This window comes from Phascolarctos cinereus, unplaced genomic scaffold (assembly GCF_003287225.1).
Source record: "Phascolarctos cinereus isolate Bilbo 61053 unplaced genomic scaffold, phaCin_HiC Scaffold_726;HRSCAF=1367, whole genome shotgun sequence".
Lineage (NCBI taxonomy): Eukaryota > Metazoa > Chordata > Mammalia > Diprotodontia > Phascolarctidae > Phascolarctos > Phascolarctos cinereus.
Window position 1 is genome coordinate 80,216,620 of NW_027556098.1, and position 144,179 is coordinate 80,360,798.

General features: G+C 37.3%; 1 protein-coding gene across 1 annotated transcript; it reads right to left on the reverse strand.

Annotated features, from left to right (window-relative positions):
- Positions 1-57,180: 57,180 nt before the first annotated feature.
- PTCHD1 (patched domain containing 1) lies at positions 57,181-119,869 on the reverse strand. Its single transcript, XM_020989894.2, has 3 exons — positions 119,314-119,869; positions 80,861-81,521; positions 57,181-64,664 (listed from the first exon to the last, which is right to left on the reverse strand). The coding sequence occupies exons 1-3, from the start codon at positions 119,662-119,664 to the stop codon at positions 63,010-63,012; spliced, it is 2,667 nt and encodes an 888-aa protein (XP_020845553.1). The 5' UTR covers positions 119,665-119,869; the 3' UTR covers positions 57,181-63,009.
- Positions 119,870-144,179: the final 24,310 nt, after the last annotated feature.

Consider the following 144,179-nt stretch of genomic DNA (forward strand, 5'->3'; position numbering starts at 1 on the left):
ACCTGTATTGTGAATGGGTTTTTGTTTTCAGTGAAATAGGAAAGGAGATAAGAGTCTTAATGGGAAATGAGATACAAGCTGTATTTAGAGATTTTCCCAAGATATATTTAGAGATTTTCCTAGTGTACGCTTTGGATGGGGGCATAGCCAGCCAATTTGTAGTAAATTTATGCAATATGGTACAGGAATGATTTTACGTTTTGTACCTTAGACTGAATTGAGAAGAATCTGGGCTAAGGGAGGAAATGTCTACATTGGAGAAAATTTCCTGTACCTTCTGGTATCATCAATCCCTTATGCTTGGAGGGACCCTAATCTCATTTATACTTGGGACCTCCCAGGAGTGTGGTGAAGAAGATATGTGTATAGCCATACAAATATAGTTTTTAAGTCATTTCAGTCATATTTGACTCTTTGTGATCCTGTTTGGGGTTTTCTTGGCATCAGATACTGGAGTGGTTTGCCATTTTCTTCTCCAGCTCATTTTATAGGTGAGGAAACTAAGACGTACAGAGTTAGGTGACTTGCCCAGGGTCACACTGCTGGTACATTTCTGAGGCCGGATTTGAACTCAGGTCTTCTTGCCTCCAGGCCCAGCATTCTATTTATAGCACCACCTAGCTGTCCCATACAAATATAAGTAACTATTGTAATTGTCATCATAATTTACTCTTTTGGGTTTTCCTTCTATTTGTCATGGTTTTCATGTTGCCACTTCATTCTCTATCTTTTTCTTTAATCTCATCTTTTGTTTCCTTCTGATAACAGCCTTCAGCTATAGCCAAGCCAGTTTCCTCCTACAAATGACTTGCTAAAGCCTTTACCTATGTCATATGTAGGGGGTGCTGATCTTTGGCTGCCATTTTCATGGTTTCCATAGCATTCTTTTTTTTTTTTTGAATCACATGTAATTTGTGATACTTGGCATCAGATGACTTTTTGCCATATATAGCTTCCAAGGCCTTTCTCACGTTCTGTAGCAGCTATTCTTTCTTACCCCTTTGTCTGGCTTGGTTGTGAGTGGCGATTCTAGATTTCTAGATTAATCCAAGGGCTGTGTCTGAATTATCCAATCAAATCTTAGGGCTTGTATGCTTCCATCCTATTAGACACTCCTTCCCTTTGTCCCATTGCACTTCAACGTCACTGACGTGGTTTATTCTATAGGACTTTAATCAGAACAATTGAAATAAATGAAAGCAAGTTACTCTTCCTGCATCCACTGAGTACCTTCTCCTGACTTCAATCCATCCAGTTCCTCTAAATCCCAACCTAGTGGAGGATCTAGTGAAGGATCCTCCTTCCACCTTTCCAAAGTTTAGGCAAAAAGGGAAGCTTTCCCTCAGGGCTTCTCATTCACCAGCCTCTATGATCAATCTAACAGCTCAGAACTGAAGGAACATGTCTCCTGAGGGTCTCTTCTGGAGGCTGCTCACGTTGGAGCCTGTAGAATAATAGTAGGCCAGTGGGTGTCAGCTCTCTCTCTTCCAGTTACTCCTAATCTATGTTCTATTTTATTGCCAAAAATCAGGTGTGTGCATATAGATAAGCATCTCTGTCCCTTCAATACCCCTACAAGTCTGTGAAGATTCCTTTAAATTTGGTTTAAGACTGTACCCACAAGATTATACCCCTATTAATTGTATCCAATCTTTTTTTTTTTTTTGTTAAGTGACTTGCCCAGAGTTACACAGCTAGTGAGTGTTATGTGTCTGAGGCCAGATTTTAACTTAGGTCCTCCTGACTCCAGGGACAGTGCTGTATACACTATGCCACCTCACTGCCCCAATTGTACTCACTCTTGTTGCTCCCATATATTATGTCCTCAGCTTGTTTTAGTTTTGCATTACTGATGTAACATACCAGTTTTACTAGTCTCTTCGACAAAAGTGACAGACAATGTTATTTTATCTTTAAGAGCCAAATGGAATGCTGTGGAAATGTCAGTTTGTCAGTTTGGAGAGGCTGATCAGAGAGAGAATGAAAGATCATTGAGAGATCAGTAAGTGAAGCCAGAGACTGCTTTCCTATTCTAACTGGAGAGAAGCTGGAGAAGGCAAAGGGAAAGAGTACTGAGGAATCTTCATCCCTGGTGCCTATTTTTAATATTTATTTGTGAAGAATGTAGCCATTAAATTCTAAGCTCCTCCATTCTATTGTGAGTTTCATAAGGGCAGGGATTATCTTTTGTCTCTTTCTATGTCTCAGTGCTTAGCACAGTGCCTGGCACATAGCAGGCATTTAATAAATGTTTATTGATGGATTAAAGCAGATTTTTCAAAAGAGACTTTATTTTGTACCTTGAATAAACTTAGTGAAATGATGAAAAGTCAAATGCAGTTACAGTGATGGTTGGAGGTGACTGGCTATGATCTTTCTCATAGCTAAATATTATAAATTGTTATTTATATCTTTGTTTATTATTGATTACATTGCTAATAAATTGTATAGCCAGTAACTTTAACATTATGTGAGTCCTAGGAGATAAGAAGTTTTGGTATATGTAGAGATAGAGCATATTGGGGAAAAAAAAGTTGCTCCACTTGGGGTAGAGATTCCAAGCTAGTGGCTTAATGAGGAAATATCCAAATATTCTCTTGGATTACCCTAGAACTCAGAATGATGAGAATAAACACATTAATGAGCAAAGTAGCAGGCTGAGGGGTGACCTACTAGTGAGATTGATTAATCCTATTACCTTGCCATTTTAAAATGTTTTTTGTCATTTCTCCTTTCCCCAGCCCTGGTTCTTGCACCACCTCCCATTCCTCCACCCCCTAAGACACTCCTTGTGTATATGTGTTTTTGGTTTGCCTAGTAAATATTAGATTTTATGAAGACAGGGATTGTGCCTTTACATTTTATACACAAAGGCATTTAAAAATATATGCTTGCTAGAGTTTAAGTGCCTATTCATGAATTAAACTATTAGTATTTAACATTCTACCTTTTCTTGTTAAAAGCATTGATTATCAGGGAAGGCTTCTTGCAGTTATCTCTTTGAACTTGAGTCTGTGAAATTTGAAAGGCAAACCTAAAGATGTGAATTCTCTCTTTTCCTCTTCTTCCTTTCTTTTCTACACTGCCTCTCAGGGGAATGTCTTTCTTCTTGTTATATGTGTATGCACACCTAGGAAATTTTATTAAAATTTTTTTTTAAAGGCAAATACTTACTGAAAACTTAATCATAAAGGAAATTAATTTTAATTATCAAATAAATGAAAATTCAGCTAAGCTTACTACTTTTAAATGAACAATTAAACCTTAATTTAGAAGTACAAATTTCAAAAAATGAGACACCAAAGACCAAAGATATTAGTATTTGCCCCGGCACATCTTGCACACCCAGAACATTCTGTACAAATGCATATTCTCTTGCGATTTTTAAGTTGGAAAGGAAAACTTAGGAGGGACATGATAGCTGTTTTCAAGTCCTCTAAGGTCTGTCATATTAATGGAATTAGACTTGTTCTACTTGGCAGAAGGCAGGGCAGAAATAGAAACAATATATGAAGTTGTCTAGAGGCAGATTTCAACTTAATAAGAGGAAAATTTTTCTCATTGAACTGTCCCCAAGTGGAAAAGTCTTCCTCAGTGTATAGTAAATTTCCCATTCCTTGAAGTATTCATGCTTAGGTTGGATGACAACTTGGTAGGACATTGAAATTCAGATATTCATTGAACTAGATAACCTTTGAGGTCCCTTTCAACTCTGAGATTCAGAGATAACTGTGTAATAATAAGCAACTGCTTTGTTTACCAAAGTCAGTCAAAAAACCTAATCATTTCAGTGGAAAAAATCAATTGGCTTGATGTAAGCAGAAAAACCAACTGGCTGAATTTTTACTTTTCAACTTGCTAGGTTATTGACACAGCCTCAAAGAATTGATGCATTTTTTCTTGGGTGCATAAAAACTTCAAGTAATATTTTGATTTCTACACAATTTTCTACTTTAAATTAAACAATAACCATAATTAGATTTCTTCATTCTTGGATTTGAAACATCATGTCAGTGATTTTAGATGAATATAAGTTGGAGACAACATAGCCAGAATCAAATTTATGTAAGAGAATGATTGGTTGCCCATGGTTATAAAGTTAATTCAAATCAATAATTCAACATTTATCAATTTCCTACTACGTGCAAGATACTATGTTAGATGGTGGGGATACAAAAATCAAAATGCTACAGTTTCTCCCTCAAGAAGCTTATATTTTAGGGCAAAATACAAAATCCATGGCAATAAACAAATAAAAGGTCATTTGAGAGTGGAGAGGGCACTAACAACTGGGTAGAATCAAAGACAACTCCACAAAGGAAAGGGCATTTATAGTATAATAAGGATTCTGAGTAAAGAGTGAAAACATTTCTGGTATGTGGGATAGGTTGTGGAAACACACAGTGGTGAGAGATGAAATATTCAATCTAGGAAACAGCTAGTTTTTTAGCTTAATTGAATGGCAGACTGTATGAAGCAGAACAATGCCACACAAGTCCAAAAAGGTAGATTATAACAATTTTGTGGAATATATTTTGTGGAACATTTAAATAATATAATGATGAATTTGCATTTTTGCCTAAAGCAGGGACCAGGAACCTGCAGCCTGAAGGCCACATGTGGCCTTCCAGGTCCTTAGGTGCAGCCTTTTGACTGAGTCCAAGTTTTATAGAACAAATCCTTTTAATTGGGGGTTTTGTTCTGTGAAGTTTGGATTCAGTCAAAGGGCTGCACTTGAGGACCTAGAGGGCTACATGTGGCCTTGAGGCCACAGGTTCCCTACCCCTGGCCTAGAGACAATAGGGTAACACTGAAGGTTTTCAGTGGGGGGTAGGTGGAGGTGACACATTCATACATATGGTTCATATGTGTGTCTTAGAAAGACTTCTTTGGTAGTGTTGAGGAAAGATTAGAAAGCATAGAGAATAGATATACACAGAGATAAACTATTTATTAAGGGCTTACTCTGTGCCAGGCATTGTGCTAAGCACTAGGAATACAAATATAAGCAAATAAGACAGTTTCTACCCTCAAGATGCTTACATTCAAATGGGGGAAGATAACACACAAAGGGGAACTAGAAAACAAGGGAGACAGTGTACCCTGATGGCTGTCAGGTGTCTGGCAAGGAGGTAGAAGAGTCCAGAGAATGACTTGAGATGGGATTTAAATGAGAATGGCTGTGACATGCTCAAAGGATATGAATAGACTGTTTTCAGAGGAAGAAATTAAAGTTACTTATAATCATATAAAAATGTTCTAAATCACTATTAACTAGAGAAATGCAAATCAAAACAACTCTGAGATACCACATCACACCTATCAGATTGGCTAACATGACAAAACAGGAAAATGATAAATGTTGGAGAAGATGTGGGAAGATTGGAACACTAATGCGTTGTTGGTGGAGTTGTGAAATGATCCAACCATTCTGGAGGGCAATTTGGAACTATGCCTAAAGCGCTATAAAACGGTCCATACCCTTTGACCCAGCAATACTACTTCTAGGTCTATATCCCAAAGAAATCATAAAAAAATCAGAAAAGGACCCACATGTACAAAAATATTTAGCTCTTTTTGTGGTGGCCAAGAAGTAGAAATTGAGGGGATACCAATCAATTGGGGAATGACTGAACAAGTTGTGGTATATGAGTGTAATGGAATACTATTGTACTATAAGAAATGATGAACAGGCAGACTTCAGAAAATCCTGGAAAGACTTATATGAACTGATGCAGAGTGAAATGAGTAGAACCAGGAGAACATTGTACACAGTAACTGCCATGTTGTGCAATGACTGACTTTGATAGACTTAGTCCTTCTCTGCAATGTAAGGATCTAAGACAACTCCAAAAGACTCACGATGGAAAATGCTATCCACATCCAGAGAAAGACCTATGGAGTCTGAATGCAGATGGAAGCATACTATTTGCTTTCCTTTTCTTTTGTTGTTTTATTTTGTTTCTTCTTTTTTGTGGTTCCTTCCACTAGTTTTAATTCTTCTTTACATCATGACTAATGTGAAAATATGTTTAATATAAATGTACAAGTAGAGCCTATATCAGATTGTATACCATCTTGGGAAGGGGAGAGGAGAGAGAGGGGAAGAAAATTGAAAACTCAAAATCTTATGCAAGTGAATGTTGAAAACTAAAAATAAATTAGTAAAAAAAAAGAATGGCTATAACCCCTGATAAAATGATGGCTTGACACTAACAGGAAGGAAAGAAGGAAGGAAGGAAATACTTATTTAATAACTGGGAAATACTAATTTAATAATGGGCACATTTACTATGTGCCAGACAGTGTTCTAAGCAGTTTACAAATATTATCTCATTTGATCCTCACAACAATTCTGGGAGGTAGGTGTTATTATTCTCCCCATTTTATAGTTGAGGAAACTGAGGCAGACAGATGTTAAGTGATTTGCCTAGGATCATACCTAGAGTAGATGTCTGAAGCTAAGTCTGAACTCAGATCTTCCTGACTCCAGGCCTAGTGCTCTAGGTATCTACTTGTGCCACATAATTATCTCCAATGGAAAGGAACTTCGGTGCAGAGGTTTCTCAGGGAGGGTGGGTGGGTGGGAGGTAGCTGGTGAGGAGATAGAGAAGTCCAGAGAGTCAACTGAACTGGAGGTGGGATCAGAGATACCAATTAAAAGGCTATTAGAAAAGTCCAGGTAAGCATTAAAAGTGGTGTCTATGAGCAGAGAGAAGGGGATGGATAGATATGAGAGATTTTGTGGAGGGAAAATTGAAAAGACTTGACAATTGATTGAATATGGGGGGTGAGGGAGAATGAAGAATCAAGGATGACCCCAAGATTATGAACCTGCAAGACTAGGAGGATGGTAATCCTCTTGATTAGAAATAGGAAAATTTAGAGGAAGGTCAGAAAAGGGCAAAGAGTACATACATTCCATTTTGAACATGTTGAGTTAGTTTGAGATACTAATGACACATCTAGGTAGAGATATTCAGTAGACAGTTGTTAATCCATGAATGGATTTCTGCAGCAAATTTAGGACTACTTATACAGATTTGTGCATCATTTGCATAGATAGTATGATTGAACCTATTAGAGCAAATGAAATAACTAAAGGAGAGAGTATAGAGAAAGAGGAGAAAAATATCCAGGGCAAAGCCTTGAAGGACATCTACTTTTAGAAAGTGGCAGAGGATAGATGATAAACTGACAAAGGAGACTATAAAAGAGTAGTTAGATAGGTAGTAGGGAATGGGGAGGAGAACAGGGAAGGGGAGAGAGAAAGAGAGAAAGACAGAGAGAGAGAGAGAGAGAGAGAGAGAGAGAGAGAGAGAGAGAGAGAGAGAGAGAGAGAGAGAGATACAGTGACAGAGAGAGGAACCAAAAGAAACATAGACAGACATAAAGACAGAAAGAGATAGAGATACAGACTAAGAGAGATATAGAGCAACAGAGAGAGATAAAAACAGAGTGACAGAGACAGAGACAGATAGAGAAACAGACACAGTGACAGAAACAAAGAGAGAAAGAGACATAGAGAGAGACAGAGCAGTGTCATGAAAGCCAAGGAAGGAGAGAGTGTCCAGGTGAAGGCAGAAATACAGAGTGTTAAAAGCCACAGTGAGGTAAAATAGGTGATGATTGAGAAAAATAAACAAAACATTGTAGTAAACATAACATAATAAGCATAACAATAAAAACATCATTATTAGACCATTTTTTTGGGTCAACTGTTGGTTCAGAAGTCAGATTTTAAGGAGCTAAGAAATGATTCAGTGTAGAAGTAGAGGACTCAAGATTTGACAACTCTTACTTGGAATTTGAAAGTAAAAGTAGGGAGAGATAGAGAATGATGGGTTAAAGGAATGACAGTATTAAGTGAAGGGTTTTTTTTAAGGATTGTGGAGATCGGAGCACAAGTCCTCTTTTATGTGATAGCTCTTCAGATACTTAAAGGCAGCTAATGGGACTATAAAGTACATCTTCCAAACAAAAAGTACAGTTCTGAAGGTCTGGGGTCTACAATTCTAAATGCTGCATTGATCTTTGGTTTTGTCATTGATCAATGATTTCAAATCAATCAGTCAAGAAGCATTTATTGAGAACCAGTATATGTGAGGGGCAGCTGAATAGTGTGCTGGGCCTGGAGTCAGGGTAACTTAACTTTGTGAGTTCAAATCTGGACTTAGACACTTACTAGCTGTGTGACCCTGGGAAAGTAATTTAACCTCATTTGTCTAAGTTTTCTCATCTGTGAAATGAGCTGGGGAAGGAATTGCAAACCATTCCAGTATCTTGCCAAAAAACCCCCGAATGTGGTCAAGAAGAGTCAGATACAACTGAAAAAAGATACAACAACAACAATAATGATATGCTAGCACTAGGAATGCCAAGACAAAAAAAATGAAAGGATTCCTTTTCTCAAGGTAATTAAATTCAACTGGAAGAAACAACATATAGGTATAGAATAAATATGAGATAGTTAATACAAAGTAATTAGGGAAGAACAACAGTAGCATTGTGGGAGATCCAGGAAGGCTTTGTGAAGAAGGTGGTGCCTGAGTTGCATCTTGAAGAAAGGGAGAAACTACAGAAAGTGGAAGCAATAAAGGAGTGTATTCCAGCCATGGAGGACAGCCAATGCACTGGTATGGAGATAGTTATGGAGTACAATGGATAAAGAATAGGAAGCCCAGTTTGGACCAACTGGAGTGTACAGAAAGGTCAATAGTATATAATGATGCTGGTTTAGGCTTCCATTTCCTTTTCCCTTTAAATTTTTAAAGGAGAATGACTTTGTCCACAGTTCCACATCTGCAGTGTGTCTCCCTCACTTTAGTTGCATGACTCATGTATGAGTTCCTGAGCCTTGGAGTGGGGCCTTAGGACTCTTTAAGTAAAATTGAAACTGATGAAGTTTTTTTTTTTTTAAATCGAAGGCCCACTAAAAGCCGCAGAAGAGCAAGTCGGTATGTGACCATTGTTCTCAGAGTTTGAGAAATGATAAATATGTAAGAAAAAGGAGCAAATCAATATATGATGTTCTGGGCTTCCATACTATAGACCTCTCTTGGCTTCAGAATAGTTCATGCATATGAATTTCTTCACACCAAGTAAGGCTGGATCAGGAGCAGAGCTATAAGCAAAATCACACCTCAGCTGCCAAATCCCACTTTCACTATGCAGGTGAATGATTCAGACCATCAGTATTTAATGAAGTCTGCTGTTTCCTACAAATGTTCTGTGCTATGTTAAGCTTTACTTTATAGTGGATAATTCCCTGGGAGCCCCTCACTTTTTTAACCTGTAAGTAAGGCAAAAGAAGATCTGTAGTTTCACATAGATAAAACACCTCAAAATACTCCCTGAGAGGAAGAAAACTTTAATAGACTTATCTGGTAGACTCCTTTGAGTTCTAAGTCCAAGTGGTGAAGCTCCTGACCTACAACAGTAGGTGTAATGCCCATTTTTTTGAGCAATTGGTTTAGATTTACAGATAGGAAATATGGCAATGGCTGTGTGTATTTACTCCTAGCCCTAGTCAAGCTCTTTCAGAATAGGTATTTCTCACAATCAAAGTATTCTGTCTCTTATGCTAATTATATGCTTGGCCATTTGTTAATCAATGCTCATGTTGATCTGGTTGGGTCAGTGATTTTTCTCAGGATAGCATAGTAATGATATGTGTAATTAAATCCTGCTTGAGCAAAAAGGATGGCCAAGGAAAGTTGTACATTGTTTACTGGGCTCAGGGCTTGTCTGTTATTAAATCACAACCAGTAAGCTGGGAATAGTGAGTCCATTAAAGAAGATCTCATGCTGCATGTCTCTGAGGAGGGAAAGATGGCAGATTAGATTACAGCCTGCAAGACTGCAGAGTCTGTAGAGACCACATAACCTTTCCTGAGAAGAGGTAGACTAGTTTTGTGTCCAAAGCCATAAATCAGAAACAAACAAAAAAACTCCATCAAAACAACTTGAATATAAAGGTAGTATCAATGAAGCATGTGACTAGAAGAATGGTTTCAAACCGATAAGGTCTGGATAAGAGAAAGAGCTGGCTTCTTAACAGTCTCCCAAAACTTCCAGAAATGGAATGAATTAGGTTTGCCAGATGAGATAAACAACTCAAAGTCCAAAAGGGAAGATTCTTGTAGAGGGCCTGTCCTATATGTTTAGGGGAGATTCAAAGGTGAACAAAGATTGTCTGTTTCCATGACCGACTAGAAGAAAAAGATCCACTGTCACACTCGGGACTCATGGACACAGACCTATTTGTGGAGACATTGATCTTTTCTTAAAAAATTAATTTTATGGGCAAATTTTATTTTAGCGCCTGTAAAACACATATGTGAGCAAGAACCAATGAAAGACAGAAAAACTACAAATGTATTGATGGTAGGTCTTTTTTTCTTATCCTCATGATGATCTAGTATCCCATGAAATGATGTTTCTTGGTCTCTTTGGGGTTCATGAAGATGCCAGCTACACAACCTCCTTTGTTTTCCTCTCTAAAGAGAACTTAGCCATTTTTTCATTTAGCTACAATTATTTTTTGTCTTCTGGTCATTTATCACCAGGGTAATAATGTTGATGTTCATTTTTTCTGATAGTGTGTCACTTCACTTGTCATTGGAAAAATATCTTACGTCTGAAGTCTTTGTAGTTAATATTTATAGATGGCTTAAAAATTGATGCATAATACCCTTCAGCCCATTTTCTTCCATTTACTCCTGTCACTGTGGAAGTAGAAAGGGGACTGCAGGAGACTTGGACTGTTTTAATTTTTCTTTCTTTCGTGGGTTGTCATGGACAAATAATTCGTCATTTTGTGGCCAATCTATTGGTAACAAGCTTCTCCATCCTGTTTAAGTTGGTCCTTGAACAGTAGATTCAGTCTGCCGATGAGGCCATACTTGAAGCCTTCCCAGCAGGATACAAGATAGCAAAAAGTGAGGCTTTGCTGGCATAATCTTTAAGATCCCTGGGTGATCTCCATGTCACATCTAAAGCATAAACTAGGCTTTTTTTTGAGTTGTAATGGTGTTGAGGAGACAGAAGATCCCTATGTCCCATCCATTGATGAGGGAGATAGATGGAGAGCTTGGCAGAACCTGGATATGCCAAGGAGAGGGTGGCCACTTTGGTGAACTATTTAATTCACTCTTCTAAGCTATCAGTTATCCTTATCTGATTTCCTACAACAGCCTGAAGACTGTTGTACCCAACTGACCCCCCTATCTTGACTGAGACCCCATGGTTTCTTTTGTTTCAAATCACTTTTTCTTCATAGGCTATTTCTCTATTACCCATGCTTCATTTTAGGTCTTAAGCTTACGAGTTAAAATTGGCCATGATAAAGGTCTATTACTTCATTCACTAATAGCCTATCTTATTCTTTTATGCAAAGTCCCTCTAAGTCCCCAAATAATTGTTATGGACTGGGACTAGTTCTGGAAAGAGACTAGAACTGGATATATGGATTTGGGAGTCATCTTCAGAGAGACATTAATTAAACCAATGGGAGCTGATAAGATGGCAAGAAAGAGTGTAAAGAAAGAGAAGAAGAGGACAAAGGACAGAAGTGGGAAGTAGATGGTGATACAGCAAAAGGCTAAGAAGAGGTAGTTAGGAACAGAATCAAGAGAGAGCAATGACATGGAATCCAAGGGAGTAGAGTATATCCACGGAGTGGTCAATCATGTTAAAAACTGAAGGGAGGTTGAGAATAAAAATTGAGGAAAAGGTCATTATTTCTTTAATTTAGCAGTTCAGAGATCATTGGTAACTCTGGAAAAAGCAGATTCAATGGAGTGTTGTGGTCAGAAACCAGAATGAAAGGGATTTAGAAGTGAAAGTAGGTATGTATGAAGTGAAGGAATCGAAAGTAGATGACTCTTTCTAGGGTTTTGGCAGTGAAAAGAAGAGATGTAGGATGGCAGCTTCAAGGGATGACAAGGTGAAATGAAAAAGTTTTTTTTTTCTATGGATGGGAAAGCCTGGACATTTTGGGGTATAGCAGGGAAGTAGATAGCAGAAAGGGAGAGACCAAATGTGAGGGAGGGAAGGAATGATCAATGGGGCAGGTTCCCAGCAGAAACCAGAAAGGATAGGAAGGGTACAAAGAAAGGAATTGATTTTTATCAAGCAGTCTTCCTCAGAGTGAAACAAAGGAAGAGGAAAGGGGAAACAACTAGATAGGTTTGAGGTGTGGAATAGCAAAGAAAAGGAAGGTTATGGTGGATGGATTTGATTTTCTCATAGGAGATGTGAGCCTTTGCTGAAAGAAAAAAAAGGAGAGTGGTATAGGGGACTTCAGGAAAGATAGGAAAGTTTTGGAAAAAAAATTACTCTAGTTCAGGACAGTACTGGAGCTGCCTCTATTAAATTTTCTATGTGAGCATTTACACTTTGGAAATCAGCAAATCCTACAAATCAGGGCTTGATTTGTCATTTCATTGATTGTCTAGATTTAAGAAGGTAATAGAGAAAACACTAATAATGCAGATTAAACTTTAAAATATGTCATGTATATAGTTTTTTCTTTCTGAGAGGTGGTTGTTAAATATTTACCAGTACACTCTGGATGTGATATGAAATTAATTAGGGAAGAATTGGTATGGAAAAAGAAAAGAGGGAAGGCAGCTGAAATGCAGAAGTGAAGGCCCTGGTAAGATATGAGAACATAAATTGTAGTGGGCCCGGCTAGCAAGTTCTTCTAGCTTTCTCCAAAAGCATTTAGTAACATGCAAATAAAACCAGTGACTGTAGATTGTAGGGGTAACACAATGATGGGATTTGGTAGACTTGGGGTTTGAAGCAAGGGATTTAAGGAGAGAGGATAGTATATAGTTGAGCTAATTACCTATAAGATTAAAATCACGAGGGGAGAAAAGTTAGGCCAAATGAGAAGTGATTACCTGAGTTTTGTTGTTCGTTCTTTATACTGGAAGACAACCAATGACGTCATGGTATTGAGATCAAGGTACAGTGTGTTCACTGTGGCTGATCAGTCCAATACGAGCTTGGCAGGCTCTTCCACAGGTTGGGCATAAATAGTCTGTTTGGACATTTGAGATGGAGATGTCTCTAGATTTGTGCATCTCATGTTTCCTTTGAGCTACAGTGATTATGCTTTGCTGATAGAGCACAGTGCCTTCTTTGCTGTGGATGTGCCATGCTGAGCAGTCCTGTGTCATGTCTCCCATGTCTCACAATCGACAGGCTGGCCACATAGCCTGAATGCCAAATGTACATTTACCTGAAAGACAGAGACGACACACAAGGCAAGTGCTCATATGGGTCAGGGAAGCAGTACAAGGACATGCTCAGAATCTCTCTGGAGAACTTTATTATCAATTGTGATTACCTGAGAGTTTAGGGAGAGCCAGAAGGACTAAAGGTCATGGTAAGGGTGAAAAATAGGTTTTAAAGAAGTGAGTGGAATGGAGGGTCAGATGAAAGGATAGGAGATTATCATGATGACTGGTAATAATTATGATAAAACTTTGGTGATCTTCATTTCATTGGCCTCAAAATATATGACTCATGCCTCCTGATACAATTTTGGCAGTCTGATCAAATCTCTGGATGGTAGTTTTGTTGTTGCTAAGTCGTTTCAGTTGCATCTGACTCTTTATGACCCCATCTGGGGTTTTCTTGGCAAAGACATTGGAAAGGTTAGTCATTTCCTCCTTCAGCTCATTTTGCAGATGAGGAAACTGGGTTAAGTGACTTGCCCAGGATCACACAGCTAGTAAGTGTCTGAGGCTGAATTTGAATTCAGGACTTCCTAACTCCAAGCCTGCTGTTGTATCCACTGTACCACCTAGCTGCCCAGGTAGCTTTATTTCTTCTGAAAATCTAGAAGCATGTGAATGTTAATATAATAAAAAGAGAAAGGTTCCTCATGGGAGAGTAGTCTGTATCAGTGAAACCATAGGTCTAGCAGTCCCTGTTCCTGTTTCCTTTATGCCAGGCACAGTACTAAATGCTGGGGATAGAAATATAAAAGCCATTTCCTTCCCTCAAGTAGCTTGCATTCTAATAAGGGCAGACAACATATATATATATATATATATATATATATATATATATATATATATATATATATATATATATATATATATATGAGTGGTGGCCTAGGAAGGGAATATCGGGGGAGTCAGGACTTATGAGTGGATCCATAGGATAATTAACTGATTTGCCCTATAGAATTCTTTTGAATTAGATTTTATTTTCAGATCTGTCTTCTCTCCCTCCGACACCCACATCAATTAAGAAAGCAATAAGTAACAAAACCCCTCTTAGAAATATGCGTATTCAAGGAATACTTGAATTACTTGAAGAAAATTCCTTCATTGCCTATGTCCAAAAAAAAAAAAATTCAATCGGTACTCTAAGTCCATCACCTCTCTGGTAGGAGGTGGGTAACATGTTTCATCTTGAGTCCTCTGGAATTGTCGTCAATGTGTTCATCAGAGTGCCTAAGTTTTTCAAGGTTGTTTTCAACCTTGCTGTTATTGTATATTGTATATCGCTGTTCCCTTGGTTGTTACTCTTTATCTAGTCACATAAGTCTTTCCATGTTTCTCTGAAACAGCCCTCTGCCTTTCCCCCAATTCATTTAATATGTTCCAGTGGCTTCCTATTGCTTTTAGGATAAAATATAAAATCTTCTATTTGGTTTTTTAAAAAAAATGTTCACAATTCAGTCTGCTCTATCTTTCTATACTCAATAGTTAGGTCCCAGTTAGGGTGAATAATAAATCCCACCATTGTTTATTCAAATTCACTTTATTCAAAGGTAAAATTATTCAAAATAGGGGCAGCTAGATGGCGCAGTGGATAGAGCACTGGCCCTGAAGTCAGGAGGACCTGAGTTCAAATCCAGCCTCAGACCAAACACTTGACACTTACTAGCTGTGTGACCCTGGGCAAGTCACTTAACCCCAAATGCCTAAAAAGTAAAAAAATAAAAATAAAAAAATTATTCAAAATATCATAATTAGTTCTAGCCCAATGGAAATATTCAGTGCAAATTCCTGCACTCTAAGGTCAAGTCAAACTGGATTTCTGTTTGTTCTGTGGCACAAGTGTCCTACGAGGCTAGCATTGTGTGTTAGAAGAGTCCTGGATTTGTAATCAAAGGACCTGGCTTGAATCCCAACCTTGTCACTTATTACTTGAGTGACCTTTCACTAGTCATATGACTGTTTCTTTCCTTATAAAATGAGGAAGTCCCAACTTTATGCCTTTTCACTGGCTATCCCTGCCCCCTCCCTGCCTAGAATGTTCATCTCTCTCACCTCTGCCTTCTAAGTTCCCTGGCTTCTTTAAAGACTTAGCTAAAATCCTACCTTCTGCAAGAGGCCTTTCCTGGTTCCCTTCACTGCCAGTGCCTTCCCTCTGAGACTATCTCCAGTTTACTCTGTCTATATCTTATATGGAAACAGTTGAAGTTTTGAACACTGACAGTCTAAGTTTGGGGTTCCTGGGGAATACCATGGCAATGAAAGCTACAAGATGAGTTCCTCAAGGGCCAGGATAGTGGTTATTCTATACCCAGAACTTAGCAAGAGCTTAACAAATGCTTCTTGACTGATTGACTGACTTGCAAAAGTAGTTTTGTTAAAATAATACAAATATATATATATATACATACATATATATGTATAAATGACATATAAATATATAAAATGATATAAAAATATAAAAAAAGATACAAAAAATAACTGAGAGGCAAGCTCATGCTTCTAATTATAGGGTGAAGGCCCCGATAACATCCCTGAGGAATGAACTAGTTGATTGAACTAGACTATATGAAAATAAATTCTTTGGGATACATATAACCAGTTGAATCTTGCACAACAGGAATCATTCACTGGTTTGGCATTTGGTTGTTATATAGCACATATAGACAAAAAAAAAAGAAATTCCAGGGGCTCAATACTATGAATCTGAAACTTAAGGCATCACCAAACTGTTCTGTCATGACTTGGGCTGAAAGTCACAGGGTGATCAATTATAATTACAATACTCACTCATTTCCATATCATCTCATGTGTAGTATGGGGAGGGGGGCAGTGTCATGTGTAGCTTGAAGGAGAGCCAGAATAGACATATCTGGACTCTTCCCTCCAACTCTTCTCTAAAAGAGACTTTGATTCCTCTCAGGAGGGGAAGCTGGCCAGAAGTTGGCTCTTTTACTCTCCTCAGAGAGAGAGGGTACCAGGCTAGAATTATATCCACCTGCTTCCTTAAATGTTGTTAGTCTAGGGGATATAGTTTTGTGATACAAGCTAAACTCTTCATCACTATTTCTTTTAATGGGGAAAAGAGGGCCCCAAGCTCTATATTTAAGACTTGATCCCTTTCCCACCAGATGCCTGTTCCACAATGAACACACATAGAACCCATTTATCTAAGTTGATAGCAAAACAGGAATAGGAGAAATTGTACATATGAAAATATATGCCAGACATATGTAGAGTAAATGAGTTCTTCAAGTGGGAGTAAGGTAACTTAGTTCAACTGAGATTGCAAAAAGGGGGGGAGGGAGAGAGAGAGAGAGAGAGAGAGAGAGAGAGAGAGAGAGAGAGAGAGAGAGAGAGAGACCTGAAAAGTGACCTGAAAAGAGAGTGACATTGTTCATCATCTCTCTCAAAACTAGAAGCCAGAAGAACCTGAAATACCTGAAGAGAATAGATTTCTCTTCTTTCCTGCTCTTACCAACTCTGCCTTGTGCTTGTGGGGCATTGATTATCACCAATGAGGAGGAGTCCTATACCAACATACTTTGGAGCTTGGGTTACACATGTACAGTAAAGGTTAAATACTTCTTTGGAATGGCCTATTCATATACAAGAACTTCATATATTAAAGGGGTATCATTGTAAAGCCTATAATCTAATAAAATTATCAGAACCACTGACTCAGGAAGGCCTTGCAATTTGTCTTCACAATACCACCATCATTGTCTTTCTCAGTAATCTATATTTACATGGAACTGACTATAATATTTGGAGGTTCTAGGTAGCACTCCTGTTGGCAACTGCTAGCATCTTTCTTTAGTTGATGGATTATTGACATAAATATTTTTACCTGTTTTCAAACTGAGACCAAACCAAATTTACAATCCCCAGTAGCAGGCAGTTAACAGTTAACAGAATTAGCAAGTTTGCATTTGAGAATCATGAAAATTATTCATATTATATATCCATTAAGTTTATATAAGACCTTTCCTTTCTTCTTTGTTTAACACATGCCCAGACAAACAATAATGACATAAATTGATGATCATTAAAATAAGACAGTCATATTCTGGGGTTTTACACAGAAAAAAGATTCATAATAGCTAACAAAGAAGTCATATGACTGCTCAAAATTAGCGAGATGCTTGTTAAGGTAGAAATATGGTTTAACATTTGTAATGTTTCAGGGCTGCCTATCAACCTCTCAAGGGCAAAAGTATTTTAGTTTGGGGTCTGTGAATCCAAGGCTGAATCTAGAAACAGTGCTGGTGGTATGGGGGTCCTTGGTGACCAGAGCAAGGTTCAGGGCTGTCTCTTTCCTTGATGGCCTGGAGTAGAAATTTCAGGCCTGGGGAATGAAAGTTTTGACAACAACATCTATGTAGAATTGCAGCTTCACAAAGGTGTAAAAGTAGTCTGCTGTTTCATTATTTTTCTCTATTTCTCAATATTATTAAATGAGGAAGTAAAATAATTTAAAGTGTAACAATAAGTTTCCAGTTATAGTCCACAGATTCTATAGTAGTCAATACTGTATAAGTAACCTTTTATGACAGTCTTGATTATTTCAGGCTTGATATTTCACACTCTTTATAGGCTCCATTTCATTCAATCTATGAACTTAACAAACTTGTGTGGAATTATTATCCTCCCAGTTGGCAAGGGAACATGAGGAGAGACTGTGAGCATGCTTGAGATTCCATGTCACTCTTCTCCTTAGATATTATATACAGTAAAAAAGTGTTCAAACAGCTTCATTTAAATTTATTGTTCAGTCATTTTACAAGTCATGTCTGACTCTTTGTGATCCTATTTGGAGTTTTCTTGACAAAGATACTGGAGTAGTTTGTCATTTCCTTCTGCAGCTCATTTTACAGATGAGGAAACTGAGGCAAATCGGGTTAAGTGACTTGCCCAGGGTCACACAGCTAGTAAGTGTCTAAGGTCAGTTTTGAACTCAGGAAGACGAGTCTTCCTGACTCCAGGCCCTGCACTGTATCTACTGTGCCACCTAGCTATACACTTCATTTAAACACATCAAATTATAAAGTCCATATTGTCTTTCATACACACACACACACACACACACACACACAAACGGTGTCTGAAAAGTGTTAGTGCCATCTTGAATGACACTAACCCTTTTAGAATGTATGTGTATCTTATGTATAAACTATAAAAATCCCGAAGCCAATTTCTTAACTGCTACCTTTTAAATTTCTCAGGTCCCTATGTGAATTTCTTCAGCAAGGATTGCTTAAGGCTTACAGACAAGGCTCCTGATCATAAATTACACCCTAACACACTTAAAACAAACAAAAAATTCTACTCTTAGCCTACAGCATGGTATTAACACACTTAAAACACGAATGCTTTTTCTGGAGAGAGATCCTGCAAGAAACCTTTGCCAATTTTCGTTAATTCTAGTGTTTTCCCTTGATGATTTCCAGTTTATCCTATATGTAGCTTATTTGTACATAATTATTTGCATGTTGTCTCCCCGTTAGATTGTGAGTTCCTTGAGGGCAAGGACAGCCTTTGCTTTTCTATGTATCCCAGGGGCTTAGCACAGTGTTTGGAACATGGCAGGCTGACTCATGATCACATAGAATATAAGTACAGTCAGCACAGTATTTACTAAAGCTCTTTTGCCTCACAAACTCCATCTCTATCATAGCAGGCCCTTCTGAGGGGTATTGGGGGTAAGGAGGAGAGGACAGTGATAGTGCTTTTCAGTCTGGACCCATTTGTTCAGTACTATAGAACCCTTACTTTGATATTGCTGGGGGGATTATCAACTCAAAACCTGAAATACTTTTTGAAAGAATTCTATGAGGTCATTTTGGCAAAAGAAAAGAGCTGGAAAAAGGCATGGCTACCTCCTCGAGTCTGTGAAGTTTATATATAGAGTTCAGACAAGAATATTAGCATGCATATGGCATGTAGGCAGTTTCTTGAAAAGGGCAGATTCCAGATAAGTTTGCTTGAGATGCAGTAACATCAGGTAAGTATAAACCTTCAATATAATTTGGGGAACCCAAACACAGGCTCTGGGTAGACCTAAAACAAGACCTGGGTGAGCAGACTCAAAACACAAATGTTTTGGGTGGACCTAAACATTTCTTTTGGTGGTCTCCAACTTTTCTGGAGTATTTCCGAGGTCAATCTGATCTCTGTTGTAAGTTTTAGGTTAGATAGTTAAAGCCAAGTTCAAATAATGTTAATAAATAATAAATAATAAAATACTTTCCTCATAGGATGTATCTAGAAGAACTACATTAGGATATTTCAACACATAAAATGGTCAAAAGTAATTTACATCGCAATTTAGAAATCCATGTTCAAAAGAGACCATGCTTTAATTCCTTTCTAATTTGGAACAAAATGAATCCTCAGAATGAAAGAGAGAGATGACCTCCTATCTTCCTTGCTCTCTTCTTTCTTCTGACTTGGCAAGAGAAGTAAGAGAGAGGGGAAAAAAATTCTTCTCACAGAATCCAATGAGATGAATTCAGAGGACTTTACTTACTGAAAAAAAAGACTTACTTCCTTAAAGTAATTTTCTACACATTGAGGGCCCTCTCTTCTCATTAAAAGGGTCTACTTCTCTTGGTTTGCAATAAGACTCAGAGTGGAAAGGAAAGGTAATACTTCAGACTGCATTCTCTTCATCTACATAGCAAAGAACATATAAACAAAATAATGGGCTGCTTTGCAAACTTCTCTACTTTCGGAGAAAGGTGGAAGTTACTTCTGTTGCAGAAGGGTTAAACTCAATTGCAAAAGGACTGGGAAAGATTTTTTTTAACATGAGAAATCTTCTTGCATGTTGCTAAGACATTATTTCTATCATCTTTCTTTGTTCTCTACTGATCTCTAAGCCCCCCAACACCCTCTGTATTTGCTTACTTTTAACTTGTATGTGAAGCAGTTTCTCCACTGGATATCAGAACATATACCCAGGATCCACTCTTAACTATCAACTGCCATTTGCTTTGCTCAACCTCTACCCCCAGCTCCTATGGAAACCTAGCTCTCTATAGGGTAATGCTTTCCTCTTATTGAGGCCATTCAGTCAGCATGGCCAATTCATCTGTTTTCTCAATCAGAAGGGTACCCATCTCTATCTAACTGTCTATCTGTCTATCTATCTATCTATCTATCTATCTATCTATCTATCTATCTACCTATCTATCTATGTATCTATCTATCTACCTACCTATATACCTATTTCTGGTCACCTATGGTGACTATACATATATACACACACATACATACATATATATATATGTATATATACATATATCATATATATGTATATATATATGTGCCTATTTATTACTGGAATCAGTAATTTCTTCTTCTCTCTTCCTCTTTTTGCTCTGACCAACTGGATGGATGAACTGCTGGGGTTCCTATAATGTTGGTTGCTATGCCAAGTATTAAGTATAGAGGATGTAAGTCCATTTATTTATTTATTTTTTTTAGTGAGGCATTTGGGGTTAAGTGACTTGTCCAGGGCCACACAGCTAATAAGTGTTATGTGTGTGCTATGTGTTTGAGGCTGGATTTGAACTCAGGTCCTCCTGACTTCAGGGCTGGTGCTGTATCCACTGTGCCACCTACCTGCCCCTTAGAGGGTGTAAGTTCAAAGAACATTGGCAATACCATGACAATGATAGCTACAGTGTAATAGCAAAGATAATTCATTTCCCCTGGCTGTCCTCCATGCCTGGAATGATCTCCCTTTTCATCTTTGCCTCCTAGCTTCTCCGGATCCCTTCAGATCCCAGCTAAAATCCTATCTTCAACAAGAAGGCTTTCCCAATCCCCTTTAATTCCATAAGTTCCTTCCTTCTATTATCTCCAATTTATCATGTATATATCTTGTCGGTATGTATTAGTTTGCCTGTTGTCTCCTCCATTAGACTGTAAACTCCTTGAAGGTAGGGACTGTCTTTTGCCTTTCTTTCTGTCCCCAGCCCTTAGCACAGTGCCTGACACATAGTAGGCACTTAGTAAATGTTTATTGAATGACTGACTTAAAGGATAGGAAAAAATTAATGAGGAAAAGTGTATACTTTTAATATTCCACCCTGATAAAATCCCCAAAGAATGGACTAGCTGTATGAAGAGCTCTGAGCATTATGGGTTCTGGGTAGGACCCTCATTGAACTATGTCAGAACAACTACTTTTATGTGAAATTGGATTCATTGTCTGGGGTCTAGTTTAGCAAGTGTGTATTTCATAGTGGGTGTCACCCAGCTGTGAATATAGAACACATATGGACAAAACAGAATTCTTATGGTTGGGTTCAGGAAGAAATCACAACATTTCTGAAACCTAGAGATAGACATTTGTTTCAATCTGTCTGTATGTAAATAAACTTTTAGAGTACAATGGGACATTCCTAGATTTAGGGAGAGATTGCTTCTGGCTGGGGGTGAAGCAGGGTTAGGTGCATGGATGAGGGAGAACTTCAGAGAGAAAATGGCATTTCTGCTAGGCAATGAAGCATATATAGGATTTTGATGTGTCTTGTCGACACAGATTAAACCTTTATTATTGCATGGCTGCTTTGCAAAGACTTTGCTTATATGGTGATCTTGTTCTCTTCATTTGTTTTTCAAGCCACATTAACTATGTACCTTTCAGTGCCACTAGCATTATCAACTAAAGTTTCCAAAGTAAGTGTGTCAGGGCACTTGCATTTTCCTTAGAAACCAATGAATAAATAAACAAAATGTGTTGTTTTTATATATAGAAGGTTGAACTACTAACCCATTATCAAGAGGATGCAGACTTTGAAATGTTTCCCCTGCAGTTTGTTATGTCACAATGAGTCATTCACACTTCTCTTGCCCATCATAATTCATCCTTATCATAATCCAGGACCATAGGCCTATTCTTGTGAGTAATAACAACAACAATAGCTCACAGTTATATAGTGTTTTATCATTTCCAGAGAACTTTTCTCCCAACAAGCTTATGAGATCTGGCATTATTGTCTTCATTTAATAGATATGGAAATTGAGGTCCATATAAGCAAAGTGACTTAACCATGGTCACACAGATAAAGAGAGATTGTTAAGGAAAACCTGATAAACTTTATAAATGTACAGGGAGCTGGACCATTTATGGAGGATTTTGATTGTATCTTCTAGTGGAGGGCATGGATATGCTCATCAACTCTTTGTTAGGGATGGAAAACATTTCCTGGCCTTCAGTGGAGGAGTAGCTGAGGAAGAATAATTGGGGATGAATAGGTTGTCTCATGCTTTGTGGATTTTAACCATCCATTCCTGGTAGGCCAATGAAGGGGCTCCCTTTTTGTATTCTTTAAAAATATTATTTATTTATTTTAACATTTTTTTTAAAATTTGAATTCTGAATTCTCTCCCTTCATTCTCACCCTCCCCACACACTGAGAAGGCAAGCAATGTGATATCATGCAAAACATATTTCCATATTAGCCATATTGCAAAAAAGCAAGAAAGATATAGTGAAAAAATTATGCTTCAATCTACACTCAGACTTAGTTCTCTTTTTGGAGATGGATAGCATTTTTCATCATGGATCCTTTGGAATTGTCTTGGATTGCTGTCTTGATCAGAATAGGTAAGTGTTGGGGCAGCTAGGTGGTGCAGTGGATAGAGTACTGGCCCTGAAGTCAGGAGGACCTGAATTCAAATCTGGCCTCAGACCAAACACTTGACACTTACTAGGTGTGTGACCTTGGGCAAGTCACTTAACCCCAATTGCCTTAAAAAAAAAAGAATAGGTAAGTGTTTCATAGTCGATCATCCCTGCAATATTGCTGTTACTGTGTACAACATTCTCCTGGTTCTGCTCACTTCACTCCATATCAGTTCATATAAGTCTTTCCAGGTTTTTCTGAAATTATCCCTTTCATCATTTCTTATAGCACCATATATTCCAACACAATCATATGCATACTACAATTTGTACAGCCATTCCCCAACTGATGGGAAACCCCTCAATTTCCAAGTCTTTGCCACCACAAAAAGAGCTGCTATAAATATTTTTTGTACATAACAGTTGTTTTTCCTTTGATATCTTTGGGATGCAGACCTAGTAGTGGCATTTCTGAGTCAAAGGGTATGCACAGTTTGGAAATATTTCCAAATTGTACACCAGAATGATTGGACTAGCTCACAACTCTACCAATAGTGCATTACTATTCCAATTTTTCCATATTCCCTCCAGCATTTGTCATTTTCCTTTTCTATCATGTTAGTCAATCTGATAGATATGAGGTGGTATGTCAGAGTTGTTTTAATTTCCATTTCTCTAATCAATAATGTAGATATGAGGTGGTATGTCAGAGTTGTTTTAATTTCCATTTCTCTAATCAATAATGATTTAGAGCATTTTTCCACAAGAGTATAGGCAGCTCTGATTTCTTCTAAAAACTGCTCATTCATATTCTTTGACCATTTATCAGTTGAAGAATGTCTCTTATTTTTATAATTTTGTCTTTGTTCCCTATATATTTGAGAAGAAAGGCCTCTTATCAGAAAAACTTGCTGTACCCCCTCCCCCAATCCCTGAGTTTCCTGCTTTCCTTTTAATCTTGGCTGCATTGGTTTTGTTTGTGCAACCCTTTTTGATTTAATGTGACCAAAATTATCCATTTTACTTCCCACAATCCTCTGTATCTCTTTTCAGTCATAAATTCTTCCTTTATCCATAGATCTGACAGGTAAAACTTTCTATGCTCCACTAATTTGCTTATGATACCACTCTTCATGTCTAAATCATATAACCATATTGACTTTATTTTGGCATGTGGTATAAGACGTTGGACTATGCTTACTTTCTGCCAAACTACTTCCTAATTTTCCCAGAAATTTTTCTCAAATACTGAGTTCTTGCCCCCAAAGCTTGGATCTTTGGATTTTTCAAACACTAGATGACTATGGTCATTTACTCTGTGTATTGTGTTATCACTATTCCATTAATCCACCATTCTATTTCTTAGCCAGTACCAGATTAGTTTTGCTGCTTTGTTATATAGTTTGAAATCTTATATTAGTAGGCAAGCTTTCTTCACATTTTTTCCCATTGATTCTTTTGATATTCTTGATTTCTTGTTCTTTCAAATGAATTTTCTTGTAATTTTTTCTATCTCTCTAAAATAATTCTTTGATAATTTGGTAGGATGCTGAATAAATAAATTAATTTAGGTAGAACTGTCATTTTTATTAGATTGGCTTGGCCTAACCTATGAACAATCAATATTTTTGCACTTACATAGATCTTTTTTTTTTTTTAGTATGTGTGAAAATTGTTTTGTAATTGTATAGTTTCTAGGTTTGTCTTGGCAGGTAAACTCCTAGGTATTTTATATTTTATGCCATTATTTTAAACGGAATTTATCTTTTTATATCTTCCTGCTGGACATTTTTTTTGTAATATAAAGAAGTGATGATGATTTATGTGGGTTTATTTTATATCCTGAAACTTTGCTAAAATTGTTAATGATTTCAATTAGTTTTTTAGTTTATTCTCTAGGATTCTTCTGGTATGGCATTATATCATCTGCAAAGAGGGATAGTTTTGTTTCCTTATTGCCTATTATTTCAAATTTCTTTTCTCATCTTGTTGCTATAGTTATAATTTCTAGTATAATATTGAATAATAGTGGTGATAATGGACATCTTTGCTTCACCCCTGATCTTATTGGGAAGATTTCTGGCTTATTCTCATTACAGATAATACTTGCTGATGGTTTTAGATCAATGCTACTTATAATTTTAAGGAAAGTTCAATTTATTCCTGTGATTTCTAGTGTTTTCAATAGGAATCAATGTTACATTTTGTCAAAAACTTTTTATGCATCTATGGAGACAATCACATATATATATATAATATATATATATTATATATATATAATATATACATATATTATATATGTATATAATATATAATATAATTTTATATATATATATATATATATATATATATATATATATGTTTTTAAAATTGATAGGGTCGGTTTTGCTCACAGTTTCTCTAATATTGAACCTGCTCTGCATTTGGTCATAGTGTATGATTTTTGTAATATATTGCTGTAATCTCCTTGTTGTATTTTATTTAAATTTTTTGCATCAATATTCTTTAGGAAAATTGGTCTGTAGTTTTTTTTCTCTGTTTTTGCTCTTCCTGATTTAGGTATCAGCAACAAGACAAAATAAATCTAGTAGAACTTCTTTGTTTGTTTCTCCAAATAATTTATAGAGTACTGGAATCAATTGTTCTTTAGATGATTTTTAGAATTCATTTATAAATCTATCTGGTCCTGGCCTGGGAGTTTTTTCTTAGGGAGCTCATTTATGGCTTGTTCAATTCTTTTTCTAAGATAGGGTTATGTAATTATTGTATTTTCTCTTTTGTTAATCTGGGCAATTTATATTTTTGTAAATATTCATCCATTTCATTTAGATTGTCACATTTATTGGCATACAATTGGGCAAGATAACTCCTAATAATAGCTTTAATTTCATCTTCATTGATGGTGCACTTACCTTTTTCATTTTTGGTACTTGTAATTTGGTACTTGTAATCATCTTTTTTTTTTTTGAAAAAAATGCAAATTAACCAATGTTTCCTCCTAAAAAAACCCATCTCCTACTTTTATTTATTAGTTCAATTTTTTTTTCCTTTCAATTTCATTATTATCTCCTTTGATTTTCAGGATTTCTATTTTGGTGTTTAAATGAGGATTTTTAATTTGGTCTTTCTCTAGTTTTAAAAATTGTATACCCAATTCATTGGTCTACTCTTTTTCTCTCTCTTTTTCAATTGATTTAATATTTAAAGAGATAATTTTTTCCATAAGTACTCTTTGCATCCCACAAACTTTGGTATATTGTCTCATTGTTGTCATTCTCTTTAATGGAATTATTGATTGGTTCTAGGATTTGTTCTTTGAACCATTCATTCTTACTAGTATTTTATTTTTCCTAGTTACATGTAAAAACAATTTTTCACATTCATTTTTAAAACTTTGAGTTCCAAAATCTCTCCCCTTCTCCCTCTCCCTGTTGAGGAGGCAAGCAATTCGACATAGGTTATACATGTGTAGTCAAGCAAAACATTTCCAGAGTAGTCGTGTTGTGAAAGAAGACATAGACCAAAAAAAAAAAACCCAAAAAAACCCTCAAGAAAAATAAAGAAAGCAAAAAAGTGTGCTTCAACCTATATTCAAACACTGTCAGTTCTTTCTCTGGGGATGGATAGCATTTTTCATCCTAAGTCCTTCAGAGTTGTCTTGGATCATTGTATTGCTGAGAATAGCTAAATCATTCACAGATGATCATCCTACAGTATTGCTGTTACTTTGTATACAGTACATTTCACTTTGCATTAGCTCAGGCAAGTTTCTCCATGCTTGCCTGAGAGCATCCTGCTCATCATTTCCTATAACACAATAGTATTCTGTCACTTTTATTGAATGTAATTTTATTGTTTTGTGGTCTAAAAAGGATGCACTTAATGTTTCTGCTTTTTCTGCATTTGGTTGTAAGGTTTTTATGCCCTAATATATGGTCAGTTTTTGTGAAGATGCCACATAGAGGTGAGAAAATGTATACTTCCTTCTATTTCCATTCATTTTTCTCCAGAGTTCTATAATATCTAACTGTTTATGATTCTATTAATTTTAATTAATTTATGGTTATCTTTATTTAGTTCTGAAAAGGGAAATTTGAGGTTCCCCACTACTATAGTTTTAATGTTTTTTTTTCCTGTAACTCATTTAACTTTTCATTTAAGAATTTAAATGCTCTGCCATTTGGTACATATATGTTTAGTACTGATATTACTGCATTGTCTATGGTGTCTTTTAGCAAAATATATTTTTCTTGATTCTCTTTTAACTATTTCCATTTTTGCTCCTGCTTGATCTGAGATCGTGATTGCTACTCCTGCCTTTTTGTTTGTTTTGTTTTAACCTTAGCTGAAGCACATGTGGCTCCTCCTTTTAGACAGAACTTCAGCAGGCTTGCTATAGAGCCCACAGAGGTGAGCATGGACAAGACATCAGAAAGTTTAGAGGTGATCTGGGGAAGGGATGGAACTTTTAGAGCTACAGAGTCATCGTGCTTGACTGGTGTAGAAACACATTGAATTTTCATGTGCTGTTGTCCATATGGCTCAAGTGAAGATGAAGTATGAGAAGACTGAAACAATGTTGGTAGGTGGTTTATGAAGAGCTGTGAATATCAAACACAATATTTTATTTGATAATGGAAACAATAGGGAACAGGGGGAGGGGAAAGGGAGGTGATATTGTTAGAATTATGCTTTAGGAAGATCAAATTGGCCACTGAACAGAAAATGAATTGAAGTGGAGAGAAACTTAAGATAGACCAACCAGCAGGTTATGGCAATAGTCTAGACATGAGATGGTGAGTGTCTATACCAGGGTGGTAGCAGTGTCAGTGAAAAGAAAAGGGCATATAAGAGAGATGTTATAAAGGTAAAATCAACAAGATTTGGTAACAGAATGGATACAGAGGGTGAGAGATAGTGATGAGTCAAGGACGATGCTAGTTTGCAAGCCAGGGTTTGGAAGGATGTGGTGTTTTTGATAGTAATAGAAAAGTTTGAAAGGGGAAGGATTTTGAGGGAGAGGTACTGAGTTTCATTTGGGACATATTGAGTTTAAGATGCCTATAAGATATCCAGTAAGAGATGTCCAACAGGTATTTGGTGATGCAAGACTGGAGGTCAGGAAAGAGGTTAGGGCTGGATAAGAAGATCTGAGAATCATCAACATAGAGATGATAATTGAATTCATAGTAGCTGAAAAGATTCCCAAATGAAATACATGGAAGAAAGAACAGAAGAAGGGTCAAAATGTAGCAGGGGACACATATTATTAGTGGGCATGACCTGAATGAAGAACCAGCAAGGTTGACTGAGAATCAAATAGGTAGGAAAAGAATCAGGAGAGAGCAGTGTCATGAAAATCTAGGGAGAAGAGAGAAAATCCCTTATTATGAGGGCAGAGGAGAAGCACTGTGAGTCAGATACTGAATCTAGCAAGGAGAAGATGGTGATCCACAGCATCAAGGGCTATGAAAAGGTCAAAAATGATGAAGATTGAGGGTAGAGCATTACATGTGGCAATTAAAAGATCACTGGTACCTTTGGAGAGAACAGTTTCCATCGAATGAATTGAAAAGCCAGACTGTGGAGAGTTAAGGAAAAGAGGAAGAGGAAAGGAGACCATCTAGGTGGTGCAGTGGATAGAGTACTGGCCCTGGAGTCAGTTCAAATCTGGCCTCAGATATTTACTAGCTGTGTGACCCTAGGCAAGTCACTTAACCCTGTTTGCCCTAGTTCCTATCTGTAAAATGAGCTGGAGAAGGAAATGTCAATCCACTCTAATATCTCTGTCAAGGAAACTCCAAATGGAGTCGTGGAGAGTCAGACACAACTTAAAATGACTTAACAACAAAAAAGAGGAAAGGAAGAGGAGGTACTAATTGTAGATGGCCTTTTCAACGAATTTAGTCACAAAAGCAAGGAGATATATGGTATGATAGCTATTGGGGAAAGATGGATCAAGGGAGGTTTTTTTGAGGCTAGGGGAGACATGTTTGTAGGAAACAGGAAAGCTGGCAGTAGATGGGGAGACTTTGAAGATAAATAAGAATGAGGATGTTAAAGGGAGCAATCTGCTGAGAAGAAGAGATGGAATGGGATCACTTGTGCAAGTAGATGGGTTAACTTTGTTAAGGAAAAGGGTCACATCTTCATTTGAGACAGGGATGTGGAATGAAATAGTGCAGAAGGCATCTGAGTGATGTGAAATGAAGAGGGAAGAGGAAGCTCTCTGTGAATGACCTCATTTTATTTCAATGAAATATGGGTCAAGGTTCTCAGATAAGAGGGTAAGGGGGAAGTGTACTCCTGGGAAATTTGAGGAAAGATGAAAAAGTTTAGAAAAGCTGCCATGTTGAGTAGGGTAATGGTTAATTAGGGAGCTGTAAATGAATAGCTTTGCTTCAGTAAAGGCCCAGTTGAGATTACCCAAATAAATTTATAATGGATTAAAAAACACACAGGACAAGATTGGTACAAAGATAAGGGGGCAAAGGACTGGAGAGAAAAGAATCACCAAGGGGACAAGATGAGGAAGGGAAAAGGATATATACAGTGAAAAGGGGTGATACCCTGGGAATAAATGGAAGGGTCAAGGTATTGGAGGTTATGGTGAGGTTTAAGAATGGAGTTTGAGATTTCAAGGCAGACAGAGAGGTGGAATGATAATAGATTGCATTAAGATATGAGAATTTCGGAGTTTATGAATATGGAAGTGGTGTATTTGTAGGTGATGGCAAGATTAAGCATATGACCATCTTTGTGTACGGCTAAGGTGGGGTGAAAGAGTAGGTTGTATGAAATACATTAATAAACTACCTATAAGGTTAGAGTGTTTAAGGGATTATCAATATAAATGTTGAAGTCCCTTATTATGAGGGCAGAGGAGAAGCACTGTGAGTCAGATACCGAACTCATTGCGGAAAGAAGAGGAGCATTCTAAGGACTGGTTCACAATAGCTACCAGGATTTTGATTTGAGTGGTAGACTGAATGAACCTCAAAGGAGGAGAGGTTACTGAGTGATGGTGGTAGAGAGTTAGCTTGGAAGTGTAAGTGAGGAGGAAGGAATAGCCCAACTCCCCCACCTTGTTTAGTGAATTGGAGGGATGAGTGAAAGTACAAGGTTGTAGTATCAGGAGGCCTGATAGTTTCAGATGCAGGGAAAAGAGATAAACATTCTCTGCACTGGTCTCCTAGCCAAAGCCAGCTAAAGTCATAATACTTCACTCTGAGACCAAACTTCTAGGGATGCTGGTAAGTCCCCTGAGCACATTATTCAATGAATAACAAACTCCCATCCATCATACTCTCCTTATTCCAGTGATTCTGAACCCCTTCCTGTCATTCTTCAAATTTCATTCTCCACGTCCCACTGCCCATTACCTTATTCTCATTCCCCTTAAACTTACAACACTCCCCCTGCCCCACTCTGAAGCTACCCAACTCTTCCACTGTGCTCTCTGGAATGCTTGCTCCTTAGGTAACAACAAGCTGGTTTTGTTTTAAATCCTTTCCTTTCCCACTCCTTCCATGAGTTTCAAAGGAAACTATTCTCTCCAAAGCTACTCTTTTTTTCAGTCCTCATCTTTCTTGATCTTGCTACAGCCCTAGACACTGTGGACCACCGTCTTCTCCTTGATACTCTCTTCTCTCTGGGTTTTCAGTACTTAGGTTTTTAGTCTGTAGTATCAGTTCTCAGTAAGAGCCAAAAGATGGAAGGAGTGGGAAAGGATTTAAGATGAAACCAGCTTTTTACTAAGGTGCAAGCATTCCAGAAAGCTCAGTTGGGGTGGGTAGCCTTAGAATGAGGGATGGGGGTACAGTAGGTTTAAGAGGAATGGAAATAAGGCAGTGGGCAGTGGGGGGTGGAGAATGGGATTTGAAGAATGACAGGAAGGGGTTCAGAATCACTGGGACATGGATGGTATTCATTGACTGATGTACTCAGGTGAACTATCAATATCCTTAGGAGTTTGGTCCCAGAGAGATGTCTTCTCATGATTTTAAGCAGCTTTGTCCAGGAGACCAGTGCAGGGTACATTTCTCTCTTTTTCCTGCAGCCAGACACCAGGAGACTAGTGCAGTGATCAGGATGGAATGACATTTCTCTCTATCCAGGCAGATAGGAGTAGTCCAGGCCAGGAAATAGGCAGAAGGAACAGGATAGAATGGCATTTTTCTCTGTTCCCTGCAGACAGGAAGATGACAGATGAAGAGATTTGGAGACTTGAGGGTAATGCAATGGTGTCTCTCTCTCCTAAAGGCAGGAAGGGTCCAATGCATAAAGAGGGTGAGGCCAGCCTAAGACAATTGGCCATGTAGAGGCAATGACGTTATCTCTTAAGTCTCAGAAATGACAGTTTTGAAGAAGAGAAGCACATAGCCAAGTGGTGGGATTTCCTGTACCTAAGGTTTCTGGATGAATATCAAGAGTTCTTGGACTGAGGATCTGGCATATGTCCTAGAGGTGGCATATTAGTAAGGAACTGAACAAAATGAAAGAGCAAAACACCCTGAACATTGCTTCTTGTTGCCATTGTGAGTTATTTGGACCCTGCAGATCCAATGGGGAAGGGAGGTGCCTCTCTAGAAACTTAGTTGTTCTTTTTTTTTTTTTCAGGGAGAGTCAAGGCCCTTAGGGTGAAGGCTTGTGTGAGTCCCTGGGGAAGAGGTTGGACTCATTAGAACATTTGGAGGGGTTTACCTCTATTAAAGTCAAATTCATTTCTTTTTCAAGGGGACTTCAAATTGTTGGATAGTACTATGTGTCTGGAGGAATTTATCATTCTCCATTAATTCTATTCTGACACTCATAGGAATATTGGATAGGAGAAATTACCCATCTCTCTTTTGCCATTTTCCTTTATCATTTAGCAGCTAATATTTTCTAAATAAGTGATTCTATTGTAAATCAGCATTTATCCCAAAGAAAAAAATATAGTCCATGTGTGAAAGTTATGTATCTTAAGGATGTTTCTGAAAAAATAAATATTTTTTATAGCTACCCGAAAGACTAGAGACAGGTGGTTTCATAAATTTTAGGGTCTGCAAACTGAGTTCTTTCTTTATCAGCTTTATACTATGGTGTGAATGGCATGAAGGCAAGGCCAGAATCAGGTTGATACCTTATTAATTCAGGTTCCTTGTTGGAATATGAGGAATTCCTAGGTCACTCTACAATGAAGAAAAAGAGGTTTACTTAGCCATAGAAGCTTAGGGGCAGCTGGGTGTCACAATAGATAGAACACCAGGCCTTGAGTCTAAAAGACCTGAGTTCAAATCCAACCTTAGACATTTACTACTTTGTGACGTCTTCCCAATTACCCTAGCTCACACACTAGATGTCACTCTGAGCTCTGTACTCTCTCTATATATTTGGTTGTCAATCTTGCTGATTTAACCTTCACAACATCCCTTTTAAATGCCCGCTTGTCTCCTTTTACACAGCCACCACCCTTGTTCAGGCTGTCATTGCCTCATGACTAGCCTATTGTGATGGTTACTCTGGGTTACTCTGCCTGTCACTTCTCTATTCGCTCCAGGTGATCCTTCACTCAGCTGTCAAATTGACATTCCTAAAGCACAGGTGTGATCATATCACTCCCCATCTCTTCACGTAATCAACATTAGTGACTCCCGATCACAGGGGTGGGGAACCTGCAGCCTTAAGGCCACATGTAGCCTTCTAGGTCCTTAAGTGCGCCTTTTGACTGAATCCAAATTTTACAGAACAAAGTTGTTCTGTAAGGCTGTAGTCTGGTATCCCCAGAGGTTAGTATAGGGCCTGGCGTATGGTAGCTGTTTATTAACTGCTAGGTGCTTGACTGATTAAGGAAGGATGGTAATTGGAGTTATAAAAATCTTCAGTAACAGAAGATTCCTTAAATTGGATCATTGATTTGGAAATGAAGAGATCTTAGAAGTCATTGAGTCTAGTCCTCTTATTTTACACATGAGATAACTGAGACACAGAGAGGTTTTGTGACTTGTTCAGTAACTCTCTGAGGCAGGATTTGAACCCAGTTCTTCCTGGCTCAAAGTCCAGTGCCCTATCTATTATGTTATGTTCTTCTCATATACATTATGGAAAGGGTTGTAGTAGCCAAAGATGAGATTTCATGTAATGTATTGTGGAAATCACAGTTGACCTGGCCCTAACATAAGGATCCTTGGGTTGAGGAAGTACACACCAGAAAAGGAGAATTGTAGTGACTATTTAGGAGCTTCTGTGACTCCTCTATATTGTTCTGCATTTTCTGAAAGCCGTCCTATATTTGATATGCATCATTATTTTGGATTGTTGCATGGGAACTGGAAACCCTTTTAGCTTTAGTGGAGATCTAGACACAAGCTATAGTTTGAAATTCTCAGAGGAAATTATGCGTGGAAGAAATCAAATCAGCCAACTGACAAACATTTATTAAGTCCTTATTACGTGCCAAGTATCATGCTAAGCTCTATGGCTACAAAGAAACAGGAAAACAGTTCTTTGCCTCAAGGAGCTTATATTTTAATGAGGGAGATAAAATTTACATAAATAAATATATTCAATATGCACATAAAGAAAAAACAAGGTAACCTTAGTGGGAAGGCTCTAAAATGGGGAAACTGGGAAAGACTTCCTTGAGTTGAGTCTTATATGAAGCTAGAAATTTTAAGGGTTGGAAATGAAGAGAGAGCGCTTCTAGCATGGTGGATGGTCAGTGCAAATTCATAGAGATTCACGTGAGGAACAGCAGGAAGGCCAGTATGGTTTGAACATAGACTACATGTAGGGCAGAAATGTATAAGAAAGCTAGAAAGAGAGGAAGGGACCAGCTTATGAACATTTTTTTAAGTGCCAAACAAAAGAGTTTATATTTGATTCAAGAGGTAATAGGGACCCATTGAAGCTTATTGAATAGGAAGATGTAACATGGTCAGTCCTGTGCTTTTGGGAAAAATCATTTTGTTGGCTATATGGAGGATGGATTGGAGTGTGGAGAAACAATGCAAGGAGATCAATTAGGAAGCACTTACAGTCCAGCCAGACAAGAAGTACAGAGATCCTGAATTAGAATGTTAGTTGTGTGAGTGGAAAGAAGGGGACATTTAGGAGAAATGCTGTGGAAATAGAAATGACAAGATTTGGCAACTTATTATATATATGTGATGACACAGAGTGAAGACTCAAGTATGACACTGAGGTTGTAAATCTGGGTGATTAGTAGAATTGAATTAGGGAAATTTGGAAGTGGAGTAAATGAATATTAAGGGAATGTGAGATGAGAAGAGGAAAAAGGGAGGTTTGTGGCAAACGGCCTTGATTTTTGGATGAAGTATTGAGGTAAGGCTCTCAACTGAAAATGCTGGAGTACTGTGGAAAGCATTCGGAGTGAAGAGAAAGTTTGCAATAGCTGCGGTGAATCAAATAATGAATCGATTGGAAAATAGTAGGAAAAATATAAATCTGTAATGGACCCAGCCAACAAAATATTGTGACTTCCTCTAACTCTCTTCAGGAAAATATAAGTAAGAACAAAGAAGACAGATGGTGGGGAGTAATCCAGTGTTGGAATTTGGCTAGGCATGAATGGCAATTGGACAAAGGATTAAGAGATTCAAGGGTGGTGGATAATGGAGGGTTGAACTAGTTCCTCAAGTTCAATATTGGGAAGGATGTAGAATGTAGTCAGAGCAGGGACTTAGTGAAGGGACTTTGGAAGATACCCTGATAATGGAGAATAAGTTTAAGAGTAGTAAGGCATATGGAGAGATGTGATGATAAAAGATAATGATTGGATAAAGGAATTTTAGAGTTCTTGAACTCAAGTAGAATTGTGGGTGATGGCAAGATCATCTTTCTGTGTGATGGAGGTGGAATAGAGGAGTAGATTATGGGAGTTAAGTAATCGAAGGAACTGGAAAAATTACAATATATATGTTGAAATTGCTAGTATGAAGTCAGAAGTCTGAGTAAAGAGGAAAATTGTAGGCCAGGCCCTGAATCCATTAAGAAAAGAGGAAGAATATCCAGGGTTAGGGTGGGGGTGGGGTGGGGAGGTCAGTAGATAATTGTTGCCAGAATCTGAATTGGGTTATAAATTTGGATAAAATGAACTTTTGTTCAAAGGCATGAAAAGAGAAGAGGGAATGTCTCATATGGCAAAAAGCTAGCAGCACAGTTTAACTGCAATTTAATGTTATTAAACTCCTATTCTGATGTCTCAATGTGATGTGGAGGTGACCCTGGGATCTCAAGGATATTCCATTGGAATACAAACTCTGATTAGTTCAAACTAAACTGGAGAGACTCCAACAACATTTCCTGTTTCTTTTTTCTTCATTAAGGTCCATTTATCAGTATACTCAGATAATTTGGTTTAACTTAATCTCACTTCAAGCTTCCTTTCCAATCCTTCCACTACTTTTTGATATTTTGTGATAAATCATGAGTGATGTTATTTTCCTATGTTTTTCAGATAAATATTCATATTCTTTTGAAATGTTGTTAGTTTTCAATAACTCTCTATTCTACCTTCAGCATAACAATATTTACATATAAAAGTAAATATACACCATATACAAAGTAATACAAGGTAATTTAGGGGAATATGAGGCACTAAGAATTATAGGAGTCAGGAAAAGCCTCATCAGATCTCTGTAGTCATGGCTGGTCACTGCATTGATCAGAGTTCTAGTGTTTTTGAATAGATTTCCTTTATAGTATTGTGATCATTGTGTAAATTCTCCTGGTTTTCTTTACTTTATACTCTACCAATTCATGTAAATCTTCCAAAGTTTCTCTGAATTCCTCATATTAATCATTTTTACAATGTAATTATATTTTGTTATATTTCCACAAAACCCTTTGTATCTCTAAGGCCTTTCCCTCTGCCATGGGTAAAAGGTGTGTACAGTTTAGTGACTTTGTTATTACAAATCCACTTATTTTCTAGAATGATTGGACCAAATCACAACACTATCAATAGAACATTAGTATGTCTGTCTTCCCACAGTCCATGCTATATTTATCTTTTCATTTGTCTTTTGTCATCTTCACCAATTTTATGTGTGATATGAAACTCACTCATATGTGTTTCAATTTTAATTTATCTAATTATTAGTGTTTTGGAACATTCTCTAATTTGGTTTTGATGGTTTCATTTCTTCTTTTGAAACTACTTGGTCATACCTTTTGACCACTTATCTATTTTGAAACAGTTCAACAGCTCTTATATATTTGTAACAAGTCCCTATACATTTTGATATAATACCTTTATTAGAAATAATTGCTAGGAAATTTTTTGGGGGGCAATTGATAGTTTCTCTTTTCTTTTATTACATTTTGTTCTTTTAAATGTTTTTACATTTCATGTAATCATAAATGTCTACATCTTTTATGATCACCTCCATTTCTATCTTCATTTGGTTAAAAAAAATCTCTCCTTACAATTGTGCTAGGCGCCTTCTACGATTTGCCTCTGTTTTAAAAAAAAATTGATGTGATGCTTTACAGTTAGTTCCTGTATATATTTGCAGCTAATTTACATAAGTGACATATCCTTTTGGAATTACTCTCTGCCAAACTATTTTCTAGTTTTTAATTGCTTCTAATTGAATAGGTAGTCCTTAATGAAATAAGCAAACTGAAGTGTTCTTGGGTTTATCAACTATTGGACTACTATATTTGATTCCTTCCAGATTTTGTTTACCTAATTTATTCCATTGATCTACATTTCTATTTTAAAATCAGTATCAAATAGTTTTGATAATTATCATCTTATAGTATATTTTGACAGCCAGCAATGCTAGGCCTGTCACATTTCTATGTTTTAATGATTTTCCTTGAGATTCTTAACCTTTTGTTGCTCCAGATGGATTTTCTTGCTATTTTGTCTAGTCCTGTACAGTAACTCCTTAGGAGTTTGATTGACATGGAATTAAATTTGTTAATCAATTTAGGTGACATCTGGGGCAGCTAGATGGCACAGTGGATAGAGCACCAGCCTTGGATTCAGGAGGACCTGAGTTCAAATCTGACCTCAGACACATAACACATACTAGCTGTGTGACCCTGGGCAAGTCACTCAACCCCATTGCCTAGCCGAAAAGAAAAAAAAAATTTAGGTGACATCATTATTTTCATTGGTGTGACTTAACCATGAGCATTAAATATCTTATTAATTACTTGTATTCATTTATTTATTCAGAGTTGCATTCATATTGATCCTGGCATCTTAAATCCCAAATATTTTATCTGTTTGGTAGTTATTTTAAATTGATTTTTTTCTATCTCTTCCTTCTGGATTTTACTAGTAATATACAAGGAAACTGATGATTTTGTGAGTTTATTTTATAACTTTTTCTTTTACTGAAATTATTATTTTATTTTGTTATTTTTTTTTACTGGATTTCTTTGATTAGCTAAGTAAGCCATATTACATCTCTAAATAGACATAACTTTGCCTCCCTTTTGCCTATGTTAAATTCCTCAATTTCTTTCTTGTCTTACTGATACAATTAAAAATTTTAGAGTGACATAAAGTAGTATTGATGACAATGTACATCATTGCCTTACTCATAATCTTATTAGAAAAGCTTCAAATATTTCTCCATTATGCATAGTGCTAGCTTTTGGTTTTACATAAATAATATTTATATATTAAGGAAAGTGTCACTTATTTCTATGCTTTTTAATATTTTAAACATAAATAGTGCTATATTTTGTGGAAGTTTTCTTTATTTACTGATACAGCATTCAATTTGTATTCTTTTTATTATTAATATGATCTATGAGGCTTATTCTTTTCCTAACTCTAAACTAGTACTGCATTCTTAGAATAAATCTAGCCTAATCATAGACTATACACACAAATACACACACATATATTTGCTATAGCCATGTTGTTAATATTTTATTCAATATTTTCCAACAATATTAATTAGTAATATTGTTCTATAGTTTTGTCTCTCTTTTTGGTTATAAATACCATATTCATTGAATAGAAAAGGTTTGGTAAGGTGAATTTTATCTCAATTTAAAAAATACTCAACATAGAGGCTAGTTGGTTTTTAAAAGTTTGATAGTATTTATAATTCTATCTGGCCCAGAATTTTAAAAAAAGGTTTTTTTTTGGTAGTTCATTTGTGGCTCATTTGAATTCTCTTTTGGAGATCAAGTTATTTAAATTCTCTACTGTTCTGCTAAATATGGATTTTTTTGTAGATATTCACCTGTTTCATTTAAATATTCTTTTTTTCATTTAATTCAAAATAACAGGCTCTGATAATTTCTTTCGTTTTATCTTCCTATGTTATACATTCTCTATCTTCAGTTTTGATTTTGGTTAAGTTAGTTTCTTTCTGCCTTTCAAATTGGTTACTTTTTACTCTCATTTTTTTCTTTTTGTTCTTTTTTGTTTTATCATCTCACTGTTTGGCTTTTTTCTTGGTGGAGTGAATTTCAACTTTTATTTATCTCAATTTTTCAATTAATCAATCAATAAGCATTAATTGACATGCAGTTTCAGGCACTACAAATACAAAATCAATCGTTTAACAAGTACTTATTAAGGGCTGGCTCCTGCCCTCAATGTTTTATGTTCTATGGGAAATAAGGGTGAGGGCAGGATATAATACATTCATCGAGAAGTAATGATAGGATATATGGGCAGTTAGGTGACACACTGATTAGAGGTCCTGGCCTGGAGTCAGGAAGACTCATCCTTGTGAGTTTAAATCTGGCCTCAGGCACTTACTAGCTGTGTGACCCTAGGAAAGTCACTTAACCCTGTTTGTCTCACTTCCTTATATGTAAAATGAGCTGGAGAAGGAAATGGCAAGACCATTCCAGTATCTTTGCCAAGAAAATCCCAAATGGGGTCATGAAAAGTTGGATACAACTGAAATGACTCAACAACAACAGACAGAATATATGCAAAGCAAATTTTTTTGGAGGGGATGCAGTGTTCTAATTAGTTCTAATTAGACCAATATTACTAATTAATATTGTTGAAAAATATTGAATAAAATATTAACAACATGGCTATAGCAAATAGATGTGTGTGTATTTGTGTGTATAGTCTCTATGGTTAGGCTAGATTTATTCTAAGAATGCAGTACTAGTTTAGAGTTAGGAAAAGAATAAGCCTCATAGATCATATTAATAATAAAAAGAATACAAATTGAATGCTGTATCAATAAATAAAGAAAACTTCCACAAAATATAGCACTAAGGTGTACTAATCAGGAAAGACCTCTTAAAGGAGGTGACAAAACGCAGAGATAGCAATATGCAGGAGAGCCATATAGACATGTGAGACATATTTAAAGGCAAAAAGGTGGAGATAAAATTTGCATGGGAAATAATGAGAAGGTCTAGAATATGTAAGGCATAGTATATATAATCAGCAGGGCAAGATAGATTGGAATGGCTGTAAACGCCAAAGGATTTTTCATTTTAACATAAATAAAATAGGGAGCTAATGAAGCTTTCTAAGTAAGGATTATACTTTGTGTTTTAAGATTATCTGTGTTTTAATTGAGGGAGTGCCCATCAATGGGGGAAAGACTGGACAATTTGTGGCATATAATTGTGTTGGAATGTTATTGTGCTATAAGAAATGAGTAGGAAGATTTCAGAAAAACCTTGAAAGATTTATATGAACTGATGCAAAATGAAATGAGCAGAACCAGGAGAACATTGTACATAGTAACAGCAATATTGTACAGTGATCAACTGTAAATTACTTAGTGACTTTCAGCAATACAATGATCCAAAACAGTACTGAAGGACTTATGATGAAAAATGCTATCTACTTCTGGAGAAAGAACTGATGGAGTTTGACTACAGATCAAAGCATACTTTTAAAAATTTTATTATTCTTGGGTTTTTTTTTTTGGTCTGCATTTTCTTTTGTGACATGGCTAATATGAAATGTTTTACGTGACTGCACATGTATAATCTATATCAAATTGCTTGCCTTTTCAATGGGGGGTAAGGGGAGAGAGGAAGAAGATATTGAACTCAAAATTTTAAAAAATGAGATGATGTTTTTTGCTTACATATAATTAAGAAAAAATAAAATAAAAAATAAAAGTAAAAAAAGAATATCTGTGTTTTAAGACTACTTTATTCATGAAGGACTGGAGACAAGAGAGGCAGGATGGAGGACAACCAATTAGCTTGTGCTAAAACTTGTCAGAATTCTTCCAAAATGTGTTGTCCAGCACTGAATAGATGTGATCTGCCTGGAAGCATAGTCAATCAGTCCACAAACATTTGTTAAGTGTCTACATTCAACAGGCATTGTGTTAAGTGCTAGGGATAATGACAAAAGACAGCCCCCCCCCCCCAACAAACCAGTTTCTGCTTTCAAGGAGATCATAGTCTAATGGGGGAGACAACATACAAACAACTATGTAGAAACCAAATATGGAAATAATCATGGTACTAGAGAGAAAGATCAGAAATAGTACAACAAAATGACTAGTTCTTTTTTCTGGGGCCTAGCAGAATACAGCTAATCCTTCTCTCATATATCATCTTGTCAAATACTAGAAGGCATTTTTTCATATCTTTTGTAACAGACATGGTTTCTACTAAGAGCCCTAATATCAGCTGAACTTTGTTGGTTTCCATGCCATGAGGCTGACTCATTTGAGTTTGCACTCCAGTAAATAATCCAAATCTTTTTCACATGAGGCATGTGTTCCTGATTTCTACTTGTTCAGTTTACTTCAGATTAAGAGCCTCTACTAGTCACCTGTTGTCTTCCTAGTTTCTCTGGTTCTGTAGAAAGTCTTGTTTAAATTCTAGCACTCTCTTTGGAGTTCATCTTTGCTTTTAAGGTGAACCAGCTTTCAGAAATGCTATCTTATGACATAAGTTGCAGAGAAAAGTCAATGTTGATAGATATTACTGGAAATTAAAATCAAGAGCCAAGACTGAGTTCTCTGAAAATTCATCAGGCAATATTCTAATTTTCTAAAAATCGGTTTTTCATACCCATTTTCCTTGCTAGCTAATAAGTAATACCATCTGGCAACAGTGGATGAAAAGATAAGATTTATGTGTTAAAGAATATAATCTCTTGAAGTTCACAATTTTCAAATCAGTTAGGGAACAGCCATTTGAATATGAGAGGAAGTGTTGAGAATCTATTGAATTGTTATTGTTAGTCTGTTTCTATTTTTTCTCCTTTTACTCAGTCTGCTCTCATATTACTTCCTTTCAAGTACTCTATACTTCAGCCAAACTGGGCTAATCACCATTCCCCAAAGTTGTCCCACCCTTTCCTGACTCTGTGCCTTTGCTTAAAGTATCCATTAAGCCTGGGATATGCTTTACTTCCATTTTCACCATTTGTAACCCCTTGCCCCCTTTAAGACCTCTTTTTGTGTCCAGGCTCCACCACCCCAATGAAGCCTTTCCAGATTCTCCTAGCTGGAATTGATCTTGTGACTTTTTGGATCCTCCTAGCTCATACAGTTCTCAGAGTCTATTTTTGCATTACAGTTATTTGTACCTCTGTCTCACCTTCACTATGGGATTTTAAATATATTGAGAGCAGGGATCTTGTCTCATTGTATCACATACAACACCTAGCACAATTCCTAACACGTAGAAGGTGCTAAATAAATGTTTGCTGGCTTCAATAGATTAGCAAATGGTGTAAAGGAGCTGTAATCATAGCCCTAGTTACTCTCACTGAAACCAAAGCTGTACCAGAGATTGGCAGCAAAGGGAGTGCTATGAAAGAAGTGAACTAGTCTGCTGTGTGAGCTGCAGAGCACAACCCCAGCCTCCTGTCTTCCTCCTCCTCTCTGCCCCCCATCACCAATTCTACTTTTTTGGCTTCATTTGGATATTTGGAGAAACCCTCCTAGCGACCATTAAGACATTATCCTTTTACCTCATGACTACTTTTGGAGGTCCAAGGTATGTTTGGGTACAAACCTGTTAGTCCTTCATTTTTGAAGAGGATCAGTGACATCAAAAAGTGATGTCTTGACTTGTGCATGAATTGGATTCAAGAGAGGCAGAGTTGCACAAAGTTGTCAGCCTCATTCTATCCTCCAGAATCATCTAAGTCCAATGGCAAGACACAAGTCAGGACAACTGGTACTGTCCTGGGATGCAGTGGATTACCTTGGCTTCTCCAATGTCTGGTCAAGCTATAATGCTCCATAGTGCCTGCTTCAGCCATCTTAATGGCCATAGGAACAAATTGTTCTCATCCACCCATTCCACTGTGGAAGTCTTCACATGCTTGGGGTAGACACCCCCATAACTCACAGACCTGGTTTGTGGTCCCTTGCTTGTCATCCTCAACTAGGTTTAGCCAGTCTGCTGAGAGAGTTTACTGGGTTGTGGCTGCTGCACATGCTATAGCTTCTTAGAGCCATAGATGAGAGTTGAGGGCCAGGTGGACACCGAAGGTGGATGAGCAGCCTTGAAAAGGTCTCAATGATCCCTCACACTAGAAGTGCTAGTCCTCCTTGAACAGCCATATACCCCTAGGGTACATACATAAATGATTATAGAACCAATACAATCAGATTTGAGAGACCTTAGAAGTGTGCCAATTGGGAGATGTATTAGTCAATTCTGCCTCCTTCCGCTTCTGTCCACTCATATGTCCCATTCTAGTTCAGGCCCTTATCACCTAGACTACTGTAATAGATAGCTTCCTATTCAATTTCCATTTAGCTGCCAAAATCATCTTGATAAATACAGGTCAGACCATGTCTCTCCTCTGCCCAAGAAGCTTAAGTGGCTTTGCCTCTAGGATAAAATACAAACTCCTTTGCCTGGCATTTAAAGCCCTTTATAATCTATCTATATTCTACTCTTCCAGACTGATTCACAGTACTCTTTCAAATACTCTAAATTCTGGCCCCACTTGTGTATTTGCTGTTCCTCAAAGCTGACATTCCATCTCCTAATTCTATTTCTTAGCACAGACTGTTCTGGAAACAACTTCTCTCCTCACCTTAAATTCCAAGAGTCTTTAGTTTTCTTCAAGGCTTGCCTCAGCTGCTGCTTCCTAAAGTAAGGTTTTCTTGGGGTCCCTTAAGTGTTAGTAGTACTTTCTCCTTTCTTGAGTTATATTGTATTTACTTATCAGTGCTAATGTTGTATATTCCCTGGAGAATATTTGGACCTGGAGGACCAAGACTGTTTTTTGGTTGGTCGATAAATATTTATTAACCTCTGTTACATGCTAGGCATTCAAAGAAAGGTAAAAGTCTGCTTTCAAGGCCCTCACAGTCTCAATGGGAAAACAACATTTAAACAAACCAACTATATTACAGGATAAATTGGAAATAATTAATAGAGGGAAGGCATTAACATTGAGATATCAAGAAAGACTTCCTGTAGAAGGTGGGATTTTAGTTGGGACTTGAAGGAAACCAGGGAAGCCTGGAGGTGGAGATGAGAAGGGAGAATATTCCAGTCATGGGGGACAGCTAGTGAAAAGATCCAGAATCAGAAGATGGAGTGTTTTGTTTGAGGAACAGCAAGGAGGCCAGTGTCACTGGACTGCAGAGGATGTGAAGGGAGTGAGTATAAGGTATAAGAAGGCTGGAAAAATAACAAATTCAGTTTTGTACATGTTGAGTTTAAGATGACTACATGACAATCAGTACAAGATTTCAAATAGGCAGTCAGAGAAACTAGGCTGGAGGTCAGCAGAGAGGTTAAGGCTGAATAAGTAGATTTGAAAATCATCAGCCTAGACATGATAATTGAATGTGTAGGAGCTGATGAGATTACCAAGTAAAATGGTATAGACCCAGTGGTTCTCAATCTTGGACTTGTGTAGTGGATACTATTAGATTCCTATGTCTGAGGAAGAGAAGGAGAAGACTGTTTTCATCTGTCTAGGGGCTCATAAGTTAGCCAACCCATGGAAAGCTAACCATACAAAGTTATTGAGAGAGTGGGCAACTTGCCTGTTTACAAAATAGCTCCATAGAATGGAGGAGATACTATCAGTACTGTTCACTGCAATCTCCTATTTCTCATAAGACAGTTAGTTGGACTTTCAAATGAGCAGGCAGAAAGAAATGATTGAAATTCACTTACAAAAAGGCTGAGAAAAAAAACCAAACAACAGAGTCCACCCAGCTCTACAAAGACTTTTGGACCCAGATATGGAAGATGAAAGTGATGCATCCAGTGAAGAAAACTATGCGTATTATTACAGGGCAAGAGAACTAAATCCAAAGACAACTCCTTTCCCGCCCAAAACTTCTACAAAGACTCCTAGGGTAGAGATTCAACTCACAGAGTTTAAAAATACTGATAGCCAACCTGGAAAGGTTGCTATCCCAGCGTAAACATATGAGTCTATAATGAATCTGATGGTTAGCCCATACCAACTGTTAGCTCTGGTATAGGAATAGAGAGAGCAGTCAGTTATAGGAAAACTAGGCCTATTAGACCTGTCACTAGGCTAAGTTATGATGTTATAGGCCAATCCGAAGATACAGTTGCACAGATATCCAGGCAACAACACTAACGACTGCCTATATGAAAAGTGCCTTGCAGGTAACTGCATATGTTTACTATGGTACATGTGAAGTACTTCATGTTTGGTTATGCATATTTAAAAATTTTGCTGTTAATCTTTTCAGTATATTTTGTCATATTCGTGCTATAGCAATATCTATTTGTTAATTGTTATGCATGTATGCTTTTGTTTACAGTTATTACTTACATCTATACATGTTTTTTGTTGTTGGCATATATATATATATATATATATATATAATATATATATATATATGCTTATTGACAGTGTTATTGTTGTAGCTAGCTGGCTTTGCTTTGTTAGCAATGCTTATTGCTTTTGATTGATTGCTGTATACTATACATATGTATGTGCCTTCAGAATGTACATGTGCAATGTCCTTTATATAGTTATGTATGCTGTCACTGTAGCATCCATCCAGGTGATGCTGGTACTATGTTACCATATCTAATGTTAATTGACATTTATTTTATTTCAGTTTCAACAGTACTGAAAGTTGTTTACTTGGGATGCCAGGAAAATCATCTTTGTGGTTTGAAAGCACTGGTGCTTGTGTTTATACTGTACATTTACAGGTTTTGAACTTGTCCTGATTTATCTTTGCAAGGGACTGCAAGGAGTTTCAGCCTAGGGGAGGAATGTAACCCTGGTTCCAAAGTCCATTGGTATGGGACTCTTTCCTTATTGGAGTACATCAATGCTCTGCACCTATGTGAAGGATGGAGTGAAGTTGGCAAGAATGGAAGAGAGGAGAGCTCTTCACTTTTCTTTGAGTTGCTGAGTTCTTCAGACTTCAGGTGCTTCTAGCTTCAAGAGAGAAGATGAAAGATGCCAATCTCACTTCAGGTTGTTGAAAGAAAAGACTCTGGGAAGAAGCTGGAATGAGAGGGGGTGGCTTTATCATGTGCCTATCCCCAGCTTGTTACACTAGACACTCCAGATAATTTTCTTTTCAGTAAGATCTGGGACTTTTTCTAGATTGAGCTGAGTTACCTCACTCCCAATGGGAGAGCTCCTTCACTTTGTTGTCTGATATATATTCTCATAAGTATACTTTGATTCATGTTTTTTTTCTTATGATTTGGATTTTTTTTTTTTTTGCATTTGCCATAGGTGTATTCATTATGGAATAAGTATTTGGTGTGAAAGGGGTCAAACCTTGGATATAAAACTTGGGGTATAAAACTTGGGGTCCTACTTTCCCCAATTAATGACAGTGATAAGACCCCCTAGACTAATAATATTTGATGGAGCAGATAATTATAGCCTGGTGCCCCTTCTCTCTGAGGAGAGCAGAGTGGTGGCCTTTGGTTCCAACATTTTGCTACTCAACCAGACAGGTATTAAAGTCTTGGGGGGAGAAGAGGCTAGAGATGCCTATTATGTCTCTATGCAAGCCATACAATGACATCCCCTTACTATATATGGGGTACAGCACTCACTACACATTGAGTACTTGCAACTAAAGGAGAAGAGGGCCCAGGCCAGAGGCTTGTGGGACATCCATGTTTAGCAGTCATGACTTGGATGAAATTCAAGTGAAGAAAGAACAGCTACAGAGGCAGGAGAACCAGGAGAGAGTAGTGTGACAAAAACCTAAAGAGAAGACAGCATTAAGTAGAAGAGGATGATTGGTGGTATCAAAGGCTGCAGACGGAATGAGAATTGAGAAAAGGATATTAGATTTATCAATTAAGAAATCATTCATAACTTTAGAAAAAGCAGTTTTGGTGTCATGAGGTTAGAAACCAGAATGTAGAGTTAAGAAGAGAATGAATGGAAAGGAAGTGGAAGGACCAAACTGTAGATGGCCTTCTCAAGAAATGTAGCCAACCATAAATGTGGACATCTGGGGGTCAAGTCAACAGGCATTCAAGTCAATAGGTATTTATTAAGCTCCTACTATGTGTGAGACACTGCTTAGCACTGGAGATACAAAGACAAAGGGAAAAGCTCTACTCTCAAGGAGTTCATGGTCTACTGTGGTGGACAGCAGGCAAAAAACTTTGTTCAAAGAAGATCCATTATATATAAACGTGGTGAGTGAGGATGGTGTTTTAGAGTAGGACACAGTTTGTTTTAATGGGCCCTGACTCATTAACGACAGTGAAGAGCTTGCCTCTGGGATAGAGTGGACTAGATAGATCCACTTCTAGATGGAAGGATTTTGTTGGCTTCACTTCTTGGTAAGATGAACTAATTTTCTTTGGATCTGTCTATGGTGCTTCTTGATGGTCCTGGCATTTAATCAAATCACTTACATATGGTCTACTGCTTGATTCTATATAGATCTCATCTTCTGGCTTGGTTTCTTTTGCCTTACCTTTTTTCTCTGGAGTGACCCCTTTCTGTATTGACCACACTTGTTGAATTATTGCCAGTGATGGGTCTCCCAGAGAACCAAACCCACTCTCTACTGATGGTGTGGAATCCCAGGATCTCAGAGTTGGAAGGAGGCTTAGAAATCTTCCAGTTCAACTTGGACCTAAGCAAGAATCTCCTCTCAAAAATCTCTGAAAAGTAGCTATCTAGTCTCCACTTGAAGACCTCCAATAAGAAAGAAACAAGCATATAAGTGACTACTATGTGCCAGGCAATAGGCTAAGTGCTTTACAAACATTATCTCATTTGATCCTCACAGTAACTCTGTGAGGTAGATTTTACTATTATTTCCATCTCACTGCTGAGGAAACTGAGACAGAGGTGAAGTAATTTTCTTAGGGTCACACAGCTAGTAAGTGTCTAAGTCTGGATTTGAACCCAGACTTTCCAGACTCCAGGCCCAGCATTCTAACTACTTATTGAGTCCCCAAGCATTTATTAAGCACCTACAATGTGCTACACACTGTGCTAATCACTGGAGATACAAAGAAAAACAGAAGATAGTCCTTGACCCTGAGAAACTCACAATTGAACAGAGAAGATAACATACAAACAAACATGTACAAACAAGCTATACGTGAAAGATAAATTGGAGCTAATCAGCTGAGGGAAGGCACTGGAATTAAGAGGGATTGAGAAACATTTTCTGTAGCCTAAGAACACAAGAAGCCCCCCCCCCTCCATTTATAAATCAAATGATATATCATGAACTTAAAAGATGTGCATCATAGTAATGTTCAATAGCAACAATTTTAAAGTCAGAAGACAGGAAATAAGTTTCTTAAGGTGAGGAGCTTCATTTAAAAAAAAGTGTTTCCCCAGCAGGTAGCACAGTTTAGAAAGTGGATAAATATTTGTCAAATTGAAAATGTTTATTGTGTTGCTCAATTAACTCCTAAGTAGTCATTTGAATAATACTCTCATAATCTAATGTCCCTCTGTGTGTACTGACCCTGAATTTTCAAAGACCACATCAGTGGAGCAAAATCTCTTTGATCTTATTGACGCTAAAAGGCTTCAAGTATGGATTGAGTGGACTGTCTGTCTATCTATCTATCTATCTATCTATCTATCTATCTATCTATCTATCTATCTATCTATCTATCTATCTAGGTAACTTCAGGGATGCTCATCATTATATGATTGTATACCAGGTAACAATTATTTTGGTTAGAGTACTCATGAGTCATGGAAGTATTCTGACTTGCCTTGCTAGAGGGAGTGCCTTTCAAATGACAAATGCATGAGTGGACCAACACTCTTGGCTGATAGACCATTACCCTGAAGAGTCAAGAAAGTGGTAGAAAATTTGTTGTTTTGAATATTGATGCACATTCCTTTAATTTTTTTCATACCTATTTAGTATTGCTAAAATATCTAAAACTATAAGAAATAGAAGTGATAAGAGTGGACATCCTAATTTAAAACCTGTTTTTCAGAGAATGCTTCAAGGGTTTTCCCACTGTATTTATTTTAGCACTTGGTTTCCAACATATTTCATTTGCTAATCCCTAACTCCTCCTCTTCCAGTAATGAAATGATACAGAGTGGGCTTTTTTTAATTGTGTGCTTTATTTTTAAATCTGTATAAATAAATACAAAATGACAAAGAGGTTTATGTTTACTAAACATTGCATTTGATTGTATGACATTACACAGTGTGTCACAATATTTCAACTTGTAATTGTGTCCTTTAGCTGTTGGTGCATAATTCTATAACTTGTAGGATACAATGAGTCCGGAAGCTGTATCCAACCACCCTTTAGTGGAACCCCTGAGTGCTTACAATTGCAAAAGTGTGTTTGGGGAGCCATTGAGCCACACTGGCCAAAGTCTGGGAATTTCTTGAAACATCTGAGAGACGGCAAAGGAAAATAGAGTGGAGAAGGGATTCTCTAGGAAGAAAACATTCAAGTAAATGCAATGCTTAAAATATTTTTACTTTTGCAGATCCCCAACCCCCAACCTTTAACAATGAAAAGGGGAAAAAAACCCAAACCCTAAAGAAATTCAAAGCAAATGAATATGATGAGTTTGATTTCCTTCTACTGTTCTGTTTCCATTATCCTTTTTCATGGTCATATAAAGCATATTGGAGAAGTCTCCAATAACTAGTATTATACTTCCTATTTCTAATATAAAAAACTGGGTTGTGTGTGTGTATGTGTGTGTGTGTATGTGTGTGTATGTGTGTATAGAATTTATTCAGAAGTACCCAGTCATTCTAAAATTCATTATTATTACCCATAGAAGGTCAACTGTCAAGGCCCAATAACTATCAAATGAGAAAACATATGTACAATGCTTTGTAAACACTAAAGCACTATATGTAAATGCTAGCTATTATTGTTATCATTATTATCACTCTGGGTCACTTTGCATTTGTCATTACTAAGGTGTACTAAGGTGGTACAGTGTTTTTGACCAATGTAAGAAATGGAATGATCCTAGCCCAAATAGTGTCACAGAATTCTTATAAGTCATATGAATACTAGAAAACACAATTGATATCCATGAATTCCTTGGGTCCTGATGTTTGCTGATTGAATCCTCCAGCATACATGCAAGCATGTTATCTATATATCCCTGTCTACTTTGTATAGATGACTATTAGTTACAGTTGATTCAATAATCTTCTTTAGGGAGATATGTATGAACACATTAGCTTAAACTCAGTGACCAAAAAGGGGATAGCCTTAGATTAGCTTGGACACTGGTAATCCATCAGAAATGAAGAATTCTACCTAAGTGATGCCATATCAGTTCAATACCCTATTCCATGAAAAAGAAGTGAGGTTCATTGGATTATTCAAAGACCCACCTGGCAAAACCAGGTAACTCACTTGAATCATAATTTCCTCATCCCTCATTCTCCTCTAATTTTTTAAAATCTAGAAAAGTGTTTCAATTTTACCAAATAAAAATTATTTCTCCCTTCAATATTCCAATCTGATACTTCGTACTTAGGGAGAATTTTCTGACCCTCTCTTCAGCTCACCAGCCAACCAGGAATTGAACATGGATCAAAACACCCTGCAATGAGGTAAACAGTTTGTTTTTTATGGCCAAACCCTGTTGACCTTTCCCAGCAGCAACACAGAGCTGGCTATCTTCTATACTGAATGCCAGCAAAAGCTAAATGCCACATGAGGCACACAGTATAAAAGAGAGATTTAACTTTCCCCCATCAGAGGGATGGAAAGAAAGAACCTGATGAAAGATGTAGCAAGATCATCTTTTCTGAAACATTTTCCTAAAACGTAAGGACACTTAAGAGGAAGAAAGCCTGCTTTTAAAAAGTTGTTTACATGGTTTAATTTGTCTATGAAAGAACAAAAGAAGAAAGTTTTCTCCTGTCAAGAATGGTGTACCAGCTCTGAAGTGCTCGATGACTTTGTTTGGGGAGCCTGGAGCATTCTTCTGTTCCTAATATTATATAATTAAATGCTTAAGTGATGCAATACTCCCCCACCCTTCCAACTTCATAGGTTGAAACAAGAGGCTCTCTTCAGAAATTAAAGGGAAATAATTCCTTATAAAATATAATCATATAAATGTAATGAATACACATAATTCTTCACTGTTATGGAAACCTTTTTCCACAAGTGAATGTGAAATATTGGGAATGGAGTCATTCAATTTCTTTCCACTCATCTCTAGGGAATTTTTTTTTGGGGGGAGATGTTGGTATTTATGGAGAGGCAGTATTATGTAGTGGATAGAGATCTGGCCTCAGAGTCAGGAAGATCTGTGTTCAAAGCCTACCTCTGATGTATACTCACTACATATGTGACCACTGGAAAAAATCAATTAACCTCATAATACCCCAGGCTTAGAGAGAACTCTGAAATATAGAGAAGATGACAATCTGTATTGGTTGAGGGAGTTGCCTTACTGAGAATTCCCTGTATCAAGGAAATCACAGGTATTGTCCCCCCCCCCCTCCTTTCCCACTTGTATGTGTATATGTAAAGCAATGTACAGAGGAAAAAAGAGAACTGCAGGAGACAGACTAGCCCCACTGTGGGCTCCTCACTACAAAATTCTTTCAATTTTGAACAAATGTGACAGATGGACGGTGAAAATACAAACGAATTCTCCTAAAGTTATTTGAAGCCTCATTCTAATACTGACTATTATGGACTGCATTCTCATTCTCTCTCTCTCTCTCTCTCTCTCTCTCTCTCTCTCTCTCTCTCAGCATTGATGGTTTGGTTAAAAAACAAGTTAGTCTATGTCCCTGACCTTGTTTCTATTTATATAGATGTCCACTAAATGAGATAAAGTGTGGGAAAGGCTATTGTTGATTCTTTTAAAAAAATACTAACCCTTTTCTTTTTCTTGGTGATCTGATTTTAGTTTCCATGGAAATGGGCTAAGTAAGGACTTCAGCAGACAGGAGGAAGATAAAGACTTCTCTTCTTTGTTGCTCCAAATTGCCAGATTATCTAAGCTCAGAACTACTGTGGCAAAATATAAAGATATGCAAAGACTTATACAGGAAAATGAACATTCTAATTCAGTGCTTGTAACACAAATCTAAGTTTGGTTTAGGTTTTCTGCAACCGTATACATTGTGTCTCCATTCAATTAAACATGTAGATGAGTTAAATGACATCTTTGGCCTTGGGAAACAAAATGCTTACTAATCCTCAGTGTTTGCAATTATGCCTTCCATAAATACTTTTGTCATTTCTTCCCCAATAAGGTGCAACCTGTGATGTGTAACAAATACACTCAGTCTTCTCCCACAAGTACAAATAGATATGGAACCAAAAGGATTTTCCTATTGATGTAGGTGCATATACTCAATGAGGCAAAGAATTTTCTTGCAACTTTCATGACTATAAATTGAACCAACCCTGAAGCCCCATATTTTTATAGTACTTTACAATTTACAAAGCACTTTCCTCACAACAACCCTGTGAGGTAGGTAGTGCAAGTACCCTCATTATTACAAAGGAGGAAACTAAGACTCAAAAGAGATGAAAGGAGCTGCCAATTGGTGTCACAGAATTTGAACTGAAAATGTCTACATCCTACAACTACATCCTCTAGGTCGAGGTATTAAAATGAGGGTCGATAAGTTGAATAATACAAAAAGTTTATGGAAATATCATGTAAATAGAAGAAAAGTAGGAGCATAAGGCTAATGCACAAACTTGAGTGTTGAAAGCCTTGGTAACATCTTTTACAAGAAGTAGGAGATTCAACCTTCCAGATTACACACTTCGAAACAGGGATTAAATAAAATATCTATCCATTGCTGACAAAGCACATCACTTTTGACTAAACTGATCAAAGAGCTATACTGTATCTTTCCCAAACTGTAACAACATTACTAAAAATCACATTAAAATATTACTCAGACCCAATGCCATTTAAAAGAAAAGTCTATTAGTAGAGTAGAAAACAGTATGAAAAAGCATCTGAAGTAAGTCTGAAGTCTTCCTTCCTATTGAAATTTGACATCAAGATAGAAGTCTCCTATGCATTCTATGCAAAAGAAGAGTCTATTAAGGACTCCTTATGCATTTGACATTAACAATTTTCAATACTGATACAATAAGTAGCCTGAAGGTTTTTATGGTCTATAAAACTCTCTTTAGAGCCACAGAATTTTGTTTCAATGCTTACTAGATCACTAGTCACCACTGAGATTCTGCCTTACATTGTATGTGCGTGTATGTGTGTGTATGTGTGTGTGCACGTGCGCCTGCAGTTGAGAAAGACAGATATTTAGGAAAATGGTAAGCTTATTTCATGCAAAATACCTACTTTTGGGGTGATTTCAAGTTATTTTTCCTACAAATTTGTATGATTTTATTACGTAGTTGATATTCAATCTTCTTTAAAATGTTATTTGAAATTAATTATTTTGATATTTGGGCTTAATTAGATTATTAGATTTCTTTACTGTATAGATGTTTTAACTCATTGTGGAAAGTTGTTTTACTCAAGTTTTCTCTCAATTCCACCAAAGTATGCACTCTTCTATACCCATTAGGACATCATGGCTGACCTATTGTCAGTAGGGTAAATGGTTTGAGTTCCTGTGCAGTTAGTACCTGTCCTGAAATTTGCTAGTCTGAACTCACTGCCCACCCTGGTACATGCAATTCCATTCATAATTTATTGCTTCCTGACTTCCTTATTTTCCTAGTGAATATGAATCCATTTAAATTACTGGTAAATGTAGATGATATCAAATCTGTTCTAGGAAAACAGACCATAAAATTCTTGAATACTGCCATATTGTTTAGCCTACTATCAACAAGCTCAGTAGTCTTAGGATTTATTTACTTTTGAAACAATTTAAATATACATCATGATGACAGCACAATATTATATATTAAAAAAAGCAATACAGGTACCTCTTTCAGTATAGATTACAATGAGGAAGGAGTAGCATTTTTAGATTTCAAACTCTGTTATTTCAAGGTTCAACATCGTGATTTTGAAAAAAACTATTATATGTACTTTTCTTCATTTTCCTTCCCCTGAAAATTAATTGGGAAAGCACTGTTTCAAAAGCTGACCTATAATCAATTCAACAATTATTTATTAAACCCCTCCTATGTACCAGCGCCAATGCTAGGCTAATAATACAAAGACAAATGTAACACAGTCCTTGTCTTCAAGGAGCTTACATTCTGTTTAATATTCATAAAAAATGCTTAGCTCAATGCCTGACATGGTGCCGAGGCACTGTATGAATGCTCAGTCCCTCCTTCTCCACTAAGAAGTATTAGTAAATGGAGGGTGTTAAAAATTAAATTAACTAAATTACTGCCTACTAATCCTTTTTGAAGTTTTGAAATATTTCCATGTTGATAGAAATTGGTTTGGCTACAGGATTTCAGAAATTAGACTGCACATTACCTGGTTTGGTCCTAGCAGTCAATAATATTGGTCTCTGCTTCCAAGCTGGATTATACAATCATAGTGATTGGCAACTGAATTATGACCCTAGGTGTTTCCTGAAGAGTTCCACCAAATTTATGAGGTAGAATTTATAGGCCAGTAATTCAAAATACATTTTAGCTCATACAAAAATGTAGATTCAATTTTATTGACTTTCCCTTATGTGAATCTCCAAATACACTCTCTTTTTGCCTCATTTTTCACCTTCCACTTCTTTTCATAACTGGACATTCCTTCAACTTTCTAGCCATTTTTGACATATAGCTCATTTCTTTCCCTTTTAGTGACTGTACTTATTCTTTGTTTAGGTTCTTTGTCCTTGTCTCTTGCCTCCTTGTCCTTCCCCCATGGGTGAGTGGGGGCATGTGTCTCCTCAACTTCCTTCTTGCCCCCCACATCCTCTTACTATTTATTTGTGTGTTTTTGTGGTTTACTTGGGCAGATTTTCCTTCAGAATGATTTTTCCAATCTCCTTGCCTTCCTGGAGGTTAAGTTCTTTCCCTGAGGTAGCCAGATGCTATTTAGTGTTACTATCAAACATATGATAGCGATAAATGAGGTTTGTGACTGTTTCTGTGGACAGATAGCTAGACAGGTAGGATGCTACAAAGAGACTAGGCAAATTCCCATGAGGCCATGCCAATGGGAGAATTTTTGGAGGAGAAAGGTAACTACTCCTGTAATTTGGAAATGTTAAGAAAATGCTCTATGTCTCACAGGCAGCTAAGAAAATACACAATAGTGTGATATCCAACAACTGTACTTACTTAATGAGGCAAAAAGATTTTTGCATGCACTATGGCTAAATATGAACAGGAAATTCTGTAGTATGTCTTTTACTCTGGCATTTTCCAGCCTATAACAATGGCATAGGGCAGCTAGATGTGGCAGAGTGGTTAATGCTGGGTTTGGAGTCAGGAAGACACCTTCCTGAGTTCAAATCTGGCCTCAGACACTTACTAGCTGTGTGACTCTGGGCCAGTCACTTAACCCTATTGTTCTCGGTTTCCTTATCTGTAAAATTAGCTGAAGAAGGAAATGGCAAACTACTCCAGTATCTTTGCCAAGAAAACCCCAAATGGGGTTATGAAGAGTTGGACATGACTGAAAAGGACAGAATAACAACAACAAAAATGATGGTGCATGTATAGTTCTATTCTAACACCTTTGGCTGACTTTATACACATAATACACGCTGCCTGGGAAGAGGACATACTTTGGTGCCTTCTTGCAAGCAATCTATATGAGGCTAAAGAAGTGGTCCTTTCAGACATTATAGCAGTTGCATCAATTATCATAGACCCTCGGGACTTAGTCTTCAAAGAAACTTATTAGGCTGTGTACAAGTAATTTTAATAAAAATGGAAAACAAGGCCTTCAGCAGTGCTCTTACTTTTGTGAGGCTCCTAATACTCACCTTCACTTACATTGATGAATAGGAGAAAAGCTAGTCTTTTTTTTTTTGGTTTGTTTTTTGATAACTTTTTCAAAATGTCTTGGATATTGCAAAACTATGCCATTCTTATCTGACACTTACCTTAAAATTAGTTATTTTGCGAAATGGGAATTTCTCAGGAAGCAGCAACAGTTAAGTGGAAGATTATAAGTCATTGCCATCTTAGTCATAAACTAATGGGCACAGTGCAAAGAGGTTACCAAATTGCTGGTTTTCTGTCCTTCTCCTGAACTGGCAAAACACTTCAAATAAGAAAGCACATAGAAGTCTTGATTTTCCTGTGATAACCACTGAAACTCATGTTCTAGCTCCTGTAGAATTATTCTAGGAGAAGAACTGATTACCAGGCACTGCCATCCTCTCCTTTAGGGCTTTTAGCAATGTCATATTTAGGCATACATAGCTCATGGATATCATTCTCATTCTCTTTCTTCTTCTCTCTTTTTGAGACTGTCTCATCGCCACTCAGGGGTCCAATGCAAGTGCTGATGCATACAGAAGCTTGTTCTGTTTCTGATCTAGGTCAGCGCACCCTTCTCTAGAAGGTGGAGGCTACCAAGTAGCTTCCCTATTCTTCAGGGTTCACTATATTGGTTTGGCCTTTGTACAGTCACTTAATCAGCTTTAGCCACATTGCAGCTCAGAACCATCAAGCTCAAGTGCTCCATTAGCCTCAGCTTCTCCCAGTAGCAGAGTTCACAGGCATGTACCATCTTGTTTGTCTTGCAGTTATTCTCAATGGCTTTGCGTTTAAGTTAATCCAGTATATATTTTCACCATCCTACTACTCTTTATGGGGAAGCTTAGGGTGGACAAAATAAAGGTTATGGGGAGAAGCAGGCTCGATGAAATTTATTTCCATGTCTTCTTTTGTGATTGGATAGCAAGCTCAAGACCTAGAGCACAAATGTGGCTGGAAGACAAGCCACCTGTGTTTATGCTTGCAATTAAACTGGAGCCAAGCCGAGGGAGGTTACTTTGAGTAAGGTTACTGTGGTTGTAATGGTGCATAAGAATGCTTAGAATATAATACCTTTATGTGGAGGGGGAGATGGGGGCTTATCTTTGGGAAGGATTTCCCTGTTTAGGATGTAGTATACACTATCATTTGGTGTTGTACCTTCAGTTGAAGTGCTTGGAAGCCATTCAACTGAGAAAGAGGTTATGGCCTGAGATACAGGGATATACTTGTCCTCACCCTTAGTAATATCTTGAGGGCATTTCTTCAAGGATAACTGTAAATGACACTGAGTGTATCTTCTGTAAAGGAGAAAAAGAAGTTATGAATGCAATGAACATAACTTTTTTTTTTAAATTTCCCATTGTAGCAATGGAAATTGAGAAGAAAAGCAACATTATAGCATTCTCCCCGACACAAAGAGCTTGTTTTAGGACTCATCCCCTTCTTTCTATTTAGGGTTTGAAGGGGAGAATCGACATCAAGAAACATTTTCAGCAGCCTTTACCATGTAATTCCCTAGCTCAAGAAGCATCTGTGGCTACCTATCATGTATATAAAATACAAACTTGCCAGCTTGACATTTAAAGCTCTTTACAACTCTGGTACCTTTCCAGACTTATTTCATGTTGCTCACCAAGATGGACCCTAATGATCCAAATTGGCCCCTTTCCCTTCACTTACATTTACCATTCTATTGCTTGCTCCCGTGTCTTTGAACGGTCAGTATTCTGTATTTGGAATGCCCTCCCCTCATTCATCCTTTGACTTCCATCAGGGATCAGTTTAAGCACCACCTCCAAAGAAAGTCTTTTCTAGTCCCTCAAATTGTTAGTATTCTTCCCTCTTCAAATTATTTTATGATCATTTATTTGTTTACATTGATCTGTTGTATTACCCAGCAGGACATACACTTTCTGAGGGCAGGGATTAATTTTCTTTCTTTCTTTCTTTCTTTCTTTCTTTCTTTCTTTCTTTCTTTCTTTCTTTCTTTCTTTCTTTCTTTCTTTCTTTCTTTCTTTCTTTCTTTTCTCTCTCTCTCCTCTCTCTCTCTCTCTCTCTCTCTCTCTCTCTCTTTCTTTCTTTCTTTCTTTCTTTCTTTCTTTCTTTCTTTCTTTTTGTCTCTGTGTCATCATAGCTGATAGTTACCCATAGGTACTATATACTGTAAATTCTAGTTAAATTGAATGTTTGTTGATGATATCATGTATACGTGTAATAACTTCATTAACCAGAGTGAGGACTCTTTGAATCAGACTTTTAATGTTTATGATTTGACTAGAAAATTTAATTCTAACAGTGTATGAACCCAGGCTATCAATTAATGGTACTGAGCTCCTGCAACACTGGATTCTAGTTTTGACTTAGTCATTGACTGTCCTCATCTATTAAAAAAAAAAAGAGTGGGGAGAACATCCAGACCCCCTTCAGCTCTGCCATCCTATTATTTGGAACACTGAGGCAGAAGCTAGCATGTTTCACAGGCACATCCACTCACATCAGCATGGGGCAAGGTTGTGTCCCTTTCCTCCTTTATACTTGTAAAGCAAGCTTGTTTTCCATGTCAGGAAGGCTTCTCCATGCTCTCACAGTGCTAATTTTAATCTGACTAGAAAATCCTCTCAGAGGGCAATTCTCTGGTGCTATACTTTTTCCTGACTAGCAAGGAGCTCTAAGGGACATCAAAGGGACTTCAAAGGGAACACCTGGGGGAAAGGGAGATAGAAGTGAGAGAAGAACTGGGGAGAAAAATCTGACACTGGCCATTCATACCAACAGTGAAATGATTCTAGCTCATTCAGGCTTCCTCCTTTCATTCTCCTGGAATGGCATGAAATAGAAACAAACAGTTGTAACCACCACAGGGAGTATTGCTGCAGTGTGCTGGCTGCTCTCATTCAGATTTCTTTTCCTGTGGATCCAGAAGTATTAATGTTATATTATCATTTTGAAGTTCTGATTTCTCTTACCTTCTTAAATCTGTGCTCTTCAAATAACAGCAGAAAAGTACATTTTATTTAGTACTGATTGAAGACAAAATTTTACAGGGAATTTCTCAGATAAGGACTGTGAAATTGATACTTGCAAACTGTCTACCTCCACTATACCAAGCCAAGTCTATCACAATCTTTGGTCCATTCAAATGACTATCCTTTGTCTCATTCCTAAGTCTTCCTTGAAGCTATCAATTAAGCTGTTTACAGTCCTCTAGAAGATGGAAAACCCTTCAATATTTAAAGGACTATGTCTATGATATTAAACTAATCGGCTATAAGGTCAGTATTATTGAGTAAGGCTGAATGAAGTTCCTTCAAATCACAAACCCTACAAGGTCTCTTGTCTCCTATCTCTGTTAAGATTTGCTACTATGTAGGCTCACCACTACATCTGGATTTAAAAACATATAATACATATACACACATATATGTGTGCATATGTGTATATAATTTACATATGTATGTATACATATGTGTGTGTATACACACACATGCGTGCAGAATCTGTTGGATTTGCAAAAAATATGGAATATTCTTGAGGATTGAGTGAACCAGGTAACTTTATTTTCCATAACTGCTCTTGAGCACTCTAAGCTATGCTGTGGTGAAGATGGCCAGATGCATTCTGCTTATGTTAGAGAGCAAAAGGGGCTATGTCATATATTGGTAGGAATAGTTTATGAATAGCTCATAGAATGCTTTAAATGAGGATCTCAAAACAATTATGTCAGGTAGATACTGCATAATTAAATGAAAAATGGATTTAATATAGTCAAAGGGAATATGCCTTTGACTCCCAGTATGCCTTAAGGCAATTAGGTAGTAGTTAGAAAAATGCAAGGATGGTCTAGCAAATGAAAAATCCATTTAAAGGATAATTTATTTAAAGTATTATAAAAGTGAGTGTATTTTTCAGAAATGGAAATGAAAAATGGATACACTATGGATACTCGGAGGATACACTGAGTTTCTCACACAGAGCACACAGAAGATACTTGACTGAGAGCTGAGAAGACAGAAGCTGATGGCAGAGGCTGATGGACAATCTTATTTAATATGAAACTTTGGAGAAAAAGTCTTTGGAGCTTTGCCTGTTGTTTTCCCCCCCACAAAAACAAAATGTAGCATTTTGTTTTCTTGGTCTGGGAAATTCAGATGTCATTTAAATTGGAGAGTGGTTGTACGATAGGACATGAATGCCCTACTTCCACTATCATTCTGCCTCACTCCCATCTCCTCCAGGCTCCTCAGTCTCTGGTGAGTTCATGGTATCTTCTGTTGTATATTACTAGATAAACCATCACCTTGACGAATTTTCCCCCCGTTTTGAGGCCTTAACATCAAATAGTTACACAGTCGAAGACAGAAATGTATTAGAAGAATGGAATATTTTCTTTGGCAAAAAAAAAAATCCAATCCAAACCAAAACCAATGCTTCCCCTCCCCCCAACCAAAAACATTTACAACGTTTCTTTGGTTAAACTGAAATGGCAAAATTTCAGTTGGAATCTGAACATTTAAAATTTTGTAAGCATTTTCAGGAATCTAGTTCCTCCATATAAAAATTCAGTGCATAACATTTCAAAAACTGAAAGCTAATAAGTATTCCCAGTTTTGTAAGGGTTTGATTCTGGATAATAGTTAAGGAAACCTTCTCTGTGGATCTTAACCATTTCACAAATTAAAGCCTATTCAATAATCTCAGAACACAGATTTCCATACCTAGATGGAGCTATTCCACAGGTCACCTAAAATATCAGTGAGAGGTCTGTTAGCCTTAATTTTAGATGATGATAGAATGGTTGAAAAGTCTTAAAATGCCCTTCATTTCCAAATAAATATAATACCCAAAGGTACAGAAACTCAATATAGTTAGAGAAACATTTGTCATACAATAATGCTCTGTAAAAAGTCATTTTGGTTGACCAAATTGAATGATTAATTCTCAACAAAATCCATTTAATTGGTTTGCTTGTTGTGTCAGTTTTGTGAGGTCCTTTCAGCCACATTACTTCATGTTGGCAACACTAAATCAATTGCTGATTTAGAACACACTGTTCAAAAAATGATTCAGTAATACAGGATTTAAAAAAAAAAATCAAACCAACTCCCTCTTCAGCACTGTTTTACAAATACTTACTTCTTACAAACCCCCTTGGAGAGATAATTGGTCTCAATTCCATCATGCAACTTGCCCTTTTCTTAGGGCCAAACTCTCATATTAAGACCCATTATCTTCTGGTAGAGTGAATAAATATATGGCCTTATTGCTCAGTATGAATTAAGGGAATGAGTTGTGCATTAGAAGAAATCACTTATTTATTTCTTTAGACTATGTCGACACAGGCAAGTGAAATATTGGAGATCATAAATTTAGAATGGTAAGGGACCTTAGAGACAATAAAGTTGAACCCCCTCATTTTACAGATGAGGAAACTGAGGCACAGTGAGATTATGTGACTTGCCCAGGGTCATACAGCTAGTAAGTGTATGCTGTTCCACGCTCAGCCCTGTACGCACGGCACCACCTAGCTAACTCAAGGAATATGAGTTTATCCAATGTATCTTTGTGTGGAAATTACCTTAACTCCCAGGAAATTTTTACTAAGTGCTATCTTTTGAATGTACTTGGCCAATTTAATTACAAAGGTGCTTCTTCATAAGTTTCTATGAGATGGTCACTAAAATCTTATAAACAAAATCCAAGAAAATTTCCCATAGATGTAGGTAGAAAAGAGTAATAGCATTCCAGTGAAACCATGTTAAAAAGATAAAGATGAAGAAAAAATTTCCATTTGAAACTTTGTCAGAAAAGTAAGCAGCTTAGTCTGTTGAGAATAAAGTAAGTAAATAAAACATTTGCTAAGTAAAACATATTTGGAAGATTCTCACCAGTGTAGACATCCACTCAGGATAACATCTACATATGGGAATTGCATTGCAGTATTTGTCTCAAACTTTCCTCGGCCTCTACTTTTGTTTTTACAGAGTCAAAGGGAAACAGGACCTGGGAACAACCCAAATTCATGAGCACAGCTATTTTCAGATCAGACCAATTTTGACTAGACCTGTTAACCTCTTCATTCAGCTTTTGGTCAACAGCATAAAAGCCCAGTAGTGTCAACACATGAAAAAGATCTTGTCAAAGAGTCAAGGAAAAACAGGACCTGAGAATCTCCCACAATTCATGAGCACAGCTATTTTCAGATCAAAACAATTCTTACTCGGTCCATTAACAATTCTTCATCCAGCTTTTGGTTAACTGTACCAAAACCCAGGAATGCCAACATTAAGAGAAGGGACACTAAAGAGAGAGAGGGGGCCAGAGAGAGGGAAGAAGAATATCACTTAGTGATGGAATAAAAGTTCCCAAGAAGAGGGGAAAGCTGATATGTGCCATCAATTGCTTTGTGTTTATAACTCATCTAGTTGCCTTCTACATCCTGTCTGTCCCTTTCCTACCCTGTAATACTATAGTATTTGCTCTTTCCAGGGTGAATTCTTGGGCTAAGCCCCTCCCTGTCCCTAGTCTTGCTTCTTTTTGTGTACAACACTGAAACAGTTAAATCAAGGCATGCCTTACAGGTAAAGTAGGCTGGCACTATAAATTGGAAACTATAGGAAGCAATCACTTAGTTTTTCCTCCTTAGCAATGTAGCTCTCCCTCTTCCACCACCCCTTCCTCAATATTCCTAAGACCAACTCTCCTAAGAATGAATTGCCATAACTCTGCTACAAACAATTTCAGCAGCTGGACTGTCCCTTACCAAAACGAAGTGCCATTGAAATGTGGATACAGCCTCAATGGTAGTCTCTGTGTATAGAGAAATGCACTTTTTTTTTTGCCATCATAATGCTTAAATACTTATTTTTGTTTTGTTATTAATAGTCAATGGTTCCTTGAAAAGTGGTAATTAATAAATCATCTCTCTCATGAGAAGCTACTAAACATTCTAAAGCAGAATGACAGATTTCAGAACGATGACAATTGAATTAAAAAAAGGTACATTGATCAAAATACAAAGTTATTAAAATTATTGTAAAGGATATAAATGACCTTTTATAAAACTACTTCATTCAAGTAATTTTTTGGAGGGTAGGGAAATACATTTCTAACTTGGTAAATGGGAGATGGCATTTCCAGCTTGTTTTTGTTGGGGGCAAAGTTTCATAAACTTTTCCATCGAAGGAAAAAATAAAAATTATACACAATGGCTAAGATCTCAAATAGCTGACTCACTGACTTGAATTATTGCTCTGTAGAAAGTTTGTAAAGCTAAACTACTCCAGCCTTGACAGTTGACCTTTCAGTCAGTGGGGCTCAGTCACAACACAACAGCAGCTACAACATAAAGTACGATCTTGCTCCCTAATGCATTTCCCCTTATTAGATCTTATTTTAGGGACTAAAAGTCATGTGCGTGTGCATGCATGCATGGTAAGTGTCTGCACATGTGGTGTTTGTGTGTATGTGTGTGAGTGTGTGTGCATGTATATTAATTCTTTCTGATCACATCCCTTTATTTTGGAGACAGAAAACATGACGCGCTCATTTTCCCTTTCCCTCCACTGTTCTGGATATACCTATTTCAGAGAGAGAGAGAAAAAGAGAAAGGGGGCGAGGGGAAGAGAGGAAGGGGGAGGGAAGAGAAGAGAGAGAGAGAGAGAGAGAGAGAGAGACAGAGACAGAGACAGAGACAGAGACAGAATGAGAGAGAGAGAGAGAGAGAGAGAGAGAGAGAGGAAAGACTGAGAGACATGGGAGCAGAGAGAGAGAGAGAGAAAGAGAAAGAGAGAAAGAAAGAGAGAGAGAATGAACGAACTAATCATTTCATCAACATAATCTCTTTGCTCTCAATAAGACCTAGGGTGAAAAAGCAAAAAATAGACACAGTCAGACTGTTGTAATTTGGTCAACCACTCGGGTACTATCCATATCCACCATTTCGACACACTCAATTTCCTCCCGATTTTCGGGATTTTTCTTCTCTTTCCTTTTTTTCTTGGAGGGTGGTAGGAAAGTCAGTATCACAGGTAAAATGGCAAAGCAGTGAAAGAAGGTGACAAATGCTATTAAAAATAAGCACCTGAACAGTGTACAGGTCAGATTTGAAGGCACAGCTGCAAGAGGAATCAGACCAACAATATAGCAGAGGTAACTCTGTAAAATAGCTACCCCATGCATTTCCAGGGCATTTTTTACCCATTTAGTTCTTGTGAAATCCTTGCCCAGGACAAATGTTGATAATAGTGGAGCACAGTTGTCAATTGTGTGGTTAATTCCATATATTAAGCACAGCATAGAAATGCAGTCCAGTTCTACTTTCCACAATGTCATGAAGCCTATAACTCCAAACTCAACTGAGGCGACGGTTAGAGTGATCCAGACATTAATTAGGGAGTCTGCCACCAGGAACGCAGAGAAGAAGAGCAAGAATAAAGCACTAATGCAGGAGTTCTGCAAGGGGGCTCCCAGAGAGGAAGAATATCGGTCCATAAACACAAAGGATGGATTGAACACTATGAATTTCACCTTGGAGGTGACAGAAAGTCTTCTTAGGGTCTCTAGGAGATCATAGAGCTCTTCTCTGTTGGTTTCCATCGTCTTGGCTACCAGGAACATCCTGGAAGCCACAACATCAACCTCATTGTTAAACTTTTTGGAGAAGATGATGTCCTCTGAAAAATGTGAGAACTGGGGGGCTTTCAGGAAGGAGTTTCTCAACATGTCTGTAAAATTTTTCTTGGGCAAGCCAGTGGTTGCATTGAGTTTCCTAAGATAATTCAAGTAGCTTTCAAACCATGATATCCTCACAAACCCCTTGGTATACTCTAGCACGTCTTCTTGGACACTCGTATTCCAGTATTCTATCGACTCATAGATATAAAACCCAATCACTGGGCTGTAGTTACTAAAATACTTTTGCTGGGCAGTAGTGAACTCAATGGTTCTTGTTGCCGTTGCTACGATGTTACTAAGGTCTGACCCTTCCCTGACCTGCAGGTAGCCCATTAAGGCAAAGGAAATATAAATAAGGTAAAAGAGCACTACAAAAGGCTTAACATAAGTGTTGGTTATCCAGTCACAGTAATAGCGTTTGAGGAAACATACCAACAGGTGACTTTCATATGTGTTTGCTTCCTCTCCATCCGCTGTATCCTCACTGAATCTGGCCGTCAGAAGAAACCTGTACCACGCAGGCTTCTCTTGCAACACCTCTGGCTTTGGGACTTTTCTGCAGAAGAGACTATGCTGGTAATTGTTTTCTATGTAGCCAGTAAACACCAGGCTGGAACCATAAAATGAGAGTACATAGAGGTAGTTGAAGAAGATTGCAATACAGGAATTACAGCAGAAAATTCTGGCTGCTTCAATGTTAGTGAAAGGGCTGGCACCAATCCCAAAGGTGACCAGGTACATGGCAGTGGTGAGAGAAAAGGAGAGCATGGAGTCTGCATAGACAGCTGCAGTTCTCTCTTTAACATGTTGGTCTTCTCTAGTTTTCCTCCAGGAGGATAACATTTCAAAAGTCCCGTATAATCCATGACCTGGGGGGTGCAAAAAAGATCAAAGCGAGAGTTTAAGGTATTTGTCCTTGGAGTGAGGAATGAGCTGATTTAAACATTGGGAGAGGACAAGGCAAAAGCAAATAAGGATAACTGACTTTAAGGGCGAGAGCCTCAAACAGTGGAGATTTCTGCAAAGGGAAAAGAGTACTGAAATTTAATAAATTATAAAACTTCCATTAGTTATGAAAATGTTACAGGGGGAAAAGCTAGTATCTTTACTTTGGTACATTATACTGGCAAAAACAACAGCAGCAAGAACTTTAATGGAAGTTGGGAAAGCTATCTCTTTAGGGGCCCAGAAAGATTGTCATAATACCCACCATTAGATTATTTGCATAGTATAGATGCCATTTCAATTTCTCCCATATTTTAGAATGTCCATGTTAGAGGATGGTCCGACTTTATTATCCCAGGCATTATCCCTGCAGGTTAGCAGGCAGGATAGAAACAGGCAGAATCTTTTGGGTTAATATCCATGTAATCCCTTATTGAAAATTGCCCTAGGGCTGGACTTCACTGGGAACTGAGTCCCTAGATTTCACCTGAGCTCTTGATAGGTAACCTAATTTTCAACCCCTTTTATTTCTCCTCAAATACCAGGAAGCAGGAAACCATAAATCAAACATGCTGAGGAAGTAAAATATGTATAAACAAATGCAATCAAAATTAAAAGCTGGAATTGGCAAAAAAGATAAGATTCAGAATGTGAAATATTTATTTGTATTTAAAACAAAATAGGCTGAAGCTATTTTCATCTTTGTATTAATACAAATAAAAAAAGTGAAGGATCTATGATTTCATCAGTGTGGGGGTGTGTGAGAAATCCCTCTACCAATATATTTTGCATCCTGTTTATGAATGAATAAATCACTTCAAAGGGTTTTGCTTGAAGCATGCCCTGTCACAGAGCTACTAAATATCTGAGGTGAAATCAAACCCTACCTGATTTCAAGCTGAGCACATTCTCCACTATGCCATGTGGCTTCCGAGTGTGTGCTTCTGAAACTGTGTCTATGTTTTACTGTGGTACCTTTTTTACAGACTTGTACCTAAGTAATTTTCTTTTGGAAAGGACGTCTGATTTCAGTGAAATAGGGAACACCCAATGAGAAAACTCCCTTGATCAAATCAGATCCACACCTGCACTAGTCCACCTGCACACCTGCATTAGTCCATTCACTGTGGCAGAAAGTTGCTTGGGGCATAGAGGAGTTACAGTGACTTAACCAGAGACGGCAGTCGAACTTAGGTTTTCCTGATTTGAAGGCCAACTCTCTTTTCCATACTGACTCTCCTAGTAAAAATGATACTTATTTAAATGATATACTTACATTTGTAATGATAATTACTTATATATACTCTCCATATAATTTAATTACTATAATAATAGTAATAATAAAAATCATGTTTTTATAGCACTTTAGGGCTCACAAAGTAGTTTTGTTAAAACAATTTTGTGAGCCAGGAAATGCACTATATAAATGTTTGGGTTTTGCATCCCATTTTAAAAGATTTTTTTTTTAAAACAAGGTCTAATTACCCACAGACTCTGTCTTGGACAGGCAATAGCATTCCAAGCATCTCTTCATGTTTGGCAATGGAACCTGACCCAATGAGGGATAAAGCCAAGGCAAGAATTCATTAAATCCTTTGCTACTCTCATTAGTCCATCGGCAACATCGGGAAGGCTGCATTCAGTGTAGCCACTGATTCCTTTCTACTCTCAAACCTGAGTTTTCTTCTTGCCCCTTCAATCTTACTCAAGTGGCTTGCCACTGCCACCCCAGTGACCCGATCCAGTGGGAAATAACCCTCAGTCTTTGCAAGAGGATCAACAGATCTAATTTTATGCTTCCATGCCTTGGGATATTCAATCCCATTATTGAGGATAATAAAATCTTTACCCTGTGGTACAATAGTCTTGTTTTTAAAAAGGAATTTAAAATCTCCAGCCAAGCATAGTGTGGAGTGGAATGAGTCACCACCTTCCGTGTACAATAACAAAGTTTGAGTCTGCCCCTCGTGCCCAGGACAGTATTTATATCCTGACTGTGAAGTCCTGACTGAAAACACCAACACCCTTTTTACAATAATGACACAGACCTGTTTCTGCAGAGGAATTTGGCATTTATCTTAATTTACCCAGCACTGTTTTACAGCAGCTTTCTGGGGGCAGGTCAAGAGCATCAATTTGATAACTAGCGCTGTGCCCTCTATTAAACCAGATGTGTCGCAACTCCCCAGACAGAAAGTAAAAACTACAATCAGGGAATGACATTCTGTTGTTAATTATGTTTTAAATAGTTATGTTCTCTAGTCTCAGTGGGAAAACTATTAAGCTTGTTTCAAATGTGGCCTTCTGAAAAGACAGAGTGACCTTTGCTTAAAAATAAATGGGCATGAGCCAGTGAGGGAAAAGAAAGGTGTAGCTCCATAGTGCCTCCAAGTTGTGGAGATGGGAAGCAGTTTTGTATAAAGCCACTGTTCTGGAAAATAGAACAGCTGAAGGAAGGCATGCTTAAAAGCAAATAACTTTTCACCACAAGCATTTTTTTTAACCAAAAAATAACCTCAAGACAGTTTGAGCCATTAAATATAGAAGAAAAGGAACCAAACCCGTGATTATAATAACAAAGTTACATTCATTTATCAGGTTTTATGATTCTTAATTCAATGTAATTAATTTATTAATAGTGTTCATATATTTTTATTCATGTAATTTTTTGGATAATGTCATTATTTGATATTGCTTCTTGTCTTCCTCAGTACCTCACGTATACTATAATCTATTAAACTCTAAGGAAAATATGAGCAAACCCTTAAGGACTAATTTTTTTGCTTTGCTGCTGCACAATTTTAGAAGCTAATCTGAAAAAGGAAATTTGTACTAACTGAACTATTACATGAAATGAGTGGGGGCACGTAATAAAACCCATCCTGCTCAAGAAAGGTGCTGATAGGTTATTACCCTGTTTCCACTAAATCTTTATTGCTGCATACTAAGTACCCTGCACTTCCACAGGCATCAGATAATTGTCCTCAATTTTGAAAATCTTTTGAATATAAGCTGTGCACATGCTAATAGAAAAGAGGCAGTCAAGGAATGAACTGAACTTTGAGTTGTAAGTTCTTGGGAAAGAATTTGGCTTCTTTTTTGCCTCCATAAATAGGAGCTCATTGAAAGAAAATTATGGAGAAAGAAGAGAGTCTGTCCTTAAAGCCTTTCACAGCATATGTTGTTTTGTTTTTGGTAACAAACAGAGGAGGGCCAAGGGGAGGTGCTGAAAATGAACTTGAGCTATTCCTTGGGCCTCTTATTCTGATAGTCTTTTCTCCAAGGTCCCTTTATCATTATTCTTTTACTTCACCAATGTATTGGTCTTCCAGTGATCCAAACCCATGTTAAGTTCCTGTTCTCATAAAGAGTTTCTGGGCCCTTAGCCTCAAATGAAGTCCCATAGCTCTTCAGATGAGGCTTTTAGGGTCTTCCTGGCAGTTGGTGATATCAGAAGGGGAGCTTACTTTCTGGAGCTCAGTCTTGGTAAAGGAAAAAAGAAAAGCCAACACAGGTTCTGCTGCTAATGAAACACTAGCAATGTAGGCTTGTAGGCCCAGATTCCCTTTTCACAAATTTGGCAGCATAATGTATTGGAAAGAATAGTGGAATTGGAGTGTACAAGTATAGAAGAGGCCATGTCTTATTTAAACTAGACTATCTTCTCAGGCTAAGCACAGTGCTTTGCTGAATACTATTACACCCATACATATACACATGTTACATAGATATGTAGTGTGCATACAACACAGTGAGAGAAGCCCTGTGGCACAATTTGAACATATATGTGTACAGAAAAATCATGGGTCTGCGTAAACACACATTATATGTAAATATATACATACACATGTAAAATATATATGCATATATATGAGACATATACAGATATCTCCCTCCCAAATGGTCATATGGCCTATCTGTGGAACTGTGGTAGAACCTTCTGAGCTCATATTGGTATGGACACACTCTACATTGATTCTGATATCATGATGTCATTTTAGTCCTGTTTGAGCACGAATTACAAACAACAATAATGATAACACCATACACACCTATGTGTGTGTATGTCTTATTTAAATTACCTCCTTAAGACTAAGCACAGTGCTCTGCTGAATACTACTATATACACATACATCCATAATACTACATAAATATGTACACATATGTGTAATACATATTAAAATAGTGCCATAGGGCTGTGTATATGTGTAAATACACATGCGTGTTTATATGTATGTATGTATGCATGTATAGATATACACAGGGAAATCACAGGTCTGGACAAATACTATATATAAATGTATATACATACATATAGATATAGATGTAAGTATTTCTAGATACAGATTCTTTCTATCTATCTATCTATCTATCTATCTATCTATTCTATCTATCTATATCTTTCTATCTAATATTACACATGCACACATATATGTGTGATTGTATTGGTACAGGAAAATTCCAGTGAGAAAACTCCCCCTCTATCAATGGCATCACAACAATGCAATGAGGTAAAATCTTACTAATCCTCTTTTTGTAGAATATGAAAGTATAGCTCAGAGTGAAGTGATTTTCCTAAGGTCATAGAACAAATGACAGTTAGAACTTGAGCATGGACATTCTGGCTCCTGGTTCAAGGTTCAGTCTGTTCTCGACGCTGCCTCTCTATTATCCCTATATAGCAGATGGGAAAACTAAGCCTCAGAGAGGGTGAGGTAATCTGGCCAAGTTCACACAGTCAGAAAAGGGCAATCACAATTCCATTCCAGGTATTCTACCTCTATATTCAATGCCCATTAGGTTAACATCATAGTGGCCTTGATAGAACAGAAATTATATGGGCAAATTTCCCTATTTAATCTTGTTAAAGGGCTTTGCCCTGCATATAAGACAAGATCTCTATGCTGCTGAGTTCCCGTCGCCACTCAATGAATGGCCTCATGCTGAAATTCTGCTAACTCGGATGCTGACACTTCCTTAATAAGCTTCATACTATACTTAGGACTTAGTGAAAAATGATAGAAATGGAAAACCACCTCGTCTTCAGTTTTCCATAATTTGGGCAGTGACCTAGAATTAAAAGGCTCTATATCTCAGTAAGGGTCCTTTGAAGTGACTCTTTTTCTGATATTCACAGGTAAACAAGGACAAGGAGTTTCTAAACCAAACTCAGAAGCATAAACTCACATTACTAAATTCTAATGAATAGGTAGTTTAACAAAATTCATAGGATAGCTGCAAGATCCAAATGTGGATACCTACATATCTGTCAGTCTACAGCAAGAGTTGGCAAACCACTACCCACAGGACAAATCCAACCTGCTGCATTTAAAAATGTAAAAACCATTCTTAGCTCACTGGACATCTAAAAACAAAAACAAAAAACAAAAACAAAACCCAAAACAGGCAGCAGGCCAGATTTGGCCTACAGGACATAGTTCACCAATCTCTGTAAGTCTATACTGAGCCAACTCTTGTTTGGGTAAATGTGTTATTTTCTTCATTATGTTGGGATCTCTCCTCAGCCAGGCCCTGGGAAACAATTTGGTTCAGGGGAAAAAGTGTTATATTCTGAATTAGAGGGCTCAGGTTCAAATAGTAGCTCTCCCACTGACTATCTGGGCAAGCTGTGCACATGTAACTTCTTCCCTGAGGGAGCTGGATTGAAATGGCCTCTAAGATTTCACCCAACTCTAAATGGCTGATTGTTGGCTTATCTAGCGGATGGGAGAAGTGTCACTCGAACACTGAAAATAAAGGGTGCTATTCATATCTAAGCATCAATTAAGGGTGCATCTATGATCATATTCTAAGGGCTAATGTAAAAGAGACTTTAGATTATCCAATTATTGAAGTTATTAAACTTTCTTTGATGTGGATAAGAAGGAGTTAATGGTATGAAAGAGTCAGATTACTAAGAGATGAAAAGAATCCTAGCAGTTATCTGGTTCAGCCCCCAATCATTTTACAGATGAAGAAACTGAGGCCAAGAGAGGTTAAGTGACTTATTGAGTCTCTATCCAAATGTCTCCTCTTAGTCATGCCACGGATTACAGAATTAGAGCCGGATGAAATGCCTACTCCTTCCTTTTACAGAAGAGCAGGCTAAGGCCAAGAGAAGTCGAGGTTACATAAGTAGTAAATGGGAGAGCTGGTATTTGAATGCAGATTCTCTGCCTCAAAATCTAGCATTAAACTTTCCCCTGAATCATACTCTTTCCACTGAACCACTCTCAAGGTTTGGCTGAGGAGAGATCCCAAGATATAGCAGAAAATCCATATTTATATGAACAAGAGCTGGCTTACTATAGACCTGTAGCTATACTGAGCCACATTTAGCCAGGCTGGCCTTTGGCTGACAGACATATATAGTCTGTCACTGGCCCCTTAATGGAAATCTTTCCACCTAGGTAGGACCTTCCAGCATCACCTCCATTCCTCAGTGAGGCATCAGAGTATAGGGCTTTAGCACAAGAGAATATATTAGATTATCCAGAAACACCTTAATAAAAATATTTGTATTACATTTTATACCTTACAAAGAGTCTTCACATATATGACCTCGTATAATCCTCACAATAACTCTGTGAGGCAAAGATGGCAGGTATTATTTTACTAATTTTACAGAAAAGGAACTTGTGATTCAGAGAAGTCAAACAAAGTCTCTAATGTTGCATTGCTTACAGCTAGGGTACAACCCAAACTTTCTGGAACCAAGCCCATCGAAAATATAATGGGGCTAAGAGTCATGGGGCCTGGGTTTTAAAGCTAATTCATCCACCGATTAGCTGGGTGGCTTTGGGAAAGTCAGAAATATTTTTGGCCAGAGAATTTAATAATGACCATCTTGTTCAATAAACTCAAGTGGCTCCTTATTACCTCTAGGATCAATTAGAAAATCCTCTATTTGGCTTTATAACTTAGGCCCTTTCTCTCTTATTTTCTTCTATTTTGCTTTCTTTCTATGTGCGCTACTATCCAGTAATACTAGCCTCTGTGCTGTTCCTTGGGTAAGCCATCTCATTACCTGACTCCACTCATTTTCACTGGCAGTCCCCCTGCCTGGAATTCTCTCCCTCCTCATCTCTGCCTTTCCTGGCTTCCTTCAAGTCTTATCTAAAATCCCACCATCTACAAGAAGTCTTTCCTGGTCCTCCTTAATGCTAATGCCTTCTCTCTTAGACCACCTCCAATTTCTCTGGTATGTATCTGGTTTGTACATAGTTATTTACGTGTTGTCTCCCCCATCAGATTGTGAGCCCCTCGAGGAGAGGGACTGTTTTTAGGTTTCTTTATAGCCCCAGTTCTTAGCACAGTGTCTGGCACATGGTAAGCTTTTAATAAATGTGTATTGATTGGACTTTACTGTTAAGTAGTAGACGGGTGGTGATCTGTATTTGAAGAGGAAGGTACATATTAGTGTACTCATATTGAGGAAATGTCAGATCCTTGTAGTATTAAAGTTAGTCAGTCAGTGAGCATTTATTAAGCACCTGCTATGTTGCAGGCACTGTTCTAAATGCTGAGGATAAAAAGAAAGGCAAAGACAGTCCCTCCCCTCAAGTGGCTCACATTCTGATGGGAGAAACAACATGAAAACAGTGATGTACAAACAAGACAAAGGGGAGGTAATCAAGAGAGGGAAGGCACTAGCATTAGGGAGGACCAGGGAAGGTTTCTTGTAGAAGGCGAAATTTTAGCTGCAACTCAAAGGAAACCAAATAAATCAGGAGATGGAGATGAGGAGGGAAAATATTTCAGTTATGAGGATTAGCGTGAGAAAGAAATATTTGTCTATTCATCCTCAGTGATGAAGACATTTGTGCCAGGCATGTGATCTAAAAAGAACTCTGATTTTATTCATTTCACTACTGGTAGACTCAAAAAGGCAGTTAGGTGGCACAGCAGATAGAACACTGGGCGTGGAGTCAAGAAGACCTGAGTTAAAATCCAGCCTCAGACACTTAGTAGCTGTGTGACCCTGGCCAAGTCACTTAACCCTCTTTATATCCTCATAGAGAAGGAAATGGCAAACCATTCCAGGATCTTTGTCAAGAAAACCCCAAAAGGGGTCATGAAAAATGGGACGTGACTGAACAACAAAGACTCAGAAGGTACAAAGAGTAGCAATGGATATGTATGTGTGTGTGTGTGTGTGTGTGTGTATACACATATATGCACACATACACACACACATATATGTATATATATGTATGTATATATATATATATATATATACATATATATATATATTATATATATATATATATATATATATATATATATATACATATATATATGTATATATATACACACACACACATATATAAATTTGTTCATAATTTTTTCTTCCTTCAAGGATTTGTGGTATATGGACACATACACTCTCAAGCTAATGGGAGGGAGAAGAAGCAGGAGACGCTAAGAGGAAAAAATTCTCAAATTATTTGACGCTGGAATTCATTCAGATAAACACACTCACTCTGAGCCAGCCCTGATCTCATCCCATCTGGATTTAGTCCCATTCCTAGTGGTTTGGAACCTGGATGGGTAGCCCTGGGGAGGTAGCATTAGGCTATATATTCTCCAGTGCAGATAACAAACTCAGAAATAATCAAGTAGTAACAGCACATATAGTGTCATTTTATTTTATACAATAGACCTGTACCTAATTTTTTTTTTAATTTAATTTTTGTAAATGATGCTATACTTTAAAAATAAGATATAAGGTGCATGGATTTCTAAGGTAAAGGAATTCCATGCTCTTGTAAAGTGAAGAATTTCTTACGATATCTGTTTTGTCAATCCAGATTTCCTCAAAGCCAAGTACATCTGCTGAATGTATACAGACACCAAGAGCCACTGCACAGATATTTAGAACGCTGATGGTTTTCCTGCTTTCTTAGCTTATACCACACAAACATAACAGCTTCTCCCTTAGTTTCTCCAGATGATGAAGGGTTTACAAAATGGGAAGATGAAGTGGAATGGCTTGGCAATGGATCACGCTTTCAGTTTCAGTGTGAAAATATTTAATAAAGAAAAACAAATAAACCCATTTACAGGAAACGAGAACAGAGTCAGATTTCATATGGGAAGACAGAATTACTAAATTGTCCCAGAAAACTAATAGAATTCAATGTAATTTATGTGAACCAAATCAGCTTAAAACTCATTTTTCTTCTCACCGAGTAGCTGATGTTTATAAAGTGCTTTCCTTTCAAAGACCTCAACACAATACTCTGAATCCTTATAGGTTTAATTAATTCAGAGACTTTTCTTTAGAGGCAGCTAGGTGGCATAGTGGGCATTTGGTGGAGCAGTGAATAGAGCACCAGGCCTGGACTGGTTCAAATCCCTCCTTCAGATACTTACTACCTGTGTGACCCTGAACAAGTCACTTAACTCTTTTTCCCCCAGTTTCCTCATTTGTAAAAGTAGCTGAAGAAGGAAATGGCAAACCATTCTAGTATCTCTGTCAAGAAAACCCCAAATGAGGTCACAAAGAGTTGGACATGGCTGAAAAATGACTAACAACAGATAGCGAAAGCATAGTACAGAGTATGCTGTACTTGAAGCCAATTAAGACCTATATTCGAATGGTGCCTCAGATACTTACTACCTCTATGCAAGTCACTGAATTTCTCAGCTTCCTTATCTGTAAAATGGGGATAATAATAGTACCTATAGTACCTTGGAGTTTTTTGTGAGGGTCAGATCACATCTAAAGTGCTTTATGATAGAAATATATTATATGATATGGTGCTTGGCTACATAAATGTAATTTTTTTTAGGAAAAAAGTTTCATAAATTTTATGTGTCTGGACTAAATAGCAAGCCTGTGTTTATGTCTGGAAAGAGGAAGATTTTCAGTTCAATTCAGTTAATAACAATAATAATAGCCAACATTTACATAGTACTTGCTATGTTCTAAGCCCTGTGCTATTATCTCTTATCTTCATAACAACCCAGGGGGGTAGATCCTATTATTGTTTCCATTTTACAGTTGAGAAAACTGAAGCAAACAGAGATTAAGTGACTTCCTCAGGGTTACGCAGGTAGTAAGTGTGAGTAAGTAAGCTAATAAGGCCATAGTTGAACTCAGATATTCCTGACTCCAGGCTGGCACTCTATCCACTGTACTTCCTGGAAATTAAGCACTTGATATATGCATGGCAGCAGTTAGGAGGTAAAGTGGATAGAGCGCCAGGCCTAGAGTCAGCAAGACCTGAGTTCAAATCTAGCCTCAGACACTAGCTGTGTGACCCTGGGCAAGTCACTTAACCCTGTTTGCCTCAGTTTCCTCATCTGTAAAATGAGCTAGAGAAGGAAATGGCAAACTGTCCCAGTATCTCTGCCAAGAAAACTCCAAATGGGTCATGAAGAATTGGACACAACTTGGGGAAGCTAGGTGGCACAGTGGATAGAGCAGTGGCCCTGGAGTCAGGAGGACCTGAATTCAAATCCAACCTTAGACACTTGACACTTACTAGTTGTGTGACCCTGGGCAAGTCACTTAACCCCGATTGCCTTACCAAAACAGAGCAAAAAAAAAATTGGACACAACTGAAAAATAACTGAATAATAAGGAGAGGTCATCCACCTGAAGGTCACAGGTATGAATTCACTTGCGACATCTGTTCCTTACCAAAGAATCACCCCTTAGTCATAGAATTCTTAGTAACCTCCCTTAAGGTGACAAATTATCCTTCACCCAAGAACTACAAAAATTGTCCCAAGTAATCAATTTTGGTAATCATTTTTCCATGTGTTTTTTAGTTGTGGGATCTACACATCTGTATGAATCCTCACAATATCTCCTTGGGATAGATTAGAAGGTAAACATCAAACCTAGTTTGCAACATAGAACTACTGACATACATACATACATACATACATATTTATGTGTATACCTGTATACATATATATTTTTCCTAGTGTGCTTTAAGGTTTACAAAGTACCACATATGTTGTCTTATCTGAACCTCAACAACAACTTTGTGTAGTAGGTGGTACTTTTATCTCAATTTTACAAATGAGGAAACTGAAGCCACGAAGGTTAAGTGATCTGCTCAGGGTTACACGGTAAGCATTAGAGGCAAGGTTTGAATGCAGCTTTTTTGTGACTCCAAGTACAACACTATGTCTACTGTTCCATCTAGCTGGAGCAAAAAAGGAAATAGGTTTACCCTCTAGTGTTACATCTAGTATATCACAGTACTTTCACATAAATTACTCAGTGATGTCTGGCATTTTGTGACCCCATTTGGGGTTTTCTTGGCAAAGATACTGGAGTGCTTTGCCATTTCTTTCTCCAGCTCATTTTACATATGAGGAAACTGAGGCAAAGAGGGTTAAGTGACTTGCCCAGGGTCACACAGCTAGTAGATATCTGAGGCAGGATTTGAAGCCACATCTTCCTAGCTACAGGCCTAGCACTCCATCCACTGCACCACCTAGCTGCCCTAGCAGTAAGATTAAAACCTCGAAGTTTTGAGGAATTGGTATATATTCAGTATTACTCATCTATGTCTATGTTATTCACCCCCTAACCCTCAGTAGAATGTAAACTCCCTGAAGTCTAGGACTATTTCATTTTTGTCTTTCTATCTATAGTTCCTAAGACACAGTAGGTGCTTAATGATGCCTGTTCAGTTTCAGGTGACATGAGAGCTTTATCCTTTATATTTCATTTTAACATACATTTTGAGAATAAATGGGTTTAGCTATGAAATTCTGACTCTGAACCACCTTCAATCTGGGCATGTTTGTCTTTATGAGCATATTAAGCACCCATTCTATTGTGGCATGGTATTTATCGTAAATGGGCCTAAACTACCAAAACGTGTAACATCGCTTCACATTGTGACTCAGTAATTTGAGATCTACTTAGGCTGGAAAATGTACAGAAAGGTTGCACACTGATTTTCAGCAGGGAAAACGGCTATCAAATCAATGAATGTAGCATTCTTCACAAATTGCAAATGAGGGAGTATGAGGCCCCCGCAGGGCTCCCTTCCTTACTGCAAGTGCCAGATTTCTCATGACTGGAAGTCTGACAGTAGTCATCAGCTCAGTGCTTCCCAAACTGTTTGAAGCTGTGGCAAATAATATTTGATTTTATTTTAATATTCCTCCCCTTCCTACTTGAATCCTAAGTAAAAGATACTTGTTACTATTGCAATCCTTATTATGATTAGCTAATCAGTAAATAAACATTTATTAAGCACCTACTATGTGCCAGGCACTGTGCTAATCATTGGGGATACAAAAAAAGGAAGAAGACAGTTGCCCTCAAGGAGCTCATGATGATCAAGTGTTTAAAAAGATTATACAGATTAGGATTTTTAAAGAATTTTTGAGGAGTGTCATGTTGTTCTTCAAGTCACTGGTTGCATCCTAAAGTGTTTTATAAGTGGGGCTGACATTCCTTGTTCTTATTATGGAGGCATGGGTTTAGAATCTGATGGACTGGGCTAAAATCTTGTCTGTGCTCCTGGTATAATCCTGGCCAAATCACTTCTCACATTTGGGCCTCTGTTTCCTAATATGTAAAATGAATACTGGATGGTCTTTTAGGACTCTTCCACCTCTAAATTTATGATTCTATGATCCCATGATCTCTAGGATCCCTTTCAGCTCCAAATCCTATAATTATATTCTTTAAGGGCCCATTGCACTCATCGAGTGACTTTATTCTTTCCCCTCATCCTCCTACTAACTGCCCTCTTTTATTTTTATTCATCTTATAAACTCCTTATAAACTCAGCTAGGTGGTACAGTGGATAGGATGCCAGGCCTGGAGTCAAGAAGACCTGAGTTCAAATCCAGCCTCAGATATTTCCTAGCTATGTGATCCTTAAGCCTGTTTGCCTCAGTTTCCTCATCTGTAAAATGAGCTGGAGAAGGAAATGGCAAACCACTCCAACCTCTTTGCCAAGAAAACCCCAAATGGGATCACAAAGAGTCAGATATGACTGAAATGACTGAACAACAATAATTTTTATGAAAGTGACTTAAAATTGGGAAATATATTTAATAGATGAGCTCCTCTATTATGCTATTACTAAAGTTATGCTATTACTTCTCCTGATGGACAGATAGTTGTTTCCACTTTACAAGGTAGTTATTGGATTTAGAAGGAAAGGAAGGCTGTGTGTGCATGCATGTGTATGTGTGAGTGTTGGTTAAACTCATCTGCTAAATCCTTTCACTTTTCAACCCCATCAGAATAATCCTTGCAAAAGCTCCAATTGTACTGTATGTGATCAGACAGACCTAACTTCTGCAGGCAGTGGTGGTGAGAGGCAGAATCTAATTCTGGTACCTTACAATCCCACCAGCACGCCTATCATGAACCACAATACATAATGGAAAGTAATTTCCATTGCTACCACTACATACAAGGCATAAGGCATGCTAATGAGACAAGTTGAAGTGATTTTTTTCAGTCTACTAAAAATGCTGCTTAATCCATCATGATGGTATGAGATTCCAAATGACATTTTAATTTTGCCAAAGGAAGTATTGAAATGGGGGTGGAGAGGCAAACACAATCTCTCTGAATCCTAGGTCCTCAGGAAAGTTACACTGAGCACTCTTGATCCTATAGCACGCTTTCTTGATTACCAGATGGCTAAAGCTTCCTATCAGACAATATTACTGGAAAGAACCCTGATGATATGGATGTTTCTATAGAATCTTAGAAATTACCTTAGACCTTAGAAATTATCTAAACTGATCCAATCAAAATTAATCCAACACAAACATATATTAATTACCTATTATGTTCAAGACAAGAAGCAAGTGTTACATGGTAGATAGAGAACTAGTCTCAAATCAGGAAGACCTGGGTTCATCTTCTACCTTTGACATACATGGGGTAAGTGATCAGAGGTGTCATTGAACCCGTCAGTGTTCTAGGCTAGTGCTCAAACTTAGCTAGAAAGAGGGAGCACTAAGCTGTATGTGAAGATCCCCATGGGCCACATACTGACTTAGAAAACCACATATTAATATTATCTGTTTTGTTGTATTTTCATTTATTTTCTAAAATATTTCCCAATTACATTTTAATCTGTTTTGGGTTTTTCTGAGGAGTGCTGTGGGCTGTATATGGCCCATAGGCCACATGTTTGACATTGTGTTCTAGAAGCAACTCTCTAAGATGTTATGATGCATATTTGTATAGGGAGAGGGAGTTATTTATACCAGTGAAATCATAAGATGGGAGCCCATTCTTCTCCCTCACTCTTTTCCCACAATGTGCAAATACTCTACTAGGTACTGGAGATACAAAGATGAAATAAGGCAGAGTTCTTGCCTTAAAGGAACTTACAGTCTAGTAGAGGGGATGAGTAAAATGTAATACATCTGAGAATCAGGTGAAGGAACTGGAAACACTTTATTTTGAGAAGAGAAGTCCCAGGAGGGAAATGGTAGCTGTCTCCAAGTATGTGAAGGACTGTCATATGTAAGACAAATTAGATCCAACAGAATGTAAGCTACTTGAGGGCAAGGACTGGTCCATTTTTGTCTCTGTACTCACAGTGCCTAGCATAGTACCTGGCACATAGTAGCTGCTTAATAAGTCTTGTTGATTGTTTGGTTGGTTATTTTGGTTGACTCTGAAGCACAAAATGAAGAAGAGTAGGTAAAAGTTACAGAGATGCAGAATTCAAGTCAACATAAGGAAAAACCTCTTCATAGTTAGAGCTGTCTGAAAGTGGACTGGGTTGCCTTGGGAGTCACTGAAATCCCTATCAAGAAAGGTCTTCAAATACAGTCTCGTTTACAGGGATGTTATATAGGGGACACTTACTTAAGTATACATTAGATAGCCTTTAAGGACATTTGCACTATAATCAAGGATCATGTAAAAGGCATAAGGCATGTCCTTAAAAATTTGACTAGATGGAGATCATTTTTAGCTGAGGAAGTGGGGGAAGGATCAGGGATGGTTACATGAAAAAGTTAAGCCTAGCAGGGAAGAATTTTAAGAAGTGGATATATGTATTTCTCTAGGGGGAGGGGAGTAAGGGAGAAATCAGTTCAAGGCAAGGGAGAAAGCATGAGCAAAGGTATGTAGACAAGAAAGGCATGAGGGATGAAGAATTGCCTAATCTGGGTGAAATAAAACTTGAAATGTAGGTGAGAATCAGTTTGTAGAGAACCTTGACTACCAGGATAACTAATTTAGACTGTATTTGCTATGTAAATAGGCTGTCACTGAAGATTTCTGAGTAAAGAAATGTAATCCTATAGCTAAGTGAGTAGCCAGAACTAAAACCCATATCATCTGACTGCTAGCCCAAGACTTTTCCACTAGATCATACCATTTCTTGTGGAGGTCAAGTGCCAGACACATTTCTGAGTAAATGGAATTGATCCCAGTGCATCATTGAGCTCTGCTTGGAAATACCTGCTGCCTTCAGGAATGAATAAACTCTGAATGTACTGTCACTATAATAAATTTGAATTGATTAATAAGAAGATCAGAATTATAACAGCATCTTGAATTTATTTAGCACTTTTAATTTTCAAAGCACTTTTACATCTACCATCTCATGTTATCTGACTTTATAACAACTTTGTGAGTCAAAAAGGAAAACACTATTTCCCTTCATTTTATAAATGGGGAACTTGAAGCATAGAACAGTTTAGTATTTTTCTGAATGTCAAACAATCAACAGGGGCAAGGCTAACTCCTACCTCAAGGTTCCTTCTACTAGACATTTTTTTTTCAGTCAGACAAGGTTTTTTAGAACATCTGTCATATTGGGCAGACTCTTAAGGAATCTAAGCATTTGTATTGCTAATGTAAGTGGGCCAGATTTTAAGAATCTGAGCCTTTGGCTAGATTATAAGAATCTGAGCTCTACTAAACTTCTTATTGAGTATAATTAATATGCGATATAACTGGAATATCCTGGGCACATGAGCAAAATTAGGCTGCTTCATATGAAAAGAAGACTTGAGATGAAAACACACATACATACATTCTCTCTCTCTCTCTCTCTCTCTCTCTCTCTCTCTCTCTCTCTCTGCAACTCTCATTACTTAAAGAACCTATTCACAATCAACAGGAGAAGGATAAAGAGAAAGAAAGAACTATAATTACCTAGCATGACGAAGGGGACTCCCAGGAAGGTGGAATTATATTTCCCACCAGTCAGATTGATGATCCCAGCTGCAGTTAGTGTGGCCAGGCTTACTGTGACCAATCCAAGGAGGCCCAGCCAGGGTTTGCTGCGGACACAGTCCTGCATGGAGCAACAGAGGACAGCCATGGTGACCATTAGGACCAGGCTTGTGATCAGGTAACGTTCAGATACGCGGCTGGTCTTCTGAAAGTCTTCCCTCAGCGTCGAGGATGTGTATGGATACATTTTGATTTTCCTATTAGATTTCTGGAAAAGTTTAACTGTATCACAAAAGTTGGACTCCCATCTCTCTGCCACCATGTCATTTAGAGAGTTGAGTGTTTGCAGATAATAAGTGAGCTGGACGGCTTGTGCGGATTTGACCTGATCTTTGCTGTGCACGGTGACGCCGCCCAGCTGGTGTCCATTATACACTTCCCTCCCATCTTTTAAGTGAGTGATGGGATACGTGATTGCAAAATTGGTCCGGTTTGTGGCACGAGCAGCCTTTAATTCTTCCAGGACGTGCACTATGTCATCCACTATGCAAGTCTTGTCATTATTCAGGATACATATATGAGCGAATGTATAATTAAAACCAGGTCTTTGTACTTGCATCCTGGTCACAGCAGAGTGCAACTATGGGAGGAAAAAGGACAGTCATTATTGATCATCAAAGTTTATATCACAACAGGCATAAAGACATTAGCCTTGCTGATTCAATTTTTATTTATTTTTTGTTCACCCATTTGGTTTAAGGGAAAAAATTCTGATTAATGCTTTGATATAAAATCAGAAGACTGTAGTAATAACACAAAGCATGCCTTAAATACTGGTGTGGTTTCCCCAAATGTACTTTATTCATATCTCAATTAGATTTTGATTTATAGAAATGGCGTATCCAACACTCTTCAATCTCCCTCTGGCATAAAAATAGTCTAGTGAGCTACAGTGCTTCATTTTCAAATGACCAGCTAAAAGTGCAAAGGACTTCCGTAGATCAGTCCCTTACAGGCAATTTACAGATAACCAGAATGGCTAAATGATCAGCTCATCAGCTTAAATCATTTTAGATCATAAAGGTAATGAAATGTTCGCCTTGTTGCTAGTACAATTCACAGCCTGTTTTTAATGTCTGGGCATGTGAAAGGAGGCTATAGAGATAATAGCTTTAAATGTTACTAAGCATCAGGGAACACTGGCATCATTCAAAACCCACATTAGTGATGATGTGTCTAATATTTAAATAAACTCTCAGTGTCCAAGATTTCACTGTACTTCACCACAGCATCCCAGAAACAAAGTTACACATATCGATTCATTGATGTAGAGCATAAAGGGACTTTTAGAGGTCATTTAGCCTAACTCATTTTACAAATGAGTAAACTGAGTCCTGGAGAGGTTTTCATGCCTCCCACTCCTATGTCTCCTTCCAATAGTACATAAGCTCCTTAAGGTTAGAAATGATTTTATTTTTGTCTTTGTGTTGCCAGTCTTAGCGCAGTGCCTAGCATATAACAGGCACTTATTAGATGTTAGTTAGAGAGAGCTAGATGGCACCATAGCGCATAGAGTACCTGGCCTGGAGTCAAGAAGACTCATCTTCTTGAGTTCAAATCTGGCCTCAGACACTTACTAGCTGGGCAAGTCACTTAATCCTGTTTGCTTCAATTTCCTCATCTGTAAAATGAACTGGAGAAGGAAATGGCAAACCGCTTTAGTATCCTTGCCAAGAAAATCCCAAATGGAATCACGAAGAGTCAGATATGACTGAAAACGACTGAACAACAAAGATGCTAGTTGAACTGAACTACCCAAGGTCACACATGGAGTAAGTCATACAGCCAACATACAAATCCAGGTCTTTTGCCTTCGTATCTAGGGCTTTTTCTACTAGAGCATGCGTGATGGATTTAAGGTTGCTGACAGCAAAAATTCTGAATTTGAACTCTCATGACTCTACCTCTAAATTCTGTAAAGGTTCAAGTTCAAACTCATATTCCTTTATACACTGATTACATGTAGGATAAAATTGCAAAGAAAAAGATGGTACTTGGTTTGTGCTTACAAAGGTACTACTTATTTAACTCTTCTCATAGAATTGATCAACCAGTTAACTCAAGCAAACCAGAAGTCTGAATCCTTTTCACTGACTTATTTAAAGGAATTGTCAGTTGTTTTGCTATAAACTTTGAATGTGTAAGGCATTGTGCTAGCCATTGTAAGGGAGGCAAAGATGTGATATACACAAAGAGCTTGAAATGTAGTGCTTTGAAAAGTTTCAAATTTTGAAATAAATAATTTTTAAACCCACAATGAGATATGTGATTAACTGTTTAGAGTAAAAAAAAAAGTAAAAACTGGAAAATCTGGTTCATGCCATCTATAGTTAGACTTGTAAGATCAGCATCTAGAAATTCACTTGTTGAATTGTTTCAGTTGCGTTCCACTCTCCATGACCCCATTTGGGGTTTTCTTCGCCAAGATACTGGAATGGTTTGCCATTTCCTCTCCTGCTCATTTTACAGATGAGAAACTGAAGCAAACAGGATTAAGTGACTTGCCCAGGGTCACATAGCTATTAAGTGTTTGAGGCTGGATTTGAACTCAGGTCTTCCTGTCTCTAGGCCTAGCACTCTATCCAATGCCTACCTAGCTGCTGAGTTAGTATTATGAAAGATACTCTAACTTTTACTGGATTTCAATTTTTAATATATGTATTTCACAGAATGACAGATTTTCAGTTCAGTTCAGTTCAGTAGAGAGGATTGGACTCAGTGGTTTCTAATCCTCTCTACAACATAATCAAACAAGTGGTCATCTAGCCTCTGTTTGAAGATGTCCACTGCATGGAAACCTATCATCTCTCAGGGCTTTTGGATAGCTCTTTTAGGAAGTTCTTTACATTGAGCCACAATCTGCCTTTTTCCATCTTCTATGCCTTGTTCTGCCTTCTAGGGTTGTGCAGAACAAACCCAATCACATAGGTATGAGACAGCCTTTAAATACTTAGAGATACTGGTTTAGCTCTGGAAGGGATGTTAGAAGTTATCTAACCACTCATTTTACAGGAGAGGAAACTGAGTTCCACAGAGATGAAGTCATTTGCCCAAGGTCATACCAGTGGCAGAAGCAGGTCCTTTGACTCCAAATACAGTACTCTTAACAGTGCTGCTTGAATGATTATAATCACACCCTTCTCTCCCTTTCTCCCCACCCTACCAAATCTCTTCTTCTCCAAGCTAAACAGCTTATGTTCCAGAGATACTTCCTTATTCAGCCTTATCTCATGGCCTTTCACCATCCTGGTTGCTTTCCTCTAGATGTTTTCCAGCTTATTAATGTCCTTCCTAAAATGTTTTAATCCAATCTGAAAAAAATACTCCAGATCTGGTCTGACTATATGGTTTCATTTTAGCCTCGGTGTCCAGACCAGGGTAGATATTTAAGTTTGTTGAACCGAATTAATTTCTCTTTTTAAAAGGGCATGTGGCAGTCACTGTCTCACTAAAACAGAAACAGAAAGATATTTAATGGGTAAAATAAAGTGCAAAATCTGCACAGTTGGGAATACTGTAGTAGTTAATAATATCTTAGTGTTCTGTGCTCTGGGACTTTTAAGAACAAATTTCCCTTGCCCCTTATATCTTGGCTTGGCAGTTTGGGAAGAAAGTTTGCTTTATGTATGTATGTGTATATAAGTGTGACATTTATGATCCCCTTTCAAAAAGTCCAGAAGGCAGAAGTTGCCAAGGTTTATGCCAGCTTATATGAAACCTGGAGCTATGAATGTTAGTACCTGTTCCTCCATGCCACTTGGCCCATGGACACTAGATTCCTACGTTTATGAGAACTACACTAGTATATTATATTGGATTAGAATTCCACACTCCCCCAAATTTCACAGTGGTATGTCCTCCTTACCCCTCTTCAAAATGAACTAGGAGACTATTTCTTACAGAAGTCTAACCATATGCTAAATTTTTGTTTGGATGCTTTTGGATTAGCGATGAGCAAAATGTCTTAAATGTTTTTAAGCTGTGAAAGTGTATTTATATCCAATCTTCTGTAACTCAGAAAAATGACTGGGTGGATTTTCATTAAAAATAAAAAACACACACACACACACACACACACACACACAAACCCCCTTACAAAATATAAAAGTCTATTTTGGGGGCAGAGAATAATAAAAGCAAATTTAAGGAAAAATATTTTGGTGGGAAGTAAAAGAGAATTCTGGAGATGAGAAGTGACAGTAGAAAGGCTAGAGAAGGAAAGTGTGACTGACAGCACAAATGTAAATATTCGGTGTGTTTTTTTTTGTGTGTGACCATAAATAGTATAATAAGATGATAAGCCATAGGTTTGAAATCCATTACAGCATGGGGATTTTTTTCATTAATCCTCTGGGGCTATAAGGATATCCTGGGGAAGGGGACAGCTTTAAAATGCTTAGTGAGATACATATCTTGGATAGATACTGATGAATAGGTAACTATGATTTATGCGACTACATATTTGGAGAAACAAGCAATACGTTAACATCATCACCATGGGTCCATTCTAGTTCATAGAAGGTAAACTGAATACATGAGAATGGCAGATCTTACTGAAGTCTGTGAGAGAGGCCTCTACCTTCTTAGTAAAAGCAAATGTAGCCATTTTGAATTTCTCACAGAGAGGTGGGTAGATCATATGTCATTCTTGCTAGTGGGTGGCAGGGAAAGCAATCACAGGAGAGCTAGTTTCTGTAAGTGTGACATTTATGATCCCCTTTCAAAAAGTCCAGAAGGCAGAAGTTGCCAAGGTTTATGCCAGCTTATATAAAACCTGGAGCTATGAATGTTAGTACCTGTTCCTCCATGCCACTTGGCCCATGGACACTAGGTTCCTAGGTTTATGAGAACATCTGATGATGGCCAGATTTACCTGTAATAGCTGTAGCTTTATTGTAGGAGAAGAAGATGGGATGATATGATAAAGACATGAAAAAGAGAAGCAGATGAAAACCCTGTTTCCTGAAAAGGAGCAGCTATGATGTTTGAGTATTATATTATGAATTAGTTGCTTAAAAAGAAAAATGTTCACTTTGCACATATAGTAAACTTTTTATCATGTACACAAACATAGTAGAGAAGCAGTAGACATACTTCAAAAATAATTTGGTTTTGGGAATGCAATAAATAACGTATTTTCCTAATAATGCTTCCTTTACTTAAGAAGATAAACTTAATGGGCATTTCTTGAGCCAGAGTGGCCTTGAAGTATGCTTATTGCTAAGAGAAGAGAATCTGAGAGGGAAAACAAAGAAACCAAAAACCATCATTGTAGATAGTACATTCAGTGGATGAACTTTTTGCCATAAAGGGCATTGAACCCAGTTAAAGAAGTAAACCTTGAATTCTCTTGCTGAACACTATTCATAGAAGTGGGGGAAAAGAAGAAAAAACAGAAAAAGGAAAGCTTCATAAAGTAGGATAGGTCACAAAAATACTTTAGAAAAATATGTTAAACATGAAAGAAAAATGTGTCACATTTTTCCTTTAGTCATAGAAAAAGAAATGTGCCTACTGGTGCACATCTATTCCCTGTTCTAATGAATATGGCTAGCTTTAATAGGTCTTAACTTATGTGAGAGGCAGAGTGACATTGTGGAAAGACTGTCAGAGCATGTGGATTCTAATCTTGACTTTGCTACTTACTATTTGTGTGACATTGGGCCGCCTATTTATGTCTCCATCTCTCAGTTTCCTCATCTGTAAAATGAGGGGTTTGTGACTAGCTGGTCTGAGTTCCCTTTAGCTCTGTATCTATAATTCTATGATCTGGTCCTTACTTTCCTCGCTTGTAAACAAACAAAAATCACACAGAATTGGAAAGGAGAATCTCTTAGGTCATGTTCAGATCTAATATTTTATGATTTTATGGGCCTGGACCTTAATGAAGTATCAGTTTGCCATGGGATCATAAGATCATAGAATTAGATCTGGAATGGACCTTTCAGGTCATTGAATCAAATCCTCTCAGTATACAAGTGAGGAAACTGAGGCCCAGGTGAGGTGAAGTTATTTGCTCAATAAATAATAGTGAGTAGTAGGTCTTGGATTCAAACTCAAGTCTTTTTAACTCCCAAATCTACTGCTCATTCTGCTATGCTCTGATGCCTCCCGACAAGCACTCAATCCAGACTTCCCTAACAGTGCAAAATATGAGGGCATTTATTCACCATTTATTCAATAAGCATCTATTGCACTGTGTGGTCAGCACTATACAACATTATAAATGGCAGGTTTAGAAGCCAAGAATATGATTTCATATTCTTCATATTCCCTTAATTTTATAGAATTTATGATTTGGTCTAGAGGATGACATATGCATGTATGGAGCAATGACAAAAGAATTGGGAAGAAACATAAATAAGACTGTATGATGTTTATCATGTTTATTGTATATAGACATATATACACACACAGTGTGGAGTTATATATATATATATAATGAGATATATATATATACACACACATACACACATACACTGTGGGGTTGTATGTATACACACATAGTATATAGATAAATATATACACACTGTGGGTTTATATATATGTGTGCAATCTATATGTACAGATATATACACATATACTGTGAGGTTATATTTTTTATATACACACAGAGTATATATGAAGATAATATATAGATAGATAAATACACACACACTGTGGGTTTATACATATATATATATATATATATATATATATAAAATCTGTATCTATAGATATATACATGGGGTTATACATATATTTACACACAGCATATATGAAGGCAGTATATAGATAGATAAATATATACATATACTGTAGGTTTATATATACATATACTGTAGGTTTATATATATATATAGCTATAGATATAGATATACACATACATTTTGGGGTTGTATGTATATACACACACACACACAGAGTATATATGAAGACAGTATATAGACAGATAAATATACACACATGCTGTGGGTATATATATATATATATATATATATATATATATACACATATAAAATCTACATCTATAGATATAGATATACACACATACACTGTGGGGTTGTATATATATATATATATATAACACACACATACAGTATATATGAAGACAGTATATATTTATATATATGTATATATAAATATATACACACACTGTGGGTTTGTATATATATATATATACATATAAATATACTTTTTATCTATAGAGGCACATATCTATATACACACATACATTGTGGGGTTTTGGGGTGCAAAACTAAGAAACAAGTGAAGATTGCTATTAAGTGCTCTTCTGTAGTTTCAAAAGTACCTTTTAAAATAGTAAATAGAAACATCTGAATGTTGCCTTTTTCAGTTCATGAAGATAACATTTACTTAGGTGTGTTATCACAACACACAGAGATGGAAGGAATGTGGAGACAGAAGCAAGAATTTTAGGACACCTTGGTTCTGGGTTCACAGTGTTGAATCGGAACTCACATTTCCATCACCAATAGTATGTATGAGAATAGTACCAAGCTCTTCGTTATTTACAGTTGTGTTGTAAAATGAAGGAGTTGGACTAGACTAGACCTATAATTGGGGTTCTTACTCTTCTCTGGGTCATAAACCCATTTTGCAGACTGATGAAGCCTATGGTTCTTTTCTCAGAATGTTTTTAAATGCGCAAAATAAAATACATAGAATCATAAAGGAAACTGATTCTATTGAAACAGGTTTTTCCCATTCATGCTTTTCCCATTCATGTTTGCCCCTTGACTCCTTCAGGGTTCCTGGACTTCAGGTTAAGAATCCCTAAACTCTAAGGTCTCTTCCAGCACTATAGCCTCACAAATAATAGAAGTAACCAAATATACACATCTCAAGATTAATTTATATCTGTTTGAGTTATATCAAGTTCTGATTTTTTAAAAAAGATTGATAATGAATCTATTGGTGTGTAAAAACCAGAAAGGGAAGTATAGATCAGTGTGACTGACTAGATACACAGGATGAAAACAATCATCATTTTCTGAAGCAGTTCACATTCTGGGAAGGCACACATGGGTTCTTAATGAAGAAACACACACACACACACACACACACACACACACAATCTCCTTCTGTCACAGAAGTTTGAAACAAAGCCAATATAGAGATAGTTAATACAGTTTGTGGCAACCCTTCACTACAGGTTAGATTCTAATTTCCTCTTTCCACTTCCCTGGCACACACAGATCTTCCTTTGAAAACATCAGGAGCCCTATACATAGGAGAGATAGGATGATGTTAGTGCTTTCCTTTAGCTATATGACACGAATGGTTAATTTAATTTCTGTGCATTTCTGCATATCTCCTCTAGTATGTTTCAGCCTTTTATCCCCATGTAAATTTTTTCTAATTTTAATTTAAAAAGGAAATTATGTAGTTTCCATTCTAATTTTAAGTATTTGCTTTTTGCTCCCAAATATTCTCCTTGAAGAGACAACTAATCTAAACAGTTTTAAGTGCTTTCAAGGAATACTTATATTTAATTACAGAATGAAAGAGAAACTGTTTGATTTTACTGAGTTAAAACCAGATTTCTATAAATAGTACAAATTATTTTGTATCAACAGGCACACAGTTGTTGAGCATTCAATATTAACTTGCATGCCGTTTGCAACCATCATGGGAAAACACTTTGAGTTGGATGAGTTCATTTTCTTAACCTTCATAAAGTACAATAAATTCCCTCTGTTATGATCTGCCTTTGCATGATACTACTTTTACCTACTCTCTTTCCTTTTCTTTTAATAGAAGTGCATTACATCAGGACTCTAATAGTTACAAGTCAAGAAACACTTCCATGATTCATTTCTAGTGCAGCCAAAAAGCAAGTTAGTCATGCCTTACTTAAATAGGTGAACAAAAATATAATACTGTCTTTAAACATTATATTTTCACATTATACTAAACTAAATTTGGGATAAAGTCAATTAAGGGAGTAACTATCATTTTTTTCCTTGATATATCTGCTCCCTGTGTCCCTGAGTTCACTTTAGTGACAAAAAAAAAATCACTATACTGGTTAGTGCTGTGGAAATAATGCAGTTTTGGGAGAGAGGATCAAGCTTATTTCAGCTGAGGTCCCTTGCATAATTTAAGAAGAAAAAAAAGACTCTGTATTTACAAAGTCCACTAATCTCAAATGGCAGAATTTTTTTGAAGATGGTGATGTTAAGAGGCAGGAAAAGCCACCATCACACTGTAATTTTCCAATCAATCTTAGTCTGACTTTGAAGCTCTGGATGAAGAAAAAAGCAGCTTTGGACTTGAAGGGAGTAAATTTGAGGTGGAAATAGAAGCTGCAGATTGAAAATAAAATGGAACTCTAATACTGCTGTTTCCTGGATACATAAGAATGGAAAGTTTGAAAGCAAAAGGAAACTAGTTGAGCATCAAGAGAAAGAATGGGCTTCCTTTCAAATAAACAAGGACAAATTTAACCTGGTCTAGTTTCCGTTGTTGCTGTCATTGGGACCTCTAGGTGGCGCGGTGGATAGAGTGCAAGGCCTGGAGTCAGGAAGTCTCAACTTCTTGAGTTGAGATCTGGACTCAGACACTTACTACCTGTGTCTGAGTTCAGATGTGACCTCAGACATTCACTAGCTATGTGGTCTCTTTGCTTCAGTTTTCTCGTCTGTAAAATGAGCCAGAGAAGGAAATGGCAAACCACTCCAGGATCCTTGCCGAGAAAACCCCAAATGGGGTCATGAAGAGTCAGACATGACTGAAAATTGACTGAATAACAACAAAACAGCAAAACCCAGAAACCTGTAAATCTGAACTTACTGCCCACAGCAGTTATTTTTAAGTTTATCCAATACTAAGTTTATCTCCAGGGTCAGAGTTAAATCTTGTGTGGCTGAGGGCTCTTATAAGTGATGTTTTGTCTGATAGTTTTAAAAAGGTCACCAGCAGATTTTAATGAAATTTACAGACACAGCATCAAATATGGAAATGTCATAGTTAAGATTGCAAAATGCTGAAGACAAGGGCGCCACGGACAGGTGCTATACTGGAAATTTGTTAGGAAATATATAAGCAACTATGCTAGAGAATGCAGAAATCAATGCTGCATTGACATTAGAAAATAATGCTTAAAGAGACATTGAGAAATTAAGTTAAAGGTAGGGCATGCTTTTCTTTCAAGTGAGAATTAGAAAGAGCCAATGAAGACACCTTGAACCCAAACGGATCTCCTGATCCTTCCTTAAATGTATCCTTTTCTTGAGGGTGGTTTTTTCTTTTCGTGATGTTGATGCCTGGATGATTGCAATAACTTTATGCCTGGCTGTCCTACTTCAAATTTCTCCCCATTCCTGTCCATCCTCCACTTGGTTGTCAAGTTGATCTTCTTAAAGCAGAGGTCTGACTATATCACCCTTTGATGAAAAAAACTCCAGAGGCTCCCTATCACTTCTAGGATCAGATATAAAATCCCCTACTTGATATTTAAAAGCCCTTCATCACTTGCCCCTTTCCTACTTTTCCAGTCTTCTTATCCCTTTTTTGCTCCACATACTCTACGATCCAGTGAGGTTGGCTTCCTTGCTCTTCCAACTCTGGACATTTTTACTGGCTTGTCCTTTAAGTCTGAGATTCTACTTCTCTTTCTTGGCTTCCTTGAAATTCCAGCTAAACTTCTACCTTTTACACAAAGTTTTCCCCCCTTAATTCTAGTGCCTTTCCTCTATTGATTATCTCTAATCCATCATCTATATATCTTGTTTGTACATGGTTGTTACATGTTGCTTCCCTCATTAGACTGTGGATGCCTTAACAGCAGGGACTGTTTTTGCCTTTCCTTGTATCGTCAGAGCTTAGCACAATGCCTGGCACATAGTAGGTGCTTAATAAATGTGGACTTGACTAAATACTACTAGAAATCAAGAGTAACGGGTTGGGGCCTGAGAGATAACCTGAATGGCAGCACCATTTGGTGCTTGTAACGGATCTTGGAATGCAATACATATCTTATTGTATTTCATCGTTTATGAGTCATGGTGTGATTTTCATTGGTGTTACCTATGGAGGCTGTTGTTTTATTGCATATTAAATTGCATGCATACTTAAAATTTAGAGTACAGTATAACTCCCAACATCAAGGTCACACAACCTTTTCAAAATAGCCTGGAGAAATTCCTATGATGGCAGGATGCAACGGAACATTTATTTGACTATGCTGAACTACTTTGGAAATGAAGGTGTTGTAAATAAAAAAGATAACAAAATATTTTGAAAATATTTGCTGAATTGAACTTTTGACAAAAGGAAAGGTATCATTCATGATACATTATCTCGAATATGACTGAATCACAAAATCTAAGAGTTTAGAGATCTAGTTTGACCTGTATCTGAACAAGAATTCATTCAAAAGCAGCAACTACCAGTCCCAGGCTTTACTTGAAGACTACCAATGAGGGGGAGCCCACTGCCATCCAGAATAACCCATTCCACTTTTGGACTGTTTTTTTTTTTTTTGGCCTCTTTTGGTAGCCTTAGTGGTTAGCATGATGCTTAGTACATAGCTTAGTACACATTCCAGATCTGTTATGTATATAATAAATGTTTATTGACTATTTATATGACTGATTAAATATTTTGTAAAATTCTGTTGTTCTAATTGTTAAGTTCTTGAAGTTCTAATTGTTTTTGAGGTTCTAATTGTTAGGGAGTTTTTCCTGATGTCAAACCCAAAACTACCTTCTTCTCAGTCCTACTAGTTCTGTCTTCTGGGACCAAGTAGAACTGGTCTACCGTATCTTCCATGTGATAGCTCTTCAGATACTTAAAGGGAGTCATTATATTCCCCCAAGTGTTTTCTTCTTTAGGCTTAATATTTCTAATTCACTCACCTAGTTCTCATAAGGTACCTTTCACCATTGTGGTCACCCTTCTCTTTACTCTCCAGCTTAATGTCCTTAACTAAAATGTGAACCCTAGAACTGAACATGATATTCTAGATGTATTCTAACCAAGGCATAAGACAGCAGGACTGTAACTTTCCAGTCTAAGATATTATACCTATCTTAACTTACAACTGCATTCACTTTCTCAACTAACATAGCACATAATTCACTTAAATTGGACACACAGTCCATTAAAACCCCTAGATCTTTTTTTTCCAGAAGTGCTAAATAGGTACTCCTTCCTTGTCTTTTAAATTTGGCTTTTTGAAACCAAAAATGACTTTATATTTATCTCTATTACATTTCATCTTACTAGACATAGCTCAATGTTCTAGCTTGGCATAATCTTTTTAGATCCTATCATCTGACACATTACCTGGTTTTCCTTTTCTTGGGTCACTGGAAAATCCAACAAATATACCATCTATAGTGTTACTCAACATTAAAGAACACAGAGCCAAGGACAATTCCCTGGTATACTCTACTAAAGATGATCTTTAGTTGACATGCTTCCTAGAAGACTACTCTTTGGATCTGATCATTAGATCAGTCCCAAAATCATCTAATTACTAAAATATAAGCAAACTGTATGTCTACACCATTCCTTTACACATAATACATACACACATACATGCACACATGCACACACACACAGGAACACACATTCCAGATCTGTTAATTCATTGTTGTAGGGAACTTTCAGCAGGAAACAAACTCTTTGCTAGCATAGTTCTAAAACCGTTCTGCAACTTAAAGTTCTCAACTGGGCTTAGAGAGTTACCTGGGGGTAGCAATATATTAGAGAAATTGCCCAGAATCATAGAATCAGTTTATGTCAGAGGTGAGAATCTTCCTGGCTCCAAGCCTGGATCTCTATGCACCATTTCATTCTACCTCTGACAATATATGAACCCTGCTAAAAATCAAATGAGTTTAGTCTGTCATGACATACTCTTGAATACTCAATTTCATCTCTCTGTGTTCACCATTTGATTTTCCCAAATGCTCATTAACCATTCTTTTAGTAATATGTCAAAGAATTTTGCCAGGCTAGTTTTCTGTTTCCTGAACTCCTTATTTATTCCTCTTTCTGTCCAGGTAGTCTATAGTATACTCCAATGATAATATGGTTTCTATTTTTGTCTCCATTTATCTTTACCCCAAAGCCCTTCATCATGCTTCCTTTCTTTGATTTCTGGATATTCTTACATGAATATGTCTTCTTAAAATACAGTCCTTCTAGGAACTGTCCGTATTATCTTATTACCTACCATAAAGAGTTAAGAATACAATTTCAGTAATATTCTAGTCATGACTCCCATCCTACCAATTCTCAATGATTCCCATGAAGTCAAATTTGCTTCCTTGCATTGAGATCTCTAGTTAAGCTTGCTAAATATCCATATTTTATACATCTGTACATACATAATAAGACATCTGAGATTTTATTGCTAGATCCTTTCTTTTTCCTATTTGGTAGCCTCAGTGGTTAGCACGATGCCTAGTACATAGCATGTATGTAATAAATGTTTATTGACTATTTATATGACTGATTAAATGTTTCGTAAAATTCTGTTGTTCTAATTGTTAAGTTATTGAAGTTCTAATTGTTTTTGAGGTTCTAATTGTTAAGGAGTTTTTCCTGACGTCAAACCCAAAACTACCTTCTTCCCAGTCATACTAGTTCTGTCTTCTGGGACCAAGTGGAACTGGTCTACCGTATCTTCCATGTGATAGCTCTTCAGATACTTAAAGGGGGTCATTATATTCACCCCTCTGGGATTTGAATTTGTAGATATACATGGGCAATTTTAAAAAAGCCTTTTTGATCAGATTCATAGGACTCCAGACAAATAAATCTTTACCATTTCTTGTTGGATGTATGCCATCCCTGACCAAAAGCTCATAATTAAAAAACAAAACTTTGGTTCCCAATCTTATTTTCGGATACCACCTTCTTAATCAGTGTTCATTTTCCATGTCTATTTCTCTCTTCCAAAGATCCTGTCTTAAATTGTTAGCAGTGATGAAATAACTCCTAAGGCCTTCAATTTCTTTCCTGGGGCTGCATAAACTTTGGCAATACTTCCTAAATTTCTTAGGGCAATATAATTTGTTTCTACATAAATCATCCAAAGAAGGTAATGTTCATCATGTTTGATAAGTCTTAAGAACCTCTCCAAACTCTCTAAGGACAGCTAGGTGGCCTTAGAACCAGAAAGACTCATTATCATTAGTTCAAATCCAGCCTCAGGTACTTACTAGCTGTGTGACCCTAGGGAAGTCACTTAACCTTGTTTGCCTCAGTTTCCTCATCTATAAAATGAGCTGAAGAAGGAAATGGCAACCCACTCTAGTATCTCTGCCAAGAAAATCCTAAATAGGGTCATGGAGAGTTGAATATGACTGAAAAAAAATGACTTAACAAGAAGAAGCTCTCTACCTATCCTAGATACATGCCTAACAACAGACTTCTAGTGGCCAGTCAACAAATAGTTATCTCAGACTCCATTCAGTAGGGAGCAAACAATCACTAATATTTGTCTTATCTTCTAACCTTTATTGGGTATTCTGTTTCCTGATGGCACCTATGGAGTCACACCATCATTATTTGGAGTGCAAGTAGTTATCTTCTCTTTTCTTATCTTTATGGAAAGAATCTTCTATCTATTACTTATGTCCAAGTGTTCAGTTGCCTTTGAGCCTGGCACAGTGGAAAGAACATTGGCTTTGGAGAAGTCTCATCTTCGACACTTGCCACCTGTGTGACCTTGGACCACAATTTCCTCAACTGTAAAATAGGGAGTTTGGATTTGTTTCCCTTCTATCTGTAGGCCTATAATCTCTTTTTATTTTATATCCTTCCATTCTCCAACAGTTTGACAGAAACCAGGATCTGCTTCTATTTCTTCAGATCCTCCTTCTTACTTATTTTTACCTAGAAGACATTCCCCCCTGCCCAAATACTTTATTCTTTCTGATAACATGGAAGAAGGAGAGGTCTTTGTGGAGTCCTTTTATGTTCTCTTCCTGGAGGGAGACCACATAACAAACGCTTCTGTTTGTTTGCACACAGTCTAAGCAAGTCGTTGCACATTTATCCCTACTTTCCAAGCTTGGGAGTGAGATCCTTTGTTCCTTGTTATTCTTGTTAATCATGCTGAGAAATGTTTTTAAGACTTTCTCGTGCAATTTGAGATATGTGAAAACTTGGGACAAAAACGAATTCATGTATTCAACTATTTGCTTATGCAAGCTAAGTGTTTATACTATTATCTTTATTCACTAAACAGATATTTAAAATACTTAATAATGTGAACTATAAATATTTATAAAATAAGCAAAATGTTTTATTTCATGAGTTATTTTTTAAAAAATTGTGTGAATAAACTGGACAAATATGTAATGGAGCCTGGGCTTGAAAGCAATGAAAATGATCACTCATAACAGAATGAAATAAAAAGAAGCTCTATTTAATACTATCTTGACAGTTATTCTGAATGATGAAAGATGAACCTTACAAGTTTGAATATTTCACATAATTCAGAAAAGAATTTAGTGCAGTATAAGTATTACCAACTAGAACATTTTTGAAGTTAAAGAATTCCTCACTAGCTCTTTTATTTTCTAGGCTCCTCGATAGTTCTTTTTGGTCATTCAATAAACATTATGAAGCACTTTCCATGTGTAGAGCACCATGCAAAGTAGTATCATTGGACTTAAGGCTGGAAAGAATCTTGCAGATCATCATGTTTAGAGATATGACCCATTCCCTCATGGAGCTTACATATAGTAGAAAGATAAGGCACTAATACAGATAACTATAATACACAACATGCCACCGTACATGCATTAGGGGGCTACAAAATGAAGTGCTAATATGAAGTCTATGAAAGAAAGTAGTTACCAATTGGGGGATTCAGAGAAAACTTCATGATGAATATGACATGAATGAAGTTTAAAGAAAGGTAGGGATTGAATGAGCAAAGACTTATCCAGACTAATGGAGGAGTGTGAACATAGACTATAGAAGAGGAGGTTTCAAGGACAGAAAAAAGACCAATTTAGAGAAAACATAGCATATGTGAAGGGTAATACAACGTAAAATTGGAAAGGTAGGATGTCACTAGATTGTGGAGGGCCCTGGGTAAAGAAATGGTTCTGAATTTTACTTGGGAAAGAGGATAGCAATGGAAGTTTTCTGAGCATAGGACTTATATGAACAGCTGTTGTTGTTCAGTCTTTTCACTCATGTCTAACTCTTTGTGACCACATTTGGTGTTTTCTTGACAAAGATACTGGAGTGGTTTGCCAGTTCCTTCTCTGGCTCATTTTATAGATGAGGAAACTGAGACAAACAGGGTGAAGTGACTTGCCCAGGATCATGTAGCTAGTAAGTGTCTGAGACCAGATTTGAACTCAAGTCATCCTGACTGCAGGCTATCTATCTATCTATCTATCTATCTATCTATCTATCTATCTATCTATCTATCTATCTATCCATCCATCCATCCACCTATCTATATTGTGGAGGTAGTATGAAGGACAAATTGGAGCAGAGAATATGTAGAAGAGGAAAGATCTGTTATCAGATTATTGCAATAGACCAGGCTGGGGTTGAATAAGGTCACATACAGGGACTATGGCAGTGGGAATAGGGAGGAAATGAAAGGTGTAAGAGATGTTGTAGAAGTGGAATAGGATTTGGTTATCAATTGGATATGAGAAGGAAGGAGAAGGGACTTTATATAGTATCTACTCTGGGTTAGACACTGTGCTAAGCACTTTACAAAAATTATCTCATTTAATCTTTAGAACCCTGCAAGGAAGGTGTTGTTATTATTCTCATTTTATAGCTGAAAAAAATCGATGATGACCAAATTAAATGACTTTCCCAAGGTCACACAGCTAGTATGTCTCTGAGGCTGGACTTCAACTAAGGTCTCCCTGATCCCAGCCCCAGGTTTCTCTCCACTATGCCAACTAGTGGCCTAGAGTTAAAAGGGAGGCAAGAGTCAAAGATGTTTGGTCAGTGACTACTTCTTTCTCAATTCACAAGAAATTCCCAAAAGTTGCACTCTTCCTCCCACCCCACCTCAAAATCAATATAGAGGACTCTAGCCTAAAAGATTATAAAATTTAAAGATACTAATCTCTAGTATCCAGTAATAAATTTCCCAGAACCTTTAGACCAAAAGGAAACTTGTTGAACGTGAAGCATTACTTGCTACTATTTTCCACTAGTCTCCCCTAAATTTAATTTTGCTCATCCCTTTTGAAAGAGAAATATTCAAATATAAATGCAACTTTGTTTTGCATATACTACAGAATCACAGAATTTCAGAGTGGGAAGCAACCTTAAAGGCCCACTACCTCCTGAAGCAACCCATTGGGAGAGTTCTAATTGTTAGAAATCTTTTCTTGATATCAAAGATAAATTTTTATCTTTCCCATTTCAACCTTCATAGCATTGGAATCTTTGCAATTTCAATCTTCATTCATTCATTCATTCATTCATTTAGCAAGCATTTATAAGAATCCTACCCACTGTTCCTTGTTCTATCCTCTGGGGCTAAGAAGACAAGTCTAATGACCTCTTGTCTACCTGAAACACAGCAAATATTGGAAGACAGTTAAGTATTCCCTAAATCTTTTGTTCTCCAGACTAAACACTCTCTCTTCCTTCAACTGCTCCTCCTATGGCATGACTTTGAAGTCTTTCATCATCCTTGTTGTCTCTGGACACAATCTAGCTTACCAATGTCCTTCCTAAAATGTAGCATCCAGAACTAACACAATAGTTTGAATGTGGTCTTAACTGGCTAGAGAACAGGAAGACAATCATCTCCTTATTCCTGCACCTTATTTATGCCCACCCCTCTTAATGAAGCCTAAGATTCCCATTAATTATTTTGCTTGACTTATGGCACACTAAAAGCCCTAGGTGTTGTATTTTTTTTATAGATCAAGTTTAGGGGGTAACTGATTCTAATTACTTATGTCAATTCAGATATATTTATGATAAGAATTAAATAATTCCTAATAACTAGTCCTCTTTAATCCCAAATATAGCCCCTTAGCCTGAAAACCTAACTGAATACATTAATACTAAATGTGAGTCTCAGTATCATTTTGAGCATTCATGTGACTCAATCTCTGGAAATATAATAGCATTTACTCCTTCAAGAAAACAGCCCATGCTACAAAATACCCATTATTTCACAGAAATAAATGTTTACTAAAATTTATCTGTAAAACCTGCTTTTAAATTGAATATTTAAAATAGGCAGGGGGATCTGATTATTTTAAGAATCCTAGCCATAATCCCTTCATACAATGAATACCAACATTCTAATTGAAATTTTGGAAAGGTAGACATACACACATACAGGTGTATATATAGACATATAAATACATACCCACATATATATCTTAAAATAAGGCATGCCTTTTAAAACTGACTGGTTAGAAGTAGCAAGGAAAAAAAAGCAATTAACAGTTATCCATTGTGAAGAAAAGAGGTCTGCTAGCAAGACAATGCAAAAGAACAGGCGGTTGCAATTGAGTAGTACAGAGGTAAACTATCTTAGCAGAAAGCACTTAAAACACTGAATTTATCCAATAATGAAAGTAGAATTCTGTAGCAAATGCTGCAACCTCCTACACAATCAAAGTCTGAAACATATGAAATACCTAATAATAGAAATGTGACTCAATGAGTAGGACCAGTTCCATTATGAACAACTCAAAACAATGTATAAGGCTGATAAATGAATGAAATAGCATTTATTCATGGTTACAAATAGCACAAGATGCATGTTTCTTACCCTATCAAAACACATGCTTTTAGAGAGTAATGACATATTTTTGGAACTGGACATTTACAGAGCTTAATCAGAGCTGGGCAGAGGAGGAGAGGTAACGAAGAGTTTGGGTCTCCAATTTTCCCCCAACCAAAAAAAAAATACTAGTTGAAAGCCTTACTTTTGTTCCTTATTTCAGCTGGTGTTGTGGAATGATTTTACATGTAAACCCAGGGTACTGTGAATATTCTCTACATAATATGTGATGATGGATTTTGCCCAGTCATTTGACAATCTACAAATAAATGACTGTTTTCATTGGACAGAGGGATACATCTGGATGTACTGGAAAAGTAAGGATACAAATTAGGATACAAGATCTAGCCCTTAAACACAGACAATGACAGCAGTTGCGTGCTATTGATAATAAAGGTGGACTGACTTTATTATTTGTATTTCAGAATTCTGCTGCTGCTAATGTTATCTCTTCTAGGTGAGAGACTGATGAGAACTTTCCCTTCCACAATGTATACTTGTGAAAACTGTCCTTTCATTTGTTCACTATTGTTGGTAGAGTCTGATACATTATTTGTAGAGCTGTCTCTTCATCTTAAAGGTTGCAAGAAAGGGATCTAAAATAACCATCTCATGTTTCATGCCAAGTTATTCTGTCTGCTGCTATTCCCTCACTTTCTACAGCTATATCATTCTGTAAGATTCAGTCCATTACACAAACATGCTTTACTCTCTACAATTGATGGGGAAACGGACCTATTGCACCTTTATGACATCTTATCTGCCTGTCCTCAGTACAAATGCTCCATTTAAGCTGACAGATTGCTGCTACCTATAAATCTGGCTTCTGGAAATGTCCCACCTAGCACAGCTGTATCAGAGTCTATCATACTGGTAGATAACTTCCTTTAATATTCACAAAGTCTCAAGAACATCTATGTCTATATCTATATATATCCGTGGCAGAAAGTGTTTGTTAAATACTTAACATGTGTCAGGCACTGTGCTAAATGCTGGAAATACAAATAAAAGCAAAAAATAAAGACAGTATCTGCCCTCAAAGAGCTTAAATTGTAATGGAGGTAGACAACACATGAAATGGAGCTGAAAAGTGGGGTAGGGTGGTTGGGGAGAGAAGTCCAGAGAGTTAGGAATGGATCTAGGAGAGAAGAGAAGGAGTGAGTATGACTGTCTTGGGTACTTCTTCATAACGGAAATTATAGGAGGAACTCATCAATTGGAAGAGGAGGCTGCAGGGTGGAGGAATCTTCTAGAGTGAGAAAGCCTCAGGAAAGAGGCATCTTTCAGAGTGAGAAAGGTATTAGGACCTGGTGGGGAAGTCAAGTCAGGATTGGAGTCAGGTGAGGATGAAAGGAGTGAGCATAGCTGGCCTGGGCATTTAATAAAAATGGAGGTTCTGGGAGACACTCATCAATTGGAGGATGGGGCTGTAGGGAAGAAGAGATTATCCAGGATTCAAAAGTAGCAGGGAAATGGAGAGTCAGGAGAGGAGTGGAGTGAATGTAGCTGTTCTAGGTACTTCAGCTCCAAGTTTCTTGGTCAGAAGACACCGCCAGCACTCACAGTCTTTTAGCTTTGTTTGTAGTCTCTTGAAGCAGTATTCTGAAACATTTGTTTTTTTCTAATCTGGCTAAAAAGACATACTCGAACTCTTTGGCGTTCATTCCATGATACCAGGGAGCTACGCGGGTAACAAAATTTAGTGACAAATTCTACACTGTGCCATTAATGAAACAGGTTGGCTAAATGTGCCTGGTGTAGGTCTTAATACTACCTCAGTCACATGTAGGTTTTTAGTTAGATCATAAAGCTTTGTTAACTTTGTCAATCTTTGATATTTCTTTTTTTTAAAGTACATTTCCAGAATGTTGTTGTACAAATGTAGAACCTCCTGGGTCATTGCTTCAATCACTTTTAATAATGCTTAAAGCCTTTTGAATTAGAAGAACATCCTGGAGGCCCCAATATAGTCTATCACTAACTTCCAGATTCCTTGCTGTGTTTTCAAACATGACTATTAGAGAGTAAAAGTCAGCCTTATTACTTAACACTGAATTCTGCTCTACTGCTGAGAGAGAATGCAGCAGACCTGGGATCACTAACTGTGGCAAAAACCAGTCATATAGTATCAGGGAGGAATGTTAAGATCTCATGAACTTCTCTAAACATTCACATTAGCTGATGAATTTCAGGTGGCATTGATGGTACCAAATCTTGTAAATGTAAACCTTTTAGAAGTGTTTGTTGATTTGTAAGTATGTTGTGTTCCATGGTTCATGTCTGATAATCCACAATGTGACCTTGCCCTGAGATGTACACATGCCAATGATGCATAACAACCTACTCTGAAAGACTGCCCATCTTGTCTGTAATGGAAAGACCAGAGAGATGGTGTGATCATTGCTCCAGTCATATCTCTCACCTTTTAACTTACTTTACTAATGGCATTTCCCTCTTTAATACTGGAATGATATTTAGTTGGCATTCCATATATTAAGAGGAAAAAGCTTATGTGGTGTTCCTAATCACTTGCACCTGTACCTCCTTTTTTCTTGAAAACCTCAACAAGTATACTATCAGATCTAGGTCTTACATTCTCTCCTTTGGCTACCAATTTGGAAGAGTTCCAAAATTGAAATGAAGTCCACCTCTTCGTATCTTTGAGGGTTTCATCCATGAAGGTAGCCAGTGTGTAAATACTTGTTGAAATGGTAAGTGCTGGTTCCACAAAATTCCTTCCCAGTTTATGGTGAGGTATCTTCAGCAGTGATACCCTGATGGTATTTTTTTGCTCTATATAGGTACTCTATGTTTTGGCATTAAAAAGTCATTTTGCCTCTACTTTGATTTCCTCATAAGCAAAATGAAGGAGTTTAACTAGATGATCTCTGAAGTCCTAATTCTAATATTCTATATGCACTGAGCTTTTCTTTTTTTAATCTATGGCTTCATTGACATAGGAATGCTCAGTATAGATATTCCATCTCCCAAAGCAGATCAGTGTTTTATCTGTTACTATGGATTAGACAGCTGCATGGAGCATTGAGGAGTTAACTGGTTTGTTCTTGGTCACACATTGTGGCATGTATCAGAAGCAGGCCTGGAACTCAGATCTTTCTGACTCCAAGGCGGACTTTATAGCCATTATAAATTGTTCTGATTCTCTTGATTCAGTAAATACATCAAAAAGTTCCTCACGATGACTGTTTTAAGAATGCCAGTTATTGTTACTTCTAATTTATTTGTCAAGATTCTATAGCCTTCTTCTCTCTCTGTTCCCTATCTTCTAGCCTATGTCATCTGTTTCACTTGTAGGGTCCTCTGAATATTCATTAGTGCCTCTTGGTAATTCATGAGCTTTTAATCAAATTATTCTGCTTACAAATATGGCTGTGAAGTACCATCCCTCTAAAGAGGGACTCTCTCTCAGTAAGAAATTGTAATAGACCCGCTTTCCTTTAAGCTGCTCTTCATAAGAATCCTCTGCAGAACAATTGTGATTTCCTAGCAGAACAGCTTACATCACTTCTAGTGCCACTGTTATTTCTAGGCAGCCAGTTTGGTTACTATCAAGCGGCAATGCTATTCTGTGATATGATGGTTGTAGTCCATTCTGTTCTTTATGTGAAAGTAGTGCTTCCTTTTGTTGTTAAAGATTAAGTCCACAAGATGTGATAGTCTGGTTTTTCATTTTATGTGAACTAGACAGGGCCAAATTCCAGGAACTTAGAAACTGAGGATTTTTCTATTTTCATCCCTCTTTGTTGGTGTTTCTAAATAGGACTACCTTAACACTGAGAATGTTGCTGCATGGAGCTTCCTATTGCACAACTGAGAACCAATACCAGACCACTTATCTGAACAAGACATTGGATTTGAGGCATCCCACTAGCAGTATAACAAAATCCAGCTCTTTCTTTAGAAGCCTGGACAGAATGTTTTGGGAAACTCAATACAATCTTATCTAGCACTATTGTCACCAATAGTATGCATTCCAAACCAACTTCAAGTAATGTCCTTCTTGACTTCTCAGATATGAACATCACTCTCTGGAATTTCTTGTAACTTACAGTTATAAAATGAAAGTTGACTAAATAAAAGATTAGCTCTCAAGGACACAACAATTGACAGATGAGAACATCAGAACATATCAGCAAAGGTAATTTTTCAAATATACATGTGGCAATATATTTGCCAAAGTGAAAAGGCTGCAGCAATTTAAAAAAATTGCCAATACTTTTTAGTCCATACATAGAAGATATACAGCAAGCAGATATTTATTTATGAGGGCCTGGAAAGAACATGGAACTAAAGGGAAAAAGGGAGAGAGAGACTTCTTACTCTTGGGTCTTGTTTGTTTACCTTTCTCATTCCAATTTGAAGCACCTTTATCAGAACCAATAACCAACCTATAGGTAACACGTTTTATTATAAAATAATATAAAATAAGAAGGCTAAGGTGTTACATGGTCAATTTGTAACAAATCTAGTAGAATGTGTTGTTGCAATATAGGAAATAAAACAGCAGAAAATTGAAATATGGGACCATGATCGAGAATAGATAGCCTGAATCTAATCAATAAATCAAACACCTAATATTTATTAAACATTTATGATGTTTCAAGCACTGGGGATACAAAGATAAAAATAAACAGTTCTTGACTTAAAGGAGTTAATATCTTAATGATTTTAAAATTATTTTCAATGTTTATGAAGTACTTATGTACAATTATACATGATACAAGATGGACTTTGTAACGATGTCAGCAATTTTTGTACACTTCAATAAGCAAAAAATTCCTAAAATTCAAGGAATCATAGGAAATTTAAATACCCAAATGCATTCTGTGCTAAATTGAAAAGATTTATACAGCACTTTGAACATAGCCCATCTAACTCAAAAAAGGAGTTCCCATAAATGGCAACCCTCCATTGGGAAATCCCAGATCCATCTTTAATGAAATGGAACCTTGATGTAGTGAGAAGGGACAATCGAACTAGCTTTGGTAGGACACAAAGTAAGAGACAGTCCATCAGCCATTTCTCCTGTGCATGACTGAGGATGTCTCAGTAAACTTTAAATTGAATTTGAGGGCTTATCAGCAGTCAGAGCAGGCTACAAAGGCCTAGCAGTTCTGGCTCCTTTGCCCTGACATGAAGGAGTGACAAGAATTTCCATTCTGCATCTGCTGTGGATTCTAGATTAATTTCAAGGAAAAGTCCATGCAGGAGTGAATTACATCTTAAGTCTAGTGGCAGTAGGAGGATGATCCACTGCCCTGTGGTTAGGAGAACAGATGGGTATTCAAGATAATATGGAAGCGGTAACAACAAAACCAAAGAATGTCACCCACATCCTCAATCCTAGGCTTCTGGAGGGTTTTTTAATGCTTACAAATATTTCAAAATTTGAGGTTACATTAAAGCACTCTCTCTCTCCTCTCTCTCTCTCTCTCTCTCTCTCTCTCTCTCTCTCTATAATCATAAAGTATTTTAAGTACTAGATAACTGATTTCTCCCTAATATTTTCCCCTTGATTTGTTTAATTATTTTTGCTTCAATAGGATATCTGGCAGGTACCCAGACTCAAAGAAAGTGTACTAACATATATTTAGTTAAACAACATAGTCTAGCTATGAGATCTGCCTCATCAGGAATGTTTAATCATTGGTCATTCTAAAGAAAAGTATCTTGGTAATGGCTCTACCATCAGCAGGAGTTGATTTCATCTGAAGTGATATTTATTTATCTTCCTTAGAAAATTGGCCCATTTTATTTCTACAACCTTTACAGAAATTTTTCTTTATGGTGAATGAAGTTCCTTTCTCTTTCAGATCAAGCCCCTTTACTTGAAACAGGTTTTTTTTTCCCCTCAGAGAAAATGGACAAAATCTATTCACTATTTTTTATATTATCTTCCCATAAGCTTGAAGCAGTTTTAAACTTACTTCTTTGCCTTTTTTTTCATGGACAAATCATATAATTAGTAGGCTTGCAGGGACTTTGAGGAACTACTTCATCCATACCTTCACCTAAATCAGTCTCAAATAGGATATAGCTTGCCTTTACCTAATATTATTTAGTAATGAGAATCCATCAGACTCTTCTGCTAAGTCTTCTAAATACTAAGCAACCCCAAAATGTTGGAAATTCTCATTTATGTCTAAGATGCATTCTCCTGAAATGACAGAATACTTTCTTTTATTCTGCCCAAATGAGTGTAACAAACAAACAGAACAACAGCTGGTCAGAGATCTTCTGAATTATATCTTTATTAACTTAATGGATGGCAAGTCATAAGAAAACTTTTCATCCTTAGCTTAAAACAATATGAATTCCAATGATCTCTTCCACAAAAAAACAAACTCTTACTATTTGTGATTTGAACATTTTTTTTCCCTTTCGTTTCAGGAGGCAAGGAAATGATACAAGTTCCAGCAGCAGGGAAACACCAAGGGCTTATCTTAGCACTGCTTTATGACAACAACTCAGAGAGTCCCTGAAATATCTCCAGGCTATTCTATATATTGATGCAAATAAAGTAGAAGGGGAAAAAGTAACTTGGAAACTAGGGTTTTCAAGTTTTAAAAAACGGCAACTGCAATATAGACACTAATTATCTAACTTTATATCATTTTGATCTGATAATAGGGGAAAAATATCTACTTTAGCTTCCAAAGGTGTTTCATTTAAAACCAGCAAGTAGTGAGAATATATTGGTTTACATGGATGTTGGATTAATGTGTACAAGGAAATAATCAACTTCATCCAGTAATACTTCTAGGAGAAATAGCATGGAAAGAAATAGTGGTTGCTAATGATAGTGGGTAATATTATTAACAGGTCACATTTATATAACACTTTAAAGCTTACAAAGCCCATTTTCTCCACAACTACTCTGTAAGATATGCAATGTATTATATTCTCATTTTACTGATAGATAAATTAAGACTTAGAGAGGCTGAATAATTTACTCATTGTTTGACAGTTAGCAAGATTCAAACCCAGCTCTCCTGATTCTAAGCTGCATACCCTTTCTACTAGACACCATTAAATTGTGGATTCCTTGAGGTCAGGGACTGTTTTTGTCTTTCTTTGTACACTCAGTGCTTAGCACAATGTCTGGCATAGTTGGTGCTTAATAAGTACTTGGGGATTTGTCTTGACAATACTTCAAAGTGTAGCATTAGAAGAGTGAGTGTTCAAGCAACTGCAGTGAGCTGCCAGTCCAAAATTAGTAGATGTTAGACAAAATCTCCAAATTATAGTACAAGTCTTTACAGCTTTCAATATCCCCCCAAATCCCTAGGCACTGCTTTTTCTTACTCATTAAACAGAGATGGGGATGAGGAGGTGTAGCAAACACAGTATTTCACAATCTTATAAGGCTGTTTAAGGCAAAGCTATATACATAGTATAATAAAAATGAAATAAACAGATTGAGTCATCAGTAAGCAGAAATTCATGGGATACATGTGGTGATTACCTGAGAAATAATTCGAAGATAATCACTGTAAATCATTTTAAAAAATATTATTATGTCAATGACAATGACCAGTGGGAGAGCACAAAGCAATGACTTGATAACATAAACTACTTATCCCATATTAAACTACTTATTCCATGACAAGCCAATTAATATTTATTAAGCACTTATTTTGTACCAGGCACTGTGCCAATTGCTGGTAATACAAATATAAGCAGAAAGAAAAACAGTTCCTGCCCTCAAGAAGCTTACCTTCTAACCCATGGGAGGGGAATTGTGTACAATTTCCTTCTCCCAACTTGAGCATTCTTTCCTGATTCTCTTTCTCTCTGCCTATAGTGAATCCTATCCAATTCTTTACTTAGCCCTGTACTAATATGTCCCTGCCATCATTTTGCTAACTACCTCTTTACCATTAGCTTCCAGTGCTGAGATGGTAGGTGTATTTCCATGTCCTTATTTTTTGTACCATATTGCTTAACTGAAATTGCTTTCTGAGAGGCTACCATCAATCTCTTAATTTCTAAATCGAATGTACTTTTCTTGGTCCTCTTTTTTTTAACTTTTGTGCAGCATTTGAAATTGTTGCCCAGCTCCCTTCTGGATATGCTGCCCTCTAGCACTTAGCACAATTCCTGGAACATAGTAGGCATTTAATAAAGGCTTGTTGATTTGACTCTCGGAGTTTTCATGACACTTCTCTTTCCTGGTTCTTCTTTCAATCTGGCTGCTCCTCAGGATACTTTGCTATGTCATTATTCATGTCCTACCCTCATAAACGGGTGTGATCCAGGACTCTTTCCTAGGTACTCTGTGAGCTCTCCTCTCTCCCCTGCTTTTCTTCTTCTCACCTCCCCTCTCCTCCCCTCTTCCCTTGCAAATCCTCCCTTCCCCTTCCCCTCCCCCTCCTATTCCCACTTTTGGTGATCTCATGAATTCTCAGGGTATCACCTAGCTCCCATATCACTTCTGAGCTCTAGTTTCACATCTGCTGGACATCTTCATCAGAATTTCTTATAGATCACTCAAACTAAACATGTCTGAAACATAACTCATTATCTGGTCCCTTAAAGCTCCTCATTCCACAACTTCCCTATTTCTGTTGAGATTTTCACTATTCTTCCAGTCATTCAGATTTACGATCTCAGAGTTATCCTTGACTATTTAGTTTCCCTCACTTTTCAAAGCCAATTAGTTGCCAGATCTTCTCAATTTCCTCTCTAGAACAAAGATGATTAACCAAGGGTCCGTGAATTTTTTTAAAGTTACATTTCAATATCATTTTCTTTGTAATCCTATGCATTTTATTTTATGCATTTAAAAACAACAAGAATGGATATACAGGATTTACTAGAGTACTGAAGGAGTCCACGATACAAAAATGGTAAAGAATCCCTGCTTTAGAATCTCTCTTGTGTCCAATCCCTTCTCTGCTACCATAATTAAATGATCACTAGCACAGTTCAGTCCATCATCACTTGGTGCTGGGTAGGATTTTCTACTTGTTTGTCAATTTTCCTAAAGTGAAATTGTATTTTTTGATTTCTGGTTACTCAAGTGTGCATTATAGCATAATGCAATAAAATCATGCCAGGCATTGTTCCAATGCAAAGAAAAAAAATCAAAGCAAAGAGCTTGTCTACCTATGTATAACCTAACTTACAGTAAATTTTCACCTGATATTACTTGTAAAAGTTTAAATATAGACAATTGGGTAGGTCGCATGTGTTCAGTAAATTTTAGTTGTGTCCAACTCTTTGTGACCCCCTTTGGGGTTTTCTTGGCAAAAATACTGAAGTGGTTTGCATTTCCTTCTCCATCTCATTTTACAGACGAGGAAACTGAGGCAAACAGGGTTGGGTGACTTACCCAGGATCACCCAGCTATTACGTGTCTGAGGCTGGATTCAAACTCATGAAAATGAGATTTCTTGATTCTAAGCCCAGTGCTCTATCTACTTGGTTCTCTAGCTTCCTCTTTGGGTAGGCAGGAGAACTTTTTTTTGAGGGGGGGATCTTAGGCCTAATTATCTATGGTTTATGATCCCTAGAAGAGGAACAAATGCTGAGAAATAAGAGGGAATGCTCACTGACACAACTGAGAATTGCCAGAGTCAGCAATATTAGTATAACACTTCAGGTTTCAAAGGACTTTACAATGATCACTTTACCCAGGTCTCCTGATCTCTGACAATCTTCACTACTCTCTTCTCTTTGAAGTACTACAGTTCTACTTATGTTGGAAAAATTTCCCAAAAGGAAACACTGTTCTATTATAAATTAAGTGAGAGAGGAATTTGATACAGCTCTTTCATGTAATTTGCAGAATTCCTTTTTTCAGTCCAACATGAGAGAAAACCAAATAGAACTTGGACATACTAGAACAGGGTAACTGAGGACTTTTAATTCAAATGGTGCTTCTTTGTGCTGAAAGTAGACAGTTTCTGTTGCAAAGCTCCATCAAACATGGAGATTAGATCCTAAACCATTAAAATCACCATGGTGAGAGGGTATGCTACTCACTCACCATCATGGCATAAAGAACTTTCAATGTGAGGATGGAGTTGCATGCTCAGCAGTGCGATGAAACCAATAGACTCTAATAGCTCAGATGTAGTCATTAAATACTAACAAAGAGCTAATCTGTGAATTGAGGATATAAATTGAGCACCCATTATAGCCTGTTGGATCTAAAAATGCCTATACAAATATTTACTCAATAAGCTATAATGACTAAAAGAGTGGTTCCAAAGAGTAAATAATTGGCATTTTCCAAATAAATGAGAAGGGACCATCAAATAAATCTGTTTAAATTGGTTATTTGCCAGAATTGTATACTTGAAAACAAAAACAAAGTCTAATATTGATGAAGTGCTACTATATGAGAGGCATTGTGATAGGCACTGAAGATACTTCCCCTCCTCTTCCTCTGAAATTACAACACTAAGAATTGGGAGGATTTAAAAACTCCAGGAAATTATTATCATGCATTAGGGACCATTTAGACTTTGCCCTCCAATATCCTCATTGGTCTAAATTCCTGCCTTCCTTTAAGTGCCCAATTTAGGAGTCATTTCCTTCATGAAGTCTTCCCTGATCTCTTCAGCTGAAAATGACTTTGCTTTCCTCAAATTTCTCAGAGTACCATGTTGTTTGGACCTTTCTGTTGCATTTACCCTATTTTTTTTTGTGTTATGGTTTTTATTTACATGTTTTACCTTTGAATCCAAGTTCCTTAAAAAAGGACTTATTTTGTCTTCATATCTCTAGCATCTAGCCAAAGAACAGACACTGATTAGATACTTATTGAATTAAAAACTTGGATTTGAGTCCTGAATCTGTCACTTAATACCTCTTTGTCTTTAGAGAACTCATTTAACCTTCCTGACACATATTTTTCTTATCTGTCAAGTGAGGTTGAACTGGGTGATTTCTACTACCCCGTCCAGCTCTATGATCCTGTAGTAGTCTGTATAGTCTCACATGGAAAAGAAAGAAACTGACAAATATCAGTCAATATAGCCTGTTAAGTATATACATGTATAAATACATTACATAGAATAAAGACTGTCTTTTTAATCCTTAGATCTTTTCCACTATTTTAAAGTTACATTTCCACTATTATTGTATACAAGAAAAGTACTGAAAAGTGTTTCTTTCCAGCTAAATATTTTGCCACATACATAATAATCAGTTTTTCTGATGCAAATTCTGGTGGTGGTGGCAACCTAAGAGCATGTATGAACTAGGTGCTATTACCATATTGGCAATATGGCAAAGTAATGGAAATTAATAAAAGAAAGGGCTAACATTTACTATGAAAATTGCTTTAATGAGAAAATAGAAAGAATAATATGGCCTAAGCTTACTGATGAGGTTTCTTCCTGTTTTGAAGTATCATTTTTGAAGTTCAAATAATATCGTGGTTCATTTAGTAGCCAATCCAATACTAAAAAGAACCAGTCTTGAGTACAACATACAAATTTGGCATTAACTGAGGTAAATTTAGGTAATCTAAGAAGCAGACAGCCTCTAAATCATCTGCATTTTGTTTTAAAATATTTCATGTTGACTTTTTGGTGTGTTACATTCTAGTTTTCTTGAAGCAAAATAGGGAAATCATTTTGGGAAGACCTTTCTTAATAAGAGCTGGGAAGCTGTTCATTTTTCCTTTTTTCCTTCACTGATCATCTCAGACTCTCTCTGGCAGAGGAAATTATTAGAAGTCTCCTGAAGATTTCATCATCTTTTCAGTCTGGACCTATGATTTCATTGGTATGAGCGTAATTCTTTAGTAAGCAAACTATCCACACAGATCAGCAGTAATTCACCAGTAACTTAGGGTCTTAGAGAGTTTCCTGGGGGCCCTGAGAAGATAAATGACTTCTCATAGTCTTACAGCTAGCTGGTGATCAAATCAGGACTTGGAACCCGGGTTTTCCTGACTCCAAAGCTTGGCCTCTATCCACTACACAATGTTTTTCCTCAAGAACTTCCTTATATGTAAATAGGAGTTGAGATGTCCACAAACCTTTAAAATAAATTGCATATTGCCAGTAAGTCTGAAATCTAGATTTACCAAAGAAGCTATCCAATTAAGACAATTAAGAATTATCTGTATTTGGGAGTAATGGGCTTACTTATAATAGATTATTTCTTCCAGGGTACAAAATAACAACAAATCTACAATAATCATTTAATGACAGATCCAGATTGGATTCTGGATCTTTTTTTGGCAGTCTGTGCTATCAGACAGAGCTTTGACCAGTATACAGTTAGCAGTAAAGAACATTTTTTATCTTATAGTCATGCAATCAACTAATCAACAAGTATTTGTTAAATGCTTATTATATGTATGACACTCAGCTAGGCTGAACCCTGTAGGGGACATGGATATATGGCATCATCCCAAATCTCAAGGAGATTTAATTTAGTTGGTGAACCATACCTAACAGGTAGGAAACAAATAGCATGCAATTCAAAACTATGTGATCAAGTATGATATTTGCTATCATGTCATATATAAATTACAAGTATTTTTTGCTTATCATGTTTGCTATCATGCCATATATAAATTGTAAGTATTGTAGGAGAGGGAGTCAGGGAAGAATTTATGTAGTAGGTAAGATTTAAATAGAGCCCAGAAATGGATGTAGGATCTGCATAAATGGAATGGAGAGAAGCGGACATTGCAAATGAGTTGGACCATAGAAGCAAATGTCTGGAGGTGGAAATGGCCATGACATATTTCTATGGCAGACGGGAAATCTATATGATTGAAGTTCATTAGCAAAATTCACCTTATTTTACCTTCGTCAGAAGAAAGAGTGGCTAGATACATATAACTCAAATTGAGGGTGGAGGAGGGCAGGGAAGAGAGAATAAGGGATAGTTATAAGCCAAGAGCACCATGAGTATCTGCTAGTGCGATGAGAATACCCAGTATTTTGTCCAGGATGACCAATGAAAGCTAGGGTCCATTGTGGGATAATCTTCAACAGAGCTGAAGGTAAAGTGAAAAGTGATAGCTTGTTGAAATTTGAACTTTTCTATGCTGTGTAATTATTTAGAAACAAAATAATCTATGATTACTGGCATGATGATATTTGTGTGATTGCTTAATTTGCTTTGACTCTGTAGTTTAGACTTTAAAGTCTTTGAAACCAGACTGTACCATATATCTGGGAAGATTTTTCTTAGAGGAGGAAAATTTTAGTTTGTTATATATCACAGGCTCTGACTGTTCAAACTAAAGTTTATATATGTGGTAGATCATGGAGTATGTCCCATAGTGAATGAGCACAGATGATGTTTTCCCACTTTTTTCCTTTCATTCCAAAGGGCTGTTGGCACCTCTCATTCTAATCATTAAATAAATCAATGTTGGCTGTCATTAAGGGATGACAAATCTAAGGAAATTCCATGGTTGTCAGAATGCACAAGTAATGCTAAGTTTTAGTTGGGATGATACCAAGAAGTTGCCAATTTATTTTAAAGGTCTGCCACAACCTATCCCATAGTAGTATATAGTCCCAAACACTTATTTAGTCTATTATAAATATGTCCATTTAATCTAGCATAAATATGAGTTAGCACATCCTAAAAGGACATGAATAAAAAGGCAAGTATCCTAATTTGATATTTTTTTCTCCTGTGACACAAAATGCAGCTGTCTCCTCTTTGAATCATTCTATTTGTTTGTTTTTTTCTTATTTTTTTTAAACAACTACCAAATAAGAAACCTGGAATTCTAAAATAGAGATTTTAATGTTCCATTATCCATCGAATGGCCATTTCTTCACCAGGCCTGGAGTCAGGAAGACCTGAGTTCAGATCCAGCCTTAGACATTTACTAGTTGTGTGACCTTGGGTAAGTCACTTAACTCCCACTTGCCTTATTTCCCCAACTGCAAAATAGGGATAACAGTATCTACCTTGCAGGGTTGTTGTGAAGATCAAATGAGATAACATTCACAAAGCACTTAGCACAGTGCCTAGCACATAGTAGACAGTATATGAATACTTATTCCCTTCCCCCTTCCCATGTCCAAATTTTTGGACCTAATTTGATATAGATCATGATAAAATGATACAAGACATAAAGAAGTAGGGGTTTACCTCATCCACTAGTTTAAATTTTCATTTTAATGAGCAGTTCTATTAAATGTTTTCCCATATTGGGAAATCTACATGCAAAAAAATTGGTTATGCATATTAGTTGCCAGTCACATAACTGAATTGTGCTCCAGAGTCAGATGCCAGTTCAGCATGGAATTGTGCCTGGCACATTTGGATGTAACTCAGTCTTCATAAAAAAGAAAACCTATATCCTTTCTAAATGCCTCCTCGAATTACTCCTGAAATGTGAATAAAGTGCAAGTAGAAATTGGCTTGGGGCTGTAAAAGTTACAGGCTTAGAAATCTTGGGCTGAATTCTTTCTCTTGCCTCCACTAATATGTCTCCCTGATTAACTCAGCTCAAGGGAACATCACTGCTAAAGGAGTTAGAACATTTGTCACCAGATAATGCATCATGAGGTCCTTGGATATAAACTCTTTTTCAGTGATGCTGGGAAGAAAACAAAACTCACCCACCTGTCTCCTCTACTGGTTACACTATTACTGCCTGGCAAACAACTTGTCATCCAGTTGGCCAAGGTGGGTAATGATTTATGCTGGGTGGATAATAAAGCATGTTTATAATATATATGATACCATTCTAATTGGTAATTCTGCAAGAGATTCTCAAAGGACACTGTCAGTTCAGCACCATTCTTTTTCATTCTGTTAAATTAGATCCAATTTTCAAGGTAGGTTTGTTGTTTTAGAAGATTCTGGTACCACCATACTTAGAAGACAAGGGAGAAAGCTATTCTCTATTTAGAGAAGGAAGAAGGTAACTGCATTCTGGGAAATGTTTAACTGAAAAATTGGACACTTTCTAACAGGCCAACAGAGCAATGTCATCATAATACTTGTATTGTTAGACAACACTTTATAAGAACTGTTATTTTACTTTTAGGGTAAGAAGAGCTGGGGGTGAGGGAGAAATAAAGCAAAACAAAGCAATAAATAATGTCCCTACTTCAGGTTGTTCCCTAGCACTAGTTAACTATCACTAAAAAAAAAACACCCCAAAAAACAAAAAAAAATTTTTGAATGAAGTACAGTTATTATGAGGAAAATGCAGTAGGGACAAAGGATACTAGAGTAGGTAGTTTCCTTAATCCTTGTAATAAGTGCTGACATGATAGATGGAAAATAACTGAGATCTTTAAATAGTTTCTTACTGACTACTGTGACTTAGTGACCCTGGCAAGCATGTAAGTGTTCTTTTAAAGACTGATCTTGGCAACTCATAATGGAATTACTTTTCTTTAAATTTTAGTATCTATAGAAATAAAAGGCTTAGATGAAATATATCAGAGTGTTGGCATAAAAGATGTACAGTGAATGAATGATGCATAGGGTTGTGAGAACTTTTTTGGGAAGGAATATGACATTCTGTGAGATAATTCTTCAGAATAAGACACTAGCATTTTTTTAAAAAAGGAACACACTATTTAATATGAAAGAAAATATTTTTGATATTTGATGAATAAAGTAAAAAAAACAACAGTATCTTAGAAACAAAAAAATTAAAGATTTAAAAACTTACTGTAGAGTCTTTTTAAAGTTAAATAATAATCCCAAATATGTACTTTAAGCTTGCGTGGTTACTTGGTTACTGCATCATATCTGAACATTCTATGATAAGCAAAAGTGACAGCCTACAAATATTGGAGATGCTCGGCAATCCATGTATTTTTAAAAATCACTATATCTACAACCACTTTCACGCAGAAAATAAGATATATATTCTTTGCCACAAGAGAGTTGAGATTTCTTTATCTTGGTTTTGACTGACATCAAACAGAATCAGTCCTCCATATGCACTTATTACACTCTTATTTGTTTTTAGATCAATGATACAGTATAGAGCAGAAATATTCTTCCAATTAAAAAAAAAGTACGGGTAAGCCCATCAAGTTGTTTCAACTTGGTTACAGCTGTCTCATTGAAGTAAGTGAGAGATAAGGCTTAGAAAAGACAGACAAAAGATTCACTCTCAAACTCTTCTTCCTGTGTTACCATCATGAAATGATGCTAGATCTTAAATCTTTTGAGAGATTAATTTATTTAAATCCTTTTAAGTTCTTTTCAGAGAAAAGCACTTAATAGAGACCAACTTGATTTTGTATTTAAAATTCAAATAATTTTAAGATCCACATCTAAGATCTACTTCCTATTCTTTCACTTGGATAAATGTCGTTATTTTTCCCCCTCACTCCAAACAACCCAAGTTTTATACTATATTGCAGCTCTTTGTCTTTCGGCTATAAGTAGAAACATTGAGAGAAAAGGCTATGTGTATCCAGACCAATTTCTACACCAAAGAAAATAGGATAAGTGGTATTAAACTGCAAAGATGTGGGCATTTGATTTTCTATGAATCAATAGCATTTTCAAAATAATTTTTATGACCTCCCTTACAGTTGCATTTTCTTTTTCAGATTTATTTTTAACATTCTCTTCATTCATCTGTTCACTCATTAGCAAACACTGAGAGTATATATAGTGGGCACAAAACTGCTTTTCCCACAAAAAGCAAATTTAGTGGTCAGAACAGTAGGTGTATTAACATACTGAGAGAAGATGTCCTACCATGAACACAACTTGGAAATAGCATATTCCAACACTTACTGCTTTGAGGCATCTCAGTCTTAGGTTAGTCCTGAATGCCATTTTAAATCTGAAACAAGTAGTTTTCTCTTTATGAGTAGAAGTGTTGTCTACGTAACTAACATTCAAGTTATTTCATAAAGTTGGAAGAATGGAAATATGGCCCCATGGTGTCTTGATTTATACTAGTCTTTGTTCAATTTTGGATCCAATATTACTCAGACAGGCAGGAACCACTTGCTATTTTGTATAGTGTGTGCTCCACCTAGACGCTTCCTGAATGGTTATTATTGTTCCCACCATTATTAATTGTATGATTGTATTATCAAAATAACCAGAGTAACAGTAATAAGAATGACTGTTTCAACCCTAATAATTCCTGGTAATGATGTAGTATATATTTTTGTTACAATGGCAAAAAGCAAGCAGGCAAACAAGCTAATTACAATCTCCCATCCATCTATGAAGGTCTATTTCCTTGGAATTCCCTTACTCCATATCCACTAAAAATGAGTATTATATGTGGAGATCTAAAAAAAGAATAAACTATTCAAAATTTAATGGGATCCCTCCTGATATAATCCCTATATTTTATAAGGTGAGTGAAATCTTTTTACATAAATTATCAGACAGTTTCCAGATAAAAATTACTTCTTGCCACTATCTGTCTCATTTTGATTTTAACCAGGCACCTAGATTTTTTTTTAAAAATGCTCTATATTCTTTGAAACAATTCCTGATTCAACCAGCTGTCCCTTACTTCTGGTCTTTATCCATACATTCATATATCAAGCAAACTGAAAGCAAATCCAAATAGTATTCTTTGATTTTTCAGCACAGAAAAGTTTAGCATCAAATCAGTTAAAAGAACTGAGACAAGTATTTGATGTGCCTATTGACTTCCCATTAACCTTGAGAGTAAATGTAGCTATGGTCAAACAAAAGAACATAGTGATGCGATGGTTAATGAGCAAAAAGGACTGATAAACCACTGAATCAATAAATACAAAGGGGCATATCATTTAGTAGATTAGATCAGCTATCTATCAAAAGGTGAGGCAACATTTCATCCTGACAAAACTTGCAAAATTATAGTTCCTTGATAGCTATGACAAATCTTTTGCCTAAGTTTTCTTAGGGAAATAACTGGAGCAGTGTTTTTGTGTTAAAATAGTTTTTTTGGTAAACTATTGATAAAACCATATTAGCTTGGAAATACAATGAAAACAAATATCACAAAATTAATGTAATTGCAGGCCCGTAGTGAGTGAATCTGTCTGTTCATAACAAATTTATGTGCCATTCAAAAATATTATGACCTAACAGAAGGAAGAGTTTCTCATTTCAGTAAGACTTATTTAGATTCCCCTCATTAGCTACTTAGTGATTGCTGATTGATAATGTCAACAAACAGAATGAGATAAGTAATATATTAGTGGAAAATAAACCTACCTTCCCCTAGGGAATTAGTTACAGAGGAAGGGATAAAGAAAAACCTACTGAGCATTGGTCGATTCCTTTTTGAATGAAAGGAATACCAGGAATATATGCAGCTGTAGTTGGACCTTAATCAGAGAGTCATATATTGTATGGCACATTCCAACCTCTTTGCGTTGACTGATTTTCCCCCATACCCTTGAGTTCTCCCATAGAGAACATGTGGAATAGTGATGTAAATTATGGATTCTGATGGATCATCTGCACCTTTCCCCCTTCAATCTATCACATCTTTTAGCTCACTGTCCATACTGTCATTACCCACGTCTCCTCTTCATGAAAGGTTCCCTAAAGTTATCACCATTAGCTTACTTGTCACAAGAAAGTCCTACCTTTGACAGAAGATGTAATATATGTTTGGGTGTTACATTTAGATCAGCATCTTAAGACCTTTGATTCTAGTGACATTAACAGATACAATACCTCCTCTGCATCATAACTTGATTTATCTCTCCCCTCTCTACCCCTTATGCCCACCCCCTCCCAAAGTGCACAAAACAATAGACTGACTTCCTCTGCCTCCTTCCAACAGGTTTTGGCTCACTGGGGAAACTGGAGGCAAGAGAGACCACTTTGAAAGTTTACAATTTATGTTAACCATTTTTCAGACTAAGGCATCTTCTTACCTTCTAGTCTGACCGCTGGAAATCTTATGGCGGTGAGACTGATCTACTTACAATCTCCCCATGCAGTTTACACCTCCTACTCCAAACTCCCCATTACCCTCCCACATGGAACACATACAGAGCAGGCAGCATCTTTCAAAGCCTCCCCCAGCAATACTTCTGGAAGACAGAGAAGAGAAAAGGTTGGGACTAAGTTGTCAACATTACTGAACCTCCACCCCTATTATCTTTTAAGGGTTCAGAGGCTTTTGTACCTAAGTTATGCATCTCTTCTTCTTCCCTGGGCAACCTTATCATTCTCAGGACCAAAACGCATCCCCGCCCCCTAACCAACACAAAAACAAGCAGACCACACTGCTGTTGCTGCCACTGCCGCCGCCCCAACTGTTGCAGGCACCAGGGGCGGTGGACTGGCATTTCTGTGCCACAAACACAGGACACTCCACACTCAGGAAGGGGGAGCCCCAAGAAAGGCAAGCAGGCAAGGCAAAGCAAGGCAGGCGAACCCCTAAGCATCTTGGGCGATCTCCAGTGGGAGCGTGTGTGGTGGGGGTAGAACCAGGCTTGGGCTTGGGCATGTGTGTGTGTGTGTGTGTGTGTGTGTGTGTGTGTGTGTGTGTATGTGTGTATGTTCGTGTGTGTAAGGGAGACAGGGGCAGGCATAGAGGGTGTGTGTGTGTAGGGGTGATGCTTGTAGTCCAGATGCACCCAGAAAGCCCCGGTAAGAGCAGCAGTTACAGCAGGAGCAGCCTGACCTCCCGCGTCTGACCCCCCCAAACCCGTTTTACCTTTAAGATCAGGTCTGTATGGTGCTGGTCCAGCATATTCTCCTGTTGGAAGGAGGTAATGATGACCCGGCCGTAGCGCCCGGGAGTCTGCAGGTCCGAGTAGAGCCGGTGCTTGGAGCGGTTCACCGGGAAGAGACTGTTGACTAGATTCCTCTCAATCTTGGCCAGGCTGTGCTTGGGCGCCAGCAGGTGTTCCACGCTCTCCTCTATCTGGTAGCGGCTGAAGCTAGCCCCCAGGAGGATGGAGATGAGCACAGGGGCGGAGGCGAAGAAGACTGGGTGACTGGCAATGAAGTGGCCGAGCCGGGAGAAAGACGTCCTCAAGCCTCTGTGAAGAACCTGCCGCAGCATCCTAGTGCAGAGGGAGCGCAGGAGGAGGACAAGGCGCACGCACGGCTGTGGCTGTGGTTGTGGCTGTGGCGGTGGCTGTGGCGGTGGAGGTGGTGGCGGTGGTGGCGACGGGGGTGAGATCTGAAGCTCTCTCGGAGCCCGGTCACAACCATCGGGGAGTCCCGAGCAAAACCTCGGGACAGTCCCCTCCGAGAAGAAACAGACCCTCTTCCCTCCCCCCCTCCCCCAGCCAGGCAAAAAATGTGACCCTCCCCCCACACACCCTTCCTGCCTCCGCACCCCCTACTCCACCCTATATCTCCTTCCCCCTCCCCCCCGCCTCTTCCCAGCAAAAGGGGTTCGGGGTTGGGCGGTTGCTGCTGCTGCTGCTGCTGCAGCTGCTTCCTTCCCTTTCAGCGCTGTCGGGCCCTGGAGAAGTCCTCCCGGCGCCTCATGATCTAACTTACCAAACCCAAATGCCATCGAAGGGGGATGGAGACAGCGACAGCAGCAGCAGCAGCAGAACAGCAGCAGCAACAGCAGAACAGCAGCAGCAACAGCTACGGCAACAGCAGTAGCACCAGGGAGACGCTCGCAGGAGAGAACACGAGGGAAAGAGAATTCCAGGCTACACCCAGTCCCCTCCCCTTCCCTCTCCACTCCCCCTCCCCACAGCCCCGCCCCTCTCCACGCCAGCCCCTGGCAAAGGGAGGCAGTAATAAATAAATAAATAAAGGGATCTTGTTTTCAAAACAAAAAAGTAGGAGTTGGATTTGGAGACCTCTGGTTTCCTTGAGAGCCGCGGAAGGCGAAGGGGGGAAAAAGAAGAGGAGAATGAGAGAGCAAGCTTTACCCCTCCACTTCCCCTCAGGTAGCAGCAAGGAATACACGTTTGCAGAAAGGACTGGGGGGTGGGGGGTGGGGAGAAGAACCCCAAATGCAAAACAACCTTTCTACCAAAAAAAAAAAAAGGCAGTTCAACGAAGGCTAAGAAGGTTTGGAGGAAAGAGAAACTCCAGGATCGGTCTGCCTGTTGTACGTCCAAGGGAGAGCTGGAAGTGCCTGTGTGTGAAGCGTGAGATACCCTCGCGTACACTCTCAGAGCCTAAGGAAGGGCTAGGGGAGAGGAAAAGGGAAGATCCTGCCGGCCTCTCCCTCTCCTCGGGGGTCTCCCGCAATGGTAGGTTGCAAGTCGCCAGCTTCATAGCAAAGCACCCAGTTGGGGAAATTCAAAGCACACGTTTTCCTCTCTCCTCGTTAGTAGCGCTGGGTGGAAGGGCAAGTTCTTTGGTCGCAGTTATTTCTTGATCTGTTTTAACCTCCTCTACCTACGCCATCCCCCACCCCCAGAAAAAAAAAAGACACCCTTCCTTCCCTGCTCCGATTTCCCCCCCTCCCAACTAAGAGTGATTGATGGCAATAAATTACCAGGCATCAGGCAGAGGCAGCCAGCGGAGCAGCGGATCTTCCGAGCTCTCAGGAGTCCTGGGCTCGCCGCGGAGCCTTTTTCTGTCTGCGGGCAGTCCCGGATCTCAGTAACCTGTACGCCCCAAGGACTTGGGGGCAACCCCTCCGCGAGTTTCGGAGCTGTGGAGGGGTCCGCCCACCTGACTGGCAGGTGGGGACCGTAAGGATGGTAAGTGACAAAGATGGCTAATCGCAGTAGTAAAGAAGAGAAAAGGAGCACCCCTCCTTCTTTCCCGACTTAGCGTCTGCTCTCCTCCCTCAATTCACTGTATACAGAGGGAGGGAGGGCACTTACTTGATCGTGACACCCAAGGCAGAAGCTCTGAGAAATAAAGAATGTTCCTTCTTGGAGGAAGGGACTGCCAGAAAGCCTTAAGGGGCACCTACTGCTCCAGAAAGTTTTATATATACATCCATATTTATGGCTTTTTTTCCCCCTCCCTCTCTTTCATCTCCCTCAATTCACCTCAGCAGAAATCCCAGAGAAGACGCAAGACGGGTGCGAATCGCCCCCAGCAGGTCCTCACGCCTCAGACCCGATCGGCAGCGGAGGCGGCGGCGGCAGTAGCTGAAGGAGCAACAACAGCACACAGGTACAATTTTGTGTATTTCATTGGAACCTCAAACCCTTCGCTCTAGTGTGTCAGCGCATAAACCTGAGCTCTGAACTGAGCACACCTAGTCCAAACGACACCCGCAAACAAGATTCAGCATTGGCTGAGAGTCAGAGATAGGCGATTTCCCCTCATTCAGGAGCAGCGTGCTAAGGGTAGCCCCTTTCCCAGGGTGGTATGCCCTCTTCCTCCTTTTCCTTCTTCTCCAGTCCTTCCCACTGGTGCTCAGACTCTGGGTGCACTGTGCTCTGGGTCAGTGCTGTGCTCCAAGGAGGCTGTTATCAAGGGGCGACTTCCCTTGACTTTTCCCGTCGTTACTGGGCATGGTCATCCATGTTAATAAGAGCTGAAGGAAGATTGAAGGGGATGGGGAGCAGAGGAAAGGGATGGTTCGGAAGAGGAGACAGAAGTGATAGAGAAATAGAGAAGACACAAAGAGACAGTGAGACAGAGACTGAGAGAAAGAAACATACAGAGATACACAGAGAGAATTGGGGGGCTGAAGGGGTAAACATGTGTGTGAGAATGAAGGTGGTGGGAGGAGAAGGTATCAGAAAACAGAAAAAAAAATGTATCGGTAGTGAAGTCCTAGGAGGCAGCTCGCAATCACACCCCAATGCAATACTGCTGAATACTTCTGATTGAACTTAGCTACTTGCTTTTTGAGAGAGGGAAGCAGTGGGAGAGAAAAAAAATTTTCACCCTTTCTTCTATCTCTCTGTACTCTCATCCGGGCTGACACCCTCTACCCTTCCCTTTATTATCTGTGGCAGCTGAGAAAAGCAATCCCTTGACGTTGTCCAGTCCACCCACCCCAGAGAAGCATCTTCTATCTCTCCTCTTCTCCATTCATTTGTTATTTCCACCGTGCCTTTCATTGTTCACACACACACACACACACACACACACACACACACACACTTCACTATCCTCTCCATTTCGGGAAAAGTACCTGGAAATGTTTGGGTCCCATAGCTTCCAGTTTCAGCCTCTCCAGATCCAGCTCTCCCTTTCCTTTACTTCCCTTTTCTCCAGAGAAGCAATTACAGGGTGTCCCAAAAGTCTTTATGTAGTTTTAAGCTTTAATACACTTAGATTTTGTGATACTGTATAGAAAGGAGAATATGTCATTTATTGATGGCACCCCCTCTTTGATTTCTGTGTACCCCCACAATATCTCTTCAAGACTGCTCTTTGCTGATTCCTGATTGTGAAGGGGAAAGGGTTTTACTTATGCCCTCTGTAAAAGGAGGGGAGAGAGAGAGAGAGAGAGAGAGAGAGAGAGAGAGAGAGAGAGAGAGAGAGAGAGAGAGAGAGAGAGAGAGAGAGAGAGAGAGAGAAACCGTTCTGTTCTTGGTCTGTTTTCTAAGCTACTTTAGGAAACCACCCACCTTCAAGCAGCTGAGGAGCTAAAAAGAGATTGGAGATCCCCTGCATTACACAGAAGCAGATTGAAAGGGCAAAATGGAAAAGAAGGGGAAAATCAGAAAAGGAGCTTTTGTGTTGTGTTGTGTATGTGTGTGTGTGTGTGTGTGTGTAGGTGTATATGTATGTATATATATGTATATCTGCATATCTGCATGAGAGGTTGTAAGTGCTTCTTATTTGGGTAAATGGTTGAGGGCTTTTGTATGGACAAGAGAAGAAAGTGTGAAGGCATATAAATGACTGTAGTTTTGCCATAGCTTTTCAAAATTTGAATTACTATTACACTAAAGTCTTTTGACTTTAAAATCTGCCCCCTCTCATCCTCACAATCAAATTTCTGGTTCTTTTAAGTCCTGGTTGTGAAATTGTATTCTTAGACCCACCATTACAACACAGGAAGGTCAATATTCAACCAAATGGTGGCCCCAATATTAGCAAAGGCTCTTCTGGAAGGAAAGGCCCTTCACTTATAAAGAGGCATTTACTTATCTCACTCCCTTTACTATCCTTACTGTAGATCTGCTAAGGCAATGGCTTCCAACATTTATGGAGCAATTTTCTTCTTTTGTAAAAATAAGAGTGATTTTTATCTCTATCTATATATAATCCCTATTATAATAAATCTCTACAAATAATATTTTAGCCTGTATTTATTTAAATTGAATTCATTATAATTTTAAAGAAAATGATATTAAACATAGATAAAATTTCAGCATATAATAAAATAATATATAGAGTTATTGACTGATAAAATCCTTTAGAATTTTCACATTTTAAAAATTCTAATCACTATGATATAATAATTATTAATCATTGGGGTAAGGAACAGAATTGTGATTGATATAGGGAACACTTTGGAGAAAACATTTTGCAAATGTGGCAAGGCCATGACCAAAACTTGGATGCAGGTTTTCCTGGTTTCAAGGCAGTTTAGTAACTCACTAGGACATTCTGCTTCTCGATAATCATGATAGCAATATTATTAATGTGATCAACAGACTTTTAGCTCATAATTTCTCAAAACATAATAATATCCATGCACTTGAGATTTTTCTTTCAGTCAATAAAGGAAATTGATATTTTGTTGTTGTAAAAGCTATGACAAAACACTGTTGCACACAAATAAGATGCTTATAAAACATAGCAAAATTTATAGCTCTGAGACAAAATAGAGATTCCTTTATGGAACTATAGCCAATCCTAAAATTTTCATGTTTAAATGTTTGTCTTAGTGTACTATCACAAGATAAATCTATTAACCATTCTTTGGATGGACTAGGAACAAATGTATCATATTTATCCATAGCAAATGGATTCCTTATTCGTTTATACTTAGAAATATCTAGGTCTTTAAGATAAAATAACAATCGCTTTTGTGGAATGATCAAGTGATTAATGAACATCACTATTTTCTTCTATTTCATTTGTAGGGCAGCCTTTTAAAAATTGACAAAGTATTTTGTAATTTTAAAAATTCTGTGCTTAAACTTTAAAAAAAATCACTTCATTTGTACTACTCAGTTCTTTCTAGAATATCCAATAAATATGCAAAATTAGAGAATAAATTTTTGTTTTAAATGGACTTGTTTCATCTTTGACATCATCAAGAAAAATAGCAGTTTCTTCTGTTAGCTCAAGGTACTTTATCATGAGAAAGCCAGCATCTTTTTTTTTTATAATGAAGTACCCTATTCTTTGTGCCTATATTGTTCCACAATTTTGTGAAGAATTTTCCTTTTAATGGACTTAAAATAAGTTAATCAACTTCTAATAACTTGAATAGCAGTATACAGTTTGTCATTCACATGTCTCCACATAAGCGATCATGAATCATGTAATATGTCCAAATTAATTAAATTAATGTTGGCAGATCTGAGCTTTGTCCTGATATTGATTGAATTCCATCAGTGCAGAGTCCAATAGAATTCTTCCACTTTAAATAATTTTGATTAAAAAAAAATCCATCAATTATATTGAAAATGTCACTTGATGTGTCATTGCTATTGTTATTCAGTCCTGTCCAGCTCTATCTACAGTGCCACCTAGCGGCTATTATGGCAAGGATTATGAGGTCTGGCTGCCTCAGGTTAGCCTTCAATCTTTCAGCTTTGTTACCATATTCATTGTTATCATTTAGAAGAATATTTGTATTTTTAAAAGTTAGTAATTACATCTACCTCATAAATCAGCTAAGCTCAGAGGCTCTATTCCATTTTGTTAAATATTACTCATTTAATAAACTGAAAACACTTCCTTTCCCAATAATACTCATCTCTATCTCTGTTTCTATCTCTCACCTACCTTCTGTCCTTTCTCTCCCTCCTTCTCTCTCTCTCTCTCTCTCTCTCTCTCTCTCTCTCTCTCTCTCTCTCTCTCTCTCTCTCTCTCTCTCCCTCTCCCCACACACACACACAAACACACACACACATACACACACGGTATATGGGGTATTCAGGAGGACTAGCACTGCTGGATGTAGTGGCTTTCTGAGCCCTTTTCAGGGATGCTTTCATCCAACTCTCATCTGTGGCTCCAAGAATCTGTAGCATGCACACTGGCCACGCCCCAGTAGAACATGTTGGCAGACAGGCTTAATCAGGTTGAGGGTAACTGATAGGCCTCAAACCTGTCAGCAAGTTAGGGGGTCATCTACCCCAAGCATGTGAAGTCTGCCCCTGGTGGAATGGGCTGATGAAGACAATTTGTTTTGAAGACCATGAAGGTGGCTGAAGCAGGTTATGTGAACTGCTTAGAGCTTGGTCAGGCATTAAGACACCAAGATCATTCACTGTATCCTGGGCCATTGCCAGTAGTCTCCACATTTGTTCTGCCACTGGACTTTGATGACTTAGAAAGAGGGAGTGAGGCTGATGACTGCTACTCTGCTTCACTTAAATATAATTCATAGGCAAGTCAAGACATCATGCCATGATGTCATTGATCCTCTTTGAAAACTGACAAACAACAACAATACATATCTATATATGAATCTCCTATGGTTAATTCAATATTAAAGTTCCTTTTACACAGTTTATTAAAAATTAATCCTTAATAACAAAGGCATAATCATTTATAGTATTTTAGCTATGAAAAAAATGACAACCAGAATCACCTCTCACCACAACTATGATTGCACACAGTTCCTTATATCTGAAGACAAGTCCACTATTCAATTCACTTAATATGCTGAGCAAAGTCTCTTCTCAGGAATTTATCTTCCTTGAAAGATAAAGGTTAAGACAGTTGCATCAGGAAAGGCCTCTATATTCTCTTTCTTTCTGTCTTCTATAGTTTCTGTTTTGTCATGACAGGAAAAGAGTCTAACTTCTCTGAAGCTATCGCTATAAACAGTCTCCCCAACTTTCAATTAAAATGACCATTTCCACAACCTTCCAATTTCCTCTTGTCAATTATAGAAACTTAACTGTAACCATTGTAGTAGAAGCTTTTGAAACAGGAGTTGAATTTCTCCCCATGACCAAAACATTTCTAGTCCTCTGAAAATTGTTCATGGGTATACAAAATCCATTTCAATATCATATTAATATTAATATAACTAATATCATATATAATACAATAATGCAAAGTACCTCTTGATAAGTTGCTTTAAATAAGAAGAAAAAATACAGCATGAACAAAAGTAACAATAATATTTAAATAGAATTATATACAATGTAATGCATAATAATAATGGTAAAATAGAACAATAATGAATACACGTGTCACTACATTTGCACATCAAAATGTGCAAAACTCTACTGTATATAATTCATTAGCAGTAATATCTGGCTACATCAGTAACTACTTCTACTGTTTCTTTTTTAATTTCATTAAACTACTCAGAGTTTGAATAATTTGGTTCTTTTGTGACATACTGACCTTTTTGAATGTTGACATATCTCAGCTTATTGATAGTATATACTCCCTACCATTATGTCTAAGCTTTATAGATTGCCTTCCCTTCTCTGCCCCCCCCAAAAAAAAAAAGTCTTTACAAATGAAGTTTTAGGCAGGAAAGGCATAGCCTGTGGATGAAGGGTTTTTCTTTCAACTAGTTTCTCCTCAGTTCTAGCTAAGTTTTTTGTTTAGGTGCATAGTGTCTGCTTCAATTATTTGTATATAGTTGTTTCAATGTTGTCTCTTCTATTAACCTTTAGAGCAGTTTTCTGAGTTTTTTTTTTTGCCTTTCTTTGTATCCTTAGTGTTTAGTACAGTGCCTGGCACATATTAGGCATTTAATCACTACTTGCAGAATGACTGACAGACACTAGAAACATCACTTTAAAGTTATCATCTATTTCACATAGTTCAGTTATAAGTGGTTGATGGTTTAATTGTTTATCATTACTTTTCTCTTGTTCCTTAGGGTATCTAACTAACTTTCCTTCAGGTTATATGTGTTTTCTATGAATTGTTTTGATAGAATCCCTAATACTTTCTGGTATTTTTCTACTCACTGGTAGGTTGCCTTATCTTTGAACAACTTGAGAAGGAGGAGATCTCTATCTATCTGCTAATTTGTGGTTTCCTTGAACCCCAAAGTTTCTGAAAAAGAAATTGTTACATGGCTATAGTCCTTGGTAATGTACTTGTACATTGGAACTTTGTATATTTCTGTCAGAATTTGTCTGACCTGAGGCGTAGCTAGCTGTTAAGCTTGCCTCTACTCATCTTTAAACTGAGAAATGTATCAATTATGAGTAACATTTCATTCTCCAATACATCTTTTTTCTTCTTCTAAGACACCAAACCATAAGTCAGTAAGTAGGCATGTTTTATACCTAAAAATTAGTAAATATGGTCCAAAACTTGAGGCATCACTTCTGATGGAGCTGTTTGCATGGCTCCACTCAGATTTCTGTTCAGACTTTAATGTTCCCAGCATATTCATCAATGCCCCCAGGACTCCTTGAGGAGAGAAAGTTGTGTAGTTCTTGGTTTCTTAATACATGATGAAGCTAGTATTTCTTTAAATAATTTTCTTTCAAAGTCTCTAACTTGGTCAGAGTAAATCCTGATAGGGCAATAATAGATTAAAGATATTTCTCTTATAATATTTCAGCAGTGATGAAAATGTTATGGTTGAATATGCATAATCAGATATCCTGTGCATATCAATGACATTCTCATTCCCTATTAAAATATGACTTGTATTCTACCTACCTCTCAGTGATTAAAAAACCCCCCACAATACTTATATTCTATAAGTGTATTGTACAAGTTGGTAGTACTTTTTCTTCAATTCAGTGAGCACAAGTGTTACACTTCTTAGTGACATCTGTAATTATCTTGGGCCAATAAAATTTGTTCCTTAGTAGCTCCAGCACTCTCTATTGTTCCTTATATTCAGTCATAACACAGAGTTTCTAGGTAGCGCTAATGGCTTCCTGGTACCGCCAATCCTGTATGGCACAACCCCAACTTCCGTCACAGTCTCAATACTATGATACCTTCTGGGCATTGTAACTTAAGTCTTTTAACATCACTGATTTCTTAGCTTGTATCACTTCTCTTCCAATCATCCACAGACAACTACACCAAAGAGGGTTGGTTTAATGAAACAATGTTCACATATGTTGTTGGCATGTTATCTGGTATAAGTCTTGAAGTTTCAGCTGTATTTCCATTTCATGGTGCTCTGGGTATATAGCTTTATTTATTTTCTTCAGTATTACTATTGTTTTGATGTTACATTGACTGAAATACAGAGCATCAGAATCCGCATTAGTTTTTCCTGGCTGTAGTATATGTTGAATTCAAAATTGGCCAATGCTGCTACTCAGTTCTGGAAAAGAGCATATAATTTGGCAATAGGTAAAAATATGTCAGTGGGTTGTCAGCTTATGTGTGAAATTTAGCTCTATAAACATAATCTTAGCACACTTCAAAGCTAAGAACTCCAAGTTTTGTTCAGGATAACAAGTCTCACTGTCAGCAAGTCCTAATTTGGAAAAGACATGGTTTCTTATAACCTTCATTCTCTTGATACAATATTGTTTCTAATTCTTCCAGGTTGGGTCTGTATGCAGGACAAAAGGCTTCTCTGGAATTAAGTAAAGCAACACTGGAGCATGTGTGAGACAAATGATCACATTTTTTAAAAGCTTGTTCTTATTTATCTGTATGGCAATCACTGTACAAATGACTGCAAAAAGCATAGAGTGCATTGGTCTTCCATGTCCTTCTGTTTCTGATTCTCTTCAATCACACATCCATGAGTAAGATAAGTCTGTAGTTTAGCAACATAATTCTTTATAAATATAAAATAGTAACCTCCATACCCTAGAAAAGCTCTTAAATCTCATAGATTTTGGGTTTTTGCCACTTAAGTAATGCTTTTATTTTGGGGGTCAGTTCTCGCTCCTTGCTGGTATACTATGTGGTCCACATACTTAACAGAGGCTCTGTTAAACTGGCCCTTTTTAATCAATAATCTCAGACCAATCTTTTGTAGTCAATCTAATACTCTCAGAAGTATCTCTTCACACTCTTTCAATGTTTTTATAAAAACAATGCCATCTAGATATAAAACACTTTCAAACAGTATCTTGAACTACTTTCTCCACTAATTCATTTAGGAAGTGGCAAGTGCCCCCAAGATATTTTGAGGCATATTCTCAAACTCAGAAAATTCAGCCAGACAGATGAAAGCTATCTTCTCCTTGCCTTTTTCTGCTATAATACAGTTAAGTGGCACAGTGGATAGAGCCTGGGCCTGAAGTCAAGAAGACTTGAGTTTAAATCTGTCCTTAGACCCTTACCAGTTGTGACCCTGGGCAAGTAATATAATTTTTATTTGCCTCAGTTTCCTCATCTGTAAAATAGAGATAATAGCACCTGCCTCTTTGAGTTGTTGTGAGGATAAAATAAGATAATAATTGTGAAGTGCTTAGAACAGTGCCTGGGTAAGCACTATACAAATGTTAGCTATTATTATTAATGTGTATATTATTACTAATATTTAAATTCAACACTGAAAACCACTAGCTACTTAACATATAATCTGGTGTACTGGTCCACTTAAGTATGTTTATTCAAGGTTAGATTTGTATCTTCTCATTTTTCGTTCATACCACAACTATAGGTGAGGCACATGGGCTGTTAGAATTTTGTTGTTGTTGTTGAATCATTTCAGTCATGTCTGACCCTTTATGACCCCATTTGGGGTTTTCTTGGCAAAGATATTAGAATAGTTTTCTGTTTCTTTCTCCAGATCATTTTCAGATGAGGAACTGAAGCAAACAAGGTTAAATGACTTGCCCAGAGTCATATAGCTAGTAAATTTCTGAGGCCAGATTTAAACTCAGCTCTTCCTGGATGTAGGCCTGGTACTCTATCCACTCTGCTGCATAGCTGCTAGAATTTATGATGATGCAATTAATATTCAATAGTTCTTTAAGGTGATTTTATGGGTGGGCTTTTGGCACCCATCCTAACTTCAGGTATCAGGATGTTATAAATGACTGATTCATCATAAGCAAGGGAACTAGAAAAGAATATGTTTAGTTAGCTTGTAAGACTAGTTGACAAAGATACATATTGGTAGTAATGATTCAGTTTCTATTTCTGGTTCAGTTCAGTTCAGTTCAGTTCAGTGAATTGAGTATCAAGAACTTCCCTGTCTGCCATTTTCTTTATAGAGTTGATGTTTGAGTGGTGACAAATGCAGCCAGATCTGAGGAGACTGGACTGTATCTTACTGGGGGATTTTTTTTTTTGTTGGTATTAGGAGATGCCACAGATCATGGCACCAGTGGAAAATCTTCCATTATACATAAACCAAAGACATAATTACATTCTACCAGACTATATCACAGCCACCCAGAATCCCATAATTCCCAGTGGTTTAAAATCCTATCTGCTCCAGAGCGTAGGGATTTTCCTCTTGAAATCTAATCCATAATGCAGCCTGAGGACTTTCTCTTTGAAATCCTATCTGCTTTCTAGGGCCTGCTCCTTCTATAGACCTCTCTCTATAGAAAGACATCTCTGTAGATCTCTTTCTCTCTGTCTCTGTCTTTCTGTTTCTGTGTCTCTGTGTCTGTTCTATCTCTCTCACTCTCTTTTGCCATGAACTACCACAGGTAAGGTCTGAGATCTACCACAAATAAAGGGATTTTCTTGGAATTGTTGTGAATCAATATGTACAATTATTGGGTCCCAAGTTTTCTTATAACATTGTACCAATACTTTATTTTTTTAAATTTTTCAATATTTTATTTCCCCTCAATTATATGTAAAACCAATTTTCAATATTAGTTGTTTTTTCTTAAAATTTGAGTTCCAAATTCTATCCCTCCTTCCTTTTCCTGCCCCCTCCCTGAAACAGTAAGCAATCTGATATAGGTTGTACATGTACAATCATGTCAAATATTTCCATATTAGTAATTTTGTGTAAGAAGACTTGAACAAGAAAGAAAGAAAGAAAGAAAGAAAGAAAGGAAGGAAGAAAGTGAAAAATGGTATGTTTCATTCTGTGTTCAGACAAAACCAGTTCTTTCTCCAGAGGTGAATAGCATTTTTCATCATGAGTCCTTTGGGATTGTCTTGGATCATTGAATTGCAGAGAATAGTCACATCATTCACAATTCTTCATTGTACAGTATTGCTATTACTATGTACAATGTTCTCCTGGTTCTGCTCACTTCACTTTGTATGTACACTGTACCAATTCTTTAAATAAACTGTAGTTAGTCCCAATTAATGCTTACATTCCAGCAATAGTTGGAGTATACTTCACTCCCTCACACTCTATCATTTCCACTTCTTGAACTATAATCAAATAAACTCTGTCATAGTTCTTGGAAAGATGTGCCATCCCTGTGATTTTCCAAAACAAAATATCCCTTCTTGGCTACTGCTCCCATATATGTGCTTTTTTATGCTATTAGAATATAAACTTGAGGGCAGGGATTGTTTTTGTTTTTCTATTTATACGTTTAGTATTCAGGTCATGCATGGCACAGAGTAAATGCTTAATAATACTTTTTCATTCATTCATTCATTCATTCATTCATGAGGGAGGTTAGGCTCATTTTCTTACACATTTTGATTCATTATGTGTGCTTGTAAGAAAACCTGGGAAAAATTGCTCGAGCTTTAGGTATTGGTTTGTGTCTAGAATCTCTCCAATAGAGGGAAGTAGAAATTTACTCATTGTACAATATGAATCAGGGGTGGAACAAGTATTTATTTTCTACTCACACAAAAAAAATGCTCAATAGAAAACACTCATCAATGTGTATTGATAGCTTTAAAATAGGATTCGGTAACTTATAGCTACTTTCATCATATACTGGAAAGTTTATACCTCAAGCTATCTAAGCATGAAGCAGTTTACAGTACTGCTGATTAGGCACACCACATTTCAATTTGGCTCTCCACTCAAAGTCTATGTTTTTTGTCAAGCCAAACCAGGAAATATACTCATTCTCTGATGAAAAACTTCATTTGCTACTGGTCAGCTACACTAATGGCTCCAGGATTTCTGGACATCTCAAGCTCACAAGGTCATCTCCAAGCTCAGACCACCTTGACATCAATGTTCCATCTCCTACTTAGGAAAGAAAACAAAATCAGAAGAGATAATCAGGCTCTCTCAGGCACAGATTTGCATAGTTGAGTGCCTCGTTCTAGCTATGATGAAGGAGTAGCCACAGTGTGTGCAAAGTGGAGAAGAACCAAACTTCCTCTACCCCTGAAAGAAAGTCTCAAAATAATTTGCTAACTGGAGAGTTGAAGGAATAAGGAAGAAGAGGTGGAGTTACTCCCTTTTCAAAAGTCCACTGAGTCATTGGCTCTTCTGACACAATGGCCGATGAGGGGGATTGCCTAATTATCTCAGATTATCAAGTCTCCTTTTGGTTAGCCAGAAGCAAACAGGAAACTTCTTTGCATGTGCTGTGCAGCACCCTTTACACATGCATTTGGCTTATATCCATAGATATTTCCTAGCTTCTTGAAGGCCATGCTTATAGAGTGTAAACTCTGTCAAGACCTACCAATATTAAAAAGCTTTGAGTGACAGTCTAGCGGTATGTTTAGTGAGCCTTAGCATTGGAGACTTCTTCATTATTTTTGGCTACATTTGGGGAAGAATGTTTAATAAGTGAGGGAGTGATTCTGAACTGCATCATTAGATATAGTACCCACGCTGATAAAATCATGTCATTCTTGAAATATTAAAATGCATGTATGGAAACTGGGCTATTGGTAAATTCAATTGCAATTAACTTTGTGCTAGGTGCTAGAGATACAAGCACAAAAATGAAACAATTTAAGAAGCTTAGATTCTAGCAGGTAGGTGGGGACAGAACAGCATGTATATGGGTAAGCAAACATGTAACATAGACTAATTTCAAGAGAGGAGAAAAACTCAAATCTGGGTGGAAGGAGGAAAGGGAAAGGTCTTATATAGGAGTTGGTATTAGAGCTGAGCTTCAAAGGAAATTAGGACTTCCAAGAGGTAAAAGTGAGAAGGGAGTATATTCCAGGCATTGGGAACAGCTTCTCTAAAGGCATAGCAAAAGGAAGTTTTATACACACACACACACACACACACACACACACACATAATATATACATATATATTTATATATATGTATATATATATACATGTATATATATATGTATACACACATATATATATATTTATATATGTATATATGTGTATATATGTGTATGTATATATGTGTGTGTGTGTACTATATGAGGATCAGCAAGTTGGTCTGTTTAGTTAGAGCATAGACAGCATAAAAGAGAATAATATAAAATCAGCCTAGAAAGATAAGTTGGAGCCAGACAATAAAGAATTGTAAATGCCAAGCAGAGGAATTGCAAATTGCAATAGGAAGTCATTGAAAATTTTTAAACAGGAGAATGATATGGTGACATATGTGCTTTAGGGATATCAATTTAGCAGTCCTGTCTAGGATGGATTAGAGAGGGGAGATTGAAATTTGGGATATCATTTGATCAATGAGGAGGTTATTGAAATGGTCTAGATCAGTGGTGTCAAACTCAAATAAAAGTGGAGGCCACTAATCTGTATGTAAGGATCTCTGTAGGACACATATTGACTTAGTTCTAAAATGTTATCTATGTTTTATTGTATTTTTATTTATTTTGTTAAATATTTTCCAATTACACTTAAATCTTGTTTGGGCCATATTCAGGAGTTTTGCACAGGCCATGAGTTTGACACCTCTGGCCTAGATGAGAGGTGATGAAAATTTGTACTAAGATGGTGGCCATGTGAGTAGAAAGAACAATCAAGAGATGTTATGGATATAGAACTAATGCTACTTGGCAAGTTTTTGGGTTTGGAGATGAAGGAAAGTTGAAGAATCAATAATGACTCAATATGAATTTGAGTGGGTAGAAGGATGATGATGCCCTCAAGAAAAATAAGGAATTTAGAAAGAGTAGTGGGTTTTGGAGAGAAAGAATATTAATTATTTTGGAAATGTGTAGCATGAGATACAATCCAGGAAGAGATGTCCAGAAGATGGGTGGTGATGCGGAACTGGAGATAAAGAGAAATGAAGATTGTTTATTTAGTTTGAGAATCATATTCATAGAAATGATCATTGCTCTTGCAGCAACTGACAAGATACAAGGAAAGAAAGCACAGAAAGAAAAGAGCAGAGCATCCTGTTCCCAAGCATGGTGGATAGACAAGACTTAAATGATGGACTGGTCAACCATGCTTAAATATAGGGAAACAAAGTCACAAAAGTGTGGATGAGCATTCTATTGTCATATTAATATCATAAATGCATTTCCATTTTTTACTTTTCTGAGACTGACACTACAGATTTAAAAAAAACCTTTTTACTCTTTTCCTTCATCTTTCACATATCATCCATTGTTAATTCTTGATTATCTTTCCTTTGAAATGTTTGTTTTATATTTCTCTACTCCGGTGTTTCCAACAGGCCCTTCTCTAGAATTTCTTGACATCTGCTATTCTAATGTCCAATGTCCACCAACAGATTTAGGTAAAATTGCAAAGCAGTTAAAGTTTGTTTTTGTTTTCTTCCCATCTCCCTTTCTGTGCCCCTCTTCCATACCTTTTGGCCTGTTCTCTCTTGAAGTATACCTTGTTTTAAAATTACCTCTTTATCTTCTACTAACACATGTCCATCAAAATTTCCATTCCCTCAATGAATTGATTTCATCTAACTGTTTGGAGGAACATGCCTTTAATAAATGGATATGCTAATCATGACTAATGGCCTCATTTACCATTTCAGAGTTATTAGCATTTAGAAAAGGAATGTATGTTGAAATTTTGAGTATTATTAAGAGATTTTTTGGAGAAAGGCAACTTGGTGCCTCTGAAATCACACCAGCTAGACATTTATTCTCACTTAATGCCTGTAGGTGAAGATAGGTACTTAAGTCTGTCAAAGTTTTGCTGATGAGAATTTAATGGTCAGCTGTGGTCTGAGGTTGGGAGAAATCTTAGTGGGAAATTAGTTCCTATAGTATTGGCAACAGAAAACCAAGTGATGGGTAAAAAAAAAAAGCAAAGAAAGGTAAATTTAAGGAATTAGGCTGAGGTAGAAACTAAGCAGAAACTGGATTGAGAAAGATGGGACATTTAAAGAAACCTATGAAATTGTATAGATGAGTTAATTTGACAGCCAAACCAAAGAGCCAAAAGTAAACAAGCTGGAAGAAACCAGAAATATACCAGCTGAGTCTTCCATGATGAAGAAAAGTCATCACATGCCAAAGAGTGCCTACCTATGGCCTACTTGTAATGGAAAACTGGATTGTGTTGGCCATGGGTACTGTTGTGCTTTTAGGAAGAGAACAAATTGGAAACTAGGAACCAGAGATCATCCACACTTTTGCTCTACTATTGCCTCTACTATCTGTCATAATTGGAGGCAATTATTTTCCAGAAGCCAGTACTAGTAGCTTCTGTAAAACAAAAGCTAGTTATTTTTCAGAAACCAGTAGGGAGAGATTCAGTTGAAGGATTCTTCAATCATTCTGGAGAGCAATTTGGAATTATGCCTAACAGGCTATAAAGCTGATCATATCCTTTGATTCAGCAATACTTCTACTAGGTTTCTATTCCAAAGAGATCCAAAAAAGGGAAAAGGACCTGTGTGTACAAAAATATTTATAACAGCTTTTTTTCTCCAAGCATTAGAAATCAGGGGGGAGGGCTGCCCATCAATTGAGGAATGGCTGAAATTGTAGTATATGATTGTGATGGAATATTATTGTGCTATAATAAATTACAAGTGAGATGATTTCAGAAAAACCTGAAAAGACTTACTTGAACCGATGCAAAGTGAAGTTAGCAGAACCAGGATGTTTGACTCTAGCCATCTGTAGGTTAGAGGCTGGATCGGTCCTGTTGACATTAATTGGTGTTAGAAGTGGGATTGGAAATGGAACTGGGCCCTTGGACTCTGCTACCAGTGGGAAAGGACAGAATGATCGAATCAGTTCACAATTTCACCAACAGTGTATTTTCCCACATTCCTTCTAACATTTATCACTTTCCTTTTCTGTCATATTAGCCAAATTGATAGGTGTGAGGTGGTACCTCAGAGCTGTTTTAATTTGCAATAGTGATTTAAAGCATTTTTACATATGACTATATATAGCTTTGATTTCTTCATCAAAAACTGCCTGTTCATATACTTTGACCATTTGTCAATTGGGGAATGACTTGAATTCTTATAAAATTGACTCAGTTCTCTATATATTTGAGAAATGAGACCTTTGTCAGGGATGCTTGCTGCAAAATCCCTTCCTCCCCAGTTTTCTGCTTTTCTTTTAATTTTGGTTGCATTGGTTTTGTTTGTGCAAAAACCATAGACTATATTTCTTAAAATACTCTTTGACATCTCTTGATCTGTTGGTGTTATCTTATCTTTCTGATCTGGACCCCAACTCCTGCCTCTAGAAGCTGTTTGCTTATTACTATCTGCCTTTTATGCTTATTATTCTATCTCTTTGGAAATAGTCATAGCTCTTTACAGGCAACTCAATGCTTTGACCCTTCTTAGAGAAGAGAACTGCTAGTCTTTCTGACCAGAAGAGGTTTCCCCTGCTGCCTTTTTAAAGAAGCCCGAGGTTACACCAAGAAAGAGATCTACACTCAGTCCAAGGTTGTAATTGAGCCTCTCTCCACCCCTGGATGAAGCTAGAATGAACTCCTCTACTCCTCTCTACCTTTCTAAATGCTACCCATTCTTTAAACTCCAGCTTCAATCCCAGCTCCTTAATGCAACTTTGACTGGTTGCAATGGGCTCCATTAATCTCTTTTTACATTTGAAGTGCTGTAATTCTGTATAGGCAGTAAAATCTAATTTTGTACTTGTTTTCAGCTTATATATGTTAATGTTATCTCTCCATCTGTGAGTAAAATCTCTTAGAGCAGAGACTATGGTCTAGATGACCTTTGTAGGCCACGTACAGTATGGGTAGAACTTTGTACATCTTTGAAGCTTCTTCAATATTTCAAACATTCAAGCTTTTGTTAGATAATCTTTGAAAGCTGCTATGGCCAAAAGCTTTATCACCCTGAATCCTACCTATTGATAATCCTTTTCTAATTTATCATGTCTGGCCTCTTGATGACAGCTCTTAAATTCATCTCTGGGTATATACTTGAAGCCCTTACTGTTTGATAGCATTTATCATAGCTTGGGTTCCACCACATAAGGAAAAAACGGAAGAAACACCAACAAGCATTTAATAAGTACTCACTTTGCGCCAGGTACTGTGCTAAATGCTTCATGAATGTTTTCACATTTGATTCTCTCAACAACCCTGGGAGGTAAATGCTATTATTATTCCCATGTTACATTTGAGGAAACTGAGGCAAACAGAGATTAAGTGATATGAACAGAGCTAGTAAATGTTGGGAGCTGGATTTAAATTCAGGTATTGCTAACTCTAGGCTCAGTACACCATTGAAAACCTAGGGGCATGTCTGTACCATAGGAGTACATAAAATAAGTCTTTTCATGGTATTTTAAATTGTCATATAAATATGAATTATTGCCTACAATGGTTCTATGTAGATAGTAGATATCATCACTTTATTCTTATAATAATGGTGGTGGTGATGTTGCTTATGGTGGTGTTGGCAGAACATGGGTCTTCTAACCGAATACTGTGCTTGAGACATGATATGTATAAATGTGTAAGTGTTGCCATGTTAAAAAACAATTTGAAAGACTAGAAAATAAGGGAGAGTGAATACATTAAAATCTCAGTAACTTCTTAATTTTAATTTCAGTATTTCAGAAATTGTGGTAATTTGGACAGGGGTTGGGGTAAAGGCTACCTTTACTCTTGGAGTTTACTTACTAAATTAAGAGAAAAAAATTAAGGATATTAATCACATTGTGTGTATGCAAATGATGCTGCTACTTATAAATGAATCTTACCTATTCATTAAAATAGGCTCGGTGGGACTTCTATTTAAAATCTTTTTGTAAGGAGTATTTTGAATTACTATATATACTTGAAAGCAATAAAGCTGTATTTTTAAATATATATTTTATAAATCAGGCTTTTTATAGATTCAAACTGGCTTAAATTAGTGAGGTTTTTATGCTATTTATTTCTAGTACCAGAAATAGATGCATTCTCCTAGTAGCCTTTCCTGCACCACACCTAATCATAAAATCAGGAAATTTTTATAATTAAAAGATACTTTTATATAATTAAATTCAGAGGTACTCAATGCTTTTGTAAGACAGGTAAGACATCATGGCAAAACTTTTATATATACTTTTGCTTTTATAAAGAATATTCGTGAGAAGATAGAGCAAAAATAGCAGTTCCAAAGCATTTGTTTCACAAATCTGCATGTTCACGCTCCAGGAATTCCATCTTGGTCCATAGGGAAGATGGGCTTAAACACAAGGCAGTTGCTATCAAGCATTTATCCCACCAAGTTCACTTTCAAATATGCATAATCAATAGGTGAGTTGATATCTCTCCTTCTTGGTGGCCTTTGATTTACAATTATGCAGGGTCTGTCAGATCATCAGGACTTTGTTCTTCACTGGGTTTGGTTGTCTGAAAAAATCTGGAATGGACCCCAGCTGTTATATCTTTGGCAGTTTGTTTTCCTGACCTTCTGAAACTTGCAAGGTTCTGATCTGGTCTGATACTCTTTCACTTAGGAGCAAGGAAGATTGAACACAGAGACAAGGAACAGAAGCCTATATTTATGGGCCACATTTAAGCTTAGGTGGGGACAGGGAAAAGCCTGAGGACTTTCTACCTACCCAGAGGCTTACAGCATATTTTCCTTGCTCAAATTAGCCATGCAGAAAAAGAAAACCAGACTACTTTCCTAATATCCCAAAATATCAGGTTTAAATATGTACAAATTATTTATTGTTCCTCCATGAAAGCCACTTTGGTGTAGTAGGAAGCAACATGGATTTGGACCGAGTTGACCTGATTTTGAATCTTAGCTGCTCTGCCTTTTTTTCCCATCCACTTAAGACTTTGGGTAAACCAGAAAAGAGGGCCAGACTAGAACATATATTCTAAATCTATCATCTCATGTACAAATGCAAAGCATGCAGCCCTTAGGCCTTAGGCTTTGTTGTGTTACAGTTAGCTTCCCGGGGTACCAGATCTTCCCCTAGGCATTAATCTGGGGAAATGTGACTTTAGCCCCCAGGACTTTGACCTTTTAGTGCTTTCTAAACTTCTTTCATCACTGAATTCTAAATGAGCATACTGGACTCTTCAGATCTGTTGCAACCAAGTTCAAACCACTTATCCTCCTTCAAGCATAGATGCTGAATCTTGCCCTTTTCTAGAGCTCTGTTCTTTATCTACCTATTCTAGAGGAAAAAAAAGATATATACATTCAGAAATGATATAGAAGCACAAGGTAATTAGAAGTGCATATAAAATAAGCCTACTATTTTAGAGTGAGTGGCACCTAAGCTTTCTAATTTAATACTCAACTAAAGTTTCTTATTCTAAATCCCTTTAAACTAGATGATTTAGAAATAATTCTTATGTGAAGTTTCCTCCAATACTGCAAAAAGATCTGAATTCAACTTTACATACACATCACTCTAAAATTTACAAAAGATAGTTCTTGTCACTACAGTGGGAAATGTTGGACTGAAGCCTAAATGAACATCTTTTTTTTTTATGTCATTGTGCTTTAGTCAGTTAGTAAATCAATTAACATTTATTAAGTGCTTATTATGTGGTAGGCACTGTAATAAGTATTGGAGGTATAAAGTAAGGTAAAGGGCAGTCCCTGCTCTTGAGGAGCTCACAATCTAATGGGCGAGACAACATGCAAACAATTATGTATAAACAAGCTAGAATTAAGAGGGGTTGGGAAAGGCTTCCTGCAGAAAGTGGGCTTTTATGTGGGATTTAAAGGAAGCCAGAGAGGCTAACAGGTGGAGGTGAAGAGGAAGAACATTCCAGGAATGGGGGACAGCCAGTGAAAATGCCCTGAGCCTTGTAGTGTAGTATCTTATTCATGCAACAGCAAAGAGGGCAGTGTCACTGGATAGGAGAGTACGTGGTAAGAGAAGAGGGTTATGATGTATAAGAAGACTGGAAAGGTAGGGGAGGGCTAATTTATGAGTGCTTTGAATGCTAAACATGGGATTTTATATTTGATCCTAGTGGTATTAGGGAGCCATTGGAGTTTATTAAATTTGAGGGGTGACATCATCATATTTATGTTTTGGGAAGATGACTTTGGTGGCTGAGGAGAGGGTAGACTGGAGTGGAGAGAGACTTATGGCAGGAAGATTAACCAGCAAGCTATTGCAATAATTCAGCCATGAGGAGATGAAGGCCTACATCAGGATGGTGACAGTGTCAGAGGAAAGAAAGGGGAATATTTGAGAGATATTGCAAAGATGAAATTGACTGACCTTGACAACATATTGGATTATAGGACATGAGAGTTAGGGGAGTAGAGTATGACCTGTAGGTTGCAAGCCTGAGAGACTGAGAGGATGGTGGTGCTCTCAACATTAATAGGGACATTTGGAAGGAGAAGGAATTTAGGAGGGAAGATGAATCCAGTTTTGAACATGTTGAGTTTAAGATATTTACTGGACATCCAATTCAAGATGTCTGAAAGGCAAATGGAGATGTGAGGTTGAAAGTCAGCAGAGAGGTTATAGAAGGATAAGTAGTTTTTAGAGTCATTAACATAGAGATTATAATTAAATCCATGGGAGCTGATGAGAGCACCAAGTGAAGCAGTATAGTAGGAGAAGAGAAGAGGGCCCAGGACAGAGTCCTAAGGGACATCCATACTTAGTGGGTATGGCTTGGATGAAGATGAGTAGGATATGAGAAGGAGTGGTCAGATAGGTAGGAAGATAATCAAAAGACAGAGGTGTTCTCAAAAACCTAGGGAGAAAAGGAGAAGACAATTGACAGTGTAAAAGGTTATAGAAAGATCAAGAAACATGGGTATTGAGAAAAGGCTACTGTATTTGGCAATGAAGAGATCATTGGTAACCTTGCAGAAAGCACTTTCAGTTGAATGACGAGGTTAGAAAGCCAGACTATAGAGAATTAAGAAGGGGGTAGAGGCAACTATTATAGATTGTGTTCTCAAGGAGTTTCACCAAAAAAGGCAGAAGAGAAATGGCACAATAGTTAGATAACCCTAAAGTTTATTGAAGCCACTTTCTGACCATCCTGATGCCATTTGATGTGCTCTTTGAGACATCGTCCTCAAAACCTTGGACCCTGTTCTTGGATCTTCCAGTGCTGATTGCTGAACAAATTGCCTTTTGTTGTTGTTGTTTTTTAAATAGGCAATTGGGGTTAAGTGACTTGCCCAGGGTCACACAGCTAGTAAGTGTCAAGTGTTTGGTCTGAGGCCGAATTTGAACTCAGTTCCTCCTGACTTCAGGGCCGGTGCTCTATCCACTGTGCCACCTAGCTGTCCCTAAATTACCTTTTCTTGATAAGGCCTTGGCCTCTATGCTATTTACTTCTCCTCCTTTATTTCTACCACCTCTTTATATGTCATCTTCCCTTATTAAAATGTAAGTTCTTTCAAGACAGGGACTAACTTGCTTGCTTGTATTTGTATCACCAGTACTTAGCACATGTGCTAAAGGTTTAATAAATGTTCTTTCAGTCTATATGTCTGTCTGTCTATCTATCTATCTATCTATCTATCTATCTATCTATCTATCTATCTATCTATCTACAGTATCATCCACCTCTCTAAAATTGAATTAAGAGGATCCAGAAACAAGATTGTTTTAAAAAATCAAAAGACAAACTTTAATGGAAAACAATAAAACAGTACAAAAAATTGGATTACTTGGATAATTTTTGAAATTAGCATATTTGTGTTTGGCTCCATGGGCTATAAAAATGGTGTGGCCCACAAAGGTTTTTCTGTCCTTGTTCTAGCCCAGCCTACCCATTTTACAAATAAGGAAACCTCCTTACTGATAGTCTGGATCCTACAAAACAAACAAACAAACAAAAAAAACCCAGACACACACCTCAAACCAGTCAGATGTTAAAATGGAAAACTGCTGAACTGCCTAAAAATCTAAGAATCTGACCTTCTTCTTTCATCAAGACTGAAATGTTTCCCTTTGCCAGTGGCTCACCAGTGCTTTATTTTATAAAAAGAGTCATCATGTAGCTGTGGGAATGTTCCTTCCATTCTCTTCATCCCCAGAATCTTGGGTAAAGTGAACAAAAGCAGTGATTACCACAAGATCCGTTATCTTATATATGAAACTCTGGGGAAATATGAAGGCGGGGTATGGGGGTTGTCCTGAAGACATAGAGTTTGAAGGGCAGCCTGTCTTTGATGTTCATATATATAAGGAAAAAAATGTACTTCAGAGCATATCCTGAGAACAAAGTACTTCATCTCTTCTTTGAGAACTGTGCACTTTGTGCTGTGACTTTTTAAAAATTATAGTTATACAAGACATTCTTTTTCTCATGGTAGATGATTTCCTTCTAGCGAATTGTATCATGTGGATGAATATGACTTGTATATTTACAAATATTGGAAATGTGGCAGCATGAAACTAGGAGAAGGTGAAGGGATAGAAAAATCAATGAATCCTTTGCAGACAAAACACAGGCCTTGGTATTTCTAGGCCTGCCCTGGTTAGAGCTCCCAACCCCCAAACCCCAGGCAACTTTTAAAAAAAATTTTAAATTTTTTCATAAAGCAACTTTTGAACATTGTAAAGGGGATTATCCCAGACAATTGAATGCCATTAATTTCTAGAATGCTTAAAGTAACCAAGGACAACCCAGCATTCCACCCAAGTCTTGGAGTAGGAGTGAGAAGAGCTGGGTTCTGTTTCTGATTCTGTCCTTAATTATTGTAAGAATTTTTAATTATTTCTCAGTTTTCTTATCTGATGATCTGTATTCTAGTCCCATATATAACTTGTTTGTGCATAATTGTTTGCACATTGTTTCCCATTAGACCATAAGCTTCTCAAGAGCAGGCATTGTTTTTTAAAAATCTTTCTTTGTATGTCCAACACTTAGCACAGTGTCTGGCACACAGCAGCCACTTAATAACTATTTATTGCCTGACAGACCGTCTAGACCTGGAAGGGAACTTAGAGGCTATTTAGTCTGACTCCCTTTAGTCCAAACTGAGACTCAGAGGGGAAGTGACTTCCTCAAGGCTGGAAAACTAGTAAGTGGCAAAGCTGGAGGGTGTTCTTACTCTAAGAAGAGTGGTCTTTCTTTCCTTTTCTTATAATAATAGTAGTAGCAACAATAATGATAACACTAGCTAGCATTTGTATAAAGCTTTAAGGTTTGCAAAGCACTTTACAATTATTATCTCATCTGATCCTCACAACAACCCTAGTAGCTAGGTGCTATTATTATCTATATTTTACTAAACAAATTGAGACAGACAGGGTTTAAGTGACCTTCTCAGAGTCACACAGTTTGTATATGTCTGAAGAAGGATTTAAACTCAGGGCTTTCTGTCTTCAGATCCAGAGCTCTGTCTATCCACTGCCCTGCTTAGC

Bases quoted from the DNA above. Each gene is read 5' to 3' on its own strand.
- PTCHD1 (XM_020989894.2), bottom strand. From the start codon at position 119,664: ATGCTGCGGCAGGTTCTTCACAGAGGCTTGAGGACGTCTTTCTCCCGG. The intron at 81,522-119,313 runs GTAAAACGGGTT...TTCCTCCCATAG, and splicing joins ATACAGACCTGATCTTAAAG to TTGCACTCTGCTGTGACCAG. The intron at 64,665-80,860 runs GTAATTATAGTT...TGCACCCCCCAG, and splicing joins AGTCCCCTTCGTCATGCTAG to GTCATGGATTATACGGGACT.